A 101,625-nucleotide genomic window follows, 5' to 3' on the forward strand; every position below is an offset into this window, starting at 1 on the left:
AGGAGGAGTCAGGGATCCAAACACCAACCCTGTGATAAACAGACAATCTGCTCAACCACATTTGCTTAATTCTGTACTTCTCTACTCTTTATTTATTTATTTATTTTTTATCAGATGCAATCTGCACACACGATTTTTTGCAGATTCAAATTTTTCCTTTAAACCATAAGATCTCCCAATTTCTCCACCCTCATTACCCAGCAATCGTTTCCCTGCTCATAGAAACAAAATAATAACATGGCATTTATACCACTACAAATAAAAATTAAAATTCAGGCAACTCAGTCATATATAAAATCAACATGTCAGTTGAGGCTTTGAGAGCTGCCTGCACTTCAGGCCAGGGTGTATATACCTTAACACTGTCACATCTGCATACATAAAACACTGATTAATACATGACAATTTAATCTATCCACAGACACACAGATGTGTGTGTATATATATGTACATACACTTCTCCACAAAAACAGTTTGCAAGCTGCTTCTCTCACATCACACATTGTTAATATTATATATGAATCAGCGCAGCTGTAAAAACTGATCACAGAGTTATAGTTTCATTTATCTAAGCCTCAGTAATTTCACATTTCACTAGAGGGCATGTGCGGTGCTGCAGCAAAACCACAACAGACACAAGGAAAGGGATTTTAAAATAAAACAGAAAATAACATGGGGGTAAACACTTTAATTGTTGGTTTTGGTCTTTTTGTGTAATTTGTTTCAAGCAAAAAAAAAAAAATATATAGAACATTTCCAAACTTATACTTTAAAGTTTTAAGTTTAATATCCAGAGAAATGACATCCCTCAGTAAATGCTGCATATTGTGTGCAGTGAAAGGTGGCATGCAGGTCTGCAGCCATGCTGCTCAGGTTCTTTTAAAACGTGTGTCCCTCAGGATGAAAGGCAGAGTACAGTCATATCCCCCGTGAAGGCTGACAGGGCTCCAACAGGACTTCCTCCAATATCACAGCATGAGAAAAAAGCTCCTCAGAGTCACGGTCGATTCATCACGGAGCTGAGGAAGCTGGGAAAACATCACCTCTACTGCGGCGCCAAAACCCACACTGAGCTGGTGGAAGGAGACAGAGGATGGAGATTAAAGAAGTGTAACGACAGGAAATTGAGGAAGAAATGAGGCAAATCAGCTCCTTTGTGCAGTGATCAGACTCCAGGATGGCCACTGTGTCTGATCAGTCGAACACACAGTCAGGAGTTCTTGACACAGCTCAGCCAATAAACCTGATAGGATTTAAAAAGGTGAAATTTACAACAAAATTAGTTCATTTCTGTCCAATGTCTTCACATGAACTTTGACCTCTGATCAAAAACAGTGGTAACCTATCATTGTGTTTTCCTTCATTTCTTTTCCTCCAAAATAACTTGCTCCCCCTCTCCTGCTGTTTTCTACCTCTGCAGTGAAAATTTAATTGTTCACTCTGTGTTCTTGTGAAAAAAAAAAAAAAAAAAAAAAAAAATTAAATGATGCCCTGAGGTGAGATTATACCACACACAAGTCGATTCATAGGCCTTAAAATTCAGCGATAAAGTTTCAGGTTGTTTTTCTAGGACTCAGTTAGTCCTGAGTGTCCTTGGTTAATCAAATTTACCTTTCTGCTGTGTGTTTGTGTTTGTGCTGTGCATGTTAACTGAGTGTGTACAACTCATTTATCAAAAATCTATCTGTAGGAAAACATTGTGCTGATCTGCCCTGCCCTGTATCTGTATTAGACATAAGATAAGAGCTCCCTGACTCTGGACATGCTGTGGCCCAACTTTAATATCTAAGATTTGAAGTAACTGTAACAACAAAATGGTCACAAATACATGATTCATGTTCACCCCCTGCACTAATTTAAAATTGTGAAACTATTTATGGTGCATCTCCTTTTTACGACATGAGGAAACTTCTCCCACTGGTGACAAGGAAGATGTTTCAGGTCGTCTATACAGCTTATTACAACCCACAGTTACATTTTGTCGTTAAAGGCCCAGTGTGCATTTATGTGGATCTATTGGCAGAAATGGAATATAATTTATAAAAATATGTTTTTATTAGTGTGTAATCACCTAAACCTACTGCATTGTGTTTTTGTTCTTAGAATGAGTAGTTTATATCTACATAGGGAGCAGGTCAAAACAAACAGTGGTGTATTTAATGCAAATATTTTGTCCCGAGTTTCAGACGTTTGGGGTCAATGTCTGTCCATTGCTGCTTTTAAATACACTTAATAATGACTGAGAGCTTTTCTTGTGACAACAAAACACGATAGAGTCTCATTATGAGCTGAAATGAAACAAATTTACATTAACTTGCTAAATAACATCAATAAAATATTTATTTTTCTTAACAGAGTAGTTGATGTGGAAGTTGACGCCATTTTCAGAGAGGGGGAGTTCAAGGGACAGGTATTCAGTCACCTGCAATCTGCGTTATCACCACTAGATGTCACTAAATCCCACATACTGCTGCTTTAAGCGACATCTAACAGCAAAGTAGATGATATAACAGGCTATACAGAGTTTATTACTGTTACCATTAACGGCGAAGCTCTGGTGTGCTCCTATGGGTCGTACCTGCAGGTAGCAACAAGTGACCTGTGTGCGATCGTTTTGGTTAATGCTGGTCAGTGTTTCCTCTCCGCCTAAATTCTGCTCTGTTAAAATGACCTGCAGTGTCTCTGTGAATCTGATTAAATAAGCCTCATCATGACATGAGTGACAGTGACACAGATGACTTACTGTGAATTTGAAACAGCTGGAAAGAACATTTCTCCTCAGATTCTCTGTTTGTCTGGAGGCTGGTGGACGTCACTGGTGAACTGAAAATTTTACACATAGAGTTTTGTTAAACAGTGACAAGGTTTATGATGACAGTACCTCATATTATGTGTGAGCACAGACACAAACCCATGCAGATTGATCATGAAAATACTTATCATTACTTTCCTCTGTAATGTTCTAGGTTGTGTCTAGTTTCATAAACACATGCATTAATGTCCCTGTCTCTGTTTTACATGAAGGTCACACTCATTAAATTCTGTCTTTCTGGTGTAAAAACACTGAAGCCTCTTAATGTGATCAGGGAGGTCTTATATTTGGGCCAGTTACAGCAGGACTACCTGTCTATCATCACCTGGCTGCTGCCTGTAATTTGCCCCTGATTATTGTTTCTCGTCTCTACACTGTTGTATGTTTTGGTATTCCTGAGAGAAGCTCTGGCTCATCAGAGATTTGGTGTTGTGTGTTTCCCATCTAAGCGCATGTTTATCCTGTCCACAGCCCGACAACACAGGCAGAATAAGAGAGTGGGGCCGGGCCTGCTGTATTAAGAGATAAGAAGCTGCAGATGAGGCTGACGACAGAGGAGCCAAATGTCAGGCTGTCACAGCGCTGATAAGTCACTGGGGAAAAGAGCTGTGACATTTCTCCACAGAGGAGGTGTGAAGGATGGAGGGGGCAGGGCAGAGTCTGGATGAGTGTCAGGGTGGAGAACATGGACCATTTCACAGGTTTCTCTTAACACACTTAATTGAATGGGGAAAATGGCACTTTGTGCTTTTAAGCCAGATCCAGGTGGAAAAAATTTCGGTTATTAGAGAATGTGACAGGTGACGAAACCAGGCTGCATCACAGTTAAAATGATTAGTGAGGTCAATTTTAAAGGTTCAAACCATTTTAAAGTTTCACCATCTGCCACTGAGAGCCATACTGTAGGACAGAGACAATGCACCACATCTATAAACCACAGCAGCTGATCCATGATTTTGGTGAATTATCACCCTCTGATCAATGATCAATTGATAAATGCTAAATCTCAATGTTGTTATTGGAAAAACTCTCTCAGTATCAGCCATGATCAGAGCTGGTCCAGTTCTCATTTAGCAGGTGAGACACTGGACCTTCCTTTACCAAAGGAAAGTAGAGGACACTGTCCCACAATTCCTTGTGGTAGCAGTGTTTAAAGTGACACACCGCTGTAGTTTCATGGCAGCAGTCCTGCATACATGTAGAAACAACAGAGCTCCTGTTTTATGTTTGTGACAATCCAAAACTTCTGGAAATCCTTCCTGATTGGCTGAGCTCCAAATCCATAAATATAGATTTCATCTCTTTCAGATCCAGTCAGGAGTCATCATGAAGAACAGACAGATTTAATGTATAGTTATTATTATCAACATAAGGGTAGACTGGATTGATTCAAGCTACCAGACAAATTTTATTCATTTATGATGTTTTTACACCTAAAGCAGAAGAACACTGAATCTGACAGAAGCCAAAACAAACACCTGCGTTTCTCTCTTTGTTTTATTTTCAATACAATTTGGATACAGCAGCTCTGCTTCGTATCAAAACAAAAGAAGTTGTGTTTGACCAGTTTCAACAAAGAAAGTGACCCACGCCTGGCACACTGATACAGGTGCAGGCTGAGCTAGAACATCAGTGGACTATGACATTTCATAATCATAATTACATTTGATCATTTAAGGGAAAATTCAATCTTTCTGACGACACAGGACAGTAGCCAAGTCACATCAGTCAACAAGCTCACTACCGTTAGCTTGGCTTTGTTTGATTAACAGGACTAAATGACTGGTTTAACATAATAGTTTTATGTTTTATGATGTAAAATTAAATTGCATGTGCTGATTATCTTTGTCCCATTTCAATATAACTGAATGACAGTTAAATTAGGAAAGTAGAGTTTAACGTGTCAGTATTGCCCAAAACACACAATACACAGCTTGTGACAGTGTTGAACTCCAGCCAAAACTAGTCTCCGGCAGTAGGTTAGAATACGTGTTTTACCATTATTTTCACATGGCGATTAACATTTTAGTTACCAGAGACATAAACACTCATGGTTACTGTCATCACCAGTGGGCAGCAGTACTTAAAGCTTAAAACCTGACCAGTTAAGGTTGTTACTGTGAGTCTGAAAATTCTGTTACTGTTCAGATGTTAAAAGACTGAATTTTCCTTCAATGTGTGACCCTGTGAAGAAACAAACAATGTGGCATAGTTGGTAAAATCCAGACCCTGCTAATGTTAAAAGTTAAACTAGCACCACACGCATATTAAAAACACAAAAATGCTGCTCTCGGCAACTAAACTAAATCTAAAAGAGAGCAGTGCATATCAAACCAGATATAATACATCATGATGCATATCAATATCAATCAACAGATAAAAAGTAGCCTTTTATAGCAGTATTTTCCTGTGGCCTGTACAGATTTATTAATAAAGTTACTTACAGAACGAGGGTCAAACCAATAAGGAACCATGGAGGGAGAAGAGCATGTCGTCAGCGTATGTGATCACGTGACGGGTCAAGACAAAGGAGTTAAAAGCCAATAACACACAGGATTCAGAGGAAAACCCCCAAATTAAATCTTAGAAATTAGAATCTGCATTGTCATGCCATATTTTCAAACTATACACAATAAAGTTAAAATACAACATTTACATTATTGCTTGGCATTCAGTTATGGCTAAAGTTAAGTTTATTATTTGCCAGAAATTCATATTTTTATTTGACTTTGGACCTCAAGACTGCTGTAATGATATTATTAATTTGACTGGTCCAAACTGGATCAAACTGGATCATTGTTTAAATATTATGCTGATCTTTGAAGGTGAGATGGACATACGTGCCGATTCTGGTAGGTGTAATGAAATATGACAAAATGTAATGAGTTGTTAAAATACCCAGTTACCTTTTACAATGAATAACTGCTACTATGTAATAAGTAAGTGCTAAATAATATATTTATATTTTGAAGTTCAGTGTGTGGTCTTTATGAAAATTGAGCTCTGCTTTACAGAAGTGCAATGATAAATTGCTTGAGTGCCTCTGAAGAGGAACTTAACAGCAGGCTAATAATCCGTATTTTACTGTGTTTTTTTACTGTGTCCTCTGTGGTTTCAAGTTTCAAGTCTGTTTTCACCTGTGACAGCCTCTGTTGGCTGTGATCAGAGCTGCTCTCTGTTGCACCTGTAGCCACACCTGTACATCATTGCTGCCACTGGAGGTCAGCAAAAACGAGATTTTCAGATGGTGGTGAGTTACTCAAGAGGTTTCTGTAAAAAAAAAAAAAAAAATTGCAAACAGGACAATGTCTGATTTGTTGGCATAAGCTTGGCATCGAAAACAACTTCCATCTGAAGAGCTGAGCTGAGTTAAACAGCCCAGAGACATTTTCCCCATGAGGATTAAACCAGCTGACATCCAGAAGGTGGACTGACAGTACTCAGGAGTGAAGTTCAGGCTGCTCTGTTTCTGTTGGATGTGGTGCCCTCTCTGCTTGTTGATATAATACTTAAAAGAACTTGATTTATTGACGTACAGAAGTATACCAGGGCTTTTACTCTAAATGCTTGATCTGGAGTCTTTCTGCCCTCTAGTGGCCAGAGTGGAGCTTTAACCCTTCTCCAGTAAGGATATGAAATGCTGTTGTCTTGCTGTTGTTACTGCTGTACTTTTAGTTTCCACTGAGACAAATTCCTCTACATTTGTTCATTCAGATTAAATTATTCTGATTTTTTCTCTTTGCACTAAATTCCTGCAGTGGATGATGGGAAAAAGTAGCTCCTCCGATCAGACTGTAAGAAATTTACCCCAGATTCATAAACACACAGATGTAGGCAGTAGATGAGTAGATAAGCAGGTGTTATTATTACTATTAATATTTTCATCATTTCTCTCTGTATAGTTTCTTTTTTTATGAAACAGTGTCTGTATTGCTATTATTAACTGTTACTGCTTTCATTGAGCTGAGTGAACGCTGGATTAATCTGTTATATTGTTATGTAATAAATTTTCTCTCTTGGATTTGTCTCATTTCAATAAATTTAAATCCACTGCTGAAAATAGTCCCTGACAAAGTATCTGTTTCCTCCTGTTTGTTTGATAAAAACTACAGTGATTAGCTGGTTTAAGAAATTATTGAGACTTAAAAAAAGAAATAAATTATAGTGATGTGTTTAGATAAAAAGAAATATACAGAAAAATACCAGACTCGTACGTTAACATGTCCTATCTTCTGCTGCACATCACACTTTTAGGCTGTAGCTACAGGTCAATATTCAATAATCAGTAACAGCTGACAAATTTAAACTACAGGTTAGATTTGTTTTAAATTATGGTTAAAACGTTGAAACCTAAACCTAACTGGATTCAACCCCCAGTGCCTCAGCCTAAACTGACAGGACGAATAGGAAAACCTGCACTTTTAAATCATCACCACCAGGTGGTGCTACAGGCTAACTGCTGAGTGTGAATAGTGTGTGTGAGACTGTGTGTGATGCTGGTGTCTGCAGGTGTTGATGCAGATGTTACCAAGCACAGATGCATCTGACAGTGAAATGAAGAGGAGGCTGCTGGAAGGATGAATGGCAGGAGGAGGATGAATGGGGTTGTGCAGGATGACACAATTTCTGTTAAACAAAACAAAACCATCCACAGCTCATGAATTTCTGCTGTTCGTCCATCATCAAGTTATTTCTGTGGTGAGTCTGGAGGATTCTGCTCCTGTATATATATTCCAGTTTAAAGAGTAATTACATGGGCAGATTTACTGCTTACTGAATTCATTTTCACTGTAAATTTACATTTAGAAGTGTGTGTTTAATATTCTTGAATTCACTGGACTCTACAGTACCCATGAGCGATCAGTGTTATGGACAAAATCAAAATCAAAATTCAGTATGTTTCTGACTAGTTTTTGGATCAGTCATCTGTATTTTGAGCCTTGTATTTGTTAATATTGACTTTCTACATTTTTGTTCATGAGGTCAAAAGTGTCCCAGGATCAGTTCTTCTTTTTGTTTCCTGCTTTTCCACAGAGAAACCACAGAGAGAAGTGATCTTTCCTCCTGGTCTTTCACCAGGTCAGTGTTTCTGAGATTAACACAGTATCAAGCAAAGAAGTAACATGACATGAATAAAACTTGAGTCACCACCACATACATGGGGCTCATTTTTAAATCTGGTCAATAACATGAATTTGCAGCCTTTTAGGTTTTTGACAATTAAAGTGGCAATGGACCCCCACTCCCCTAACTAACTAACTAACCCTAACCCCCAGGATTTTCAAGTGGTTTTAATGTTGGAGTGAAGTGAGTTTCACTACTGCCCAGGAAACGTGTTATTAGTTCTGATCATCAAACAGACAATGAATCATCTGTTTGTTTCTGGCTGCTAGCGTTAGCATTAGCAACATGGCTGCTACGATCAGCCTGGCTACTGTCCAAAGCAAGAAATATCTGTAAGAAACCCAGTTTGATCTAGAAACACTGATCTCAGAGCTGTGATAAAGGCAGAGTAAAACACCTGGTTGTATTAATAAGTAGGAAGGTTGTCTATTGCCACTTTAATGATCAAGTAAAACATCCGAAAAAGAGATGTGAATATGATTGCTTGGTGTCCAGTTTCAACACTGTCGACACTTGACCTCTGAACCATGCTTTAACCTGAGAGATGCATCAACAGACATCAAGAGAAGTTAACAGAGACTCAGACAGACCAGCTGACCGCAGTTAAACAGAAATATCCTGGATAATAAATTTTCCACCCCGATGTTCAAATTGTGTTTCCACCAGTGTAGATTTCAGACACCCATCTCCACTCCTCCAGAAACTGAAACTCAAAACTAAAAAGTAAAATGGCAGCAGACAATGTGAGTTCAGAAGCAGCTGTGAAATGTACAGGAGTTACACAACAGGCCTGTTCAATAATCCGTCTATGAGCTGTTAACTCATTAGCTCACCAGCTAAAGCTTTTTCTCGAGGACATGTGAAAGAAGAGGTGATGTCTGGTGAAGTAAAAACAAACCAGGTTTCAGTGTGAATACTGAAAAGTGCTTTTTAATGTCAGAGCTGAATCTGATCCAGATCCAAGATCCTTGATAGAGGATGTGTGCTAATGCAGTTGGTGGGAGACCATCTGACTCTTCCCTGGATCCAAACCAAGGGCCATGAGAGGAGGAGGTGAAGAAAGACAGACTGAGGAGAAGAGGAGTTCAGATCTCTTCTCAGCTGTCAGGAAAAGTGCAGAGCCACATCACAGACAGTTTCTGTCTTTGGCTCCGGAAGTCATTGTCCTGTCCACTGTTGCTGTTCAAACCGGGCTCGGTCCATCTGAATCCAGCAGCTCGGTGCTGGTCGGCTCCGTTTAGTCATTGGCCTGCAGTGTCAGTTCGAGGTCGGCACCAAACAACTCCTTGTAAAGGGGAGGGAAGTGCGTCCGAACGATGTCGGGGTAAATGGCTCTGAAGGCTGACAGTTTCTCTGTGTGTCGACTGCATAGTGAACGCAACGCTGATACCTTACACCTGAGCTGAGGGGAGGAGGAGGAGGAAGAGAGGAAGTGATTAAAAGTTATTAAGCAGTTTTAGACACTGGTCCTACATACTTGAGATTACTGTGTGGACACAACAGACTCTGGGGCTTCAGTCTGTAGTAACTAAAATATTTCAGCTGCAAATCTGTTTTAGATTTTGTAGTTAACAACTTCTCCACAGAGGGGCAGTGTGAGGCCACTTTACATTTGGCCTACTGCTGTTTTTATGCACAGTCTGTGGCTGATTTCTAGTATGATCAGGTGCACACTGGTCAATGTTTAGACGTTGTTTAGATGACACTGAGAACTGGACAGTCTTATGAAGTAAATCTGAACCTTGAGTCTGACACAGGAGCGTGATTTCTGCTTCAACCTGACCAATGAGTCCTGAGTAGATTGACCATGTATATATGTGTCTGTCAGAGGCTACTTTAGGGGACAAAATCAGACTAAACTAGATGATTGTATTTAGGTGTGTGTGTTCAGGTGTGTGTGTGTAGGTGAGTACCTTGTTGAGGACTCCGTCTTCTCTCTGGTTCTTCTGCAGGACGTGCTGCAGAGCCAGCTGAATCTTCTGCTGCAGCTTCTCCACCTGCAACTTCTCCTGCAGCCATGACCGGTCTGCACACACACACACACACACACACACACACACATTCAGCTGGCTGAAGATCACTCAGGACGACAGACTGGGATAAACAGACTGAGGTAAATGTGACGTACCTGCAGAGAGCAGAACAAACGCTGAGAAGAGAGCGAGCTCGTCCTCAGTCAGGTGCAGTGAACACATGCTCTTAGCAAAGTCAAACACTGATGTGATCAAATCATCACAGCCTGGTAACAAACACACACACAAAAGTAGTAATAAACCTCAGAAACACATTAAATAATGCTCTGAAGTGAGCAATTGCTGAGTAATAATATGGAAAGACAGATTTAATCATTTTAAGACAGCTGATGTGAGATCTGTTCATTGATCTGTTCCTCCACTCACCTAGAGCTTTGAAGACATCAGGACCTGCAAATTTCCCGTCAAAGTAAACGGTGTTGTTCTGCGAGTCAAACACTCGACACATTCTAACAAAGACGACCTCCAGAGAACCTGGCAGAGAAACACGGAGGCTCCGATGATTAATGTCTGAATCAGTTCAAGTCAACTAATGATTATTTAATGACTCACTGCTTATTATTTGATTAATTGGATGAATCAGTCATTGCTGATTAAAGTGCATTTGCTATTCCAAAGAAGATGTGTGAAGTTAAAGATTTGGTCCTGTGAACTTTGACCTCTCTGAAAAACATGTACACCCATTACTTGTCATAATAAAATAAGTGACCTCTCACCAGCTTTCAGCAGCACGATCTGGTCATTCTGGCAGAGATCCATGAAGCCGTCGATACGTTTGGCGAACTCCACCACGTACTGGATGGCCTCAGTGATCTTCACGGCACAGAGCTGCCACATCACCTCCCGAGGCTGCACAGAGCAGAGAGGGAGGATAGTAAACACAGTAGAAATGCACAGGTCTGATTTTGTGATACAAACTCCCAGTGAAGGGAAACAGAGTGACTGCACCTTGCTCTGGTAGCGTTCCACCTCGTCCTGCAGGAAGTTCTGCCAGCTCATCTGCTGCAGCTCCTCCCTCAGGTACTGACACGTCTCCAGGTGAGACTTGGAGATGATTTGGACCAGATGATCTGAAACAACCGACAACACAACCCTCAGATGGTGAACATGGGAAGAGGGGGAATAAAAAGGATTTCCTACATCAACTATCATGGCTCAGAGGAGGATTCAGTCCTTTAGTCCAACTTTTTACTCTGTGTGAAGCTTTGTCAACAAAATGTTTGTGTTTGCAGCTCAGAGAAGAAACACAACTGAAAGAAAAACACACTATTACACAACAACTATTGTTCTGTGATAATCGTTCCAGCATGAGTGAATATGAAATAACAGCATCAAACCAAAACAAAGCAGAGACCAAAACAACACGGCAGCAGGTCCAAAAATACAACCAGCTAATGAAACTCTTGTTTGGATCAGAGGGTGGGGGGTAGAGATGGGGTGGGGGTTATTACGATAAATGCTTTTGTCAAAGAAAAAAATCTCCAGGGAGAATAAAAACATGATTTCCCCCACCGAGCGCCCTGCCATGTCCCAATTGGCCCTAATTAACAGACAGCTAATTACCACACAGAGATTTTAATGAGCTCTGAAGATGAGTTTCCAACCTCCTGCTATTTTAAACCACCTTTCTCCCTCTGTCTGCCCCACAGTTCTCTCTCTTTGTCTTTTGTTTCTCTTACTCTTCTTATCGTTCCTCCATCTATCCTCTTTTTCTTCTCCTCTTTCAAGATATTTCCTCATCTTCTCTCTGTTTGTTTTTCCCTCCAGCTCTCTACAACCTTCTGCCATATGGTGGAGTTTCAGCACCACACATACAGCCAGGAGTTTGAATCCATGATGGGGGCTCACAGAGGGAATCAGACCTGTACCAGGGCTCCTCTCTGAGCTGTTGTCGTGGGAGTTGGAGAAATAACAACAGTCTCTAAACATGAGAGTAAAACAGCGCTCTGTGTGGGAAACTTTTCTTTTTCCTCCTTAATTGATCCTTTACCCAAAACCCAGGGTTTCCCAGCATCACACTGCCTCCACCTGCTCGCCTTCTTCTCACAACAGTTGAGGTTAAAGACTTCTTCCCACGACGTTCACACCCCTAGCTGTCCACATGATGTTAAATAAATGTGATTCATCAGACCAGGTCACATTCCACTGCTCCATGATCCAGCTTTAAGGTTTCCAGCAGTTTCATCAATGACCCTGTCCTCAGTTCACCCGTTCTTTGGACACCGTTGGTTGGTACTGAACACTGCACAGCAGCAACCCCCCACATCACCTGCTGCTCTGGACCCAGTCATCCAACCGTCACAATCTGACCCATCACAGTCACTCACATCCTAACACTTGTCCATTTTTCCTGCTTCCATCACATAAACTTCCAGACCTGACTGTTTACCTGCTGCCTAATATATCCCACCCAGATAATCAACATTATGATGTTTGAATGTTGTGGCTGCTCAGTGTGCTCTTTTACAGCTTCATTCAGACATAAATCAATTTACTCATTTAGTATTATTAAAGAGCAAATTCTGCTGAATGACTCGTTTCAATATCATCACATTATATTAAAACTTTGATTTACAGTCAGTGGTTTCATTAATTACTACATGTCATATCTAAGTCCACTTTTAATGTAAAATTTTAATTTGTAAAGTAACTACAGCTGTAACTTTACAAATGTAGTTGAGTAAAAAGTACTTTGCTCTGACATGTAGTGGAGGAGAAGTATGAAGTAGAAGAAATTGGAAACAAGTGCCTCCAAGTATTGCAGCTCTTAGATGTACCTAGTTACTTTTCAACAGTCTTAATGAGATTACTGTGAAGAGATTCATGTCAGAGAGGGTTTAACTTGTAGATTTGGTTTAAGTTTGACTCTGAACATTTGAACATCTGTGTCTATGTTAAATCTCATCCCTCTGACCTGATCCCTTCGTCTCACCGAGTTCGGCCATGGACACGGTGGGTGGTGAGTCTCCGTTGCTGAAGGAGCAGTATGGGAAGAAGCCGTTACTGGATCCATAGTCACACAGCGGCTCCGGTTTGATGCCGTTAATATCCAGTCCGGACTGGTCCGGAGACGGCTGGATGTCTAGGTAGAATGCACCTCCTCCTCCTCCTCCTCCCTCTCCTCCAGAGTCCGCCTGTTTGTGGAGGAGAAAGACAATACATAAAAAAACGATAGGGAATTCAACCCATTATTTTTCTGCAGTCACCTCCAAAATGTAAAAACCACAAACCTTGGATGACACTGATCCTCCTGCAGGGGAGTCCTGCTCCATGTAGCCTCCCAGTTCATCAGGGAGCTCTGTGAGGCCGGAGGAGGAGAGGCTGTAGTGGGGGGACAGCGGCTCGGCCTCGACCGGGCTGGGGCTGCTGAGGCTTGGGTGGGACAGGAGGAGGGAGCCCTGCTGCTGCTGCTGCTGCTGCTGCTGGAGACGGTGTTTCTGCACCTCAGCGTACAAACTGTCCCGCTGCTTCTTGGACATACGACCGAACTTCACAGCTGTGTTTGAGGAAGAGGAGAGAAAAGGAGAGAGGAGTTTGGACAGGACCAGGATGAGTGTTTCCTCCGTTTCCTGCTCTGTGGTCAGAGGATCTCTCTCATCTACTCTGTTTTTCTTCTTGTCATTAAATCCCCTGAACAGACTCAAACCAACACTGACTGTTTCCTACTGACTCATACTGTCTGATAGATCTGATTCTTCTGTTTCCATAAACTGCTGCCCCAAATACTCACTATTTGGGGCAGCACCTAATGTGGATTAATCCACTGCTGAAAACAGTCCCCAACAAAGTCACAGCTTCCTCCTGTTTGTTTGATAATAACTACAGTGAGCTGCTGTTTTAAAATGAAACTATGCGTGAGAGGTCTTTTTAAGATCTACATCTGCAGGAGGGAACAACGAGTTCAGAGCCAAGACAGAGGAGGGAAGATGTTGAGAGACGGACTAACACACTGTTGGTTTGAGTCCAAATATGAGATTTATTTACAGTAAGAAAAGTATAGATGAACTAAGTTAAGTTCTCGCGTGTGGTTTTGTGCTCTTGCATCTTTCTCTCTCTTTTTCTGTCTCTGTGATGACAAGCCTCCTGCTGCTCCTACAGTCCTGCAATACATAAAAAACATGCTGCTATAGCTATAATTTTCTAGTCTTATTGCTTTAACTGTCATTATCATTTTTATAGCTATGATTACTATTATTAATATTACTTACAGCTCTATATGGAATCTGTATTACGCTATGTTCTCCTTCTACTATTCCCCCCTTCTCTCTCTCTTTCTCTTTCTTAGCTCTGTTGTGATTTGGCACTGTATAAAATTGACTGGACTTGACTACAGCATTGATTCTATGAAAAATTTCCACTACAAAAATTGCATATGACTCAAACAATATCTGTATCTTATTGTACCTGAACAAAACAGAATCCTGTCTGAACTGACCTGACCGCAAATAACAAATACACACTTACTTTGCTAATCACCTTGTTCAAGTTTTTTAATTTAAAAAAAGTGAAACTCTCATTAGTAAATCAGAAATGAAGTGTGTGAAGGATAAAAGGATGGAGCTGCAGAGGAGCCTTGAATAAACTGTTTATTTAGAGCAGTTCTGATGATGAACACTGAGCACGTGTTGCACACAGACGCTCTGCTGACGGTGTGTATGTTTTGTTTGTGTGTCTGCAGACTAACACCTTGCAAACTGCTGACCACCAGATGTTTCTGCAGGTGAGAGTGTGTGTTTGTGTTTTGTGTGCGTCTCACCGTCTCGGGACATGCCCACAGCCAGACATTTCTGCAGACGGCAGTGCTGGCAGCGGTTTCTGCTCGTTCGGTCGATCAGACAGTTTTTCTGGCGAGGACAGGAGTAGGCGGCGTTACTCTGCTGACTGCGTCTGAAGAAACCCTGAGACAGGAGGAGCAGCCATGTTAGAACACAGGTTTTATCTCTACCTGCAGTCAGTCAGTGACACCACGCTCAGAGCTTCATTCATCTCTCCTGCATGTTTAAAGATTTTACACTTTCCAGTCTCTTTTCTACCCAGAATCCCCTGTCTCCATGATCCCATCAGCCTCTCTCTCTCCCTCTCTGGTGTTTGTACAGAGATAAATCTCCATCAGCTGCTCGTTGGCTGTGAAATGAGCCTCCAGCTGCCTCCAGCTGCCACAGCAGCAGCAGCAGCAGCAGCTGCAGCTGCAGCTCAACACACCAGCTTGTTCTAACAGGACCAGGTTTCCTGAGCCAAACGCCTCTGACTGATGGTCCAGACTCCACGTCAAAGGCTTCCTCTAATGCTGCTAATGAGACACAGACAGTCGACGGACAGAGGGAGAGGAGCTGCACATGATGAAACCTATCACCTTAATAATCTGTGCTTAACAGTTACAGTGTGCTTATAGTGAGTGGTGTGAAACACAGTAACTAAGTGCTTAGATACTTTACAAATTATACTTGTACTCCACTACATTTATCTGACACCTACAGTTACTGTTGAACTTTTACAGAAGAAACATGAAAATATCTGTTGATGTTGCAGTTAAAAGACAATTCAGGTGCACAGTCAGTGTAACCGTCTCCAGCCTCCTACAGCTTCTAAATAAACATGAATCACACAAACACTTGTTTCTGACTGAAGGGAAACACAGACTGTAGCTGCAGAAACAGACGGTATGTTGTTACATTATCAGGGGAAACTTCCTAATGGAGCAAAAACTGAAAACAGATCAGTGAATCAGATCTTTGTTATTCTTCGTCCCTCCTCTATGATTCATCTGATGACCCCTCTGATTTATCTGGTGACCTTTTGTAGGGGTGATGAACATATTCTACATCTACATAACAATCTGTTCAATGTGCGTTGGCTGACTGACATTATACTGTCAGATTACCAACACAGTTTTTGATTTTTAAAGTGACAGATTTCAAAGTGGTGGAACAGAAAGATAAATATAAGTAGCTGAGTTATGGCACATCAAACCTGTCTCCATGACGACCTCTGAGAGGAGGGCAGGAAGCTCAGACTCAACAAGAAGTGAGGTGATGTGGAGGAGGGGGTGGGGCTTACCTTACAGCCCTCGCAGGTGATCACTCCGTAGTGGATTCCTGAAGATTTGTCTCCACAGATCTTACAGGGGATGATTTCAATCTGAGCTGCAGAGACGAAATAATACACAGAGCATCAGAACATATGCCAGCAGCTGCAGGTGAAACAACCAGGTCTAACAGGTCTGTCCTCTCTCGGCTCAGCTGCAGGATGAATCTCAGTCTGATGCTGGATATCAAATGTGCTTCATCAATAAAACTACAACATACGAACACAGTGTTCACATTAGAGACGATTAAAACAGGAGACAAAAAACTCAAGAGGTCAGAGGTGACGAGTAAACTCTAAAATAAAGTCAAGTAAAATCTACACTACATGAGTGTTACGCCCACCAAGGGGAAACCTGAGCGTAGTGTATATTTGACTTCCCCTTTCCCCACTCCCAAAGACTAGGACCAGTGCCACAGTCGATGACAGTGCAACAATACAACTGATTTATACATCAACACAGGTAAAAATGGCGTTGGGGTGAATATGGCCAAAATGACAAACAAAACAATCTATTGAAGTACGAAAATTGTTTGCAACTAAAAGGCTTCTCACCCCTACAGTGACCTGGACTGTTTCTAGGGGGGATATTTACACTGCTTACAACACAAACACTTTGATCAGGTGAAAAGCGCCCCCATCAGGCAGGGAGGGAGAACAACAACAACAGTGGGTAGTTTCAGTCAGGAAAATAAACCTCACAGTGAAAGTTAAGAGTCAGTTTGAACAGTGACCTTCTCTGCAAATTACATTTGTGTCTATAAACAACAAACATATATTAGAGTTGAGATTTTAACATTCAAATCTTAACTCCAACAAACATGAACTTTTGTTATTTATGAATTGATTCTGAACTGAGCAGCAGTTTGATTTCTGTCTGAGCTGCAGCTTTTCCAATGGATTTATGTCAACAGATTCACCTCCAGTCAAAAAACTGGTGACATTTCTCCTCACTTATTGCCGACATACAGATGTATGATGAACTAAAACCAGCTGATGTTGTTGGTTGAATTTGACTTTTGTTGGCCTGATGCTGCTGCTGCTGTGAAGACTTTGCTCCAGTCAGAGTGGCAGATCTCAGATCAGTTGAGCAGAAGTTAAACTGCAGCATCTCGTCTTTCAGAGCGTCAACAGTTTATCAGCAGCTCAGACTGAAGCTGAAAACACTCGGTGTGTATTTATACACTCAGGAGTTTGAAACAGTGACAGCTCCACTCTGAGCCACTATATTTAGAAGAAGGAAGTTATGTAAGTCAACAGCCACATCAACACACACACACACACAGACACACACAGTTGCTACACAAGAATACAGACAAACACAGTCTGGAGACACAGAGTGAAGTAACCATCACCTCACAGCTGCAGAAACACTCATGTCTCTCCTATATTTTCTTTATAATCTGAACCTTTCTGTAATAAATTTGCTCCTGAGTCAGATTTATAAAAACATCCTCAGGTTGGTTTTGAATTATGTTTGATTACATTCAAACAAAAATAATAAAAACAAAGCAGCTCCCCAAGTTCAGGCACCTGCTGCTGGATATTAGTCATGTTGTGGTGTACAGACTTTATATATCTGTAAAACTTCAATTAAAAGTAGCTGTGCTTTTTAATTTTCTTTTTCTTTTAGCCTAAAACCATGGGATGAAAGTTCCAGTCGGCTGAAAACTGACTGAAAATAAATCTCTGGACAAAGACTAAATCTAAAAACTGTTTTGTTTTCAGAGCCTCTGTGAACCCAGGTTAAACCAACCGACCAATCAGGAACCAAATATCAATGCACCACTCAACCAGTGGCTCGACACCGCACATTAACCAATCACATATCAGAGTCCAGGTTCCTGTTTGCGCCACTGCTTTACTTTAAAGAAACAGAGTATAACTTTATTCTGTTACATGAGTGCTCTCTCCCTCTCTCTCTCTCTCTCTGTCCCTGTGTGCCTCAGTGTCTCTCGCCCGCCCTCAGAGGAGGATTGACCACCTGACCCAGTGAATGAAGATCTACATGATCCTCAGCTGAACTCAGTGAACCACAGCAGGAGTCAGATTAACTCAGGCTCACTGTGAGAGAGTTTCTCTTTCCTCAGCTTCAGCTGCTCACATCACAGCCTGAGGACAGAGACAGAGAGGCAGGAAACCTGAAACTATTATGGAAACATATATAATACACAGTCAACTCAGGTGTAACATGAAAGTTTACAAGTATTTTTACTAAAATGACACAGGATATCCTGAAACCAGCTGAATGTGGTTCAGAAACAGGCCATGGTTTAGTGAGGTGGAGACTTTCCTCTGTGACCACAGGTCTCTGCAGGTTGTTTATAATTCACAAGGGTTTTTAAAGCTGTGGAGCTACTGACATGAGCTGATGCTGAACCCACGTCTCTGTGGTTAGATGGCGTTTCACAGCAGGTACACACACTGTTCAGAAATATGAACTGGAAAAAATAAAAATAGATGTTACAATTGCAGACAAGATCGGGTGTTTTTTTGTTGTTGTTGTTTTGGAAGGGAGATTAATTAACACTGTGATGTACTGCTCTGATTAATCTGGTATGTGACTGATCTGTGTCACCTGCTGAGCTGAAGAGGACAGATCCTGATGTATCACTGTGTTATGATCACCTTTTCTCTTCAGATTAATAAACCTGTTGTATGTTACATTTCTTTTGAGGTTACTTCCTGACTCAGTCTCCCCTATGTTCATTTGCATCCACAGACTTACACATTTTATAAATTTACCTTCACTCAATCAGTGAAATTGATCTAAGCTGAGTGGAGGAAGACAGCTCTTAAATCTGTGAGTCTTTTTAAATACAGAGAACACCAAGTTCAACACAGATTCAGCTCAGCACAGGAGGACACTCTACGCTCGATGTGCAGTTTGGGACGGCGGTGGCGTTCTGGCTGAAATCACCAGCTGGGCTCTGGTGGCTGCACTTCATCACAGCTGTACACCTGCTCTCAGAGACCAACACAGGGTTTTTTTTACTGTGAGACGGAGTCAACACACACACACACACACCTGGCCTCATTGGCCTAATGTGTATTTGCAATAAAACAACATGTAACACACACCACACTGAATCTGTTGTTTTCATTCTGTTGAGATCTGTAGCTAAAACTAGAAGAGGGACTTTCACATTAAAAGCATGGTAGCTTTGGCAGATATCCTCTTCATTTATCTACTTAACTCAGACTGCTGAGGCTGCAGATTAACCTCAGATAAAATCTGGAATATCTTGCACAGACAGAGGACGGACGACTTCCTGTCACTGACAGAGGAGAATCGTTAGGAAGGGATGATTAAATGTCCAGTATAAACAGGAGGAAAGACCTAGGCTGACTGGTGCTTTAAGGCGTACCTGAAAAATTGTGAACCTGTCCTTTAATGCCAAGGTGTTACTGTGATCTCAGTCCATATTTTAACCTTCACAGGACCAACTCCACAGTCATACAACCATCACAGGAATCTTTTCCACTTCTACAATGTAAGGAAAATATAACCCCAGTGCTCTGCTGCCGTAACGTCCTGCTCCCTCAGCACAACAGCAGCTGCTCCATCAGGACAGGAGGTGGTGTTATCTGCAAACACCTGAACAATTAACTAACGTCTCAAACTCTAACTGCTTCAGTGCTCTCTGTGATGTTCTCACATGGTGGTGTGTGTGTGTGCATCAGAATAACAGTGGTCAGACTTGTCAGCTGGAAAAAAATATTATTAAGAATTTGACACATACACCAGAGAAACCACAAAGAGTGAGAAACCGCACACACTCATACCTAAGAAGAAAAAAGCCTCTCTCTCTCTCACACACACGCACTGCACACACACTCCTGAAACCACACACACACAGTGTGAGGCGTCTGTGCTGCAGTTTCCTCTCAGTAATTAGCTCTCTGAGTGTTAATCCCGTCTGAATTCTGCGTTTCAACATCAAAGGGCGACGTTCAACAAAGCCACTGCCTGAAATTAGAGCTGCAGATATTTATACAGCCAGCTGCAAACACAAACATCTGCCTCCTGCTTCATGTCCACCAGGCTCAGACTCAGAGGAGAGGCGTCTTCTTTTTCTTCTCTGGCTCATGAGAGAAACGAAAAAATGATGAGGACAAGGACAGAGAGAGACCTGGTGTTGAGATGGTTTCAAGTCACATCCAAGAAAAAATAAATAACTTCTTCATTCTCATTATGAAACAGCTTCAGAATCACTGTGCTGGTTCGTTGTAACAGGGAAAATGGAGCCACTGTTGTTGCTCTGCATAACTTTTGTGAGCAGGTACAATCTCCCTCTAACTGAGTGATAGTCAATGGCTTAAACTGCTGGAATACGGACCCAGCAGATTCAGGAGTAATGCTGAACTGTAGATCAGTTAAAAAGACTTCAAAGTCAATAAAAACCAGCGTTCATCTCCGATATCCAGCCAGGAAACTGACGGAAATATCAAGAATTAGAAACAGAGTTTAGTGTGTTTGTTACAGCCACAGCACTTCCTGCTCCAGAAGGAGAAGGGGATCATGGGTAATATATACCATTGGGTCATGTTGTAGCTTAGCTTAGCATAGATACTGCAATGGTCATAACGTGACTGTAATATGATTATATTAAGAAAAACTCACAATTCAACTGCAAACATTATGTTTGTTTCTGGGACTTTTTCTGAACATTAGATTTTTGTGTGACATGCTTTATAGTTTCACTGCCTCAGGCCTTGAGATGATCAGGAACAATCATACAGTCACAAGACAAAATGTTCGGGGGGCTCTTTGACTGGAGGAATATGTCATTTATTTCATCAGGGCTACAACTAACAATTAGTCTGATTAATCAATCCATCTATGTATTATCAGACAACAGTAAAATGTGTCCATCACAAATTTCCCAGATGTCATTAATGTCCCGTTTTATCAAATTTAATCATGTAAGACAAAGAAAAGCAGCAATTTCTCACATTTCAGAACCAGAAACCATCCCATTTTTGGCATTTTTTTCCTAAAAAATGTCTCAAAGAATTAATTAATTATCAAAATGCTTGTATGCTTTGTTAATCACTTTATTGACTAATTGTTGCAGATCTACACATTATATTTCTGTCACACCCTCAAAATAAATTCCATTCTTCAATAAGGAATATGCATCAGGTAGAATAGACAGGATGTGTGAAGCATCATTAATTTTAATCCAGATTTTTCATAAACTAAAATGTTGAATCCATTTACAAACTAAAACACTGATCACTCTCTGAGATCTGCTGCTGCTTTTCTCGCAGTAACTGTATCTCTGATCTCTGAGCTTTAAAGATGTCACCTTGGTTAGTCAGAAATGTGACCGGGTTTTTTTCCCTGACATTTTAAACTAAATACATTTGAAAAGATAATCAACATATTGAGATTGTGAAATGATACTGATCATGAGATTGATTTTGTCCCTGTGTTCCTCCTTCAGCTCAGTCTGACCTTTGGGTTGATGAGTCAGATGTGACAACATGTCGTCTTCCCTCTTCCTTCTCTGTTCACGGAGTCTCTACATCAGTGAACCTGAGAGGAAATTGTTTTAATGACTCATCAGCTGTCAGAGAAGCAGCCGTCACACAGAGCCTTCATGTTTGTCAGCGTCTGTTCAGGCGTCTGTCTGCAGCACAAACACTCTGGTGACTGTGTTTAACGAAGCTGCTGTGTTTGAGTGTTTGGACCTGAGTGTGATGCTCCCTCAGAGATTTCTCTCGTCTTCCTCCTCCCTCAGATAAAACAGCTCTCTTCTTTTCTTCATCAGCAGCGTGTTCCAGTCAAACCAAGAGTTAAATGTAACTGTTTGTCTGCAGATCCTCGTCCCGTCTGACTCTGTCCTTGAAAGCATTTTGGGAAACATCTCCACAGTCTGTTGGTGACTTTCTGAACCTTTGGGAAGTTGAGGACTCAGTTAAGCACTGAAACCTGGTGCCTATATTACCCACAATGCAACTCTGACAGTTGGGTGGTATATTGGGGTTAGTTATGAGTTATTAGGAATGAGTCCTAAAACCAGGAAGTAAGTTAGCATGTTAGCACTTCCTGTTCCCTCGTCCCAGAGTCGATGGGTTTTTGGTTAAATGTCTGAAATAAGGTCTGTGGTTTTAACACAAGCTCAAGACATTTTCATGTTTTATTCTACGACATAAAATCTGTCAGTAAATCCTCCACTCCTGATGTTTGAAGCTTTTATGTGTCTTAAAAAAGGCGGTTGCTAACGAGTGTCTAAATGAGACTACAGAGGTTGTCGGGGACGTTAACATGAAAACTGATCTACTCAAGCAGTCCACCTTTACAGCCTCGTTGTGTCTATCTAACTATCACTAACTTTCTAAGAAGAAAGGCTTTTGTAGAAGAGGTCAGAGCTAAATTAAATGACAAGTTGGAAGCTTAGTGGTGGAGACGTTGACGTCATGTGACCGTGGTGTAGTTGGTTTATAGTCTAACATTAGCTTTTTACTTCTGGAGATTGTGTTTAGGCTTCAAACATCAGAACAGTGGTGTTCATCTGTGAAGATTATCTGATGAACTAAACCTGTGAGGATCAGAAACTTTAGATGGTCACAGTTGTTTCTGTAATAATCCAAAACACAATGAAAAAATCCCATTGACTTTTTGTGGAGGGAACCACGGTGATGCTGACTTCAGGCCTGGACTACAGAAATACATCATCCCTGCAGGACTCTCTATTGTTCCACAAAAGCTTCATTACCTCTCTTTGTTAAAAAACGGGACCTGATGCTTCTCTGTGAGTTCAGGGAAATTAAACTCTGTGATGAAATACATTTCACATGTGTTTTTTAGATGCTTCCATCTTAATTATTGCAGCTCTCTACACTCATTGTGCATCAGTACCTGATTGTGCTTTAGAGTCTTAATGTCAGAGTACACATCAGTACCGTGGCTGAACAGGTTCAGCTCAGACAGTGACAGGTGACTGTTGCTGCTGCTGACGAAACGCCTTCTTCACAGGGCTGATGTGGTCAGATCTATTCTCTCAGTTAGACGCTGCTTACAGCCTCTGTTCTTTAATCTCCTCGGCTGGCGTCCAGATAATCTCAGAGTGGATGTAATAACGGTGGACATATGGCAGCATATGGCAGCAGCTTGTTCCTCAGCTGCCGTTAGTGATTCACTTAGTCCCTGCTAAGTCCATCTTCATCTTTAAACTGTGAATGTTTACTTCCATATACATTTATTCTATGGTTAAATATCTAAAGACAAATCTTCACCAGGTATAAAATATCCTCCATCACTGCAGACCATCTTACTCACACTTCATGTCGTATACATACTCTCAGGTGTCTCAGGTGCAGTTTTTGCACCACCCACACTCCCCCTGCTTCATCCTGGTTTTCTAACTCCAGTTACTGACAAAGACGCTGACAAGGAGTAAACCCTGGATGACATTCATGGTCCTCAGAGGTTAAATCCAGATGACCTCCTCCAGCACCAGCAACATCAATTTTCAATTGTCAACATAATATTTCAAAATCTACAGGATGGACTGAAACAAGATTTGGTGTAAAGACATTCATGATGAATCCTGCTGAGTTTGCAGATTATCCTCTAGCGCCACCATGAGGTTCACAATACTGGTTTTGGGTGAAAAGGACTGGATGGACTGTGATGTAATCTGGTTCAGACATTCATGCTCCCCTCAGGATGAACTGTCTGACTTTACTTTCCATCATCAGGTCACATTTTAATCTCTAAAATACTTTGTTTTATGATCAGACGCCTGCAGAACTATTGACGTTCCCATCAGTCTCGGCTGTGATTATGGTCAGTGTGAATTAGAAGACATTAGCAAGCTAACACGCTAAACTAAGACTGAAAACATGGCAGGCATTTTACCTGCTGCTGATTCAATACACAGAATCTGGATGCTGCTGGGCGGCAACTGTTTTTGTCTGAAAGCACCTTTAATCTTGCAGCCTGATCTGTGGTCATGTAGTCCCGCTGAATCTAAATCTGTCAACCAATCAACAACCAATGACTGACACTCAGCAGACTCCTGTTTGCTCATCTGTCACAGCATAACACAGTCAACATGTTAGTATCTGAACCATCTTGTAGAAAACTGACGTGGCTCATCTCAGAAAACATCTCCACATCTCGTACCTCAGCACACTGTACAGCACATCTCTCTCTCTGTCCTTATCTCCACCATATTTACACTGTTAGCTGTTGGAAGTTGTGTAACACAAACTAAAATCTTATTCTACAGTAATTATGTTCAGAGCTCCACTCGAACCTCCAGAGTTTTCCCTGTGGACTCAGCAGATGTTCATGTATAGATCCCACTGTATAATGTGTGAGCAGCGGTATAGCAGTGCTAAGTGAAGGCTAATGAGCGGGAGGAATTTCATGAGAGCCACCACTGTTTACTCCGAAAATGCTAAAGCCCGGGCAAAACAAGTCCCTGATGGATAAATTATCTGACACACACAAAAACATAAAGTTTTTCAGAGACGGGATCAAAGACAGAGGAGGGAGGAGGCCGTGAAGACGCCACTGTGCTTCCAAATATGTCAAGGTTTACTGTGGAAATACAAAACCACCATCCTCCACCCTCCCTCCCTGCCGCTTCACTTCTGAAGTTCAGTATCAGTGTGCTTTTAGTTTCTGCTGAATTATCTCGGTTTCCCATGCTGTAGATGGTTCTCCAGGTATTATACTCTGAGTTTATGATACAGCTTCAGTTTCTGTTTTAGTTCACAGGCTGCTGAAGGAGTCTTAGTTTGATGAGGAAAATTCCAGTTTGCACTGAAACACACCACAAACCACTAGAAAGACGACTGTAGCTTCTGTTCATTTACATAGAGCCACAGTTAGAAAGTGCTGCACGACTCCAGGTATAGTCAGTGTCTCAAATAGTTTGGTGGGTCTCATTTTCTCTGTTTCCAAAAAGTACGCAACATAGCACTAGTTTTTCTCTGTTCCACCACCCTAACTTCCTGACAAACCAAAACTCTCCGAGACTGTCCCACCACAAAAACCTTCTAGCGTTGTGTGATATGATGGAATATATCAGATAACAAAATAAAATTGTTTCATATTATGCTCTATCTTTTATTTTGTAGTGTCGCAAAAAACACTGTTAACAGCAATACTTTTTCATCATCTGCACAACGGTTTGCGATCCTACACTCCACCACATGACTGCGAACAGAAAGGTGAATGCCAGTGAGACAGAACCAGGTCACTATGAACAGGAGAAGGACCGGCCAAGACAAATCCAGGAGCTGGTTCCTAAACAAGGAGCTATACCTGTAGTATGGATGTGGATTATGTTGCACACTGGCCCCCACAACAAACTAAAACACCACTGACCTCTTCTACCACCTACAGGAGAACAATGTCAGAGTGTGGAGAGAGTTTATGACTGAGAGGAAGAAAAGAACCATCAGCTGCTGAAAATAAACCCCAGAGTCAAACGTTAGAACGGGTTTCTGCTTGTGGCACAACATTTAACAAAGACTCGCAAAGGTGGGCAGAGATAACAACAACTTCTATCTGCAAAGATATGGGCCATAAACTATTAATTCATTGACTTAACAGAGAGTGTATTATATTGTGATGTATATTGTCAGGGGGATATGAGATTTTGGTCACATTCCACAGTCCTAAAACCTTCCAAGTGAAACTCGCAGTTGAAAATGTGACATGTCTCCACAGGCTGATGGACAGCCGGTCTCCTGCTCCCCTGAACCTGCAGTCCGACCCTCAGCTCCTCCTCCTGGACTGACCGTCTGTCTCCTCCTGCTCAGGTCAGGAGTTCTGTCTAACGTCCATCAGTCTGTCACTCATCTACACCTCCCTCTGTCTCCATCACTTCAGTTCCCTTCTGTCAGCTCATTTTACTGTCATGAACAATAACCAAAGTCGAACATGTGAACCCGAGCTCATGTTGGTGACAGCAGCTGCCCCTGTCCAGAGAAAACAACCAGAAGTTATTTAATGGCTGTGCAACAGCCTGTTTGTGTGTTTTCAGTGGTTGAGGTAGAAGTGATGTCACCGCCACGACCACCCCTTCCTCCCTCACCCCCTCCCTCCCTGCAGAGAACAGTTAAATAATCTCCTGGCTGTTGTAATCCTGTGACATAACAGGCTGGCTAAACGCCTCCTGCAGCGTTTTCTCACAGACTGTGAATCTGGACCAGACAGCTTTAACACACACACACACACACAAACCTTCTCTAAATGAAAGATGGCTGCCATTACAGTGAGCTGCACGTTGTTTAACTACTTTAAATGGAACAAATAAACAACAGCTTTAATTTAGAACAACAACAACATGAGGAGCAAATGTTGGACAAAATTGTGGGTGGATGTAATTTCAGTCAGCATCAGTTTGTGGACAGACAGGAACAGGAAAACCTGTGTATCAGAATAAAACAGTGACTCCATGGACCCCACTAATAACTCTGTGCCGATTTAACACCTGAACCAAACCTTGACACTAATCAGCCTGAGTGTCTGGTCCAAGATCAAACAGACACAGCTCTTATGAGATTTTTCTAATGACTGTAAAACTAAGCAACCAGTAATAAATTATAAGTTTCTCATCTGAACCTGAGACACCAACATTATTTAAAATGGGAATACGGTGGTGCAGGTATTTCTGTAGTCCAGCCCTGAAGTCAGCATCACCCTGGTTCCCTCCACAAAAAGCCAACAGGATTTTTTCATTGAGTTTTGGATTATTACAGAAAATAAACTGTGACCAACTAAAGTTTCTGATCCTCACAGGTTTAGTTCATCAGATAATCTTCACAGATGAACACCACTGTTCTGATGTTTGAAACCTAAACACAATCTCCAGAAGTAAAAAGCTAATGTTAGACTATAAACCAACTACACAGCCTTTCTTTTTAGAAAGTTAATGATAGTTTGAAAGAGTGTGAGTATAAACATAACGAGGCTGTAAAGGTGGACTGGTGAGTAGATCAGTTTTCATGTTAACGTCCCCGACAACCTCTGTAGTCTCATTTAGACACTCGTTAGCAACCAAAAACCCATTGACTTTGGGATGAGGGAATAGGAAGTGCTATCATACTAACTTACTTCCTGGTTTTAGGCTCATCCCTGCGGCTCTCTAAAACAGTGAAAGTCTGTCTTGAGAAAAATTCAGTCCTTGGTTTGTCTCCAGAGTGAAGAGCGTGTGAATGTCAGATCAGATTGGTTTTGGACACAGACTGTGAGTAGTTTCTGTAGAGCTCTGGAAACCCCCCTAAACCAACGTTAGTTTCTGTTGTACCCATTCGATCATCCAACAAGCTCTTCTTGTTCTTCTCTGCTGGAGTTAACCTCACCATAAAAAAGACAGAAGATCACAAATGCCCCAGTTTCACCAGGTTGAACCACGGAGGTCCACGACAGGACAGGACAGGACATTTTTCATCTTTACTACCCAAACCGATGATGTTCTCAATGGCTCAGAGTAGGTCAGCCATCGTTCTCCTTTTTGTTTTCTTATCACAGTTTGGTGGAAATCAACAAATAAAATCCTCCTTAGGAGCCACAGAATTCTACTCAGCTGAACTTTTGACTTTTTCTTTTCAGGCAACATGTTACTATAAACCTGGGTTAAATCAGGACAAACTGGACTTTCTTTAGATTCTTCTTTCTCGTCTCATCAAGCAGGCTTCTTCAGTTCTTTACACCATGACCTGGATGACAGAGTCTTCACAGACAATATGTGCACTGTTGGAAAAATCCCTTTTAAGGATCACTACAGTTCATCCTGAGGGGAATATGAACGTGTGAACCACATTTCATAACAATCCATCCTTAGATATTTCACTCAAAAACACAAAAAGCAGCCTCATGGTGACGCTAGATGGAGAGTTTTATTTGATTTTATCTTGGAAAATATGAAATCCATCAAATTTGTTTAAAATAATAACTGTTTATTTAATATTTTTGGGCTGCTGATGTCATTTTTCTGTGTAGATTAAATATATAAGCTACATTCTTCATAATGTTGTGATGGTACATGCATTCATCATTTGTCAGCTCTCCTACTCTGATATCACGTTAATATCACTAATTAATCTGACTGACAATTCCCAAAATAGTATTTACAACATCAGTGAAGGTGTCATGTTTCCGGGCTCCACAGTCAACAATCAGAGAAATCACATGCTCACAAGGAGACACTGGAACCAGTTCTTCACCAAACACAGACACAGCAGCAACAGTCTGATCAGAGTCCATGAACGTAACACAACATAACATCACTGAGACCAACAAACCACAGGGAAAACTTCAGATAATCAGCATCAAACAGTCTGCCAGGCTTCAGGGGGGATCATCTTACAAACACACACACACACACACACACACACACACACAACACACACACACACACACACACACACAGTTTGTAACGCCTACCTTTCATGGCAGAAATGACAAAATACATATTTATAATCCAGACTCATGGAGGAACAGGAACAGGAGGATCCTCAGTGTGACCAGCAGCAGCTCTGTCTCTGCTCTGACATCCTGAGCTGCTGCTGCACAGCATGATGATCCATGTGACTGTGACATCATCAGCCTGCCCCGCCCTCCCCTGTCCTGCCCCTCTGATTGACATGTCTCTCAGCCAATGAAAAGAGAGGGCAGGGAAACAACAGCTCCGATAGGCTGGGTGTGTGTGTGTGTGTGTAAATCTCTACAGCGGTTTACTGTAGTTCAAATTCAGGTTAAAGGGCAATTTCAACATTTTTATTACATTAACCAAGAAAAATGAGGATATTTACTTTTAAGGGATTCACAGCTCTTTGTAAACAGTCAAACTGTCCATCAAGATTTTGTGCAGGAAGAATAGGGACAAAGCACAACTGCTGCATGTACGTGCTTTCATTTAATGCATTATTTATGGAGGGAAATTTATCCGCAGAGGAAACAACATAATCTAACAACCTAAATCTAACATCTGGGAAAAGCAAATGTAACATGATTTAAAGTAAATTTTATACACATGTATAAACATGAGGGAGACATTTGCTAAATGAAAGTGCTTGTGTATGACTTGTACATTGTTCTGTTGCATTAAGATTTAGCTTTAGAGTTCAGCAGCTTGATGGAGGCTGGAACATCTTCTTCCTGATGGCAAAGGTTCACACTCAGAGAAGAGGGGATGCTGAGGGTCTGTAGAGATCTTTTTACCTATAGTTAGCTGCTGTTACTCCATATCCAGTGATTCTCTCTAGGATTGCCTGACCTGCTCTCTCCACACAGCATCATCCATCAGTTTGGTAAAAAAAAAACAAAAGTTCTTGTTTTATTGACACTTCTGTAATTTCACACACCTTCATATTGTTGTGATGGAGAATAAAATGAATTGTCAGTGTGAATCCTGTCTCTCAGTCGTGCACAGTGTGCATCAGTCTTCAAGCCGATGGATCTGTTGGTCAAACTGGACATAAAAAGGTTCAAGCCCTGGCTCCTCCCTCACATCCACACAGCCGACCAATGTGTATCAACTGGGGGACTGATAATAAACAAACCAGACAACACTTTCAGCCACTTTACTGAGGAGATAAACGCTGATGTGAACATGATGACAAAGAATAGTTTAGTGTTTGCTTTTTCTAGATGAAACTAGAGTTACTGCCTTATGGTTGTATGCCTCCACCAACCAGTCCAGTTGCAGTTAATTAGTGTCACAGTGACCTTGACCTTTGACTTCTGACCACCAAAATCTAATCACTTCATCCCTGACTCTGAGTAAACATTTGTACCAAATCTGGTGAACTGGTCCGTCAAAGTGTTACTGAAATATCTTGTTCACCAGGATTACACGGACGAACTGAAAACATAAAACCTGCAGCTATGGATGGTGCTGGTATGGAGGAATAAAATAGATACTGATCTCATGTGTGTTAACTACAAAGGTTCAAAAAAGTTTAAAAAAAAAAACCTCCTGCCGACAACCCTATGGCTGAGTAACTAAGTAACATGCTGTATCTTGTTTGTTTAATCCGTCCACAGCAGGAACATCATACTGACAGGTTGTGGTTTTTGTTGTAGAACTGTGTGGGACTATTTCTTGGCGACCAGTGGCCCATAACTTCCTGTGTTCTTGTTGTCACGGTGAGGTTGCCATGCAAGAAACAATTGCAGCTCATCACCCACGGATGTTGTCATCTCTGAGGTCATGCTGCCGCACGTCTAAAGAAATTCAAATCTACTTAAGTTTAGTTTCTGAAACACAGGTATCATCCTGGAGCTGGTGAGGAAACAGTCAAGAGTCTGTATTTGTTCATGTTGGTTTGTTTGTGTCACGGTGAGTAAAGTTTTTTTCTACTCAGAACAGACTGAGAGCAGCACTACGATGGACACATCACCACGCAATAAAAACCACATAGCGTGATTGTGCTGCCTCCATCCTTCACTGTGGTTCACAACACAAACAGTTCAAAGAAACATAGGGGAGAGGAGACGTGAAGAGGAGAGACGGAGGTGTGAAACAAACAATAAGAAGTAACCAAAGAGGAAGATGGAACAAGTCAGCGAGTATAAAAGCTGAGAGATGCAGTTTCAGAGGAAATGTGTCCACCAATCACATCTATCCATTCATCCATCCTGAGATACTCATCAGCTGAGAACATCAACAACGACCAACACAACCTGGATCTGAATACATTTCTTTTTATCCCACGATCATGTGCAGCTGCAAACCTGAGGATGTTGTGTTGGTCCTTCCTGAACTATTTTAATGTGTTAGACACAGATATAATCAACATTTAGGTAAATACACACTACAGATGTGCACAAATAATTGATTAATTGATCAGTCAAAATGGTCAGAGTACAGTCTATATCTTTTGCATCTTCACTTTGTGTGAAGCAAAAGACTGGAACAGATGTTGGCAATAAAAAGAAGTGAAGTGTTGCATTATTTTACTCAACTGGACAACAAGGTTGAATATGCATTTACAACAACGTCACTAAAATACTGAGCTTCAGCAGCAACGGAGCGACAATGAAAACTAAATCTTTTGAACCTAAATGCTCATGTGACAGCAAACGACAGGAACAAATAACTGCTCTGGTGACTGACTGAGATTTCAGAAGATGTGCTTCCTCTGAGCGTTGTCGAAGGAGTGGAGCTTTCAGAGGCTCATGCGCTTTGTGCAACCAAAATACACCATGCCTTCAGGGAAGACCATCACTGGCCAGACTGAGAGGAGGTACAATGAGGCAGCTACAGCTCTAAGAAAGAACCTAATGAAAGCCAACAAAGTAGCAGTGACAACCGATGCATGGACAGTTCTCATGTCCAAGTCTTGTTTCACTGTCACCTGCTGTTACATCGATGGTGACTGAAACATTTCAGGTTCTGCTCTCCAGACTCACAGCACAGATGCGATATATTTTGGTTTGTGTAGAGGGCATACATTAACGATTACGTCATTACTAATCGACTTAAATTAGTTTGATTATTTGACTTCAAAAAGTCATTAAAATGCCCATCCCTGATATAAGCATCAGATTAGGCCCCATTCTGTCAGAGACTCAGTATTAAAGGGATCAGAACATCTCAGGGATTGTAACCTTAAATCAGTTTGATTTCAGCTGACCTGCAGTTTCCCTCCTCCACACTAACAGTTCATATCTAAGTGCCTCTCCTGCTCCCGTGTTGTAGCCGTGTATCTGTGCAGTGGGTTTAAAGTGTAGTAACTGAAAGGAGTGAAGTGCAGCTCATGCTAACAGGGCCACTTCACCCAACATCCCACTCTGCTTCATAAAACAAATCCCGCCTGAGCCGCTGAGCATCAGTGAGAGCGATTAAACTCCCTGAAAACAGCCGGGCTGAGTAAATATCGTTGAGGCTTCAGGCGAGAACGAGTCCTGCCAGCAGAGAGAGGAAACTGAGGAGCAGCAGGAGCTTCATTCTTCCTCCAAATTGGCAGAACAGGAGGATGATTTATGCTTCGAAAGGCTCGACGGCTGGCGGCAGAGCTCTCCGCCTCCCCTCATCAGACCCAGTCAATAGACTCTGAGCAGCATGTTATGAGTTGTTTGGAAAATGCCTCCGCAGCACCCGGAGGATCGGCGTCTCTCCGTCCGATCAGCCCAAGCACAGAGAACTGCGGGAGGATCTCACATTCATTATCCATCCTTATCAGCTCTAATGAGAGACAGTCAACTGTGGCGGCGGTCCCACGTCTCACATCCATCCTTATCTGTCCTCCACACTCACAGCTCCACATGTTTCACTGTAAAAACTGCCTCTAATGTGGGAAAAGAAAATCTACTTTCAGTATGCAGCAGAGACCAGACTCTGCATTAAAAAGTCATCCACTCAGTGTGTTTGAGTTCAGGTGAGACCACCTGCCCTCAGGTACTTCACAGGGTCAGTTCTCCTCAACTAAGTAAGAGATTTATAGGTTCTCTAGGAGATGAATGGGAATTAGTTTCATCTGGTTCCTCTGAAGAGGAAGTCCCAGTCAGAACTTATGACAGATTCACAAACACAAGGAAAAAGCTGAACTTAGCTCAACATAAAATCATTAGAACACAGCTGGAGATGATGGATCCGCTTCCTCCAAATGAAAACATCCACCTGTGACAACCAACTCTGCAAATCAACAGCTAAAACACCTCCACACATTCATCTGCTGACCAATTATCAGATGCTTTCTAAATCCCATCTTTGTGTAATAAGTATCAGAGAGCTGAGGATTAACATGTCCTCCACCCCCAAAGTCCACAGGAAACGGTCAGATAAACCAGGAAAGCTCCCATCAAACCAAAATGAACCAGAGTCCAACAGAAAACAGTGAACTTACATGTGTGTGTCTTCTTCACTGCTGACAAACCTGCAAGAGAGAAAAACAGAGACACAATCATTAGTTTCAACTGTGGATCATATGGAAAGTTTTCAGGTTCTTGTAGGAAACTGTGCTGAATAAGGATCAAACATCATTGTTGATTTAGTATTTATGTGTTTTAGTGGGCTTTAACAATGTTTCCCATAAGCCCTGGATATTCGCAGCCTGAGCATCGAAGCTCAGGTGCAGTGTCAGTGGTTAGTTCATGTCTGTAATATCAGCAGGACAGAAAGAACAGAACGCTGAAGTTTTTACAGCTGAAAAGGTGGAAAATGACTTTAAAATAGAGAGTTGGTGAATATTACAGATACAGAAGAAGTCAGATTTTTTTAAAATCATGATGGTTTGAATTTCGTATTTCAGCTGTTGTAGTGAAGCTGATTTGTAAAGTAAACACCAGGAAGATACTTTGTTTTCCCAGAGAAATGTTGGATGAGAGACTGATACGGAGGAAGAGACACAACAATGACGTCACGACTCTGAAATGGTTTAATTTACTTTCATCGGAAAGTAGGAACCAGTTTCAGTCTCCAGCAGCACTGAGATAACATCTGTAACGGAGGAAAAGTGAATCCAACACAAGATGAGTCAGTTCTTGTTTTCTCAACATTATTTTTGAGTGTGTCCTCAGACCTGGAGTGAGTCTGATATTTTGTGGTAAACGTCGACACACAGCAGCAGAGTGTGATGCAGCTCGACGTCCGGAGGGACAACACGGGGAGGGGGTAGAGGGTGGAGGGGGGTCGCAGACGGTCCTGAGGCCAAAATCTGTCGGGGCCACAGTGACTCGTTCCTCTGGTGACGCTTGGCTCGCTCAGCCCATCTGGACAAGGTCAGAGTGTGTGTGTGTGTGTGTGATTTAAAGTCTGTGCTTGTTCACGTGTGTCTATCCGTGAACCGTGAATGTGTCTTTTTCTCCTCCTGGCGAAGTGTTTTAACCATTTGAATCATTTCAGTGTTACTGAACACAGGAACATGGGAGTCTATCAGTTAATGTAACAACCCTACAGGTCTGTGTCATGGCCGCCGGTTTGAATCATCTCAACTTTATTTCTGAGATATCATTTATACTACAATACCCAGAAGCCTCAGGCACTGTTGCATAGGTGAACCAGAGCAGAGGTCTGTGTGCTAATCTTTAACGATTTCAGACAGAAACACTTTGACAGTTTAATTATGACGTCTTTTGTTTACAGACAGGTTACATTCTCAGCTCTGCAGCGCTGCAGTGTTAGCGTAACGTTAATTTAAAGATACCTACAACCACAGACGAACACGTCACAAAACACTGCTCAGAGACAATTTAGAGAAAATGCTTTTCAGATGGTTTAGGACAGCAGAACAGCAACAATCTACTTTTTAGAAAATGCTGAAAACAATAAGAGAGAAGTGACCAAGAGTAATATGTCACCAACTCATCCCACCACCATCATTAAATGTGCAGCTGACACCACTGTGGGCAGACTCATATCAGGGGAGATGATTCTGCTGACAGAGGTGAAGTCCAGAGAATTGTTGACGTGATGCTCAGAAAATAATCTGACATTGAACACTAAACAAACCAAAGAGCTCATTATAGATTTCAGGAAGCGCAGCACAGATGTCCTCCCATTATTCATCAGGTGAGACTTCAGATTTCATATCAGTTATCTCTCACCAGGTCTGCCAACACCACGGTTGCTGTTAAAAATGCATGGCAGCGTCTGCATCTCCTGAGACTGTTGAGGAAAAATAGTCTGGATGTGAAGCTGCTGGTGGCCTTCTATTGCTCCTCAACAGAGAGCATCCTGCTGCAGAGCTTCAAGCATCGTAAAAGACACAAGAACAGTTTCTTCACCTGAACAATTTAGACTTCAAACCAACTCAAATATGCAAAATATGCAAAACAAGCTCTTCAAACTTGTGCAATAATATAATTCTGGAGATTTCTGGAGGATGTGTGTGAGATTATTTTCTTTTAAATCTTTTAAAACTTTTTAAACATACAGGAGTAGTGCTCCAAATTTTGTTGTATTTTATTACAATGACAATAAAGGCTCTTTATTGTCATGTCTTCATTGTGATTTTAGACCTTTCCTTAAATCTGTTTGCAGTAATAAGCTGTGGCTCGTCATTGTGATCAGGATCAGAGCAGCAGGAGGGAAAAGCATCATAGAGATTGATCCTCTAGTGTGATTTTTAAAACCACGTTCATGCTGATTTCAGTGGTTTTGATTTTTGCATCTGAATCTGTTTCCATATTTAAACTATCAACACAACATTGTGGAGTCAGTGTATGTGTGTAATGTTCCCCACCACCTCAGTACAGTTCACCTCTCCTGTCAGGTCTCCTCCCATCAGCCATCTGTTTGTCTGCCATCACACACACACAAACTACACAAACTACACAGCAGGTCGTTCCATCACTGTCACTCAGCCTGTGGAGTCAGACTCACAGACAGACTCTGTCTCCTTGTTCAGTCACCTGAGGACAACACACTGCTGCAGCTTGTGTGTTTTATCATGAACCTAATGTCTCAGCTGGATTTGATTCTCATCACTACACTGTCTGATCACAGGAGGAAACACAAGCAAATGTTGGCTTACAACAACAACAAAAAAAACCTGTTGTGTCAGATTTTGAGCTCCAGAGAATGTGAGAGGGATTCAGAGGATAAAATCTGGATGATATCTGAAAAAGCTTATGAAGCATGCTGGGACACGTTAGGCTTACGGGTTTCAGAGACCCTGAGAGCTATGATGGGAAGGAGTAACCCTAACCCTCTGTTCTGGGAAAAAACAAAAAGCTGTCAAACAAACAAACAACAGGCCGTCAGTGTATTCTCATCACTGGAGAAAAGTCTCGACCATGACGGCAAATGTCAGATCAACAAAGATCTGCCTGAAATATGGGACCAGACGTCTTCACAGATCCAAAATTCTGGACCTGCTCCAGACTCATGGAAACTCTACTGGAGGGAGACAATTGATAAGAGGAGACCGGAGCACAGCCAGACCTGACCTGAACAGAAGATGAAGATAATTAGACCTGATCCTGTTCTGTTTCCACCTCCTGCACCTACTATAAATTGCTCTGTAGTCACCTGGATTTACCTGAGCTCAGCTTCAGTTCCCCCGTCAGAGGAGGGACCTGTGAACGTCACGGTTCTGTTTTCTTCTGCAGTGATTGAGACAAACTAAGAGATCAGAGCTGATACTGTGAACACAAGCATCCATTTGGATCCATTAAACCTCAGGGTTTGCTTTGCTCTGTGGATTTCATGAGAGAAAAGAGCAGCTCTGATGATACTGAGTAAAAGAAGCTCAGTTGTTCTCAAACAAAAACACGTTCAGTCCTGTTCTTTCTTCGTACTGTGGCTGTAATTAAGAGAAGGTACAGGTGTAAAGTGTGAGAGTGGGAACTGTGTCACAGCTATAACCAACACTTCTGATGATGAAAAATAATCTCTGAATCACTAATCTATTCTGAGCTGGAATGAGCTGTCTGCGGGTGTTTAATGGCAGAGAATGATTTCTTTATTCCCTCTGCGTCTCATTTCTGTTCACATCTAAATGGATTTTGGCTTAAGTCTGAACACTGGGAAAAAGCTGCTGCTGCTCCTCAGTTTTAAATCATCAGTTTACCTCCAGCTGACTCCTGAAGGACAAACGAAGGACGATGTGGTATTAGAGAGGAAAATAAAAACCTTTGTGATTGTGATTGACAGCAGTTTGTCCTCAAACTGTCCAGAAAATTGTTTCATATAAACAGTGGAGCAACTTTTTATCAAGAACTAAACCTCTGAGAAAACCTCTTTCTATTGTCACTGTCTTTTTTCAGGAGAAGAGATGAGTCTTCAGAGATTGTTGAAGATAGAGAGGGACGCTCCTGCTCTGATTATATGTAGGAGCTGGTTCCACCATCGGGGAACTACAAACCAGAACAGTCTGGACTGAGAAAGCCTTGTGTGCAGGGATGGTGATGGCAGGCGACGATCCTTAGAGGAACACAGTGGCTGAGAAGGAGCATGAGCCTGTATGACTGAGTTCAGACCCAGAAGTCTCTCTGTAGGCAGCATCAGAGACTTGGACTAGATTCAGGTGGCCATATTTAGCCAGTGGAGGTCATGTGACCTTTTAGGCTAATCAGAGACGCACTGCTGCATTCTGGACCATCTGAAAGGGTTTCACTGTCTGTGGAGGGATGACCACCAGCAGACCTGAGAGATAACCATGGTCTGTACCAGGAGTTGGGTACTGAGACAGGTAAGGTCTGATCCTGAATCATCAATACTTCAGCAGCATGTTACTGTTTCTAGTTTTAACTACGTTAGATACAGTTAGATAGTTCAGTCCAGTAGTTCCCAACCCGGGGATCAGGTCACACTGTACAATAACACCAGGACTAATAACAATGCTGTTTCTTTATTTCCACATCCTCTACCTGGACCATCAGCTGCTGCAGATGCTAACCTTTTGCCTGGTATCTGTTAGCTTTAGCCTCAGTCTTTTGGAAACTGTTTCTATTATCTTGTATTTGGCCACAACGTGCATATTTACCATGCTTTAACAAGGTTAGAAACATACAAAGTCCACAGGAGTTGGGAGTTCATTAAATCTCATTGAAGCCGACAAAATCAGTGAAAAGCTGCTTGTGCTTACTTCTAACGTCTGAAATCAAGGACCAGTTTCAAAAATGACTCTAAATCTCCTCCACTTTCATTTTAACCCTCATGTTTCTTAGCAGAGGGTCAGTTATCCTTTGTGAGTACAATGACAGTCTGACTGACAGACTGACAAAACTATGACAATGAAATCTAAACTATAACAAACTGTTTTGAGATGTGTGATCGTCCTCTTGGAGAGGACAGCCTTGGTATAAACCTGTTGGGGATGGGGGATATTGGGAATACCCCAGAGGTGAAGTATCTCTGACAGTTTCTGTCAGTGAGCATCACAACATGCTGGCCTCACTGAACCCGTATCTGCTGCTGATGGTGTCTGATAACACTCTCACCTGATGCTTTACACCCTCCCGATCTCATCTGATCTGATCTGCTTCCTGTCAGATGACTCAGAGTTTCACTGTGATGTTACTAAGAAAACCTGAGCGAGGTGCAGTGAGCCACGAGCTGCTGAGGAGGAAAACAGGTAAAAATAAACGATCCAGTTGATTTCATTGATCATCAAACGCTGACCTGAAAAACAACTTGATTTAATGTGGGTGCAAAAACCCTCCTCAGCAGAAAAACTCTCGCTGTTTCCAGGTCCAGCAGGCGTCGTCGTTTATCTGCAGCGACCTTTGACTGCCTCCAAAAATGAATCCTGCACACACAAACACACACTCACCCTTGCACACACTTCATATTTCAAAGACATGATAACAGGCGTTGTCTTCAAGCACCTACAAAGCTTTATCATGGAATCTAGGCCAGATTAGAATATTCATTAGCTCTGCCCTTTTCAACTCCAGGCTGCAGGAGGAGGAGGAGGAACACAGAAACTCTGCGGCGAGAAAATGACGTGAATCAACACAACAACCCGAAGAGGACAGAAGCATCTCTGTCAAGGAAACTCTGATGAGTAAGAGTGATGAATGAAATGAAACAGAGACATTTAAATACCAGGAATATTGTTTTGCTTTTCTCTGTGGTTGTTTTACATCCCTCTGTGGCCATTGTGCGATCTATTTATTTAAAGCAGAGCAGTTCTGCTGTGCAGTTAAAGGATGAAGGACAAAATCCAACAAAACTAATGAACTCCGGACAATGTCCAAGGAACCAGGTGTGGACATTCTCCAGTGTTTCTCTTTCACACATGAAACACAGTGGGAGAACGTCTGTCTTGTTCTCACCTGCTGGAAATGTTCAGTTAGGTTCAGGTAAGGGGTGGAGCCTGCAGGTGGAGTGTGAAGGAGAGAACATCATGAACATGTCCACTCACTCGCTGTGAATTCTCCAGACGATGTTCTGCTCTGTTCACACATGGGCTCGCTTGGACATTAGACAGATTTTATACCAGAGAGCTGCAGGATAAAGTCTGGTTAATGTCTGTTCACATATACAGCTCCTCTGGGTGATGTCTAGATTAGTTTTGACCTGATTAGGAAGCAAAAGAAACACTAAAATTCCATGTTAACTCTTATAAATGCCAATAAAACATGTTGACAGTCACTTCGAACAGAAGCTGTAGACCAGGGCCCCCCATGGCTCCTCTGGGCCCCTGAACCTGTGTATAGTAAACCCCTTCAATAATCCACCCATGTGTCTGGGTACGTAGATACACTCTGCACATTTGCAGCTCACACAGACTTTAGGTTTTTCTCTAGATGAAGTTTCTGGTTGGTTTTTATCTCAGATGTGTCGAAAGAAAACACGCGAGCAGAAGTTTTTTCAGATGCAACAAGTCTGTGGCTGCTTCACTGCCTCAACGCTGCTGAGTCCTGTTTGTCTGTCACCTCATCTGCTGGTTCAAACTGTTCTGTGATCAGCTGAGTGGTGAAGTGCTCCTTCTCCTCCTCTTCAGTCTGCTCAGACCGCCTCCTCCCTGCTCCTCTCTCTGCTTCTCTGCAGTCTGTCACAGCAGATCACACACTGACACACTGACCCAGAACCTGCAGCTCACTGCTGAAATATTCAGAGCTTCAGTGAGGAGAGGAGGATTCACTGTGTGGGACATTTACAGTCTGAGTGTGGAGAGCAGAACTGTTAATACATCAGGTTCAAACATCTTCAACCTCTCTCAAAATGCATTGACGGACAAATGAAGAGCAGCTTCAGAAAAGTATCTGATGCAGTAAAGAGGATATCGCTGAAGTGGAACTGAAACTTCAGAATAAATGTATACATGTTTATAACTGACTTTTTTATTCATTAGTGATGTGAAGAGGAGCTGCTGAGTCACTGCTCATGCTAACTGCACACTCTCTTTTCCTGGTGTTTATTTTAAACAAATCTCAACTGAAATGTCAGACAATGTGTTTCAATGTGAGGATTTGTTGTTTACCATCACTGTAAACTGAATTTTCTGACTCTTGGTCAAACAACACAAACACCTGGAGGAGCCAAACTGGGCTTAGAGAGCATTTTCAACTGATTAATCACAAAAATATTAGACCTATTTATCGATGCTTCAATAACTGTTAGTTGGAGCAGTTTATTCAGACTGTATTGAAACAGTGAGTTGTTTCTGTCGCCTTGTTCTCCTCCATAATTCATCAGCAGAGCTGAGCAGAGAGAAGCAACATAAGGAAACACACGAGGGACGTAGAAGCAGCTTCCCTGCAGGGTTGGAGAGGCCCGGGTGGAGAGAGGAAGCATTAAGAAGAAAAGCAGGCGACATGGTGAGTGGATCCCTCAGGGCTCTGATGGATGGTGCAGAGAAACATTTGCTCACAACGAGCTGAGCTGAGAGAGAAGCGGCTCGGACATCCACTACTGCTCCATCACTCTACAAACACTCCCTGCTCATGTATTTTTTAGTTTCTGTCTCCTCAAAGTCCCTGTCCAAACACATGACTGCGTCTGTACATTTAAAACACCGTTGGATACAGAATCCACTGGAGAAACAGTGTGCTGTGTTGTTCAGAGGACGAGGACACGTCCTGGGATGATATTCCAGCAGCAGACATGGTAACAGCACAGCCTCCCTGCAGGATGTTGTTTGTGCTTTTCACCTTGACAAGACGACATTTCTGCAGGAAAACATGCAAACCTGAGAGGTTTTTTTATTCTAATGTGACATTGTCTTTTCATTCAACTCCACCTGAAGCAAAAAACCTCTGATTTATTTTTGTTTCATTCAGTTTGAAATAACTTCAGAGGTTTTCCCTGACCACAGAGCACAACAACTTTCTGCTGCACTCAGGTCACAGCTGAGTCCTCAGTGATCGGCAGAGATCAACTGAATGAAGTGAACACATGTTGGACTGCAGAGACTGAAAACAGTGGATTGCTGGGGAGATATCTGATCTGGACTGCTTTACAGTTCGGTACAGACCCATGCTGTGTCTCACTTCTTGTACTTCCTCACTCACACTTGTTATGTTGAGTTCATAAGTGCATTCACATTCACAGGTGTGGACACACGCAGAGACCTATAAAAACCAGGATGGAGACTAAGAACGGTCAAAGAGTCAAGTGTGGAACGATGGACACAATGAGCAAATCCACAGGTTTGTTTGCACACCACAAAGTCAAACACAAGCGCACAAAAGAACGTAGAGATATGATGCATAACCCTGTGGAAGGTGTCACATTGCTTCACTGATGATGACGATGGTGGTAAAATGACAGGAAACAGAAAAACACAGCTGCCAGCAAACATCGATGTCAGTGACGCAGGCTTCAAAACATTTTTAAAGACTCATTTCATGAGAAAGAAAGTGTTTGTCAGAGCTCAGGTATTCACAGTGAGAAACGCTGAACATTAACAGGGACCTCCACAGGGCAGCTTAAAGGCCTGATCTTTGTCATATTGAATTCAAGACATTTTAAGACCTTGTTAAGACCTGACACCACCTGGAAACTGAAGCTGAGGCTGCGTCAGGTGACAGGAGAAAGACAAGAGCTGAGTCCTCCAGGCTGCAGCAGGTACAGCCTGTCACCGCTGCCTCACTGTGTCTGATTCTGTTTTAAAGCTCTGAAAGACGTAAAACACAGCAGGCTGACAACAGAGATGGAGAGAATCTGTCTCCGTCTCCCTCAGAGTCTCAGCAGAGATTACAGCTCCTGCATCTTATAATTGTTCAGAGCAAGCGGCTCCTCGTACCAATTATAGAGCATTAGCAGCAGCCGCCAAAGTCATTTCATTGCCGCTCATCAGGGAGCTGAAAACAAAAAGGAAAAAAAAGAGAAACAGGCTTCCTCTCTCTGCCTTCAGTCGCCCGCAGCATCAAATGAACTGAGGATTTAAGGAGGAGATAAAATGAGATTTAAGGATTAGACAGAGAGATGTGAACTTTCAGTGACTTGTTTTAAAATGACAAGAGGAAGTGAGTAACACTGCTGCTGCCGAGGACGACAGAGGAGATGGTTTAAACTAAAACAACCAGTAGAAAGAAGGAACGATGATCTAAGGTAACAGTAGAAGGCGTGTATGTTAATTCCTCATGGATCCACTACATTATCTGTTTTACTGAGCAGGAAAACAGGAAAACAGTCACCTTGTTTGAAGCTTTTACGTGTCTTAAAAAAGGCGGTTGCTAACGAGTGTCTAAATGAGACTACAGAGGTTGTCGGGGACGTTAACATGAAAATTGATCTACTCACCACTTAACAGCCTCGTTGTGTTTATACTCACACTCTTTCAAACTATCACTAACTTTCTAAGAAGAAAGGCTTTTGTAGAAGAGGTCAGAGCTAAATTAAATGACAAGTTGGAAGCTCAGTGGTGGAGACGTTGACGTCATGTAACCGTGGTGTAGTTGGTTTATAGGCTAACATTAGCTTTTTACTTCTGGAGATTGTCTCATAATTCCTTGCAGGAGGAGTGTTTCAAGCGACACACCGTTATAGTTACACCACAGCAGACCCACAAACATGTAAACACAACAGAGCACCTGCTTAATGTTTGTGACATGGTCCAAAATTTCTGGAAATCCTTCCTTTAAATTTTTTTCTCTACTTAACAAATGTATAAAAAAGGTAAAAGCACCTACAACAGGAAACCATACATTTCTGTCTGAATTTAAGTTACTTGAATATTCCTTTGATGTTATTATATAATTAGTGTGGAAACCTTATTGAACTGTAGCCTACAACACTGAGTCTGTCACTGTACATGTCTTTCACGTTATAAATAAAGTTGGTTTAAAAAAAAAACACCCAATGTAACTGCAGTTCTCTTTTCCTAAGTCCTTATCAGTTCTCCTTTATGTTTTTCCTTGAACTCATGATGTTTTCCATTGAGGTGGAGAAGAAGAATTTTTTTATTCGACCGCAGCCCAGGATTCATCTCCGATCACAGTGCAGTCTTACATTTTTGCTGACCTCAGCCATAAGATGGAGGTTTGGTTCCACTGGGGATTGAACCCAGGACCTTCTGCGTGTAAAGCAGACGTGATGACCACTACACTATGGAACCACTGTGACACCAGCAGCACTAATCAGTAACAGGAGTGCAGAACTAATCTGAGTACAAGTGTCAGCTTTTGGTCTGGCAGTTAACTAAGGGGTTGTCCTGCACATGACGCCCAATTCCTTTAAAACTCGTGTAATTTGTATTCTCATGTGCGGGTGCCCCAATCTAATCACACTGGAGCGGAAGTTCATGAGCTAATATGACGAGAGTACAACACACACACACAAACCTCAGAAACACACAGAGCTCCTGGTAGTTGTTTCCTGTCTAACCACAGTAACGTTCGCTGACACCTCAGACAGCGACACATGAAAGTGTAGAAGCTTATCACCAGCAGCCAAACACAACTGACACACTGCTGCTGCAACTGAAGCTGCTCTACACACAGTGTACTGCAGGTACCTCAGCTGGGGAAGTACCACAACCAAACACACAGGCGTCACACACAGGAAGACGTCTGTGGTCGCTCAAAGTCCCTGCTCCGCTTTTATCTGGATATGTTGGATCTGCTGACTGTAACTGTCCTGTTACCTGTCTCAGTACACTGTGCACTCACACAGCCAACACTGTTAGGACACACACAAATATATGAACAATTGAAAATCTTATATACATATACATATATATAGATATAGATATAGATAGATAGATAGATAGATAGATAGATATATCTCTGTATAGCCTTATAGTTTTAATCAGGAAACAGTACATTTGTTGGGGTCTATTTTCAGTGGCGGATTAATCCACATTTGGTGCTGGAGTAAGTGTGTAGCGGGACAGTGTGTGGTAGTTTCATGAGCTGCTTCTGCACTTGTGCAAAAACATAACATTAAGTTTGAACCCTGGTCTGTTTGTACAACTTTTAGAAAACCACACAATGAGAAGAACTTTGTCAGAGTCTTTACTAGACCTGAACAATTTATCAAATTTTAACCAAAACTGCAATTTTGGTTAAAGGCTTTTCCAGCTCCTGCCTCTGACCCAGTGGTTAATCAGGTCTCATCGTTGTCCCTGTGTGACAGACAGCCATGCTCACCAATCAGCAGTGGCCCAAGTTAGAGCGACTGTGTAAACGCCCACTAACAAAAAACATGTGTGAGGAAGCTTGTGGTGAGGAAAATGGCTGCCGCCTCAGGGGAGACAGGTCGACAACCCGCTACATTAAGAGCAAGAAAACCTCCTACAGGCGTCTGTAAGTCTCTGTAAAATCAGAGATGGACAGATGTTGATCACAAACGTCCAAAAGTCAGAACCAATCATCCGCTTTTTTTTCCTGCCGACAGCGGCTCTGTCCGCAGGGAGGCCCGCCCTAGTCCTCTCCTCCGTATATGGATAAGTAGACCACCAACTGAAGCTTGACTTTTAAAGATTACATCACAAATCAAATCGCAATTAGATATTTTCTCAAAATCGTTCAGCCATAGTCTCCACAACAACAGGAGCTGTGATTTTACGCACCTCTGGGAATCAGGTGGACGCACACATCACTGTCAATAAAAACTAAAACATTAAACAACAACAAAATAATAATAACAGTGGGACTGAGTCAGAATAAACTACAGTGTGTGTGTTCATGGTAACAGTGTGAATCAATAGTTTTTAGACTATAATGGAGCTCTATGGCTCAGAAGAGTCAGATATATCAGGCTATAGATACACAGTTTTAAATTCATATAAAATATCAAAAAGAAAAATTGTTTTAACTCAAATTAAAATTACTTTCTTAGACTCAGTCCCTCAGTGACACATGTTGATCTGCCTTTCTATTACACATCCACCAGGCCTGAAGCAACAACCTCTTCCAACACACACACACACACACACACACACACACACACCATCCCCTCCCATGCTTATTAAATATATTAAATAGATGGCTTGAGCCTCTCGGTGCTCCACTTGGACTTCATACTGAGAGAAAACATGCTGCTCAGCCGTCTGTGCCCCCCTCCCCAACCAAACACACACACACACACACACACACACACACACCATCCCCTTCCCGCCCTCGGGGGCCCCCATATGGACCCGATGGATGAGCCTTTTCAAAGCTGCTCGCACAGACATGAACAGACATCCCAGCACATGGTGAACAGAGAGTATACACTGATCATATAGAGCAGCTCAGGAGAGGTTCAGGACCAGATCTGGAAACAGTAAAACAATTTAGTTTAAACTGTTAGAAGTCCACATCTGAGAACACACATAGCACTGCTTCAGTCACCCAGTGTTTGTGGCTACTCTGCCTTCATCAGTTTATGTGAGGCTGTTTCCTGTTTCCTTATATACAGCACACTGATCTAGTGTGATAGATAAATCTCCATAGATACAAAACAAATTTAAACCATCAGTACAGAATATAACATTACAATAAACCTTTCACAAATATTTTCATCTAAACCAGTTAGTGGGTAAATGACTCTGATATTTCAACAGAATTATCCAGACTTCACTTCCGTTCATGTAACGTTATGAAACAACCCGGACTGAAGTCTGTCTGTGTTTGAATGTAACACATTCATCCAAGAACCAAATCCTCCCTCAGAGAAATCCAGTTCACAGAGGACAAATATGATCCAGGAGACTCTGGAGAAAACTGCATGCAAGTCAAATTTCTCATTTATTCCTTTTGGGCTTTAGATAGAGAATTCAGAAATCCAGATCTCTGTCCTCCTTTATTAATGAGGAAGGACCTCCACACACAGGGAAGCTGCAAACACAATGGTTCCATAGTGTAGTGGTCATCATGTCTGCTTTACACGCAGAAGGTCCTGGGTTCAATCCCCAGTGGAACCAAACCTCCATCTTTTTGGTCTGCTGTATTCACACAGATAGACACAGACTCTGTACTGAGGAGCTCATGGAGTAAAGTCTATTTATTGTTGACATTTGTAACACACAGTATCTTCCCTGATGCTAAAATAGCCTGTTGTTGGTGATGTGTGGTTCTGGAGGCAGCATCAGTAAAACACTAACACAATGGTTCCATAGTGTAGTGGTCATCACGTCTGCTTTACACGCAGAAGGTCCTGGGTTCAATCCCCAGTGGAACCAAGCTTTTGGTCTTATGGTCAGCTATGAAATAAAAACAGGTAGAAATTCATGAGAACAAAGCAGAGATGAGTCAGCCTTTGTGTTGTTGATCGATTTCTGACGATAGAGTGAATTAAATAATTCTATAAAGTTTTGGCAGCTCGGGTTTGATCATACATTTCAGTCTGCTCTGACGACTCGCTCCAGCTGATCGACCAATCAGATTGTGGAGTTTAACGACTGACACAGTGGTATGATACACTGGCTTGGGTCCAGATGAGTTTGGAGGCTTAAAAAAACATGTCTCTGTAGCTGTCGGAATGAACGAATGAACGTCTCTGTACAGAGTGCAGCTGATATTAACACATCACAGTGGTTCCATAGTGTAGTGGTCATCACGTCTGCTTTACACGCAGAAGGTCCTGGGTTCAATCCCCAGTGGAACCAGCACAGTACTGAGCTGAGTGTTCACCTCCACCTACATATTTACATCAGGTGTGTTAAATGGTTAAATTAGACCTCATTCACAGGGTTAGGAAATATAAATGAGCTGCTGACAGTCAAGTATGACTTTGAATGATGGGTGAGATAAACAAACCCCACACTAAAAAAAAATCTAGCTTAATTATAAACTTGATGAGTCATCAACAAACCTTTAATCGGGAAGAGAAAAGTGAGAGAGACGGGTGGATACATGAAGTTGGAGAGTGTATTTTTCATGTCACTGTCTCTATGAGCAGGTGTGACTGGGCCTTTACAGAGTAAGGTCCAGACTTTACAACATTACAGAGTCAAACACAACATCTTTCACAGTGAGCAGCAGTTAGAGGCAGTGGAGAAAAACTCTGTGTATAGATCAGTGACTCCACAACAGATTGAGGAGAATATAAATAAAACTGCTTTTCTAATGTTGTGATAAGTGACATGTTGGAGGTTTTTACTCAATACTGACAAGATCTGTGTGTGTGTGTGTGTGTGTGTGTGTGTGTGTGTGTGTGTCTGCAGAGGCCTCAGGGGTAAACACAGATCTGTGACAGTGCAGTGTGTGTGTGTGTGTGTGTGTGTGTGTGTGTTATCTCCACACTAACTGATGCGTTCTGCAGACAGACGAGATGCTGAAGGACTGTGAACTCGTCTGTGTGTGACTCACACTCTCTGTTTTCACTCTGTTTTGTATTTTATTTATATCTGTACGTATATAACAGGATAAAGTTGCTAAAAGCACCTTCATCACTTGTGTTTGTAGCCTTTCAAGTAGATTCTGTGTTGCACTTAGAACAAATGTATTGATTTAAAGCAGCTGTGATCAATATTTTAACCATAAAAATGTGTCAAACATCAGTGTGAAAAGCATCTGTGGTGGTGATGAACTTAGCACTGTCCACTACCTGCTCAGACAGATTCAGTCAGAGAGCAGCTGGTGAACACAGTGGAGCATTTAGCAGCTACAGAGACAGAGATTTCCCTCAGGAGGTGGAGGAGACCAAACACAGAGCTAAGAGCTGACAGGATGACTTTGCTGATTGGAAGCAGAAGCTGGAAACATAATAACATGATGTGATGGATAAAAACCTGAGCAGCTGTCTGACTGGTTATGTTGCTGCTAATTGTTGTTACAATGTGATATCAAGTATTGGATCAGCTGAAAGTGCAGAACAAACACCTGCAGAGAGACTCGTCCTCGTCTCACAGGCCAGGTCTTATCTCTCATCACAGGCTTCAAACAGGAGACTGTCACATGATGGTTGTTCTACTTGTTCTGTTTGTGTCAGTGACATTTGTATCAAGAGAAATTAGACTCAGTGGTGACAAATACGAGTTCCATGATCTACAAATAAAAACAAGATTTGAGTACAATGCTTTTTGACTCATTCGTGGTGTTTGTGAATGCATTTTACAACCCACAAAAACTAACCATCAACCAACAAATTTAAAACAATTTTACACAGAAATATAATCCAGCTTGAATAAATGTCAGTATAGTACATACACAGTCTATTTCTAACTTCCAGACCAGTTTTGAAAAGGTTACTGAGCATAAATGTATTGAAATATTGGTTTGTTGCAATTTGCAGAGTTTTGCAAAATGATATGGAGAGAGACACAAAACAACCACAAAGAGACACAATGACACAACATCAGACTTGAAACACAGATTCAGAGGTCTGAGGTTTTCGGTCTCAAGACACCAAAATTAAGTCAAAATGTTCTCTACCAAATATGGAGTTGACCTCAGGCTTTGCTAATGATGATATCTGTGTAGTTTTTATGCGATAAATATGCAGAAGCAACAACCACAACTGAAAGCCACAGTACCACTGCCTCTCTATGATTCAGGATTTTATCATGTTCTCATAAATATTGTTGATGCAAAACTACACAACTACCCTGCAATATTATATTATTTTAAGGCTATATCACCCAGCTGTAGTGAATACTGATGTCATCACTTATCTATTATTTTGTTATTATAATTAATGAAAATCAGTTTGTAGAGATTTGGTCTCACTTGGACTTTTGTACGATCAGTAAATTATCAGCAAACAAAACAGACTGTGGAGATTACCTGTGTGTTTCCTCATCTGTCAGTGCCAGTGAACACATGCTCAGTGTGTGTGTGTGTTACATCAGAGTCATTATGTAACACTGACATCTGCTGGGAACAGAGTGGGTGTTGGTGCTGATCTGCTGCTGCTGCAGCCATGTCTGTTAATCTGTTTGTTTACTCCTGCTTGTTTGTTTGTTTACTTCAGTTTTTCTTTTCTCTCTCACACACACACTCACTCACACAGTGTTACAATTAATCCACATTACAATTACACAACACACTGATCAGCCACATTACACATGCTGTGGATCAGTATTTGGTCTCCTTTAGCTCTGTTTTGGTCTCCACCAGCTCCTATGGAAAACAGTGTGGATCTACATGAGTGACCACTTTCACATTTGTCATTTGATGCCATTATTTGTGTTAAAATATTGATTAGTGAAGTTTTAACACTGAGTTTGTTTGCATCCTACCTGATCATACTGTTTAGTTTTCCCTGTCTTTTAGCCTCCAAACTCTTCTTTAAACATCACCATCGCTCTGTGCAATAAACAGGGGAAATGAATTTAACATGTATTGAATGGAGCCTCCCTGGCATCCATCTTTTCAATTTTCAGGGGGGCCATCAGGCTGAGTTTAAGAGCTCTAAACTGGTAGACGATAAGTTAATCCTTTTATCCGTATCATTGCCGCGGGGCGACCGAAATAAATGCTGAAATGGGAGTTGGGAAGAATCTGGTGAAAGAGGGAAAGTCTGAGAGCTGCGACTGAGAGAGGAAGGAAAACACAGCACAGAGGAATCAGAGGGAATTAATAAAGATGTTTTTGTTTGACTCGGGAAAGTGAATAAACGTGACTTCTGTCTAATTTTGTAGCTTGCAGCTTGTAGCTGCAGCAACACTGTTGAGGTCAGGGGTTAAATTCACACTGGAAAGCTCCCGGTCTGAAAATGAACACTGGATAAAAGCTTTCACTTGAGGGAGGAAGTTGTGTTTTTCTCTGTGTGTCTCAGCGTCACACATTTCACCAGGAACAAGCTTCACCACGACGAGAGGTTTGATGAACCTTTGAAATGACTCTCCAGCTTCTCTCACTGTCGCCAGACACAAACAGCAACATTCAACGATTCTGCAAAACCCAGAGTTATATTCAACGACAACGTCTTTATATTCTGGCTTCCTAGAATAGTGTGGTTGAGCTTAAAGACAGACCGTGGTTATGGCAGATAACATATTAAGGATAAGACATGGTTAACTTTTAATATGACCAAAATGTCATATCATGATAATGATAGAGAAGATTTTCTGTACTCTTCTTTCAGTCATAAACTCTCTCCACACTCTTTGACATGGTCCTTGTGTAGGTGCTAGAAGAGGTTTTGTGGTGTTTGAGTCTGTTGTGGACCGGTTCTGGTCCACGTCAGAATTTTCATAACCAAACCACGTCCATACTACAGAGGCAGCCCCTGGTTTACGAACCAGCTCCTGGATTTGTCTCAGCCGGTCCCTCTCCTGTTCAGAGCGACCCGGTTCTGTCTCACCTTCACTCTCCATGCTGGTATTCACTTTTCTACCTGCAGCCATGTGGTGGAGTGTGAGATCACAAACTGTCATCTGCATGATGAGAAAATATTACTGTAAACAGAGGATTTTGCACAGAGTTTATGCTAGACGCTGACCAACATGTCTGTTAATATTCAAGAATTCCAGCCATATAGAACAACTACCGGACATATGTTTTAAACAGCCATTTCACAGCCTACATTTAAACAACAATAAAGCACAAATGTTATGAACCAACTAATGTAAATTATTTAAAGTAGTCAGCATGACTGCTTTGCCATGTCAATGTCATGTTAAATGTTAATATGCAAGTTGAGCCAAGTCACGTGACCAAACACTCAGTGAATGAAACAGCCGAGGAAAAAACAAACATTTGCATAATATATGTTTATATGTAAAAAGGGATAACTGTTATTTTTGAGCCTGGTTCATGTTTTTTGGTGTAAATTATTGATAAGGACTAAAGTCTTTGGAATCAGTGCTTCAACAGACATTTTTATCTCGTCGTCAGATAACACAGCCCTAAGACTTGGTTAAGGTTAGGGAAACACAGTGGTTACAGGACAGGAGGTGAACTCCAGTCACACTGAACGTAAATCTTGAGGTGCAGAATACTGAGCTGCTCTTTCAGCACTTACACCTCATCTAACACTTCACCTCCTTTCACAGCTTCAACTCAGACTTCAGCTGCTTTCAATGAAAATATGTAGCTTCAACTTCCTTTAACCCCCTCTGCTCTCAGCCTGCAGGAGTTGTCAGCGCTGAGGACAAATCTACACCCGGCACAGTCCCGTGTTCCTTAAACACAGGACTGTTTTTGATCTGAATCAAAGCTTACACTTTTACTTCTTCACCATATAAACTTTTTTTCAGTTTTCAGCTTAATAATCTGACTGAGGCTGCTGCTCTGCTCAGCGCCTACACCTCAGCTGAAACCTCAGCTGCCAGTTCAACCCTCTCTTGGTTCTGTGCCCTTGAGCAACACGCTGAACCCTGAAAACATCGACTGTCTGAGTGAATGTAAACCAGCTCGGAGCTCTCAGGCTGCCACTTACAAACAGACAGAACTGTCTGTTCTGCTTGCGTCCTAAAATAAACAGTATATGAGTGAGCAGGTGTGACAGGCATTCATTCATCCTGCTGCTGCGGTCGACTCTCACCTGAGCCGCAGCAGCAGCAGCAGCAGCAGAGAGGTTGAATAAATCACTGCAGCGTCTCCAGACATTCAGCAGCTAAAAACAGGACAGCAGAGACAGAGAGAGGCCGGATCCTCATCCCTGAGGAGACTCCTGAAACTTCTGAAATATCTCTGCTGCCCTGTAAAGGCTGCGGGCTGCAGCACTCACCGAGAAAAATGGATCCAAACTTTTTGCTGCTGCCAAAGCACATGACTCAGAACGAGATCTCAGCACAGTTACACACTTTAGTTTAGTTTGAACACAACCTTGTCACAAATTGACTCAGCCTCATCCTCCCCCAACTATAAAATAATTCACACTATGAAACGGGACCAGGACCGGGAATTTACTGGATCAAGAAAGTGGATTCAGTTACTCGTTAAGCTTGACATTTTTATCTGACAGACCAAAGAGGTGATGACATGTGAATCAAACTGGGAGCATCAAAGTGAGACGTCAGTTTGTTTCTTACTCTCTGGAGACTCTGTCTTTTTTTATTCCACACAGTCTTTGTTGTCAAACCTACATTACCCACAATGCAACTTGTCCTCTGACAGCTGGGTCATGGTATGCTGCATTCCAGTTGTACTTGGGAGTCAAATATCCAACTCAGAAAGTCGGAGCAACCCCACCCAATTCAAGATGGCTGCTACTCACATCAACAGCAGTGAACTCTGCTAATTTTACTGTTTATAGCAGTTCTGTCTTATTTGTTTCACATTAAGTCAGTCATACACATAGTACTGTTATTGCTAACAACAGCTAGTCTGAGATACCTTTGAATCAGTTCACATTCATGATTTAATGTTTTTTCTGAAATCGTTCAATTTGAGCGTTGTTTGAATTAAAATCTAACATTAACAACTGAGGCGTTCTTCAGGTGGAGTGCAGATTTGTTCTGATTCAGTGAAAGAGCAACAGGCAAAGCAAAGACTTTCCTGTTAGCATCCATGTTGTTCCGGCTTCTCAACTGGAACGCAAACAACTCAAGAGGTGACGTCACTGCCAGTTCCGATGTAAATGTAACGCACTGTGTCCTGAAGGCAGGACAGGGTGTAAAAACAGCCAAACTAATCTCACAAATAAAAGGAAATGATAGACGATATTATACTCCTGACTTCCCTCCTCTGTCTGTGGTTCAGCGTGCGTGACTGAGGATAAACTATAGTGTGTGTTGATAGTGATGAAGGAACATGTGACCTGGTGTGACAGTGAGGATCATTGTCACACCATACCACTATGTTGTTAATAGTTTTGGGAAACAGTGGAGCTCTGTGGATCAGAGGAGTCAGATAAATCAGGTGTTAGTGGGAGATTTTCAGTGTAGATTTGTTGGTAAGGAGAAAAGAATATTGCACACAATGATGTTGTTACACTGAGGAGATTCAAACACACACAATGTTATTTCTCATTAATTATAAGACTCTCACCTCTGTTCTGTTTCCCTGTTGAATTAACTGAGTGTGTTGGGGGGAAACACAGATTGATGCTCCTGCCCTAAAAAGAGTATTGTTAGCAAATGACCAATGGTGTGATGATACGCAGGGAGGGGTGGATGGGTGTTGTCATAAATATCTCCCCAGGCTCGGGCAAGACCCGGAGCTGAGCAGCAGCAGGAGCTCCAACACATCTTTATCTTCATCGGCCGAGCTGCAGCTCGCCAGGCCAGGTGAGAATCCATCATGGCTATTATTACCTGAGGCTCCACACTGCATCCATCACACACACACACACACACACACACACACACACACACACACACACACACACACACACACAGAACGAGTTTGTTCTATCTTTGTCTCTTCTTCACACAGCTCTGTTTCTCTCTAATTTCTCATGCACACACATGCACACAATATTTCACTGCCTCTAATGATTAAAGCCAAGGAGCTGTTGAGCAAGACACTAAACTCCCAGCTGCATTTTAGCTGATTACTGATAAAATGATAGACAAGCCTGGGTCACATGGCTGATTATTAGTAATTTTATAAAGTGTTTCAACATTTTTATACAAAATGACTCTCATCAAAAACATGGGTATTGTTGTTATTTGATATTTCTCTTTTGATTCAGTGAATTTTCAGACATAAATTTAAAGATAATCTTTAATTTGGCAAACTACAACTGTCTGAATTCTCCTTTAGCTGACATGACTTTAATATGTGTCTGTAACTAACCTCAATAAATATATTTTATAAGCTGTTCATAGAATGATAATAATACTGAGGCTCCACACAAACTACTGGACTTTAGTTTTTATCTTATGTTTTTAAGGTCTTTACACACTGAGGACATTTCTTTTGTGCAAATAATTTGCACATGAAAATATTTCTTCAAACAGTTGTTTTTGTCATGACTACCTTCAGACAGAACACAAATACGATAACAATATTTCTGAGCTTTCATACTACGAATCACAGACTGTCAGAGGCTGATCTGGGTCAAACCAGGTAGTTAATAAAGTCTTTGAGACAAAACATATGAGTAAAAGACCTGAGTTCGGCGTACGAGTACAAGGCAGAGAGTCTGCTCTAAAACAAACTTTCTGGACCTGGTCTTGGCAGCAGGTTGGTCCGGAAGGCCTGGCCCAGGTATCCCCTCATCTCACAGGCCCTTCATAATGATTTGCCAGGGTGGTACTAGTGTGTCTCTCTGTGGTAATAAGGTCTCATGATGAGCAGCATCAACTGTGATCACCTCAAGCAACGTAGAAAGTTAAGAATAAGCTAATGTCACCGATGTGCTCCACCTTGCAGGAGAGAGACGTGGACATGAGAAAGGAAAAAGCAATGAGGATCTCTGTATATAAATGATTTGTTTGTTTTCTGTCTCATCACAGGTTTGACAGTGAAACGTCTCTATAAAAGAGGTCAAAGTTGACCTTAAATATGAGGACAGATTAAACTTCAGGTGAGCTTTAAACATGTTGGTAGGTGAATCATTTAACTGTGGACAGAACGGTTTTCCCTGTTTCCAGTACTTACTGCATGCTAAGCTAAGTTAGCCACATCCTGACTCAGGCTCTGTAGTGAACTAACAGCTGGCAAATAAGGATGTTTACCAAAATGTTGATCTGTTCCTTTAAGGATTATGACTTTAAATTGAAGTGAATCGTCACTGAAACACTGAGTCTCCTACAGCAGGTGGTTATTGCTGTGGTTCTTGGTGCTTTCAGTTGTTCTGCCTGGACGTTCCTTCGTGTTTATCTGCTAGTTTCCACCCTCCTTCCTCTGAGCTGAAGCTGTGTAACAGTCAAACAGAATTCCTCTATAATATTAAACATGAGCTCCTGCAGCTGAGGCTGTGCAGGCAGCAGGAGCTTCCCAAACAGTCTGATTAACTGAGTCCCTCTCTGCTCCTCATCCTTGGCTCAGGATGAAGCTCCGCCTGCAGGAGACACGGCCGGCTAATGAACGAACAGGCTGTTTGTTCTGCCTCTGCAGGAGGTAGATGACGGAGACAGCGGGGCCTCGACAAACACGAGCGGAGGCTGGAGTCAGTCGAGTTATTTAACACACGGGCTGAACACAGAGTCTGGGAACAACAGGAGGAAAACTAGAAACAGAGCTGAACTGAGAGAGCAGCGATCACAGCAACACAACAAGTATCTGAAACTTGAAGAATTGAGACCAGACTCTGTGAATTCACAGTTTCTCTGCAGGAGACAGTGACTGACACACTGAGGAAATCTGAGAGTGACTGATTTCACTGCTCCACGTCCTTCCAAGAGCTTTAAAAACCAAAATAAAACTTTAATACTAAAACAATTCAGGCGCCTGTTCACACACCTTTACAACTTACAACTAAAAACAGCTTCTACTCTGACTCTGAGCTTTGCAGTTAGAGGAGGTAAAACAGCTCCTCCACCCCCCTGACCTCCTCCTCATCTGCTTTTATTGATTTAAATTAGATCCAAGTTAAGCTGGTGCACAAAACATCACAAAGGTTGATATTTGTCTAGTAGAACCAGAGTCAGAAACAAAAAACAATGACCTTTAAAAATAAGGAAGAGTTTAGGAGCGTTTCTCTCCTGCTGCAACCTGATACTCATCAAATCGCAGCTCTTCAACTGCCCCAAACAACCTTTTTACTCGGGGTGGGACGAAATCTCATGCCACCCTTAGTAAAAAAGCGATTTCACAATATTAAAACGTGACAATATTTACCTGGATACCCTGTGGAAAAAATAAATAGCAACAGAGTGACAGACAAGACACAAAGAACATGTTAGCACTGCAAAACAGTCCCGTGAGCTGAGCGTGTCGTCACACTCAAACCTTTTACCCTCCAGTTTTACAGAACAATGACTGGAGGACATGTGGAGTCAGATCATTAACAGTCAGTGACACCATCACACATCAGCAGACAGGTGATACCTTCACTGCTGCTTGTACCAGGTGTCTTCAGTCAGGTGAAATCCATGAAGATCATGTGACTGGTTGAGAGCAGTTCACCACTTCCTGATTTAAAGTTATATTGGAGGCTCTGGTTGATGTTGCTCGTACAGATTTGTGATTTCAGATGATGTTAATTAAACTGAGTTGACTTTACTTACCTCTTACCTCTCGGTTACATTTATGTTAAGGATCGCAGGGGGTTATATTTTATTTTACAGTCTGATGTTTCTCAGTGTGACTGTGAGAAAATGAAAAGTCTGTATTTGAACTGTTTTCACTGACGGCTCCAATTTACAAATAAAATGTGTTATGTTTTAATTTGAATACAGTCCCAGAACTAGCCTCTGCTCCTCTTTCAAGTTTCCTCTCTGAATGACATGAAGCTTTATTTCTGCTCCTGATGAAAACACATTGACTCTGACCTGGAGGATAAAATCTAATGTTTTCTGAGCTCTGCAGCTGCCTACAGTTTATATGTGAACTGTCTGTCCTGATGGTGCTTTATACTTTACAAACAGCTCTGAGGGTTGATGTTACATCAAGGTTTCATCAGCCAGATATCACAGACCAACAGTCCAAACAAAGCTCCATCAGGAGCCTGAACGCAGCGTTTGGTTCGTCTGCCTCTGCAGCACTGAACTGTCAGAGAGAAATCAAACAGCAGCTCCAAAAAAAAAACAAAAAAACAAACAAACCTAACAACAAAAAAAGAAAAAAAAAAGAAATGAACCCCAGTCAGACAAATCAAACGCAGCTAAATCCCATTAGAGGAATCGGAGTCTGGAGCCAGAGAGACAACAGCATCACAGGCTGGAAATCCACGACCTGCTGTGGAGAGAGGACAGAGGAGGAGGAGACAAGCGAGAAAACAAAACTGTTACAACAACTGATTACAGACTGTGTTCAGGTTTAAACTGCTTCACCAGCTTCAACTAAATATCCACTAAATAAATGCGAACATTCACTTCATCACGTCAGACGCCCTGACTCTGACTCTAAACCCGGGTGGGGTCTGTTCTGTATTCACTGTCTGTGAAGTGCCTCAGATGGTTTCGGAGGTTTTGTCACCTCTGTGTGAGGAGACAGAGCGTCTCCTCCTCCATCTGCTCGGAAAGGTGACACTCCACCCACCTCACCATCAGGAGGTGAGAGCCAGCACGACAAATCAAACGCTCGCTATCGCACATCTTCACTTACACAACCCGATGATTATCACCCAGACGACGACCTCTGCATGAAGCCATTTAAATATGGTTTCATGCTGGTTTCAGCAGAGAACTCTGTCCGCAGTCAAACACCTGAACAACAGGAAAACAGTTTGATCTCCTCTTCTTTGTCCTGTCTTCTCTTTACAAACAACAGCAATAGTCAAGAGACAGCCAGCCCATCACTCAGTGTTTCATGGTTGTCATCTGACAAAATCCACAAATATGCACAGACAGTCTGTTCCTGTGCTGAGAGTTAAACCTGTGTCCACTCTCCTCCTCTCGGTGATCAGCTCACTGTGTTTTAATGAAGCTGAATTCACACTGTTCTCATTTAGATATTTTTCTGTTTCTGTTGTCAGACACTGTGCCCAGATCAAACTGTGACTTAATCATAAACTCTACATGTTAACCAGCAGTCATCTTCAATCAATACATCCTCTGACACAATCAACAGACATCAGATTAGGGCTGGGTAATATGGCAAAAAATATGATCACATTTTTTTTCTCTCATATCGATTGATATTAAAAAACCAAACCAAACCACTTCCATATAATCAATGTGCTGTGACCTTTGACCTGTTATGAGGATAATGTGAGTTCTTCACTTTCGTGCCTCTCTCTGGTTCCACTCATGTTTCTGATTCATCCACAGCTTTCTTTACCACCAGTAGGTCAGGAAATGTGTGTGTGCTTTGACGTGCAGCTGCTGCCTGACTGGCTGTTGTCACGTTAATGCTGCTGTGTGATAGGTTGTAAGAATAAAATGCCCAAATTGTCCAGCCCTAATTCAGGTTAGTGAATGGTCACAGTGAAAGTTAGACGCAACTAAAGGATGAATCAGACACTGGGAAAGATTTAAACAAGAAAAACAAAGAGTAAAGATGTGTTTCTAAATGTAGACGTCCTCTCAGTGTTCATCTTTGTGTTCAGCAGCAGGCAGATTTGGACGTAGCTGCTGTGAACTGTTCTCAGTCTGAGTGTTTTTATGCTGTGCTGCACCTTTCTTTACCCTGACAGCAGTTTGTGTCTGAGAGTAAAATGAGATGATCCCAGTGAAAACAGGAGAGTCTGTGTGCAGCTTCCAACTCTTTATTCTCAGACTCTCACGATCCTCCGCACAGGGAACTTCACGTCTAAACTTCTGGAGGACTCACAGAGGTGGATCCAGCACAGAAATCACTCAGTAATGAAAACAATGTCAGAGAGAATGAATTCCTGCAGCTATAAATTGGAGGAGCAGTGATATAACCCTGCAGCTTGTTACACAACACACTCTCCAAATTCAAAATGAAATACGTGTGTTCAAACTGTTCAAACACCACCTGACCATGTGTTTCTCTGTATTTCTGTGTGAGGTTGTGTTTTATAGAGCAACTCACAGCAGAGTGGCCTTATTAGAAAACTTCCTAGTTACAACACAGGAAGGACAAAGGTTCATATTTCAGGATAAAAGAGGAAAAATGAAGAGTGAAGGATCTTAGAGAAAGACAGAGGCAGAGAAAACTTCATTTTACAAAGCAAAGAAAACAGAAGTTTTCTAATAATGATGTCTGGTTTTGGAGAAAAAAAAAGAGAAAGGAGGAAAGAAGGTTTATAAAAAACAAGGGAAGATCCCTTGTTAAGCAGTGATGGAGAGTAATTCATTTATGATTTCCTTCTGGTGTGCCTTTGGAGATGCCCGATCTCTAGTTTGGGAACCACTGGATTAAACTGTAGATGAAGAACTGGCTCCATCTTGAGCAGCTGCAACAGAAAAATGCTGCTGAAACATTCATTCATCAATATTAACGATCTAATGTCAAAGTGAGAACTTTTACTGTTGATACCTTAAATTCAGTCTTCTGATGAAACATCTGTAATTTAACTAAAAAGGACTCTGACGTTTAATGGTAACTGAGTATATTTAGAGAAAGAAAGTCTCCTCAAGAGACATAAAAAGCTTTCTCATTATAGAGAAAGGAAGGAAAAAGATTCCTTCATTGAGAAAAGAAAGGGATGAATCCATGTTAAAAGGATGCAAGGAAGAAGGAAGCTTTAAATTATAGAGAACAGGAGAAATGGAAGGTTCCTACTTTACGATGCAAGGATGAGGAAGCTGAAGAAATGAAGTAGGAGACGTCTCACTGTGGGAAGGAAGGACAGATAAAGATGTTGTCATTGAATGAATAAGGGAGCAAGGAAAAGGAAGCTGTGAGGAAGCAAAGAAAGAGGGAGGGAATCTTAACTGGGACTAAGGGAAGGAAAAAAGCTTCACGGAGCCATTAAGAAGCTTTCTGTTCGTGGCTGCAGGAAGCTTTTTAATAGGGAAGGTGGGAAGTGTACTAGTTAGGACAGGAGAAAGAAGCATCGTACTTTCAGAGCAAGAAAGTAGGAAGCTTCAAGTTTAGGCAGCAAGAGAAGGAGATGATTCCCAATTTTCAATGCAAGGATGAAGAGAGTTTCCTGGAAGGATGCTTCCTGATTAGGAAACAAAAAAAGATAAAGCCTCCTGGTTAAAATCAGAGAAGAGAAGCTTCCTTGTTACTGATTGTGAAGACAAAGCTGCGGAATAATCCCATGAAGTACGCCTGACCACAGCAAAACTCCACACTCCTCCTGGGAGCTTTGCAGCTAATACTGAACAAGTCATTTACCTCCAACCAGCCCTCTCCTACCCTCCACCCTCCACCCTCCAACCTCCACACTGTCCCTGAACCATCAACCGATCGGACGGAAATATTTCAGACCTAAAAAATTCAATTTCCCCAAGTTAATTTACTTGTCCAAGCAGGAGGCGAGCGGCCAATCTGAGTTTAATTTGTGCAGGAGGGAGAGGTGACGGAGGAGAGGTGACACCCAGAATATTAACGAGGACACACACACACATCACCGGGCTTTTATTTCACTAAACATCTGCACGTTTTTATTTTTAAATTAACTCTTGTAAAGTTTCCTATAAACCACCTACACACACATTAACAGTGTGATGACACACTTTAAGTTTGTCTGACAAACAACTTTGTCTAATTACAGTTTCCATAAATAAACAACATATAGAAACATTGTGGTGTGGATGATAAGCTATAACGCCTGATATTGGAATTTAAATGGTTTTGGAAACGCCAGCCTCCTACTCACACATGTGGCTGAGAGATAACACACACACTGGACTCTGTGTGTGTGTGTGTATGTTTGTGTGTGTCAGAGCAGTGATAATGTTTCTGCCTCAGGACAAATATTACACAGGATTTGACCGCTGACAGGTTGTCATTGAGTTTGTGCAGCTCTCTGGTTTCCAACAGCCTGTGAACGCATCACTCATCTCAGTTCTCACCCACTTCTTCTCCTCCTTCCTTCTTCCACAAACAGGGATCTTCCTTTCTCCTTCCTTTTCCAGATTAGGAAGTTTCTCTCCTCCTTGCTCCAAACCTATTTATTCCTTCCTCTTGAGATAGAAAGCTTCCTGCCACATGTGTCCTTCCTCTCTTTCCTTCCTCTGTTCCTAAATTAGGAGGCATCCCTCCTGTTTGCATTGTAAATTAAGAGTCCTCTACTTTTTTTGATACCTAACTCAGAAGCTTCCCCCTTCCTTGTTCCCTGCCTAGAAGACTATAATTCCAGCTTCCTATGCTTCCTTCCTCCCTCAACAGGAAGCTGTAACTGCTGCTGTTTTGTCTTTCTGAATCACCATAAAGAAGCTTCCTAACACAGAAGCTTCCTTTCCTTCCTCTCTAGTTAGAAAACATTTTCCTTCCACTCTCTCAGAATAGGAAGCTCCAACTACATTTCTCCTTCTCTCCCTTCCTTCCATTTTTCCTAAACTACAAATCTCCCTTAGATAACTTCCACTTTCACACTCCTCTGTCAGTTCTTCCCAAATATAGTTCTTCCTCTAACTCACAGGATTCCTACCTTCCTTCCTTCTCGACCTAGATGACTTCACCCTTTCCTGCTTTTTCACTGCAAAGCCTCCTACACTTCCTTCCTCTCTAAACAGAGAGCTGCTCTCCTCTTTCTCCCCATTTGGAAGTTTTCTTTCTTTGATTTCTAACATGAAAGCCTCCTTCTCCCTTAGCTCATACATAGGAAGCTTCACACTATATTTCTCCATCCTTTATTCCAACTTCAGACAGGAGGAATCATCCTCTTCTCCTGCTCCTCAGTTTGGAAGTTTCCCTCCTCTGTGTTCATTAATCATGGTTCCTTTTCCTTCTTTAATCCATCACTCTCCCTTGGTCCCTGATGAACTTTATTGTCTCCAGAGGGGACAGGTCCCCCTCTTTTCTTTCTTCCTAAACTGGAAGCTTCTTTCTTCTTCACTCTGTAACCATCAATGAGTTCAGCTGTTTTAAAGTCAACTTCAAACTGTGTGACAAATTAAAAATCTGAGTTTTTCTGTTTTTCTCCCAAAACCAAACGAAGACTCTGTGTCTGGGACAAAAACTCATTATCACAAAACAGAGAAGATCTAATCTGCAGACTTCACCTGTCACCTGAGGACAAACCGTCCCCTCTGTCCTTTAACACAGCTCCACAGCCTCTTCTGTCTTTGTGCTATCAATCATTTTGTCTGCAGTTGGGTTTTCTCCCTAAATATCTCATCTGGGAAACAGAAATGAATCAATATTGAGAGAAACTGCTGAGCTCCTGAGGGCGAAGAGAGAGAGAAAAAAAACACTTCCTCCTCCTGCAGCAAAGTGAAACATCACTTTCACTTCAACTTTGGTTAACTTTGCTCAAAGTTACAGGAGACAAATACACCATCAAAAGTTGATCCATCACAACACATTTCACAGCAGAAAGACACGACGACCTCCTTCAGAAAAATTATTATACAAAGACAACGCTGTGCGTGTGTGTGTGTGTGTGTGTGTCGGGTCAGTCTAAGAATACCAGCTCAGACCGACCCGCTGCTGTAAAAGATGAGAGAAAATTCCTCATCGATCACCAGCTGCTCAAACATCGTCGTCCCACTTTCAGGGGAGAAGATGGCCGACTCCTCCTTGCTCTCCTTCACTCTGAGAGGCGAGCGTTGATCAAGGTGAGCTGCTGCACCTGAGCAAAGTCACCACCGAGGACTTGACCCACGCTCCAGGACTCTGACAGAAGAGGGAAACTTTTCTCAGCCAGTGAGAGGACCAGCGCTGAGGAAGTGTTTGGATATGGTCAGTGAGGGCTCGGTCTGGGTAATGTAGTGTTTATAATTTTAAAAAAAAATAAGATTAAGGAGGAGCCTTATCCTATATAAAATAATGATCCTAGAACATTAGCATCAGTCTTTTTCCTCTTTGTGAGCTCCAAAACCCACATCAGCCTGGTTTCGCTGCTCAAGTTTATTGACTTTATTGCTAGCTAAATGTTCAGTAAACTTGGCTTTGAAGTGGATTTTGCTGCTTCTGTGATTTGCCGAGTTTTGATTGCGATAAAAATCAAAGAGGATGGACTAACGAAGCACTGACTCAAAGACAACAGGACTTTCCCCCGGCCCAGACCTAGAAGTTTATTTGACAACCAGTATATGATGGACAGATTGGGACGTCCTGATCCTGCAAACTCTATATAGTCGTATTACTATTACTATTATTACTATTACTATTTTAACTTTTCAACAGTAAAACAAGAATACACATACTGGACATAAAGCATCCAGTACCACTACCCAGGGCAGCAATAGAAAAGAAAAGAAAAAAAAAAAAAAACAGGGGACACACAAAGCTCCCAGGATCAGTCCAAACATGTCAGTCAACAGCAAGAAAGCCCAGGGTGCTAAAAGACAAACAAACAGACAAACAGAACTGAACTCAGACATATGGTGGGGGGACTGCCAGAATATCATTGTACAGAGCAGGGCAGAGCTTGCACAAAAGTAAGGTACAGCAAGGCAGGTGAGCTAATAAATGGTATAGTTAAGTCTCATCACAGCAATGGCAAAAATGACTTCATAACTTCTGGAAATTATTTTGTGAGTTAAGTTTACCTGATCTGTTCCATCTTGACAATTAAAAGCAAGGGGGCATTTCCAGTCTAGAAATATTCATTTATGATAAGAAGTTTTATGAAGCTGTGCAGTTCAGTCATCCAGGTGATGGATCTGGTGAGGTCAGGTCAGTCTGTTAACTGCAGATCAGATACTTTAATGGTATTATCTTTTTTTTTTCTTATAATCTTGCTCCTCTCTCAGCAGGAAGCAGTGATTGGTCAAAGCCAGTGTCCACCAGGCTCCTGATTGGCTGAGGCAAAGCAGAGTCGGATCAAAGTGATCTGTGCTGTTTTGGCCTGAAGCTCAGAGAGCAGGCAGGAGGCCACACTGTGTGAGGTTCACTTTATCGGCCTCACAGCAGGAAATCTTAACACAAGGAAAAGTGCTGCACAGATTTAAATTTGTCTTGGTTCATATTTCAGGTTTAAACTGGACCCTGCTGCTCTGTGGGGTCTTTGAGGAAACTGGATGTTTCAGAAAAAACTCTAAAACCAAACCACAAACTGTTCACTCATCTCTAAGGCCAATATAAACTTTGTTGCTGTAGTCTGACCTGCACCTCCCTAGAATTATACCTTCTACCAATCACAGAGATGCAGATCTCATCAGCTGTGATTGGTCGGCTCGTTCATGTCTCTCATTGGTCAGACAAACACAGAAAACTCCTCCTCCTTCTGCCTCAGTCAGTTCAGAGATCGTTACACCATCTCTATCAACGTCTTCTCTCTTTACTGCGTCGCAGTAATTTCAGTAAAACTAACTGTTAGCCAACCCAGCACAGCAGCATGGAAACTCCATCGCCACCTACTGTTTTGGTGGTGTAACTACAGAGCGACATGAACACACCAGGAATACTCCACCCAAAGAGTCTGCAGAGGCCTCAGTAAAGGAGCAGGTGTGATTACAGGATTCACAGATGCAACACTGATAAGTTTTATGTTCTTACCAGCAGCAGCAGACGGTCTGCGCAAGGCTACAGAGACAACATGAGTATGACGAGGCCTTAAGACTCTGGCAGCTTGTTTGGAGCAGTAGCAGCAGACTGAGCTGCAGACTGACTCCAGATCAGTTCAGCCTGACAGGAAACACCTGCTTTGATCTCAGCTGTGAGGTTTTGCATGTTAAAGAGCTGCTGGCTGTCAGTCTCTACGGTCCAGTCAGAGAGGAGACAGTGAACAGGAGGTTTTCAGTTTGGTCTGTTAGCTTCAGTGCTTTTACATTACATCACTGTCAGATTTACTAAGGCTGCATCCACACTAATATGTTTTAAAACTCATCACTGCTGCTATGGTTACGCCCGGTGTCCACACTACTCTTTATGAACCCCTTAAACAGAGACTTTTGGAAACACTGCTAGACCCGTTTTAGATTGAAAACTCTGGGGTTGTGTTTTAGTCTGGATGGACAGAAATGATGATGCGGACGCCCACGATCACTTCTTATAAGTCACGACATATTGGTGCCCATTTCAGCCTCAACTCTCAGTGGTGGATGAATAACATGGAGAATGAATTTGTTCCCCTTTGTTAGCAGCTGCTGTTCAGCTAAATCCTCTATTTTATGATGATACAACTGCCAACATGAGCAGGGGGGGAAGTGATCTGTGACCGTTCCCTGCCCAGCGGCATTGTCAGTGTACATGAGCGGTCATGTGATCTGTATTTTAAGGTGTGTCAGTATGGACGGAGATTAAGTCTGATATGGAGCTAAAACACGCTGCTCATTTAGTTTTTTCCTCTGCAGATGATGAACTGAAGGACAAGCTGGTCTCTGCTTTCTGTACAACACACTGCCGCTAATCAGGCTGCAAACACACACACACACACACAAACACACACACACACTTTTTTCATCTCGGAGAGAAAAACAAACATCTTTGCATCATGTGTGGCTCCCTGGTGGATTCACATGGAGGAAAATAATCACAGGCATAAGAACTTCTTTCATTTTTCTTTGGTTTCAGGGTCCTCAGGGACTGAAACACACACACACACACACCTAAGATCTAACAGTGGGTCTCTACTGTAGTTGCTGGTCGGTGCTGCAGAAGTTGGATTGAGATCACACCACCCCCCACCCTGCAACAGCTCAGGACGACCCTCCAATTACGGAGTAATCCACTGAAATAAGCCACTTGAGTTCAAAATGTAGAGTCTAAAAGCTGAACAGAGCATTTGTCTTGTGGTCCAGCAGACAGTGAACTTAGCTGCCCTGCTGATCTGTCAGTAATCTCTAAATGTAGGAGCAAAGCCGTCCTGATCAGACGCAGACAGTAAAATGACCAAAGAGCAGCTGACTGACTCTACAGCAGAACTGAGGACTCACTGAGGACCAGTCCCCACGTCAACCCGACGTCTGCCATCTTGGAAAACTGGTATCATGAAGGTCTTTATCAACAGGCTCTCTGAGTATCCTGCAGCTACTAACAAGGAGATGTTAATTACAGCCTCCATCATCAGAACAAAGAGCTACAACAGAATAAGAAGCAGCAGAAACATTAGGAATAATTTCAAAATATTAAAGTAAAAGGCTGAGTAAATAAATAGATGCAGGAATAATTATATATCTCTTCAGTGCAGAGTGAGTGTGACTAAGAACAAACTGTTCTGACTCTGTGATAAAGTCATGTGAGGAGGAGGAGAGAAGCAGCTCATGTCTGATGAGATGATCATCTCTGATCAGGAGAGCTGATTAACAGTGAGAGGATTATTTTTCTAATGAAAGGGTTCAGTTTTTATTTCCAGTCTCCCCGCGTTCTGAGCTGCAGTGATGAAATAAAAGTAAAAGCACTGACACCACTGAGAATCAAAGAATCTTTGTGCAGCTGTAATCATTGTGGTTTTTTTAAGGTGTTAAACTCACCTTCTGTTTTAAAACCAGAAAGTCTGAAACAGCAAAACAATTAGACTGATTTAAAAAGAAACATTATTGTCATTTTATTGTGAGAACTGTGCTGTACTCAGTTTTTATTTCCAGTGATCTGATTGGTCAGTAGTCAGGGCGTTAACGGGTTTTGATCTGATGCTCTGGAGCAGCATCTGTTACCATGGTGATCTATAGAGGTTAAAAGTGGATCACACAGTAATCTCACTCTGTGATACTGACTCCTGCTGCTGCTGCAACCCAGGTGAGGTCACCTGTATGACCTGGACTGACTGAGCTCTTTCACCACACTCATCCTGAGAGAGAAGATTAACAGACAGGCTTATATGAAGGAGATGTGGTTTAACAACAGAACAGTATGAGAAGGATGAACAAAGAGTAAAGAGACTGAAGACACCGAAGCTGATTTTTTTTTTTCTTCTGGATTCAAAGAAGAAACAAACCAAACAAAGTGTGAACTGATGCTTCTTCACCTTGTTTCACATCTTCATTCAGAGCTGATTCTGTTAACACACCGTTACACACCGTCTCTTTCTGTGGGACGTTCAGCAGTGATCCGACACAACACCCTGAGCGTCTCCAGCTTTAATCCCACACAGGAGTTTTGTCATTCTGCGTTTTCTGCCACCACCCAACGTCACACCACGTCTGCACCGAACCAACGAGATAAATACTCCTGACTGATGAAGACAATTACTCTCTCCACACTCTGCACAAGAACAAAGAGGAGGCGAGAATAGCTTTGTATGCAAATCACCCCCCCACCCCCCACACACACACACACACAAACCCACCCACTCCACCTCCATCGACGCTGGAAAAAAACGTACTGACATCAAAGGCAGCGGCTGACAAGGCTCCAGCGTACAGAGAGGAGCTGATCAGAATTCACAGCAGTTAAATGATGGTTCCCTTTAATCCTGCGGGGAAACTTCACCTCAGCATCAACTCACACAGCCTCACACATCACACTCATAACAATCAGAAATGTATTAATACAATAGCTGCATTTATGTTGTCTCATCAATGGAGAGAAATAAAAGATGCCATCATGCTCACAGCTCTGTGAGCCTGTACTCTGAGTTACATGCTAATATCAGAAAGCTAACATGCGGATGTTTAGCAGGTACAATGTTCAACATGATGATCACCATCTTTTTTGATTAATAGCAGTAAACACAGAGCCCTGTTGAGGCCTGATGATGGCGCTAGATGAAAGGTTCAGGGATCATCAGTTATTGGGATTTATCCTGTGGGCACAGCTCATGTCTGTAAAAAAACATTTATGACAATTTATCAAGTATTTGTTGAGATATTTTCGCCTGTGGTGAACCAAACACCTGAGCAATGCTGTCATCTCATTTTTTAAACGTGTAATTATTAAAGGGCTAAGATATAACATGGTAATTTGAAAGATTTAAAGGTGCTGTCAGGTTGTTGTTTTCACTGTGCACAGAGCCAGGCTAGCTTCTCCTACTGCGTCCTGCCTTTATGCGAAACTAAGCTAAGCTAAGCTAAGCTAAGTTAAGCTAAGCTATCAATGTTCTGATTCCAGTTCCGGGAGCAAACACACAGACCTGAAAGCAGTATCAACCTTCTCTTCTCAGTCTCAGAAAGAAAACAAATTTGTGTATTTCCCAAAATGTTGATCCATTCCTTTAAATATCACTCATATAAATAATATAATATAAATATAAATATATATATAAATAAGGCTGAACATGCTGAGGAATGTGCGACATGCTGTAAGACCATGTCTGATACACCAAATATCTGCAGAGAAAATTCAGCTTTTCTGATTACGCTCATGTTTTCACTTCTTTTAAGTGTGACTGCATCACCCATGATTCCCTCACAGTAACACAATACTGTCTGTGACACCTCCAATCACTTCTCTGTGTTTGACAAAACTCACAAAACTACTACAATGGATTTGACAATTTTATTATCAGTGGAGGAATGAAAGAATCAGTCTGAAATGTATTTAATGAAATGGATTAATCAGTTAACAGTGAAGCTACTGAAAATGTGCAGCAGGAAACAGATGGATGAAGAGAAGTTTAAACTGTATCTTTCTGATCTTCCTGCTCTGAGCCGCTGTCACTCAGACTGATCATCCTCATCATTTTATCGTTAGAGACTCGACTCTCATCCTGTCTGAAGCAGTGATTGAGGAGGAACCTGTAACGTGACATATGAATATATCAAACATAATGTGACATGTGACACGAGGTGGGGTAGGGGGCGACCATTACAGATAGCTTGAGCCAAACAAATAAAACAATAAAACCCTCTCAGTGTTATTTTCCTGGACTCACCCCACCTCACCATCTGGACTCTGAGTCCAAACAGGACTTGACTCTGTTTGACTGCTAATTGATATCTGTGGTCAGGTCAGCCACCTGTCAGGCAGCAGGGGAGGAGGAGGAGGAGGAGTAGAAACAGTGGACCAACCAAGGCTCTGAGATCCAGATGTTCTACACATCACAAAGACTGGATGATTATGAATATACAGACATCCACATGGAAAGACAGAACCAAACCATGGATCGAGAAAAGCATTACACTTCTGATTAATAAACTGACAAAAATATGACTTACAACTCACAGAGAACTTCATAAAACAGACCCTTCAACACACAACCCCCTCTTGGAGGTGAACCTATTTAAGACCTTTGTGAATGTTTTGGTCAAAGTTTTCAAAGAGTCATGACATTGTTGGATTGTCAGACTGATGTGAAGGTAGAGACACATTTTTAAAGGTTTTAGTTGTGTACTCTGCTGTGCAGTGAACCTCCATCCATCTAAAAAGATGAGAGTCAACTCTATCCATACATACACCAATCAACCACAACATGATGACCACCAGCCTAATATTGAGTAGGTCCCCCTTTTGCCGCCGAAACAGCCCTGACCCATTGAGACATGGACTCCATTAGACATCTGAAGGTGTGCTGTGGTATCTGGCACCGAGCTGTCAGCAGCAGATCCTTTGAGCCCTGTAAGTTGTGAGGTGGGGCCTCCATGGATCGGACTTGTTTTTACAGCACCCACAAAGGCTCAATTGGATTGAGATCTGGAGAATTAGGAGGCCGAGTTAACACCACGTACTCGTTGCTGTTTTCCTAAAACCATTCCTGAACCATTTTTACAGTGTAGCAGGAGCATTATCCTGCTGACAGAGGAAACTGCCATCAGGGAATACCATCTCCATGAAGGGTTGTACTTGGTCTGAAACAATGTTTAGATAGACTTCACTCCCCATGAGCATTGGTGTGTCCTGCCCAGTGCAGACCAGGAACATCCCACAACAGCTGCAGTTTTGGAGACTCTCTGACCAGGTTGTCTAGCCATCACAATTTGGTCCTTTGGTCAAAGTCACTTCACCGGTCAATGATCATAATGTTATGGCTGATCAGTGTATATCACATGTTCAAATTCAGGTCACTTTTCATAGAACTGGCAGAAACTTCTACATGGTGCCAGCGTCCTGCAGATGAGACAGTGGGTGGTTCTTGTGTTTGCAGTGGCTGAACTATAGATGCACAGTACAAACTATGCTATAGCAGGTATATATTCTAAATATTCAGTCTTATTATGATGGTTTAATACTCCAACCACAAACTGATCTATAAGCAGAAACACTGCAGGCCTTTCTACTCTACACCAAATCAACTGGTTGCAAACGCAGCAGGAATGTTTCCAGGACAAGTTTAGTAAAATAACTCAATCTGAATCTGAGTTATGAGCTGAATCAGACTGAACTCTGATGAATGTGGAGAATTTTCAGAACTTAATTTTGGTGGTTTTGAGAGAGTTTCATCAGACCTGCAGAGGAATCTATCAAATTAAATGATGAAGCTCTTGAACTGTTTAATCTTTCAGCTGTTAAACTGTAATGTCTTGAACTTTTACACAGAGAAAATCATGATGATGGTAATGAATCCACCTGACTTCCTGTGCAGCTGTTTTTCTTCCTGTGCGTCTGAACATCTGATCGCAGCTCATCTCTGTCTGATCCTGCAGCTGGATCGAGTTCTGACGGAGATAATGAAATTTCCGTGACAGCTCTCCTCTGTCTTTATCAGGGGGCAACGAGGCGTGTTCGGCCAAACAGGCCCGCCGCCGCACAAAGGAGCCGTCAACACGCTAATTAACAGCTGGCTGCAGACCAGAGCAAGAGGCACTCTGGGTAATTATCATCATCAGAGCCCAGTAATTCACCTCATGGAGGAGGAGGAGAGTGTTTGGTAAATAATTTTAATCTGGATTTTCATCTATAAAATCTGCTCTGTGTGATCTCATGTCACAACACTAACATGATATTAAAGATTAAAGAACTGACACTGTTAGAAATTCTCTTCACTTTATTTTTGGCTGAGTGTAGTTTGAAGTTACTGTTTATGTTGTTTTAGATTGTATTTAATATCTTTTATTCTTGTTTGTCATAGCTTCATTTTGTTTATAATATACTCATCATGTATTTAATATTGATTAGTTATCCTTGAGATTCAGTGAAACACTCCAGCCTGATGTTACACTTTATGATTTGTGTTGATGATCTGTCTGTTCTGTTGTTAGCTGAAACAGCTCCTCTGATGTTTTAATTAGCAGTGAGCCTCAGTCCTCCAGCTGTGCTCACTGAACCTGCCTGACTCCAGACCATCATCTGAGATGTTCAGATGGAAAAATATCAGAGGTGACCAATCAGGCTGCAGGGTCTGCTGGCAGAGCAGGTATCTGGGCAGATGGACAGCAGTCTGTACGACACAGACTGTACAACGAGTCAGTGACTCACGGCAGATTGTATGGAGCTCATTCAGAGTCAGTGTGAGGCTGAGTGGCTGAGCACTGACTCTGAACGCATCACAACAGATCCTGTACGTCCTGCTTTTAGGCAGTGATGAGGTTTTTATTCACCACCATGATGGATGAACACAGAAAGACTCTAACCAACACCAGCTGAAGTCGGTTGGTTCACCACTTCAGTTCAGACTGAAACGTCTCAACAATCGTTGGACTGTTGTGACATTTTGTGCAGACAGTCACGATCAACAAAGATGAATTTAACCTGACTCTGGTGATCCCCTGACTTTTCATCTAAAGCCACCAGCAGGTCAAAGTTTAAATGTGTCCAATACTTAGTCTTAGGTTTTAGGCTTCAGCTAACTATAAGTTTCATTATCAGTGAATCTCCTGCTTATTGCCTGAATTATTCAGTGAATCATTCAGTCTAAAATATCTCAGAAAATAGTGAAAAATGACGGTTTTTGACATGTTCTAATGCCTTAATTTGTCTGAACAAAACCTCAAAAATATGAAATACTGTTACAAATCACTAAAAAACTAATATTCACTTTTGAGCTGAAACCAGATCAATTTGGGCATTTTTACTTAAAAAAAAAAGACTAATTATCAGATTAACTGATTATCAGCAATAGTCGTCAGTCAGTTGATTAATGACTAATCATTTGGTTTATAACCAAACCTGCTAAACTGACAACTAACTACATCCCATCAGCCTCAGCATGCTGTGCTCAGTGCCAATAAGCAAAGACACCAAAGACATACAACACTGTTAAATCCAACCTTTGAACTTTGTATTTTATTACATAACAAAATTATTACACTTCCTGCTACCTGCATGTTAGCATGCCTCATTTCAAGCTTGAGGACAAAACATTTTTCAGACTATTTAAAAGTCTTTTCTGAGCCAAAGAGCAGAATTTTGAAGGATCATGTCGCTCTTCAAACAGAAATGTTTTTTTCACTGGACAGGAAAGTTAAAGGAAAACACTGGGTTCATCCACTGAGGAGAAACAAATTGATCCTGCAGCTGGTTTTTCAGCCCCAGCTTCTCTCTGGAGCCCTGAAGCCCTCAGAGACTCAGACCCCAGCACATCTTTGTAGAAATAACAAGTCCGGCTGATCACATCCCAGAACAGATAATTAAATCCTGTTAGTGGTGGCTGCCATGAAAACATTCAGCTGCTGCCTGTGGAGTTTAATTCAGCTACATATCAAAACAGTGGGAGTCACATCCAGCCCTGAAATAAACCAAACCTCCTCTAGCATCCAGAGCCACCAGAGTCACAGGGGACCCGCCGGCCAAAATAACTCCACACACACAGCGACGTGAACGGACTCTGCCGAGCACATCGTCACCCAGTTTGTGAAACACTTTTAACTGGGTCGCACGTTCACAGTCAACTTCTCTGAAAGTGACAAACAGTTCCTGGAAAACTGATCTGAGGTCTGAGCTGAGGCAGTTAAACACAGAGCACTGTCAATCCTGTGACCTTTGACCCTGTGAGGTTCAGGGAGCTCAGAGCTGTTTTGATGCCTGAAGGCCAGAGCTCAGGGATTTACTTCTTTGATGACAATGGGTGTTATTTTTATCAGACAAGATCAGACACAGACTCTGTGGAGGTGATGATGATGTGACGACAAAATCAAATCAGTGACATTAATTAAAAACAAATTTTTCTGGTTGTGAGTCTGTCCTAACACTAATCTCAGCCAATTCTTTCACACTGTGTCACCTGGGTACTGTTTTCTGCAACAGACTTAAAACCTGCAGGGCAGAAATTAAATGTATTAGAGCTGCAACCTACAATTATTTTAATTCATCAGGTTATATGCCAGTTATTGTCTTGATTGAATCGATTCATTCTTTTGCCTATAAAATGTCAGAAAACAGTGAAAAATGTCCTGTAGCAGAAAGTGACGTCTTCAAAAGTCGATGTATATCTCACATGTCAACTAATTGTTGCATTGGAGTTATAAAATGTATCTATTACTTTCTTTTTCCCCTTGCTGATTTGTTATTTACCGCAGAAAGAAACTCTTGAATCAACCACAACATGATGTTTGAGTCTGTTTCTGACCCTGCAGACTGAGACCACATGACCTTAGGAGACAGAAACAATGGGACCAGGAGTCATCAGTATAAGAAAGTTAGCATGTTAGCACTTCCTGTTCCCTCGTCCCAAAGTCAATGGATCTTTGGTTAAATGTCTGAAATAAGGTCTGTGGTTTAACACAAGCTCAAGACATTTTCATTTTTTTTCTACAACATAAAATCAGTCAGTAAATCCTCCACTCCTGATGTTTGAAGCTTTTACGTGTCTTAAAAAAGGCGGTTGCTAACGAGTGTCTAAATGAGACTACAGAGGTTGTCGGGGACGTTAACATGAAAACTGATCTACTCACCAGTCCACCTTTACAGCCTCGTTGTGTTTATACTCACACTCTTTCAAACTATCACTAACTTTCTAAGAAGAAAGGCTTTTGTAGAAGAGGTCAGATGTTGACGTCATGTGACCGTGGTGTAGTTGGTTTATAGTCTAACATTAGCTTTTTACTTCTGGAGATTGTATTTAGGCTTCAGACATCAGAACAGTGGTGTTCATCTGTGAAGATTATCTGATGAACTAAACCTGTGAGGATCAGAAACTTTAGTTGGTCACAGTTTATTTTCTGTAATAATCCAAAACTCAATGAAAAAAACCCATTGGCTTTTTGAGGAGGGAACCAGGCTGATGCTGACTTCAGGGCTGGACTACAGAAATACATCATCCCTGCACCACTCTATTGTGTAAACAGACTTCTGTTACAATACCCATTGTCACTGCTTGGAAGGAACAATTGAGGCCAGTCGTCTAACTTATTCATGTTTTTCTGCCTGAGAATCAAGGTTCAATCACCTTTAACCTGTCGACATGACAGGAAGTCACATTTTCACCAACAACAACAAATAAAAACCAGAATCACATCCTGTCTGACTGAGCAGCTGCATCATTATCCACAGAACCAGATGAGACACTGAGACACTGAGAGCAGGAGATGAAGGTTTCAGGTTTATTGTTTGTAATGATGCTAAAATTGAGCAGAAGAAGAAGAGACGGAGAAACCTCGAGGGGCTGTGACGTCCGTCTCATCCCAGAGGAGAAGAAGAAGAAAGACGAGAGAGGAAAGAAAAACAAAATGATGAGCAGTGACACGACATCAGAACTCAGTGAGGACAGAAACACGGTGAAGACAGTGAAGAACAAAAAACAACGCTAAAATCAGTGGCTGCGAATAAACTGTGTGTTTGCTGCAGGCTTCTATCCCTGTGAGGACCAGGAAAACATTTAACATTTGGGGAACAGTTTGCAAAGTGAGGACAATTTTTAAAGTGCAACTAATTTAGATATTTTAAGGTCATTTTCTTAAGTTTTGAAAAACGAGGACTAGGGCTGCACGATTACTTGTACTAAAATCACAATCTTGATTCAGAGCTCTATACGATCTCATTTCTAAATGCCAACAATTCTGCTTCGTTTTCATCAGGGATGCCAGCTCCAACAAAACAAACATTCCTATCTAGTAAGAGGTGCGTAAAGTGAGAGAAGTGAGGAGGTGTTTGGTGATTTTTTTGAAAGAGAGGACATTTTAGAAGTGATAATATTTTTGGAGAATGAGGGAAAGTCAGGACGTTTTTGTTCAGAAACCTGGACACTGTTAGAATCAGGTTTACATGGAGATAAAGAGCCAGGTTTCAGCTCTGGCCTTCCAGCCTTAAAGATGATCACAGGTCTGTTTTCAAAGCTGTCACTCTCACACACTGGGGGCTCTGGCTTCCTGCTCTCCTAACCCGTCACCTCTTACATAACACACGCCTGCTGCCTTTGAGTGCTGTCAGAAATAGCATGACTGCCAGCTGAGAGAGCATGAGTGAGCTAACACAGTCTGAATGAGAGGAGAGAAATTAATAACTCTGCTGTATGTTTGAAGTTTTGACATTTTTACTTTTAATAAACTACAAGACATTCATATTTCCTGAATCATAGGGAACATCAGATCCACACGCATGGCCCCCCTGCAGTACGTCTGCCAAATTAAATAAATACATATTCGCAATAATAGACAGAATGCAACGTTTGCCTACATTTACATTACATTTGCCTGTTTATCACTTTGTCACATCAGCTGCTGTGACTGAGGAGAAATCACATTGCAACTACACAGAACTACATCAGATAACACTGAAACTAATATGTTTATTTACCTCAAACAAAAACTCTGAACAGCACTATTCAATCTGCACCAACGAGTCCATCTCTCAAAACCTTCCCTTCTCTGTCTGTGGCTCTCAGCTCCATCGGTTCCTACTGAAAAAAAACAACCTCACACCTCTCGAATATATAGTTTCATTTTTCAGAACCATCAGAATCATATTTATTTGTCACTTCCATTTAGCATACACAGGAGCAAAATATCATTCTCCAAATATCAGGTGCACGTTCATACTTAAAAGCATATTGTTAAAAACACAATACACATTTAAAACCCGAGCAGCAAAGTGCTGATTGATTTTTGTAATTGCATGAGCAGTTTAAGGTACTTAAAATAAAATGTCTAACAATAAAATAAATTTTTTTAGAAAGTCTCACTCTAGTTTTGAAAAAACAAACAAGAGGAGATTGCATGCATTTTTGGGGGGACTATTTTCAGCAGTGGATTAATACACATGTGGTGCTGTGGTGACTATGTGTCACTTATCCTTAAATCATGTTTAAAATGTTAGAAATTAATTCAATTTAGTGCAACAACCAGGTAACAGACAGACACAAACATTGCTACTGTGTCTTTTTAACAAAATAGTAAATAAATTCAGAACTTTAACCTTCAGCCCCTCCTGAAGCTCTAAAGTCTGACCTTTGACCTTCCCCTGGAGAGAGGTCAAGTCTGCTGTCAGTCAACTATAACTGAGCTTTTTACTGTAGCTGAACAAACAAACCATCACACCTCACTTTAGTTTAAATCAGCTGCAGATCAGTGCTGAGAGTAAACCAGTGCAGCTGCAGGTGCAGGGTCTAAGGTCAGACTTCTCTGTGTTTCCCTACAATCAGAGACACATTACAGTCCTTATTTTAGCTACATGCGCAAAATTCTCTATTTCTGATGTTGTTAAAACTCACAATCTCCCAATAACAAACTGAGAAACACACAAGAAACTTAGGGCCAGGTATATTACAGAGTGATGTCTGGGTCTCTAATGAAGGTGTCATCTATAATATGTTGTATGCTCTGCACTTGATGGGACCTTGAAGGTAACAGTGGACCAACAATGTATTTCTGGCCCAAAGCCATGTTCACCTCAAAAACATTCACTTTTCTGACACTTTTTTCCACATTTTCTCAACTTTTGCACATTGTCTAACACCACCCTCCCCATTCTTTAAAATGTACAGGGCGTACTTGAATGCAGCATCTGACCCTCTGAACTTCTCCCTGGGAGTTTAGTCGTATTTATCTTTTATTATTTACTCAGGTCCCAGCTCCTCGCGGCTCCCTGCTTTGACTGAACGTCTCAGAAACAGAGTCACACTATCTGCTCGTCTCCATTTCCACACAGCTCGCTCACTCAGATTTTTTTCCCCTTCTCCTTGAACAGCTGTTATGTAACCGACTCTGCTCTGAGAAACTCAATGAAGCTCCATCTGACCGCCTCTCTCTCTCTCCCTCCAGTCTGCATACCAATAATGAGCTGCAGGAAAATCTGCCGTCAGGCCTGAGAGCTGCACACAGGGGACACATGACTTCACTCACTGGTGTTAATAATGTGTGTGAGAGTGTGTGTCTGCAAGTGTGGGACTGTTTCTAAACAAATAAGAGCTACACTTTTCCTCATGTACAAAGCAGCAGAACACAGCTGCCAAGCATGGTTTTGGTTTAATTGATTGACTGAATGTCAACAAATTGTGAAAGAATACACTTTCTCAAGCCCTGTGTGATGTCTTCAGATGTCTTGTTTTGTCTGAGCAACTGTCCAAAACCATTCGACTAATCAATTAATCAACTAATCGTTGCAGCAGAGCAGAAAAGCAACACACAGGAGACAGAGAGGAGAGGAGATAAAGCTGCACAGATGAAAACTGTCAGCACAGGAAAATCTTATAGCCTTAAATGCTCAGTATTTATGCACACCAGCAACAATCATTTTGTTAAGTTTTGTATTTCTCTGACCTAACAGTTCAAAACCCAAAGATACTCAGCGCTCTGTCGTATGTGACAAAGAAAAGCAAGAAATCTTAACATTTGAGAAAATGGAACTGGGTATTGTTTTGCATTTTTGCTTTAAATATCACATCAACAATCAGGCGAGTATCAAAACAGTTGCCAGTTAATATTCTGTTCTGATCCACAAATCAGTGAACAAATAGTCCGAGCTTTAGTTCTAGCTGAGCCCAGCGGTGTTGGGTGGGGTCAGAGGTCAGGACTCTGTGCAACTTCCTGCGTAACAAACTGGGGAAACCATGTATGTATTTAGCAGGTTTTCTGCAGGAGGCACTGGGCATGTTGAAACAAACTCGAACTAAGATAAAATTGAAGAACACTAATGTCCACAAACATCATCATCATTCAACATCATTCTGCTGCAGTATGAAGCCCAGAACCATCAGGCCCAAACCAGGACAAACAACCCACAACCAAAAGTACACTGCGGACTAACAACAGACACTACTAAGGATCAGGTTCACTTGTTTTAACTTGTTAAAATTAAAGCTGGAGGTTTTACAATGACACAATCCAGGTGGTCTGTTCCTCCAGCGGGTGTCAGCTCTGTCTGTATCCGGCTCTGAGTGACCGCTCGCGGCTTCACAAACAACGAAGTCCCGGCAAACTCTGTGCGCCACCAACTGCTGTGTTCAGGTGTCACACGGTGCCGTGCACGAGTGTGTGTGTGTGTGTACCCGGTGTTGTAAAAGCAGCATGGCAGAAAACAAACTGCTCCACAGACCGTTTGAAGTTGCGGCAGCAGCCTGACAGACAGACTCAGCTCTCACTGGCTGACACTTTGTCATTGTTAGAAATCACCGGTTCTTACCTTTGCTGTGGCTGGAGCCGGAGGAGCTGGAGCCGGAGCTGCTGTGTCTCCTGGCCGGTGTCAGGCGCTCTCCGTCGCGTGGAGTCTCCAGGCTCGGCGGCGTCTCTGTGAGCGGTGTAGCGGGCTCAGAGCCGCTCCTGCCCGGGTCGCTCGCTGTATCCTGCAGGGACGACTCCATTCATGCACCGAGGAGAAAAAAAACTCCAAAACGATCAAACTCCCTCCTCCAAGGTGCGCGGTCGTTAAACAAGGAGCAATACTAGTAAAGAAAAACCGAGCTGGAAGCCGGCGGAGCGGTGTATCTGAGCAGCGGGAGAAAGCGCGTCTGTGGGGCGGCTGTCAGGACGCTGCTGTGAGCGCCATTTGGAGGAGAAGGCGCCGGGCTGAGAGAGAGGGAGGGCGGCGCTGTGGAGAGCAGGGCTGCCCTCCCTGGAGGCTGACATCCACACAGGATCCAGACCGAGCTGCTCCTTTAAAGAACTTCAGAACAAAACAAACAAACAGATGTCTGAAATCTGTTTGAGCTGAACTCCCCTCATTAATTAAACAAACTGTAAAGTTGAGAGTGTTTCTGAGAGCTGGCAGGGAACCAGGAGCCAGATGAATGAACCCTGTGTCTCTGAGGATCAGAGGAACACAGGTCACACCTTGATGGGTGTCACCCACTGTCATTAACTTTATAAGACTTTAAGACTGTTGACACAAATGAACAATTCTCATTAAAATATCTCAAATTGTCCCTCAAATGCATCATTACCCCGTGGCAACAGAGTCTCTCTGACCCCTGTCACCCTCCCACCTACACAGGCCTTAATTCAGTTTTAATTTTTACATATTGTAATAACTGCTGACATGATTTGTTTAATCAAATTAAAGACTGGTGTGGGTGCAATGTGTTGTGTCAGTAAAGAGGAAGATAAATTTGACTATTTGACTCCTTTATTTCAGGATAACTTGTTATTGAGCATGGACGTGTATCTCTACAGACAAATTATATATTTTTTACACATAGATGTCTAAACTATGATTTTCAGCTTCAGTGCTGTGCAGCTAGGAGACTTGTTAGGACACTATCATGCTCAGTGACAGAGATAGGGTCACTGTTTTATGTGCTACAACTCACTGCACAATAATAGACACATGCATTTAATCTAAAGGGACAAAAAGAACCTGATGGAGTAGTTCAGGTGCCTGTGAGGGAGGATGGATCCACAGTCAGGTTTTCAGATGCTGTTCAGTGGGTTTCACCATTTCAAAACCAACACCCAAAAAGATCAAGATAGAGATCAAGATAAAAGTATCAGGGGAACAAAACCTGATCAGAATTTCTGGTTGACAGGTTTCTGGTTGACACTTTTTTCAGCTCAGTAACATTTGTTGTTCGATATGACAACAGGACATCAGCATTCAGATTGGATTTTTCAGCTTTTTGAGATGTCAATGCCTGTTAGTAACTGTTAGCAGAAATTTACACAGGCCAACAGGTGTGACACTGTTCCTACAGACTAAATGGACGTTCACAGTTGGAGATAGGAAAATGTAGAGTTACAAAACATTCAGCAATCAGAAGGATTTTAGATGTGTTGCAGTGTTTGCAGTTTAGATTTTGCACAGCCATGTTTAGGCTCTGAAATAAACAGTTTTATACACCGATGACTTTATTCTATTAGATAGTAAAATAAAACCATTGTTCACAAATGCTGACGTCATTTTTTAAACTACCTCCTGTTCAAAAGACAATTTTTTCTACTAATCAGGTTCAACTGATCCCAAACAGCAGAAGAAATTAAACATGCAGACAAAATCAACACTCGGGTCTTGGGAGGTTAAGATCTGACCTTTAAGACCTTTGGCTTGTTTTCATTAAATAGTCTTTTACACAAAAACATGATTATGTTTCTCAAAATTAGGTGTTAGGAAAAGTATATATGTCCGATATTTACCAGAAAAAGGTCACACTCTTTGAAGTTCAACATTAAACCACTGACAGAAGAAGTGAATAACACTGATCATCGCATTAATGTTCTGGTGAGAAACCTTGGGTCCTGACAATATCAGCTTCACACAGTTGAGGATTGTTCTCTGATTGTTGTATAGTACAGAGCAGATAAAGTGTATTTCCTCAGAATGTTTTTCCTCCTGCAGCCTTCCTCCACTCAGTGAACCCTGCCAGCTATGTTACTGCCTCCTTCTCTACCTTTTCATCATCATCAGCTTCTTCTATCACCAATTTCCTTTTGCCAAAAGCTTCACACACAATGCCTGGAACATTTTAAAAGGAGGATATTGCTGCAGATTTCATCACTTTAATTAGTTGAGATGAAATAAAAGAGCTGAATATGATGATTATTTGGATCCGCGATGAGGACTGAAGCGGTTGGTAGTCTTCTTTAGCCTGCAGTGAAAAGCCTCAGGAACATGCAGATTTTACTCGTTTTAATCTCACCGTGGGGTAAAGAAACCATCCACCTGCTTCACACTGCTGCGTCTTTTAAACTGCTCTCAGATCAGAGTCTGTGGAGGAAGTTTCCTTTTCCTGGACATCAGACAGAGGTTTCATATGCTGTACAGATTATAAAGCTCTTGATTGACTTGATTTGATCTTGAGTGTTTAGAGTGACTGCTACAGAAATAACAGCAGAAACAGCCTCATTTTGTCTATTTTGACTACAGTGGCACAGAAGTACACTTGTAGTAAAAGTAAAAATTCATGCTGATCAAAACTTGGCTTGGTTCCAGTTCCATTAATCTGGAATCAACTGATTTCATGCAATGTGTCCTGGAACATGTGCAGCACATTCACAGGTTAAATGATGGCATTTCTGAGTAGATTATATTTGTCCTGAAATTAAAAAATTAAAGAAGTGACAATGCAACAAAAATGAAGGGGTGTGTGTAAACCACAGAGAACTTGTCTAATTGTTACAAAACAAAATCATATCAAGGTCAAAACTCTATGAATAAAATGTGGGTTTTTTTTTTCAAATAATTCTGCAGAAAACATGTAGATGAAGTACCACAGTTTCTTTAGATAAATTCCAAAGATCTTAAGGAGGTTTCAAATGTTCTTTAGGACATTATACCAGTTCTTAAGGAGGTTCAGAAGGTTCATTAGGAGTTTCTGTGGTACTGAAGAAGGTTATACAAGAACTCATCACAACGTAAGGTCTTTAGAGGGCTCTTATGTTTGCTAAGGAGGTTTCATAGGTAACGCTATTGTACAGGACCTTTGAGAGGCTACATGGGTTCTCCAGTATGTTATACAGATGCTTTGAGATGTTCCAGCTGAACTTTAGGGGGTCTAGCATCTCAGGAAGCTTCCAGAAGATTTTGAGGTGGTCCTAGAAGGTTTGATAGTTCCCCACAAGTTACCCTTAGGGGGCTCTATAGCTTCTTGAAGAGGCTACATAGGTCCTTAAAGATTTTTATACGGGTACTTCAGGATCCTCCAGAGGTTCCTTAGGGATTCTATTGCTACTAGATTATTTTCAGGAGGTTCCAGAGGTTCTCAATGAGTTGTATAGTTTCTTCACAAGTTTCTGAGGTGTCTTTAGGGGGGTCCTGTAGTTACTTGAGGAACTTTCATAGCAGTTGATACAGAGGGTCTTGAGGAATTCAGCAGTTTCAGCAATTGCTTAGGATGTTCTTGCTTCTTGATGAGGTTCCAACAGGTTCCCGACAGTATACAGTACTCCACCAATTAAATCTATATTTAGCCAGAGCAAATCATCACATTGGTATGATGCCAGTAAAAGAGAAACTGACAGGTTAATCCTTTCACTAAAGACATCAGGTGAAGCAGCCAGGTATAATAAAGGCAGTGATTAGTTGTTCCCACTCATCATCACAATCACACCCTGTTGTTGTGATCTCAGAACAGATCGGGTGAGTTTTCTCTCCAGCAGCAGGGTGGAGTTCAGTGACAGACGTCTACACCCAGCTCACCTTCTAAACATCCCTCTATGCAAATATGAACAGCCTGAGGGCCTAATCCTTACTTCAGCTGTGTGATAGACATGAGGCAGTAACACACACATAGAACCTGGGTCTTACTCTCATCACTTTTGTGTTGTTTATAGTAAAATTTCACTCAGCAGATTCATTGCAGTGACACAGGACACCACCGTGGTGCTTACAGAGGAAATGAACAGTCGCTGTTATGTAATCCCAGACTGATCTATATTCCTGAGCTTCCCACTGTTGCTTCTTCCTTCCCGATGAAAACAAAGAGCTTCACTCTTCTGCCCTGCTTTGTAGATGGATATACTTCGTTGTATCAGGAGATTTCACCTGGTGTCCAGTTCACCCAGGATATCGTGTTTATTTCTCACAGAATCATTTAACAAATAAAGTGAATTTGACTGAGCATGCTCAATACTCATGCTCTCAGGAGGTTAAACTTTAGAAGTTTTATTTTTTTAGAAAATGGCTTTTAGTTTACAAAACGCATGAGTTAAGCACAAGTTGTTATGGGACCCAGCAACTCCTGGTTTACTTTCACAATCAAAGAGAGATTCTGGCCTTCTAACCAATGAGATCAGGCCAACAGGTGACACCTGCCACAGAGGCAGCAGGTACAATACCTGCTCTCCTGGAGCTAAATAAAAAGCAGCCTCAGATTTTGGCTTCAGGGAAAATGCAGCTTGTGTAACCTGTTCATTACGCACAGAGGAGGGAAGGTGGAGCTCTGATGCGTCCATCATCGTCATCATCATCTCTCCTCCTCTTCATCAGTCACTGCTCACACTGTGGAATGAGTGAGTCCACCTCTCTGCCTCCTCCCTCCTCTGCTCCGGCTCTGACAGCAGCCATAATTCATCCTGACGGGGAGTGAAGCTCTCAGCAGCCGGCTCGTCCTTGCTGGGGAACGACACAGAGACACTGCACGAACTGAAGAAAAGGACGACAAGTTCACAGAGCGACTGACTGAGATGACAAATACAGAACTTCAGCTGTGATACTCTGTCATCTGACTGATTCAGTAGCTGAAGTAAAACATCACATTTCATAACCATTACCTACAAGCTGCTGTTAAATATCCTAAAGCCTCAGAAATCTGTTCAGCAGCCAGCTGTAATATATATTTTTTATTTTAATGAATGTAAGAACATTACTTCACAACTCCTTGAAGATCACCACATTCATCATGTGAACTTTTTGTTAGACGTTCTGTATGTGAGAATGTGAAGCGGTTTACATGCATTAATTGCTTTTTTATTGCCAATGTGTGAATGGATTGTAACGTAACTACAAACTGAGACCTTCCCTGACTTTCTCAGTTTCTCAGTTGCCTGTAACAACCTTTGGACTAATGTGGTGATTATGCACCAACTGCATGCAACAATAGCTAACGTTAACTTAGAAATGGAGTCCACTAACGTCAATAAACAACCAGCTCCCAGCACAATACAGACTCCAACAAAAAACTAAAGTCAACGATGGTCCGGCATTTGATTCATGGAGGGCAAGCAACAGGAAGCTGACTTCAGTTCACAGCCACCAGTATAATTTATAACAAAGACTTTCTGGTTGTCACACATTGAACCTTTCATGCAGGAATTCTAATATATTTCTACAGGATTTAATATCTACCAAAAACATCACAATCTGCTTTGGACAAAATGGAAAGAAGTATACGGTCATTAGATTTTACTTCAAAACCAATCATTTGTTTTATCTAGAGATGTGTTGCAGTGTTCAGCCATAATGGTTCAGATGTTAAAGTTCTCCTCAGAATGAACCATAATAACTTTGATTCCTCAAGGACCATCATCAGGTCACATTTCAAGTCTAATACTTTGGTTTCTGACCAAACACCTGCAGAACTAATGACATTCCCGTCAGCCTCAGCTGGTTTCTTAGCTGGCCAATTAGGAAATAGAAATAACCATGTTTCAGACTGTTCCTGCAACTTTCAGCTCTCACTGTAACACATGGTGGTAACACTGTGTGTTTAAGGGTTAATCTGAGCCTCGGATGGTCTGCAGACTCACATACCAGCGCCGGGTTCAGTCGGGGTCGAGTGGAGGGACTGCAGTACAGCAGGTCACAGGGGTCAGATCTGTAGAGATAACTGCAGCTACAGGAATCCAGTTCAAAACATGATCCAATACATGAGGGAGAAAGAGACTTTTATTTTGGTACCAGTTAGTGTCAAAATAAAAGTACCACAACACAAATACATTGATTAGTTTTATATATAATTAATTGTTTATATCCTATTAAATTAATATTTGAAAAATGCAACTTTAAAACAAATTGGTCATAGCATTAGCATTAGTCCTGTCTCTCAACATGTTCCCTCCTCTGTCTGCAGCTCAGCTTATTGGTTCCTACTGGAGACATAAACAGATATACACAGAGAATATCTGTTAGTAGGAGAAATTTGGTGTTGGTATATGAGATTTGTTGACAATAAAAATATCATCATCAAGAACCCTAATCCAACATCAGACTCTTCCTAAATTATGCTTTTTAAAATGATGGCAGCAGAGCAACTGGCAATTGAACGAGCAACCACTGAAAATCTGCACAGTCTGCACAGTAAATCTGTGCAGACAGTGAACGCAGCGTCACCGGCTGGTACAGAGCAGAGCAGCTGTTATGTAACTACAGAGGAGAGCGTGTGAATGCAGGTCAGGGACCGGAGGGAAACATACTGCTGTCAGGGACATTCACTCATTTCACTCTGAGAGTTAAACAAGAAATTCATCACAGGATATCTGCTGGATATATCAAATAAAACAATCATTTCTGTGACAGTGAGACATACAGATGATGACTCACTCTCAGTCACATGATCTGTAATAAGCTGCTCTCCTTGAGACGTGGTCCAGCAGATCTACACCTGAAAATAACTGAGACACAAAAGATAAATAAACAGAAATTACAATCCTGGAAAACATTACACCAATGGATAACTAAGGGCTCCTGTTGAATATGACATATTGCAACTGACTTGATTCTTAAGGAAAGGAAAAGAACTGAAGTTTATCTTACACACAGTACAGTGATGAGGTTTTTCCATTAATTTTGGTATGAATAAACACAGATTAACAGAGAGGATCAGAGGCGTCTTTTCCTCCTAAAGATTTCTATTCTAGTGTAAAAACCATAGATGTGGACTGATGTGGCCTCTCTTGGTCTTAGTGAATCCAGAACTACACCAAGATATTTAAAGATATTTAGCTTTGTTTGTTTTCCTCAATGTTAAATGTTAAAATGTCAGTCAATTTTTCCTCAGCATCAAAAATATTATTTCTTTCACCTGTTATTATCTTTTATTTTGAAGCAGCCACAGGAAATGCAGTTTAATTTCCAATTAATACAATTTTGTATCTTGTACTTTTGCCTTGGTAACTTAAAATTATGATACGAATCAATTATAATAACTACAAAAAAATCATGTTAGTCACACCAGGAGGTGTCATTACCTATGGTGATGTAGTGACTCCTCACAGGTGAGTCTGCGTTGTCTGTAGTGGGGCGTTCACTACCCTCGACAGCAGGATTTAATTTTAAAGTTTCAAATACTAGTGTGACCACATCTAGAAATTACAGTTCTAAACACATTTACAGCAGCATCAGTCCCAACATTAAAACCAGAGACAGGTGAAGTGAATAACACAGATCCTGGGTTGTGATTTTGACCTGATGTGTCAGAACTATAAGATTTTTATGAGAGTTTCCATTTTTACCATCACTGTGTTTCATCTTATTCCTTCTCCTGGTACAGTGGGATTCCACAGAGACAAACGCCTGCTGCTCACTCTCTGTCTCTGTATTTCCAGACCTGAAAAAAGAAAACATAGGATTCATTCTTTTAACACTACACTGATAATTAACAGGGATCTATATCATCCTGATGGAGTCCATCTTATTAAATGCAACAAATGCACTCATATGTCTCCTCTCCTGTAACATGGGAGCCTGTTTCCTGCTCAAATAATCAGCTCTGATAAAGAAAAGCTGAGCTGATGGAGGAGGAGACGCCTCCTCAGTGATCAGAGGAAACTGAAGCTGCTGCAGCTCCGTGCTCTCAGAATAACAGTGCTTGAGTCATCTTTGGACTAACAGCTCAGTTCAATAATTCAGCGCTCCTCTGTAAGCATGAATTATTGAGTCTGGAGACTGTGTCCTGCACTGTGAAACCACTCAGCTGAATATTTCTCCTCTCATCAGGAACTGATTTTCTCCTCGTACATGATCGGCTGCTGGAGTCAGGAGAGTGGAACGGCATTTAGTTTTTAAACTGAGCTTCAGTTAGAAAATACCACACCGGTTTGACACAGGAAGCTGAACTTCATATGAATTGAACAAACTATGAACACTATGATAACACTGTGAGGTTGGCATGTTTTAGCAGAAAGAAACTGGAGACTGAGCTCTGGTGATCTCACTGTCATAGTGATGTTTATTTATGAAAAAGTCGAACACACAGTAAACACACCACCAGGTGGCAACAGATTCACCTGTGTTCATCACAAACAGTTGCTGAAGCTCTTTGGTTAAGGTCAGACAGAGACAGTGGTTGTAGTGAGAAGTTAATAAAGTCATTGTGTCTCAGATAACTGTTGACTTCCTCTATATTAAACCAGGACCCTCTGCACTTTTAAGAGTCAGCTTCAAACCTTCCTCTTTGATAAAGTTTAGTTAGAGCTGGATCAGACCTGAACCTGAACCTAGTTACACTGCTATAGGCCTAGACTGAGCATCTCTCTCTTGCTCCATCTCTGTGGATTCATATCATATAAATACATGTTACTAACTTGACATCTTCCCTTCTCCATAGTTTTGTGCTCTTTCATCTCTCTCTCTTCTTCTGTCACTTTCTGTAGGTATTTCTGCCTCCAAGGACTTCTCTCTTTTTAAATTTGTTTTACAAACAAATACAACACTACGTCCTCCAGGAGAGGAGACAGTAGCTTTTCATTCGCTTTTGTATGTGGTCATTTTTGATTTCACACATCCTATAAACTCATCCTGTGTGATCAGAGACGTTTCTATCAATGAGATTAAATCAAGTAAAATCATGTTGAGGAACATGTTGCATAGTTTTTTGTGAGTCCTTTGTGCATGTGTCAGTAATCTGAATCCAGCCTGGAAATCACTGACGATGAAATCTGCGATACAGAGGCAGAATGCAAATACATTTTTTCTGGGGGAAAAGGTCTTAAATAGAATTTAAAAAACAGGGTTTGATGTGACAAAAATCATCAGGATTCTAACTTTAAGATTGAGCCTTTCACTGTGTCAGTTTTCTTGTTGAACAGGGACAGGGCAGTGTGGCTGTTCAGCTCAGTGAGATCCAGATAAAAAGCTGCTCTGACATTCCTGTAATGAAACTGAACCATCTGCACACCATCCCCTTATCATCTCCACATGAATCACTAATAAAGTGTCACAATCATTTCATCACACCCAGCCCTGATGAAACACAAACTACAAAGGGAAGTTTTAAAATTATAATGCTGTGCATTAGCACTCGCTGAATATTTTCTTTCTTTTTAGCTGGGTGCATTTTAATAAGACACACTGCATAAATTTGCATTTTCTGCAAACTCTTCTCACTCTGAGGAGAAGTGTTGGACGTGGACGGCATGTGAGGAAGGCAAAGTTTCAATAAAGACCTCCAGGAGGGAAAAGATCTCAGCTGACAGAGAGAATTTCATCTGACTGTAGCTGTTTAGATTGTCCTGTCTTTTTTGTGATGTTGTACATTTTGTGTTTCCTAGTGAGTCTAGTTTGCTGTATTTGACATGAGCGCCCTCTTGTGGACTCAATGTAAGACAGATTCCCTGAGTCACTGCCACTCTTTCACAGCTGGACATTCACCCAGGTCTGACGTTGAGTCTACTGCTCTGACAGTATTTGGGAGCTGGTTCCACCATCAGGGAACCTCAAACCAGAACAGTCTGGAGTGAGAACACTTTGTGTGCAGGGATGGTGATTGTAGGCGACGATTCTTAGAGGAACATAGTGGCTGAGAAGGAGCATGAGCCTGTATGACTGAGTTCAGACCCAGAAGTCTCTCTGTAGGCAGCATTAGAGACATGGATTAGATTCAGGTGGCCATGTTGAGCCAGTGGAGGTCATGTGACCTTTTAGGCTGATCAGAGACCAGACACACTGCTGCATTCTGGAAGGGTTTCGCTGTCTGTGGAGCATTAACTTCTGTTCTGCATTAACTGATTATGGTGACTGTTATATTTTTCATATTTGGCCACAATACAAAAATATTTATGAGCAGAACTTCTCCTCCTTTACAACCCTGATGATCCAGTTTGATAATTTCTCTTCAGCAGGAATATTTAGAGTCTGCTCTCTGATCTGGATTCAGGCTGAAACAGGTCAGACTCTCAGGATTAATCTTCCACAGCTGGGCTGTCAGCTAGTGGTCAGGCCGGGTCGCGCCGGGCACTGAAGCCCAACAGCAACTTCTGCAAGTTTTCTCAACAAAAACTTTTACGTTTTAGAGCGTCTCAGTGTAGGAGTTGTTCTGTAAGACTGAGGCTGCAGAGGTGACAGTGAGTCACCTCACTGTGGACTGTAACTCACCGCTGATGTCTAAGTTGCTGTGGTTGAACTTTATTCAGCTCGGTGCCACGGCTTGTTCTATTACCACGGAAACCACAGGACCCACACTGAGGAGAGAAAAAGACACAGGAGCTGGTTTTACTGAGAGGAGCGGCATCTAATGATTACTGTCTTAATTAATTAATCAATCATTTTAAAGAGCCAAATGAGAAGCTGGAACCAGATCAGTTGTTTCTGATTAATTAATTAATGGACCAGGATGAATGAAGTCAGGGGTTTGTGTGCATGTAAAGCTTCTATAACGGACAGGTGACATGACACAGATCAGTCCTATCTGAGGCACCAAAAAGTCCAGAAACAGACCTGGAAACAGCTGCTAACACCATACCAGACCACCAGCAGAGTCCTGGTCAGAGACTCAGTCGCTCTGCCAGGCGAACCTCTCTCTCTCCTTGTGAGTCCCAGATGAGATGAGCTCAGAGCGGCAGGAAACACAGTACCGGATGAACACCGTGGAGGGGAGGGGGGTCAGAGACCCAGCGACTGCACCCAGGCCAGTTCATGCTCAGATATGTTGTGTTGTATTACACAGTTACTGTTACCACGGCAATGGGAGCCATGTTGTGTCTCTGTGATAATTTCCACTGGCTTTGTGTGTCTGCTTTTACTTCTGCTGTGCCTTTTATTAAACTGTGGCTGTGACTTCACTGAGATCTGAACTCACACTGACATCTCATCATACATCAGATATATATTTATATGAACTCACTAGATGTACATATGCAACGTTCAGAGTGAAGCACGATGATAAATAATGCACTGATAGAGAGATGACTTTTTTCTGACCTTTGATTATTGAACAGAAAGCTCCCATATGTTAAGAAATCAAAAGAACAAACTGAAAACATGTTTTTCTGCAGTATTACTATAATGATGCTTTTGAGATTAATGCAGACTTTGCATTAAGTGTCCAGATCACACGACAATGACTGAAACAACTTCAATCAACTAATTCAGAAGATTTAAAAAAAACTTGAACAACAGTCATCTCAAACAACTTTTACACACTTCAAGATCATTTCATTTCTCTAGTTCTGTGTTTTTGTCACGGCATCATGGTGATGTTGGAGCGCCCTCTTGTGGCTTCCTGGGTTCCTGAAAATCACAACATCCCATCAGAAACCTCAGACACAGCTGTTCACAGCTGTATGCAGATTTGTCTTTACACTCAAATCTAATTGCATTTATTTTTTTCACCTCCATAAATGTTAATTAATTATTTCAAAAACTGAACATGCAGGTTGTTCCCATAAAGATCGGCATAGCCTCTGTGACGTCACCCATATGATTCTGACTCTGGGTTGTTCCAGGTTCTCCAGGTTCCCCAGTCTGAAAACACAAGAAGAAACATCACATTCACATTCAGGGTCATGATGATCTGTGGTTTAAATATCCAAAATTAATTTATTACGTCTCTCGCTCATCTCGTCACACAGCCCTCACTCTGGCTGACCTCTGTCCCAACTTGTCAATTTCAGTAGTCTGCTTCCATCAGTCCAGCGAAATTCAGTCCTGCTGCTCTACTCAGTCCACAGAGACACAACGTGAGAGCACACTGACTGAGAAAATCATTTGATTTATTGTCAGGCATCTTTTTGTTGGCGTCAACTGCTAATGTTAGCTGATGTTACCTGACATTTTGTGCTATGGTGGTCTCAGTGAATAGATATTAATGTTATATGATTAAAAGTATAACTCAAGGACTCCAAATGTGATAGAAATTAAATAGATTCTTCATTTTAAAGACAGCTCAGCAGTATCCTGGTGTCTCAGGCTGTATTTATACAGATTGTTGACTTTTCTACTTTAAACTCATTCCCACAGTCTGTGTTTTCAGAGCAAATATTGGCGATGTAGATTTTCATTGTCTCTGTATGATGATCTCAGTGATGACTCAGCAGATCAAACAGGTCACAGCTGCAGATACAGAAACACAACGTAGATGATGAAGTGACAGACTAATGATAATGGTGAAACAGTCAACCTGATGACACTGAGGTTTGGTCTCAGAGAGTTGTTTCTCTCAGAGCATGTCTTATAAAGGCTGGATTAACAAACAGGTTCCCAAGGTTCCAGGTTCAAACTCTGTCTGCATAATTTGATTAATCACACAATTTATAAATGGATTGATAATCATAATAATTGTTATCGTACAGTCTATGATGGAGCAATATGACCTTCACACAGAAAAAAACATAAGCAATTTGATAAAGAGAGATTGTGGTTTTGGTTCAGTGTAAATAAATAGGCTGTGCCTGAACTTTTTCATCATCATCAGTTTGAAACAAAAAAATAAATAATCTCCTCTGCATCTGAAAACTATACATTAGCATAAACATCAATTAAATTAATACTAACTGATCTATCTGAGTCATGAATCTAAATTAAGATTTTTTGTTTTGTCTTTCCAGGAAACTCTGGTGGATACTAATGTCTGTTTAAGAACTATTTGTCGATTACCTGCTACATAATTTCCTTTTTTTGTTGCAAAACTTTAATATAATGAGCAACTAACATGTTTTCAAGTTCCCTTATAATTCTTACCAAATTGTGTAGGCCTTTCTATAGGACTATCCCTGTAGTTAACAGCTAAATATCAGTTAATTCTTAGGAACATATGAGGAATGTTTCTAGTAAATTAGCCAGAAAATACTTTTTTTCTTCTTTATTTTTAGTGCATATTAGTTTCAAGCTGCAGCTTGTCTGTCATCTGTTAAAACCTTTGAATTGCACAAACTTGTATGTTTAGTTTGTAATGTATATAAGATATATTATTCACTGTGTCATGCACATACAAGTGTCCAGACCTCATGGACCATACCACATAAAAAGAACTTTGTTTTCTGTCCCAAACTCATCAGCGCATCATAAATTTTAAATATTCCAAATAGATTAAGTTTCCAAACACATAAAGTCTAAACAACTGATTGATTTGAAATGTGACAAAGTTCATCTCTATTATCAACAGCAGTTGGTGACAGTATGTTGTAGATATGCACTGAAATATCTCTGAAACATCTGAGAGCATTTCTGCTCTCCTAAAAAGTCCACAGAAATGAAGGAGGACTCACCTCAGGAGAGTTGGTCTTGTTCTTCATCTGTCTGCCATCTGGACGTCAGTCTGATCTCTGCCACAGTTTCATATTCATCGCTGACATGAATTTAACACAAACGTGAGATTAGAATTAATAACATTAATAAAGACATTAATGTCTTGATTATAATTAAATCAACTTAAATAATGTCACAGATGACAGTGGCACACAGTCTGATCGTCTAAATGTTGAGAGTCTTAGTCCCTGAATGAGAGCAGCCTGGTACCAAATGGTGTACGAATAACATGATGATTTCCTTAACTCATTCCACGCAGCCATAACCATAATCATAACCAAAATGCTGTTAAATGACACATGAAATCTCCTGAAAGTGGCGTTAATGAGGGACCTCAGCACCTGTTACAAACAACAGCATCTGGTTGAGTCCTCACTCAACCCTGACAAATGATAATTGTTTGAGAGGGATTTTATCTGTAACATTTTTTATCCAAGTGCTGCTGAGAATACAGTCTCTGATTTGTAAAATAGTCTCATATGAGCAGAAAAGTGAAGTAAACAAACAGAATATATAAACATAACAGAGGATGCATCTTAGATTTTAAGTTTGTGCCTCTGAGATGTTGTTCATTATCACTTTGACTAACTGAGTTTTTGATAAGAAGATATAAACCAAAAGAAAAAAACAACAAATGCACTAAAAAGGGAATGTTAGTTACAACCAATGATTTCTTCAGTACATTTCTCCCAGAGAATCTTTCTGCTATAAATAATATATAGTCAATAACTGGATTACTACTGATGCATTAATGTGTATGTGCATTTTAATGTCCTAATTGTTTAGGTGGAGGTAAATTTAATGATTTTCCATTCTGTTGGGTCTGTGTAAGGATTATATCTCAACAACACATCATATTTTAAAAGCTTGAAATTTTGATCAGTAAAGTGACTACTGGCTATAACTTTTAGATAAATGTAGTGAATTTTAAATGACCATATGAGCTGTAGGTTTATTTTATTCAACTAAAAGAAAATTAAATCTATCTATCTATACGTTCTACTGTGAACTCACTGATGTATTTAGTGTGTGCTCCTCCGCGTACAATCACAACATTTTACGACAGTACCGGTATCTTTGCGGCAGCCGGTTGCCATAACACCAAGCAACATGGCAGAAGCATCGCAGCTCCCTGGTGCCGGTCCCGGTCCTGAGCCGGTTCTAATGGAGAACCAGGGGAGTTCAGCGGGGAGTGGAGACAGCGGAACACCGGGGGCCGCTTCCCGGGACAAACCTGTCTGTCTGATCGTGCTCGGGATGGCGGGCTCCGGGAAAACCACCTTCGTTCAGGTCAGTTAGTGCGTGTGGCTAACAGCGGCTAGCTGCGTGAGTTAGCTTCCTTAGGTGACAGGTGACAACCCGAAAAGGATAACCGTTTAAAACACGTTAAAAAGTAAAAGTTGTACGTGGACACCAACAGAAAATGGCGGGTTTCCTTTAATTCTTAATTAGCTTCCTGCTGTAGCCTCCGTCTGTAAACATGGTGCGGACACGTCAGATTTCTGTGTTTATCACAACATTTCAGGCTGAAGGTTCACAGACTACCTTCACCTTTACACGTACAGTAGTTTTTACTCACCTGGGCCTCAAAGTATCACAGTAAAGAGGACTTTTCTTGACCCGCTCCTGGTCCCACACCAGGACAAACCCGAGTCTGAATCCATGGTCCGTACCCACACCTGCGTGCTCGAGCGTTTAATTGCGCGTCCACGCGGCTACAGGATGTAAACAGGTGTCAGCACACAGTTTACTGAACACAGAGCAGGTCTGGTTCTCCACTGTCCTTCTTCTGGTCAATAAATCTCATGTTCAGACTCAAACTAGCTCTGACTGTCTCCTGCTGACGGGTGCTGTAGTTTGTGAGGTATTTTTAATGATTGATGTCTTCAGTAGGAACCAATGAGCTCAGAGCTGAGAGCCACAGGCAGAGGAGGGACAATGTTGAGAGTCGGACCAACATGCTGTTGGTTTGGTTTTTTGACAGAAAGAAAATTATAGAATATCACCAGCTCTTTTCCCTCCACCCATATACGGGGCACATGTATTCTAACATCCAACAGTTCACCATGATCTGGCTGTTCAAAAATCTAACCGTCTTGTTGTATCACATATCTGACTCCATTATTTTCTCTGTAAAACTTTTTTAAAGCAGAAACCATCCAGAGTGATGTGTCACATGTCCTTGATGTTCAGTAGCTCTCTGATCTGATGTCAGTGTTGTTGTTGTTTCCAGAGGCTGACGGCTCACCTTCACACTCTAAAAGCTCCTCCATACGTCATCAATCTGGACCCTGCCGTCCACGAGGTCCCCTTTCCTGCAAACATCGGTGAGAACGAGTCTATTTCCTGGACACGTAGAACAGAACAGAGCTGGTCAGTTTTTTGTCCTTCCTGCTCTCTGTAGCCTTCACTCTCTCTGTCCTCTGTCTTTTCTCCAGACATCAGGGACACTGTGAACTACAAGGAGGTGATGAAGCAGTACGGCCTCGGACCAAACGGAGGCATTGTGACATCACTCAACTTGTTTGCTACGCGCTTTGATCAGGTGATGAGATTAACGCTCTGATTTAACTAAACCAAAGACCTCAGCTATTAAAAATAAAGCTCTGAAATTATCGGCCGGCCGGTAGAAGAAGTTTAAAGGTCTGAACAAGCACAGACCTAAAAACATGGCTGACAGTTCAGCAGATACATTACAACATCACATCTGATTAGCTTTTACGGGGTCTTTCTCTGCTGATGGTTTTAATGGTGGTTCTCAAACAGACCTGTATCTTGGTGTCAGCAGGTTTCCATCTGTCAGATCAGGTAGAACATTTTTGACATCTTCGATTTTCACACAAAAGTCACACTTTCACACTTTAAAATCCAAGGACGTGGCTCTGGACAGGAGGAGCAGCCAGCCTTACAGACAGAAATCCAGGGACAGGAGTCAGAACTTCCTGTTCTCCTCTGGAAACTAAAACCAAAACAGTTTGATGCAGCTCCAGACTCAAAGGTGTCTGATGAAATCATAGCAAACAACAGAGACTGCATAACGTGTGTTTATGCTCTTCAGGTGATGCAGTTCATAGAGAAGAAGCAGCAGAATCACAGGTCAGTGTCAGTGTGTGTCGTCTCTGTACAGCTCAGTGTGTTCTGGTAGTTACAGTGCAGCTGGACTCGTCTTAATCCCACGGTGTTCCTGTGCTTTGCTGGTGTTTGCTGTCTCTTTTCCTTGTGAAATGTCTTTAATTGTTACAAATACAAAGTCATGAACAGCCCTTAAAGTTTGTCTCTCTTGTGTATTGTTGTGTCCGGTGACCTTTGACCTCTGCAGGTACGTGCTGATCGACACTCCGGGTCAAATTGAAGTCTTCACCTGGTCAGCGTCTGGAACCATTATCACAGAGGCTCTGGTGAGTCTGTTACCAAACATTACCACTGCTGTTTGTTTTTCTGTACCACTGATGGTAAAGACTCAGTCAGTTCATTTTCTGTGTGTGTGTGTGTGTGTGTGTGTGTTTTTTAGGCATCGTCCTTCCCTTGCGTCGTGATCTATGTGATGGACACGTCCCGCAGCGTCAGCCCCGTCACATTTATGTCCAACATGCTCTACGCCTGCAGGTACCACACTCACCTAATAACACTAATGCAACTTGTTTTGATGTCCGGCCGACAAGGAAAACCCTGATCTGAGACTCAGATTGGTATTTAGGCTAAAAGAATTCAATCAGGACATCTCTGATTTTTAGAGAAACTGCTGTGTTCCCAGATCTCAGGTGTTAACTTGGTGAGTGCAGTTTTCTGATGGAAACGAAGGCATAAGTTATGAATAAAGGTAACCGCTCAGCTGCTGTTTCTCTCCCTCAGTATTCTCTACAAGACCAAGCTGCCCTTCATCGTCGTCATGAACAAGGTGAGGTCACTTCCTGTCCTGACTGGTTGACTCACAGTTGACTTGTTTATGTTTCATCTCATGTTGTTCGTTTGTTTTTGTTTATACAGACTGACATCATCGACCACAGATTTGCAGTGGAGTGGATGCAGGATTTTGAGGTTTTCCAGGACGCTCTGAACCAGGAAACCTCATATGTCAGCAACCTGACGCGCTCCATGAGCCTGGTCCTGGACGAGTTCTACACCAACCTGAGGGTAAGAGGGACGAGCTCAGACCAGATCCACTGGTTAGCCAGAGGAATGTGGGATTAGCTCAGACCAGAGAACACAAATACAAATAAAAAAACAAAGACAAATAAAAACGACAAAATCGAAGTAAAGACAAATTAAACAAAGACAAGTCTGAACATGAGCTGTGGTAACTGTTGCTGCACCGCTAGCTTGTTCTGGATCAGGTGACCTTCAGAGGAAACAGTGAGCCTGGTTCCACACCCCAGTAGAATCCAGTAGAACCCTGACAGTGCTGTCTCTGTGTCTGCAGGTGGTGGGTGTGTCCGCGGTGACAGGAAGTGGATTGGACGAGCTGTTTGTTCAGGTGGAGGACGCCGCCACGGAGTATGAGAGGTCAGTGCTCCTGCTTTGCCTCATTCACATCAGATCTTATGTGTGTTTACTTGTTTATTTATATGCAGGTCAATTGTAGATGTTTGAGAGTCTGATAAAATGTTTATTTTCTTCTTGTGATGATCTGAACTCTTCCTCCTCCTTCCTCAGGGACTACCGACCAGAGTATGAAAGACTCCGCAAACAGCTGGTGAGTGTGTTTGTGTGTTGTTTTCTCTCTGTCCTCACCTGTGTGTTTGTTTTTTAACTGACATCCTGTCTGTCAGGCGGAAGCTCAGAGCGAGAAGCAGCAGCAACAGCTGCAGCGTCTCAGGAAGGACCTGGGAGCCGTTGACATGACAAACACACCTGTCACAGGTAGAACCAAGCTCCACTCAGGTCACAGTTTGTTGTACTTTTATTGTTGTAACGGGCTGATTGACTTCCTGTCCACAGAGGACGCTGACATCGCCGGACCCAGTGACCTCATCATGACACGTGGTAACCCGGATGATGCAGAGGAGGAGGAGGACAGTGACACGGATGACATCGACCACAGCGGTGAGAAAAAATAAAACACAACTGTAATCCTGTTCAGCTTCAGTGTTTCTGTAGTTACTGCTCTCTGCCTGTAGAGGGCAGTGTAGGCTGTTTAAAAACAACAGGACCCTTTGTATCAGGTCTAAGCGCTTGCTTTTGATTTTCAGCCACAGAGGAGAGCAAAGAAAGAACTGCCTTCGGAAACTTCCTGAAGGAGAGGAAGGAAGTGGTTCATGTCCGAAACAGGAAGTGTGCAATGCCCGAGGGTTCTGACCTCTGACCTCTTACCTCTACAAGCTGACATCAGACTCTGCCAGGAAACAAGGACAGTAACAGGAGGCAGGTGAGGGAGCAGTTTCCCTCTCCAAGGTATGGACTATTACCTGGAACAGATGCTGTGGACAGTAGATTCTTCCATCACAGTCTGAACTGAGCTTCCTGTCTGATCAGGTGACCTCTGACCCTGTGATTGGCTGCTCCTCAGTGTTACTCCTTCCTAAAAAAGACATATTTTTATATCTTCTATTCTTCTATTCTTCTTCTCTTGTGTTTTTGTTGACTTTTGTTTGTAAAAGCACTGAAACGTTAAAATAAAGAGAACATTTAGTTCAAAACTGGTTTGAATTTCATTTCATTTGAACAGCTCCAACATTAAACCTCAGGTGAAGTTCTGCTGGGGAATCTTTACTCATCTGGATGTTACCTTGACACGTACCACCCTTTTAAACATTGTTGTAGACCAAGCACCCTCCCTATGGCACCAGGGTCCTCCCCCAGCAGGACAGTGCTCCCACCACACCACAAAAACTGCTCAGAAATGTCTCGAGGAACATAACAAACAGCCCAAGGTGTTGACCTGGCCTCTAGACTACCCAGATCCCAATCTGATCCACCATCTGTGGAATGATCTGGAGGCCCCACATCCCACAAACCACAGGACCCAAAGGACCCCCCACCCCCCCACCCAGAGGTCCAGGTCCACGCCCCCGACAGGTCAGAACAGGTGGCTTTTATCCTGTTCTTCTGGAGCTTTCAGTAGTATCTCACAGTCTTCCTCAGCAGATGGAGTTTGCCCACTTAGAGAACTTTAAAGACGTGGTCTCGTCCTCTTTGGCTTAAAAGTTGAGATTTTGAGAAAGTTTGTCCTTCACATCAACATCAAACCACAAGTGTCTGAGTGGGAAGAGGAGCACAGGGGGAGGGAGGGAAGTGAAGTGGATCATTTCATCACTGTGTTTTCTGTGAAATATTTAAGGATTTCTCTCAAGAGGATAAACTGAGATATTTGTGGAGACCTGTTTAAGAGGTGAGTCACAGGAGATAACTCCCTGTTCACTGTTTACTTTATTAAATGTATTGTGATCTGTAGAGCCTCAGCAGGTGTCTGTCTTTGTTCTCTGTTGTTTGAGGAGCTGTTGATCAGTGTGGTATTGATCAGTGCAGCTCCTGTCAGTTCCTCTGTGGAACAGTGTGTTTGAGCGTCTCTCTCTCTCTCTCTCTTTTGTCTTCATTCATGTCTCTGCTCTGTGAATGGATTCAGATTCTCCGCCTGCCGACCATCTGCCAACACTGTGCCGACGCGCCGCTCTGTTCTGTCGCCCACACGCTCGCTGAGATCCGGCAGCGTGGTCGTACTGAAGAGCAGCTGACTCACTCTCCACTAGCTTCATTCAGCCTGTGAAGGAGCTGCAGAAAAGGCTGAAATACTAAACTCTTAAAGCATTTAACAAGCAGTTTGTACTTTAGTTTTCTTTTCCAGTGAAGGGGAATCTCAATGCTTCAGCTCACAACTATATTTTAGATAATAATGTTCAACTTTGTGCTTCAACACGATGACACCTCTGTGCATAAAGTCAGCTCCATCGAGAAACAGAGTTTCTTCTCTGCAAAACTCTCAAAATTTTGCATAGCATGCAAAATAAAAACAGTTCAAATGTCAAACTAGATGATTGATTATGCATCATCTTTCTTGTAGCATCACACCATATGTTCATTTCTGAGTTTAAATCGTTGTTGGCAAAATATACTATGCAACATCATTACCTCAGATTATACAAAAAGCAACATGAAAACATGCAACTGACACAGACGTCAGTGTGACTTTATTTATCGTATATTGATAAATTTAAAGACAGATAATCAAACTTTACTGTGCAGTAAATCCTTCATCCATACAGAGATAACTGACTGAACTTTGTTTCAACCACAGTTTGTATTTTATCCAAACAACAAGCTTCTGATCTGAGTGATTTTTTGTCAGTGAGCTACCATGATGCTAGAAGGCATCAAACAGGTGTATTAGACTCTGTGGACTCTGAATGTGATCGTGGCTCCATGTTGCTCTATCAGCCTCCTCTCTCCTGGTTTCAGTCTTTCCTCCAGATGTTGAAGCTGCTGCAGCTGTTTGCAGACGGGGCTGTCACAGATCAGCTGCTCAGTCTCCACTACAGAGTTTAAAGTCTGCAGAGCTGCTAAGGACTGTATAAACTTCAGGAACTGTGATGGAAATGAGTCCAGGACTTTATGGTTCTGTCCCTGACAGAGTCTGAATTAAATCTGAACACAAATGTCCAATTCAAACAGCTAGGAACCTCTGGTAGCTGACGTCTGCACATTTGGAAATTTCTGGAAAACATGGGAGCTTAGTGGTACACCTGTCTGTCTGTGTATCTGTCTGTCTCTCAGGTGAGTGTGTAGAAGCCTCCTCCTGCAGCAGCAGTGACTCACCTCCGCTGACATTCAGCCCACACTGCTGTCTGTTCTCTCTCCCCTCCTCTGCCTGCAGCTCGCTCACCCCTCCCTCACTCCCCTCTCTCTCTCTCTCTCTCTCTCTCTCTCTCTCTCTCCCTCTCCCTCTCTCTCCCCTCCTCCGCAGTGGGCTACAGACACGACCAGAAACAGAAACGCTGAGAGTCACGACGCCTCGCCGACACAAATAAAACACACGACTGCTGGCTGAGAGTCAGGCTGCTCATTCACACACAGACTGGTAAACTGGTTTCAGCTGGTTTAAACTGGCAGACAGCTTCATGAATCCTCCAGCTCAGATAAATTTAATCAGAGAAGTTAGAGTCCGTTCACACTGACACAGTGACACAGTTCACACCTGAAGCTGCTAAAGCTCCACTGCAGCAGGTAGGGTGTTGCTCAAGGGCCCCTAAGTAGTGCTCACGAGTAATCTAATACTGGTTCTGATCGATCAGCTCAGGCTCTCCTCCTCACACAGTAAATATCTGTAAACCTCACCGGGAGGTCGGGGGGTGGAGCAAACACTCAGATTTTTATTAAGTAATAATACCACAGTGTACAAATACTCTGTTACAGCTGAGAGTCCTGTATTAATACATTTATATTGGCTCCAAAATTAACTGATCAGCCACAACATCAGTGCAGACTTAATGCACTGAGAGCAAAAGGACTCATGCAGAATTTTAGAGTAGTGTATATTGTATTATTCTGTCATAATTATTTATTTATTTACCATGGACAGTGATCAACACTGCAGTTTCAATGTAAATGTGCCAAAGTTAGCTAAAAAGCTAAGTTTCATCTGCAGTCTCTGGGCAGGTTGTGACAAGTAAATGCTTTAACAAGTAATACAAAACATTAAAATACAATACAAAACACTGCATGAATATATCACAGAGTGCAGAGATAAAAACAATAAAAGTAAAGGCAGTAATGTGATTATCACATTAATGAAGCAGCTGTGTGAGGCGATTTTTAATGACTTTATACAGTGGCAAGATTGTTTTGTAATTTAGGCTAATTTTAAACTTGTTTTAAAAATTATGTTCAAATTAATTTAATTTTATTTGAATATTGTAGACTCTGGTTTGCACAGATGAATCATGAATGTTGTGATTTTCCTCTAGAGCCACATGATGAGCTGTTTGGCTTTTTGTCTCTGCCTGCACATCTCTCTGACTGTATGAATACTACCGTCTGATTTAACCTTTACTTATATTTTGTTTTCTTTTCACACGTCAAAAGGTGACTGAAGATGAATTTAGTTGACTTGTTGGCAAAGAGTGAAACCAGTGCTGCCTGAGAGTCTAAACTCTAAAATCTCTGTTTCACCTAAATGATATCAGGAGGTGAGGATGATCAGACTGTAAATCAGATTCTGTGTTGATCAGGTGACTTGTTTTTAAAATAAAATAAGCATCATCATCATCATCACAGTCCTCATTGTTCAGTCTCACCTCAGCCGCTATCATCAGATACATGGTTTCTCTCTCTCTCTCTTTCGGTCACATTCTGATGACATCACTCTGTGTTGAGCTCAGTGCAGTGACCTCATTTTTGGTGACATCATCGCCTGGACTTAGAGGTGATGTCATTTCTTCCCGTAAGTCTGCTGCTGTTTGTCCTCGAAAGCAGGCTGCAGAACCCGAACAAGCCCCTCCCCCTCTGTTTATATCACACCTCTGTCCTGTTTATTCTACTCTACTCTACTCTACTTTATCTCTATCTCTATTCTGTTCTTTATTACTCTATTCTAACCAGCTGTGTCCTGTAGCAGAGCGCAGAGCTCTTTAATAAAACATTGTGCTGCAGATGTGTTGTTGTTTCTGACCTAATTTGACTTTAAAGCCACACACACACAGAGAGAGAGAGAGAGAGAGACAGTGTGGCTCTGAGCTCTCAGTTGATTGGCTGCAGGTGACATCATCAGTTGGGATGTGGGGGTTTCTCCTGCCTCTCACTGCTGCAGCCTCTCACTCACCTTGCCACCTTTGCGCACACACACACACTTGAAGCATTGCAGGTACACACCCTGTAACAGCTGCTCAGCATCCAACACGTCTGAGCCTGGGAAACTGGTCCTCACAAAGAAACAAGCGCACACACACACACACGCGCGCGCACACACACACACACACACTGCAGCTGCATTACATCATCTGGTTCAGTGTGAGGAGGAGGAACAGTGTGTGAGAACACTGTGTGCTGCATTGGTGCATGATGGGAGCTGTAGTCCTCTGCAGTCATTTTCTTCACATTGAGGTTTAATGAAGATAGAGTTGAGTTACTTTCAGTGTCTTCTGTGTGTTTATAAAATAGATAAAACAGTCTCCGATTTATGGAAACTGGTGCACAACATCAGCCTGAGAAAAATTGAAGAAACAAACCATCCACTCTTATAAACGATGAAAAGCTCAGTGAATTTATTACAAACACATGAAATAAATGTCTGCAGGGTCAGAAACATGTCTAGCAGCTGCTGTGACTGTCCAACAGTGGTTTGACCTCTGACCTCTGCTGATTAA

At 41.9% G+C, this 101,625-nt stretch overlaps 2 protein-coding genes, 2 long non-coding RNA genes and 4 other non-coding genes across 12 annotated transcripts; 4 read left to right on the forward strand and 4 right to left on the reverse strand.

Moving 5' to 3' along the window:
- Window positions 1–4,291: 4,291 nt before the first annotated feature.
- Window positions 4,292–78,058, reverse strand: LOC108894294 (nuclear receptor ROR-alpha A). Of its 3 annotated transcripts, none has more exons than XM_018692914.2 (12): window positions 77,624–78,058; window positions 32,875–32,904; window positions 16,027–16,112; window positions 14,726–14,867; window positions 13,200–13,465; window positions 12,884–13,103; window positions 10,918–11,039; window positions 10,686–10,818; window positions 10,336–10,443; window positions 10,065–10,175; window positions 9,850–9,962; window positions 4,292–9,338 (listed from the first exon to the last, which is right to left on the reverse strand). In XM_018692914.2, exons 1-12 carry the CDS (start codon window positions 77,799–77,801, stop codon window positions 9,174–9,176), a joined length of 1,674 nt encoding a protein of 557 aa, XP_018548430.1. In that variant the 5' UTR covers window positions 77,802–78,058; the 3' UTR covers window positions 4,292–9,173. The 3 variants fall into 3 exon arrangements, with proteins under 3 accessions (XP_018548430.1, XP_050931885.1, XP_018548432.1); XM_051075928.1 differs by having other exon boundaries at window positions 12,902–13,103; window positions 77,624–78,051; XM_018692916.2 differs by lacking the exons at window positions 32,875–32,904; window positions 77,624–78,058 and adding an exon at window positions 28,469–28,617.
- trnav-uac (transfer RNA valine (anticodon UAC)) lies at window positions 42,906–42,978 on the reverse strand. The gene has a single exon. It is a non-coding gene; the product is annotated as a tRNA-Val (tRNA).
- trnav-uac (transfer RNA valine (anticodon UAC)) lies at window positions 45,699–45,771 on the forward strand. The gene has a single exon. It is a non-coding gene; the product is annotated as a tRNA-Val (tRNA).
- trnav-uac (transfer RNA valine (anticodon UAC)) lies at window positions 45,957–46,029 on the forward strand. Its single transcript has one exon. It is a non-coding gene; the product is annotated as a tRNA-Val (tRNA).
- Window positions 46,383–46,455, forward strand: trnav-uac (transfer RNA valine (anticodon UAC)). Its single transcript has one exon. It is a non-coding gene; the product is annotated as a tRNA-Val (tRNA).
- Window positions 78,059–84,422: 6,364 nt separating the features above from the next.
- LOC127143312 (uncharacterized) lies at window positions 84,423–88,923 on the reverse strand. The gene is made up of 3 exons (XR_007814612.1): window positions 88,181–88,923; window positions 85,321–85,415; window positions 84,423–84,480 (listed from the first exon to the last, which is right to left on the reverse strand). It is a non-coding gene; the product is annotated as an uncharacterized LOC127143312 (long non-coding RNA).
- A 3-nt stretch (window positions 88,924–88,926) lies between these two features.
- Window positions 88,927–93,522, reverse strand: LOC108894335 (uncharacterized). 3 transcript variants are annotated; one of them, XR_007814610.1, is made up of 4 exons: window positions 92,910–93,522; window positions 91,291–91,370; window positions 89,673–90,136; window positions 88,927–89,548 (listed from the first exon to the last, which is right to left on the reverse strand). It is a non-coding gene; the product is annotated as an uncharacterized LOC108894335 (long non-coding RNA). The 3 variants fall into 3 exon arrangements; XR_007814609.1 differs by having other exon boundaries at window positions 88,927–89,314; window positions 89,417–90,136; XR_007814607.1 differs by having other exon boundaries at window positions 88,927–90,136.
- On the forward strand, window positions 92,402–96,966 carry gpn1 (GPN-loop GTPase 1). The gene is made up of 13 exons (XM_018692981.2): window positions 92,402–92,620; window positions 93,564–93,657; window positions 93,769–93,875; window positions 94,389–94,426; window positions 94,650–94,728; window positions 94,842–94,936; window positions 95,183–95,228; window positions 95,318–95,464; window positions 95,751–95,833; window positions 95,984–96,023; window positions 96,100–96,190; window positions 96,269–96,373; window positions 96,520–96,966. The coding sequence occupies exons 1-13, from the start codon at window positions 92,441–92,443 to the stop codon at window positions 96,630–96,632; spliced, it is 1,218 nt and encodes a 405-aa protein (XP_018548497.1). The 5' UTR covers window positions 92,402–92,440; the 3' UTR covers window positions 96,633–96,966.
- The last annotated feature ends 4,659 nt before the right edge of the window (window positions 96,967–101,625 follow it).

Source organism: Lates calcarifer, linkage group LG2 (assembly GCF_001640805.2).
Source record: "Lates calcarifer isolate ASB-BC8 linkage group LG2, TLL_Latcal_v3, whole genome shotgun sequence".
In the NCBI taxonomy this organism is placed as follows: domain Eukaryota; kingdom Metazoa; phylum Chordata; class Actinopteri; family Centropomidae; genus Lates; species Lates calcarifer.

Coding starts and splice junctions, on each gene's coding strand:
- LOC108894294 (XM_018692914.2), bottom strand. CDS start 77,801: ATGGAGTCGTCCCTGCAGGATACAGCGAGCGACCCGGGCAGGAGCGGC. Junction 10,819..10,917: donor TGGAACGCTACCAGAGCAAG/GTGCAGTCACTC, acceptor TGCTCTGTGCAG/CCTCGGGAGGTGATGTGGCA. Junction 10,444..10,685: donor GATCGTGCTGCTGAAAGCTG/GTGAGAGGTCAC, acceptor TTTCTCTGCCAG/GTTCTCTGGAGGTCGTCTTT.
- gpn1 (XM_018692981.2), top strand. CDS start 92,441: ATGGCAGAAGCATCGCAGCTCCCTGGTGCCGGTCCCGGTCCTGAGCCG. Junction 95,229..95,317: donor TCATCGTCGTCATGAACAAG/GTGAGGTCACTT, acceptor TTGTTTATACAG/ACTGACATCATCGACCACAG. Junction 95,834..95,983: donor GCCGCCACGGAGTATGAGAG/GTCAGTGCTCCT, acceptor CTCCTTCCTCAG/GGACTACCGACCAGAGTATG.